At 31.3% G+C, this 106,666-nt stretch overlaps 1 protein-coding gene across 1 annotated transcript; it reads left to right on the plus strand.

The window, feature by feature from the left end:
• The first annotated feature begins 316 nt into the window (after positions 1–316).
• On the plus strand, positions 317–105,884 carry LOC143202586 (uncharacterized). The gene is made up of 7 exons (XM_076414199.1): positions 317–575; positions 81,987–82,409; positions 95,583–95,823; positions 96,684–96,805; positions 99,971–100,156; positions 100,209–100,398; positions 100,457–105,884. The coding sequence occupies exons 2-7, from the start codon at positions 81,989–81,991 to the stop codon at positions 105,321–105,323; spliced, it is 6,027 nt and encodes a 2,008-aa protein (XP_076270314.1). The 5' UTR covers positions 317–575; positions 81,987–81,988; the 3' UTR covers positions 105,324–105,884.
• Positions 105,885–106,666: the final 782 nt, after the last annotated feature.

Raw genomic sequence — 106,666 nt, forward strand, 5'->3', positions numbered from 1 at the left:
CTCTTCTAATATAACCTAACTAAACTCCAGACTGACACTTCTTCCTAAACAACACCGTATCGGTTCATGTTGCACGTGCCCTATCGTCGGCGGTATCGTCTCGCAATCCAAGCGAAATAATCAAAAACCATGACTAAAAAACATCAAGCCGTTGTTATCGACCAATCTCCATATAGTTTCCGACTAAAAGCCTCATCTCTACTCGAGAGGAACCACTCGTACAATGGTAATAAGCGCTCCGACGGAAACATTTCGACCAGAAATTCTAACCGCCGGTTCTTCGGACCGAAATGGTCCTCGGTACAGACAAACGTCTGTACGCGCCCCACCTTATGCTCGATGGTTAAACCAGAATTACCTGTGGCCAGTTCAGTACGTAAGCTAAGCCTTGTGGTGAATGCGGCGAGAAGTTTCAGCTTTTGTGCAGTGGCTCATTCTTTCTTTATCTTGTCGGTAATTGTATTTTTTTCATCCCTGAACTGACTCGACCGAACCGACCTATCTCGTGTGATTTTTAACCGTTTATGGATACGTATTGGATTATCACAGTCAGCTGGTGAATATATGCCCAACAGGTAAAGTTACTCAACCGTTTTTTTTGTTCTGTACTTCCGCCTCTATTGTCGGGATTAAATTAGTTCGAAAATTTGTTTTTAAACCAGTCTCTCGCGTCAACAGGTGAATGAATGGAAGAGTCTAAACATTGGATGACATTAAATATATTCGTCGTGCTCATATTCTCGTCAGTTAATTCGTTATCTCGGGAAGAAGGCTCCATGTTGTTTCTACGATTGTCTAATGGTGAAAACTCGTGATATATGCATTCGTACTGGTATAATATATTTAAACAGGCAAAAAGGTGAAATAATTTGTACTTGACAAATGAATAATTTGAAGACATTCAGTTACAATGACATCCTTATACTATTTAACTTTTAATTAGTTATACAGAAATGATCATTAAAATAATTAAAGAAACGAAAATAAAGCTGAAATAATATAAAAAAAAGTATATTACCATTCAACATCTGTAAAGTAAATAAAATATAGTATTTTTTATATTAAGAAGCAACAACAAGGCTTAAACTAAAAATACTTTTAATTTTAATTTTATTCTTAAAAATTAATTCATTTATCGTAGTAACATTTCAATCTTGTTAAATAAATGGCTTTCTAGCATTGAAATTTATATTTAAGATTATAACATGAAGGACGGTAGATATCCACAAGATATGTATTGTATACATTTACAAGATGAAATAATATGAAAAATTATATTATCATTTATTATTTGTAAGGTAAAAAATAATATAGAAGCTATTTTACATCAACAAGTAACAACAAGGTATAAACCATTTAAAATATTTTGATTTTTAGTTTTATTTTCAAGAATTAATTCATTTATTGTAGCAACATTTGAATCTTAATGTATTTTTTACTTTCTAGCTAATCTTTCTGTTCCTTTAACATTGCAATACAATGACAGATATACACAAGATGTGTATTGTATACATGTATAAGATGAAATAATATAAAAATATATATTAAAGGTATATTATATTATATAACATCTATAACGTAAAATATAATATAGAAGTTATTTTAGACGAATTTAAAAATATTTATATTCCTGATGATATTTTCATTTTACTTTTAAAAATTTTTTAATTTTTTTAAAACGATATTTGAATCCTGTTGTATTTATCACTTTTTAGCGTTGAAATTTAACATTTAACATTGTAATGTGATAGGTGATGTATGCATAATAATACTAAAATAATTTTATTGATGAATATAAAGTTATATAATATAATCTATTAAGAAAAAGCATATTATCATTATATATTTGTAAGGTAAAATATAATACATACGTTTGTTGTGTCCATCCTGTTACATTTATGACTTTATAGTCAAGAAATCTAAATTTAACATTGTACTGCGATGAGTAGAAGACATAGTAAAACTAAAATATGTTTGTTGATGAACATAAAGTTCATCAAAAACTATAAAAACAAAAACTACGTACCAGAAGATAATCGGGTGTTTTGCAAACTACCAATTAGTTACAAATTAAGATCAAAATATCCTTAAAATTATTCATAAAATAACAAAAGACATAAAATAGACAATAACTAATGAGATACAATGATATATATTGATATATTGCATAGAACTAAATGGAAATCACCAGGATACGATATAATAACAGGAGAATTAATGCAAAAACTACAAAGAAAGGGAATTATAAAACTCACCAACTTGATCAATACAGCATTTAGATTAAAACATGTCCCAGACATTTGGAAGATTGCGGAAATTATAATGATCCCAAAACCTGGAAAGTCACCAAACGAAATAAAATCCTATAGATCTATACCACAAGCTTGGAAAATAAGAATTAACGAAAGTAAATCTGTACATGTGCAGTTCACCTATAAACAGACCGTACAAGCACCAATAACATTAAATAGCACTATCATTCCATATAGAAATAACGCTAAATATCTCGGAATAAATCTCGATGCAAAACTTCGCTGGAAGGAACATATAAAGAAGAAAAGAAAAGAACTGGAATTGAAGTATAGGAAAATGTACTGGCTAATTGGAAGAAAATCACAATTATCAGTACACAATAAATTACTATTATATAAGCAAATATTGAAACTTATATGGACATACGGAGTTCAATTATGGGGATGTTCTGCAAAGAGTAACATTAATAAAATACAAATTTTTCAGAACAAAGTCCTGAGAGGTATTGTGGGTGCACCCAATTACTATAGGACTAATTACCTACATCGAGACCTTCAGATACCCACAGTCAGTCAAGACATCAAGCGAATTGCAAGGGGGCAAGAGGAATTCTGATACTAATATTGAAATATTGCAACTATTGGATACCACCAGAACAGAACACAGACTCAAAAGAATCAAACCATCTGATCTTGTGTGGTGTTGGGTAATGAGGTGTATATATTAAAAAAATCAGCAGTAACATATATAAACATTATTTCACCAGAGACTGAGTTAGGGCCGATGGGTCCTCCTAGTTATATACCTAGATGTTAAGTTAGTTAGCATAAAGACACATTGTAGGTTAGACGGAAGCGACTAGTAACAATGTATTAATTAAATAATAAAAAAAAGTATAGAACTAAATAAAGTTCGAACAAAACAATATTACGTGATCATAATATATCAAAAGGAAAACCTCTCATATATAACCTGTTTTATTGTAAGAACATTTAAAGTTCAAGGAAGATATCATACAATATCTAGAAAATTCTTTCCCATGCATTATTTGACATTCTTCAACGAATATCCGTTTGTTTCGGTTCTTCGGTCAGGTTCTTCACACCTGCTTCTAGGCCATTTTTATACGTTCTTGATGTAAATATTCATTCTTCCTCTATGCGATAAACAGGTGTCATAAAAAATCCTCTAACTTTTATTAAAACTAATTATTTCACTAATTCACTTATTCACACTGTCAACAATTTTATTTATATTATGTATATTACATATTTATAATAACATTTTGTTACAAAGTTAGTGACACTGACTGATATATTCATTATTAAATTAAACTATTAGGACAAGTGATTTAGTAATGATTGCCTTATTAATTGATTATTTTAAAAGCAAATATACTTTGTTCTTATCTCGAACAGCTATAAAGTTTATTAAGTTATTGGAAATTCAATGTTTAACTACATACTTCATTAAACTCATTCTGAAAGTGAATTTATACGTTCGGCAATGTCAACACTGTTTTAGAATCGAGTAATACATATCTCTTGCTGCACATATTTCTGCCATATCTGCAAGTATTAGACAGAATGTAGGTAAACAACTATGCAACTGTTGCGCCATAGATATCTTACTGAAACGCAGTCAGTACCATTGGCACACACACTCACACACTGCAATAAATATTAATTTTGACTATATTATTAGTCATTTTTCTGAATATTTAACAAGGTCTTACAAATAGAGACTGGATAATGCAAATCATATTTTCCGTAACAGAATTCTTGAGGTATTGTGAGCGTACAACTATTTAAATTTTATGTTGTTTAATAAGGTACAAAGTTTAGCATTTTGACTCATTATGACATTATTTGTTAAGTAACTTTTTCTCCTTGTATCAAATATTTTCAGTGCTCAATAGTTAACTAGGTCTATTTGTAATACATTAATTTTTTAATTGATTTTACTTCCTTTTTTATATTTTCGCTCTTGATTAATTTAAAACTATCTTCACAATAAATACATGTTGCCATATAGTTGTATTTAATTTTCTGTTAGATATAGTTGTGAAGTCAATGTAATGAAAATAATGGATGTATCAATTAAACTAAGGGACTAACCCAAACCAAACCGCAAAACAAGAGGAAAAATCTACAATAATAAAATAGGGAGATGCCAATAATTATACTGTATATAACATATATCAAGAAAGATAAACAAAAATACAGTAAACTCATAATGTGGGCAACTATTAGCATACGCAGATGACCTAGTTATAACAGCAAAAAAAGATAATTATTGGAAAATATGCTAGAGTAATAAGAATTGGAAAGCAGTAACTAGAAGTTCAACACAATTTTAGGTATCTGAGTTATGGTGCGAGGAAGATGGTAAGATGGAGACACGGGCAAGAAAACAAAATATGTAATATCTAAATAAAAACTATTGATTATAATGACAATATTAACGAATAGTAATTAAATATTTTAGAGGGTCAGTTTAGCCAGTGATAAGATGAAAATAAACTAAATTGTTAGGAAACCAAAAATTAATGCAGCATAAGAATGAATCATCAAATTTTATATATAGAATTATCAGTTAATAAAACTTCATCTGTGATAAGTTTTAATTTCATTCTTCCAAAGAAATGTATTATTGAACACCAAAATAAGGGTTTCTATGGTCTGTAGCTTTATTAATAAAATTATAAAATAAACACAAAAACGAAAGTTGGCCTACGGTTCAGTTACATATCATTATCAACAGAAGAATTTTATGAGATTTAAGAAGATTTAGAGGTAAAAAGCCTATTGGCCTATTTTCAGTAAATTATATATCCAATTGCTCCAAAAGGTTACAATAATAATCTAAGCTTGCATTCCATAAGTTTGGAGATAATTCATGTATAAAATTTATTTCGCATGCCAAGGAGTTAACACTAATATGACGACAATTTTATGAATACAGGTTTTTTCGAGGCTGAAAAGCTGTGTTCATACTTTTATTACAAATTATGGTAAGCTTAAAACTCGTCCACATTACTGTGGACTGAATGTAGACACTGAATTTATTAAATTGTTACTTAAAATGGGTTTTGAAGAACTCCAAATGTTGCGAACAGTAATATCTGAGTGAGCTATTTATTCTATTGTTATGGAACAACAATTCCAAGTAAAATACCTGGAGTTTCTATTAATTCTCTTTAAATCAATGACAATATCTCAAATTATTTCGTGTAATGTATTTCGTCTCAATTTCTCGTTTTGATATAATTTGTAGAAGTAATTTATGTGTATCACCTTCAAAACTTGTATCACCACTTTTAAATGAACCACCTTTACACATATATCATTATTTTTGAAGAAATAGATTTATCAATACATTTTAAACCTTTCTAACATTTAACAATTTATTTTGATTTAACACTTTGTTAAGTAATGCAATTCTTCATTAATGGGCCGTATTAAATTTGTTGTATTATTAAAAATCCATTAAATAAAATTAAATGAATTTATTATACCCTTATTCTAAAAATATTTTTATATCAGTTTTATAAATTAGTTTTCAAAGATATAAATAATAAAAAGAAACAGATGATGTTACTGTGTATTACATCTCAACGGATACATTTCCAGCTAACTTCATATTGAAGCCATTCGGGCCTTCATCATTGACAGGCTTCACGTGAATAAATATATTTTCAATGCCTTGAAAACATCTGAATTTGTACCCGGTAAATCACATTTGTGCGAACACTGCGCGAAAAATGGCTGGAATACAAGCAAAGCCACAACAAGGTTATTCTTCAGCGTGACAACGCTTAGTGCAATTTCAAAACCCGATGAAAATATACTTGGAAACATTAAAATAAAAAGTGCTAGACCACCCGTTGTATTCTCCAGACTTTGCTCCGACATATGACTCGTTACTAGTATCAGCAGCATTACACATCTTAGTAATATACCAAAAAGTGGGTGTATTCGTGGAAAGCTCTTTCGCTTTTTCGCTCTTTCGAGATGGAATCCATAAATTGGCTGAATGATGGGAAAATAATAGCTATCGATGGACAATAGTTTGAATAAAATACATTTTACGGATTATTTACAATTAAGCTTCAAATTAAAAAAAAATCATTCAAAAAGGAATTTATAGACCAACATGTTTATAATAATGTAAACTAATATATCTTCCTCTTTTATATAAAATTCTCTTTATCATTCTCTTAAAAATCGTAGTAAATATATTCGAGGTAGTAAAAAACATTACAAAGAAATATATGCGATGTACATTACTAGCCCAGCGTAAGCTTCTTTGTATGAAAATTAATTCCGCTTCTTTTTTATCCTCGTATTCAATTCACATTCCTCGTGCATTTGCATAATTACAACGCCCACAGAGGCTCCAAACAAAGGAGCTATACCATTTTCGGTTACCAATACAAATTAGTAAATAAGTAAAAGTGATCTTTGGATGTAACTGGTAGACTGGCTCGTTGATTAGGAACGATCTATCTATATTTGTGATGTCCAATTAGACGCAAATGTCAAAGACGATTGCACGGCACTGATTATCTAACGGTAGCTTTTGTCGGTGATTGTGACAGTTTCAGAATATCGAGAGCCTAGGCAAAAAACGTACGGCGGTATCCTTGCCATTATCAGCGGCCATCTGAAACGGGTTAGAAGGATATGGACCATTTTTGGAAAGCACTGCACACTAATGAACTACCTGTCTAATTATAAACCACGTAGGTTTTGCAGATACGGGGGTGTTCCTAATCAGGATTTATATAACTATTAGCTACTAACATTAATATTTATATATGTGTCTGATATTTTATGAGTTTTCTCTTTATTTAGAACAAAAACCGATTATTTCAACAAAATATGATGATGTTTTTGAAATCCACTCCTTATGTACAGAGTTATCGATAGTTATTTATTTAGTTACGAGTGCAAAAACAGAGTTATTTATATTATTTCTGAGGATGTCTATGATAAAACTTCGAGCCAGTATCTAAAGCTATTATCGTAATAACAAGGATGATCAGAAATGATCTTATGTGTCTTAATAAACCAGAATAAATAATCAAAGATTCAGAGTTGTTTCCTAGATTCAAAATATCTCAATATAAAATATAAAATGTTCTCTTTTGGCCCAATATGATAACAGTTAAAAATGCTATATTCGAGGTTTGATCAATCTCAGTTGGTGGGCCTTGAAGAAAGGCTATGTGATACGACAACCTGACATTCTTCTGAAGAAATGTCTGGTAGATTGTATTGTGGGCAAGTTGTAATGATTTGAACAATGTTTTAATGTTTTTTACGTAATCTTTACTATTGACTTGAACCAACTCTCCTTAAAGTTCATATACTAGCAGATTTCACTCGAACTTTCTTTCAACCAAATATAATTCTGGTTGTTTATTGGATATTAACTTGGGCATCGATGTAACAAATACTCTGGTACTTAACTTATCAATATCTGTATTCATATTTTTATTGCACCATGATTATGAAGCCTTAAATGAATTACTCTTCATAGTTTGTTCAAAGTTTTTTTGTACATACGTCATCAAGATGTTTAATGTATTGCCATTTTATTCTAATTAAAAAGATACACAATGCTGTCTGATTAGTTCGAACGCGTAAACGAATGAGCCTGTCAAAGTCGTCCGGTTGTCAGACGCATGCACAATTTTTGAAAGCAATAATAATAAGAGGTTATAACTCTAACCTATAAACTATTGCGGCTGTATAATTAACTATAGTTTTTAGATGTACTATAATGTTAAAATAAATTATATTTGATAACATTTTTAAATTATTTAATTTAGTTTATCTTGTTATATGTCAAAACCAAACTGAACTAAAAACTCAGAGTTGATGCGGCAACATTACGACGTTTTGGCCTCACAAATTTAGATAACGTATGTAAAAAATAACTTTGAATATACTGTATTTGTATGAATAGTGATTTTATATGAATAGTAAAATATTTTTCCTTATTATTTTAAATAAGCCTAACATTTTTTAACAATTAGAATTGTTAATTGTGACTTCTAACTAATTCCACCAGAAATCCAGTAGTCAAGGCGACGTAGTCATCGTTCTACTGATTCCTATCAAGGCATTTAGACGGTGATTTAGTCGATTTTTGTATAATATATATAATCGTTTATAGCAAAATTGTAAAAACCTCTCAGAAACAATCATCTGAGTAATGATGGAAACCAAAGTGGGTACCAAGTTGATCACGCGACAGAAGATTTGTTTAATGTCTTAGTACAAGCTAGGAACCGACAGCAAAATATTTATTATTTAAGTATAGTCAAGATAAACTCTCGTTGGTAAAAAGTGAGCATAATAAATATATAAAGAAGGGGAGACTGTTGGTAATAAAAAATAATTAAAAAGTTAAGAAGAAAGTTAAGCTGGTTTTATGAAGAAAATTAAGAAAGCAAAGGAAAGGAGAAAAAGAGAATTTATGAATGGACTAATTAACAGTAAAGAGAAGGATTATCTGATGCTCTGATGATTATCATGCTCCAACATGTGTTATTTAAAATAAGAAATACAAAATATTTTTGTCGTATGTTTGAAATATAATATACAAAATATAGTATACTAAATATTTTCAAAATACGGTCCAGTCTTAGGTAATTTACATTATTAAGATAGGATTTATACAGCCAGTCGACTTACTAAAAGAAGAATTTTCTTTCATGATAAATAGTTTTTAAAATGGTCAAACAGTCTTTTGTTTTGGAATGAATAAAACCTTCTAAAAACAATCTTTCTGCAGATCCTGATGAGCGCAAACTTGCGTTATATTGTATCATATATTTGGATACCGTTTAAGAATAGCAAACTTTTTTTTCTCATTTAAGAAACTGACTAACTCTAACTTCACTTTTGATGTTTCCACCTCCTTTACTGGTATTGCTAATCCCCAGATATTATTTCATGTTTCTTGTAATTGGTCTCTAAGACATCAATTGTAAGATTTTAAATTGTTTGATTTACTGATATATTGTAATATTTTCTAGCAATCAACAAATTTTGTAACTATGGTGGTAGAATAATTACATCTTAGGATAGATTTCAATTACGTATTTTAATTACAAGTCATTCAAATACTGGCCAACCCTGATATTAATTATATCTAGACAACCAACATTATAACAGCTAAAACATAGCGTATTAAATCAACCATTAAAAGACCTTATTTTATATAATTATTATCAGATCCGAGGCAGAAAAATTGTCTATTTTTATGAAGTAATGAAAGAAAAATAACGTGACCCGATATAAACGTGATATTTAACTCTTAAAAACCTTCAATCAAGTATGTCCAAAGATTCAATGAAATAAAAATCACTGAAAGTGATTTTTGGCATCAAACTCCAATACTGTCAGAAAAAATAGTATAGAGAGCAACATTTTGAAAAACAATGTAAACACAATATTTCAAAACATGGCCATAAATTTATAAAAGAGTGCATCTGAATTAATATATGTTCGTATAATATATCAATATAAAAAGATTAAACTGGATATTTCAATATTATTACCATTTTATTTTATTTTTATCCTTGTCATAACATAATTAAGAATCATTGATATTAATTGATTGCGAACATAAACTGACATTTTAACAACAGACATTTTCGCAAATATTTCGCCAAACCGGTTACATAAAAAACTAGAATAGCCGAAATATATCCCACACAAACCTTAGAACAGTAATGTGGAATGATGCAAGTGAAAAGCGAAAGGATCATGGTCACAACCAGTGTTGCCAATGCACGAAAATGTCGACTAAAATGACTCCGACCAGCAAGAGCCAATCGATATCCAAAAGAATACCATATAAAAGCACAGTAAATAAGCAACCAGTTCTTGGTGGCATCAGGTGAAAGCACCACCATGAAAGAAGCATAAAATCAACATATTTCACTGAATTTGAAACCGGCACATTCACTGAATATCAAACGAAATCTAGAATAAATACCGCAATATTAATTAATTTTCTGGTATTTAAATTAAAACAAACCGAAAGATATGATTGTGTATTAGTCAACGGTGTGGTCAGTAGTAACCTTCCGCTAATAGAATATAAAAAAATCAATATCTCAGTTAAAACCACTATAATTAAAAGACCAAAAACAAAGTCGAAGGTATGATTATTAATAAGATGTTAAGGACGCATTTTAATATCCATTAAGGTTATTTCAATTAATTAAGAACATTTAGTATAACGTATAATTTTGATAACACGCCTTATTTAATAGCTCAACAACTGTGCAAGGTTTTTACAGCACGGAATCATTGAGTACCTAATGATAATAATAACGATAGTGATAATTTACAGTAACTGTAAATAAGGTTAATATACAGTTTTTTAACATAGCATCTTTTATTAGATAAGCTTAGTACAATTTTAATTTATAAATTAATTTACTATCGTTTTTCCGTTGTACTTGAATAAATTCACAGGGTACATAGTACATATATATAGTACATATTTCCAATTACAATGAAATTAGACTATCAAATTTCGAGGTCATCCTTGTGCTGTTCTTCGTTGGTTACATAGCGATAAGCATTTGTAATTAATAGGAGAACATTATTTTAGCAGTGTTGGATTACTAGTCCGTTTCATATCTTGCGCCCCATAAGCCCATATAATTTAATATCAATAAAAGTGTTGTTTGCAAACATATGCATTTATTCCATATCGAGGATTTTAGTTGCAGCCCCAAAGCCGAGAAGGTGCAGGAAAACAACCATTTTTACATATAAACTCATTGTATAAAAATAATTCTTACCTCAAGCAATTAATTTCAATAGTTGTTAGATAAATTATAAATGGTTTATATGAACAGAAACTATATGTTATGTCATAATTTAAGAAATCCACAGAAAAATATGTACTGATTTATTTAGGTAATACCATTCCCAAACAGCAATATTACTTGCCTTTCCTGTTGTTACCTTTTTCAACTTTGACAACTAGTTACGTTTGTAAACAAACACCTCCTTCATGGTCCATCGGAAGATAAATTTGTTTAAGTAAACGAACATGGGGAATATCTTTCGAAGTTTTTTAATTTACCCCATCTGGCGCCAACGCTTGAAAATAATTGCTTGAGTAACACTTAAAAATGAGTATCTTCAAAAATGTTTGTATCATTAATTACGCGTTAAGATTCATTAATTTTTGGGTGTCTTAAAATTAATTTTCCTTGTTGCAATTTGAACAGAATGCATTGATGTTTATCATATTGTAGTTCGTAGTTCTAAATCGCTGTTCTATTTTTGTTTTAAATGTAATTCTAAGCTCGATGAAAATTCTAAAAAGAAATACAGTCAAACTATTAGTCTAACTATTGAGCACTTTACTACTTCATAATCTTAATTAGCGTTGGGAACTATCGACTGAAAACGAAAAAAAAAACGAAACAGTCAAAACAGTTGATAGTCAAAAACTAGCGACTCAAAAACAGTAATTACTAATAAATAGTTATTAAATAGTAAAAAAGATAAAGATAAAGATAATAAATAGTAATTACTTGAACAAAACTTAAGAACTAAGGATGTACAATAACCATAAATACTAAACAAAAATTAAAAATATACCTAATCATAGAAAAAACTAATTCATGACGTAATTAAAAATAATCGCACAATAACTACTAGAGTTTTTAAATAAAGTAAATGCATTATTTATTGTTTATTGAACGAAAATATTATTGCCATAAAAACATTCAAAAGTATTTTACTATATATCATTCACAATTTTAACCTTTTCACACTATACATTAACAATCTTGAAAAATATCGTTCCAAAATGCTGCTAAATTAATATACAATATGTTGTTATTAACAAACTACCAAAAAATCATAAAACTATTTATATTACATATAAATCTATGGAAGCATAAATTGGGTACATTTTTGTCAAGGTCGCGGCTATGACGACAGAGCCATAACGTTAAAAATGAGTCGAATGAAAGTCGTAGAACCAAAAATAGTAACTAAAAGTACACGACTGAAACAGTCGATACTAAATAATAACAAAATCAGTCGGACCGAAAATAACGACTGAAAACAGTCGACTGAAACAGTCACTTTTGAAAAGTACTAAAATCAGTCAATCCAAAAGTAACGACTGAAACAGTCGATAGTAAAATTAGTCAATTACTAAACACTCGATAGTCAATTTCAATCGATAGTTCCCAAAACTAATCTTAATATATCTCCTTAATCTAATTCATAGCTTTGTTTATACAATTTAATCACTATTATTCCAATGATTATGCCATTGAGTTAATATATGTAGAAGCGACAAAATAATAAAACATCTCAGGTATTTTTTTCAAACATTTTGTCACCGGTAAAAATTTACATTATATCGAATAACGATGGAACAAACTTTTCTTCACCCATCATATTGATTATTCCAATTTTATACAATATTTATATACTCATTAAACTTTACACAATTACCAGTAAATTATAAAAACATGACATCAATATCACATTAGACATATGTTAAGACACAAAACATATTTTCACGTAGGAAAACACGGAGATTTTTCGAATTGCTATTCAAATCGATATCTGTTAAGAAATATGTCGATTATGTCACTAGACTTACCAAAGTTAGAGACATGAGTCATAACCAGAATGCCTACATCGACGCTGGCCTTTAACAAAAATCATTACCGGAAACGTCGACTGTCCATTGTTCGGGGGCTCTCGATGAAATCCGTCTAAAATAAAAGATTAAAAATCTAATTTGTGGTGTTTATCAACGGGACATTGTTATATCTTTAAACTGATATTATTCGTTTAGATAATAATAGGTATTTAAATCACTCTAGTTGGAATGGAATAACAAATACCCCCGAAGAAAAGAATCACATTATTTTTTTTAATTTTTATTAGTAGATTTTTCGATCAAATTAAAAAAGCTTGTTGCGGGCTTGGTTGGCGAAGTGGTAAAGGCGACAGGACGGTCCACCTACTCTTGCGATAGTTGAGGGTTCGAATCCTGCTGGGGCATGGAGGTAAATGTTTGTATGTGATTGTCCTACGCAAGAGTGTAAAATCCAACAAGGAAAATAATTCCAGTCACACCAGTAACCAGTAACCAGATGTCTACAGTGATGATTTCTGAGTTGGTTACTCCAAGTCGGTAGGTTAATGGCGAGGACCGTCGTTCGGAACCCACGTTAAAGAGTAGGTCATGTCCATCTAAACCCTCGTTGGTAAAAAGGAAACTTATAGCCAATCATTAATTTAACCATCCTTCTGGCAGCATATGGTCACCAACCCTGGTCCATACTATATAAAAACAATATTTTTTTATATCTTTTGAAGTTACACATAAATCGAGTCAATTATGGATACTAGGTGCTTGCATGTACTTTCATCAGTGTAAAATATAAAAATACAAAAAACAGTTAAACAACCTAAACTAACTGTTAAATACAATAGTTTTCACCTTTGTCTACATAAAATTACGGTTTTTCATTTAGTGTTTTTGAGGTATCCTGCGTATACACATGGAATGCTCAAAATTGTATTTTATATCTTTTGTTGTTCGATTTGGATAAACCTGCCGCGAGTCAATCACTGCCACTTTTTAACCGACTTCGAAAAAGGAGGTTCTATGTTCGACTGTATATTTTTTTAAATGTATGTTCGCCGATTTCTCCGTCAATTGTGGGCCGATTTTCAAAATTCTTATTTTATTCGAAAGAGTACACTTCCACACTTCCGAGGTGGTCCCATTGGAACCAAATCAGGATTTGTTGGGACGAGGAGGTAAAATCGAGGGAAACGCTCAAATTTCAAAGGCACGTACAACATTTTCACATATTTTGTATCTAAGCTAATCAGATATTTGGCTATAATGTTATTTCTGAGCTGATGTGATGGAAAATTGGAAGCGATTCAGTTTGTTTTTAAGCATTAACTACAGCATGTAAGATCTAGTAGAAATATTGTAGACAACTGCTTCTATGGTGTAATGTAATGGTTAAAACGTTTAAATAAATCCAAATAGAGGTCGTGGGTTTGATTCCCGGCAGGGACAATAACTTTTTGTTGTTGTTTAGTTATAATACTTGTCAAATCACCTAGACTAGGTAGGGGACAGGGGGCCTGAAGCGCCTTTTATTTTCAATCATTGTTTCTTTAGTCTTATTTTCCCTCATACGGGTTGCGCCTTTAAAAGAATATTGTAAACAGATAAATAAGTTTTCGGTAGGTATTAAGTTAAATTGTGTTTATATAGTAGAATATAAAATACGTGCAGTATATAGGTTAAATAAGGTTTTTGTTTATTTTTATTTAGTTTCTAAAATCTAAGTTTGATTATTTTTTAATTTTTAGTGAGTTCCTTATTTATTTTTTAAAGTCAGTTAGGTTTCAATTTTTCTTTAAAATATTTTAAAGACACTTATAGTGATGCTGCTCCGTCGTATCCAAATTGACGGTTATAGTTTCAATGATTTTAAAAGTGATGATTTGATATTAAGGACAAAGAACAACATGGATAACCAAAAAAGTTCGAAGACAATTGATAATTTGGTTTGCAGATTTATTGAATAAAAATCCACGTCAAACTCTTAAAAAAACTTTCACACAGCTTAAAAATTGATGGATCAACTGTTTTCAAATTCTTATATGTGATGGGAAAGATCCAAAAGAAGGGAAAATGGCTTCCACACGAATTGACTGAAAATACCATTACGAACCGTTTCACCATCGCGATTTCATTACACGCTAGAAAAGAAGATAATAGTTTTCTATGACCTATTATGACTGCTGATGAATATAGCTAAGTGTGTGTGTGTATCGAGAGAGCTAACAACATCGATACCGAAGCATAATATTCATGGCACTAAAGTCTTCCTGAGCATATGGTGAAATCAACAAACTGTAGTATATTAAGAGTTGATAAAACCGAATTAAACTCATACTGTATATGTATACCGACGTCAATTTAATAAATTGAACATCGTTCTTGCGAAAATGTTTATCAATAACGAATAACAGACGCATAGTCATCATCTTACATGAAAACATTCTGCCTCATACTGAAATAATTAAGAATATACTGTTGCAGCTCAATAGTGTATCTGCAGTTATCAGCCTATCTGTCAAGTTCTACCACACGCAACATACTCACCAGACATAGCGCCTGATTACATATCTGATTACCACTTGTTAATATAGATTCAGTATGGCTTGGAATGCACATAGATTTTCGAAATGGATTAATGGGTTCCTGCCAAACCAACATCGCTCTTTCGGCACAATATCCCCATGTTTCCAAAAAGATGGGAAAGTGTTGTAGAAAATGATATAAAATATATTTATTAGTATATATTGTATCAGTTTTTATTAATAAATGCCTTTTTATAATGAAAATTTTAAAAAAACTTCAACAACAAACAAAATTTGAAAACTATAACTAGATTGGTTTCAAGAAATAAATGATCATACTTTCAGATCAGGTCTTCTGCGATTATTATATTCTAGACCTCTACAACAACAACAAATTGGTTACAAGGATTTTTTCTAAATAAAAAAAAACATAGCCTTAGAAACATTGGTCTATAAAAGATATGAAGAAATAACGAAGAAACTGTCGTCTTATAATATCACATATTATTCTTATATAATTTCAAGAATGTTTGTACTATGTAATTAAAGAAAAATATTATCGTACCTATTACACTTATTTATATATTTACTTATTACTAAGTTAAATGCAACCCTGGTTTAGATCTATTTAACACTACAGCGCCAGGTTCGAATACCATTATGATATATGGATATTTACATTTGTATATAAGTGGAAGAAAATGTTATGTTATGTTATGTTATGTTATATATACCTAGAGAGTCACTCGAGATCTGTATTATGTAAAACTATCCAGATCCTCACTAAAAAAGTCTTACCCGTATAGTTTCAAAGGAGTTATTATATATATATATATATATATATATATATATATATATATATATATATATATATATATATATATACAAATATTATATACAGATAAACGTCTAGGGGTTTCCAGCTATTCGTTATCGGGTTCTAGTTGGCGCTGCTGGCACCCCGCCCGTGTTCAACATCTAGGATTATATTTCTGGGTATTTTGTAGACCGTTATTCCACGATGTAAAATTCGACATGCCTCAAGGTCGCTACAAATGTAGATTCAAAGGACGGTGATTTTAGATGAAAACAAAAAAATTGATTTAGCCTATTGATACTTCATTACTTCATGATCTTGATATATCGTTCTTTGACCTAATTCATAGATAATATTTGTTTCTAGTAATTAACGAAAAGATCGTTTAATTACTATAAACAAATATTACAGAAGCCGCTATAAATTAAAATTGAAGCATTTGAGTCAAACAATGATTAAAATCTATCATTATAAAAGTAATCAAATCCGTTACATCGAACAAATCTAGCAAGATCCGTAAAAATCTACATGGAATTATTTAATTGGAAATCCCTATGCTATCCGTCATATACAACAGACATTGCTTCTGTCAACTACCACTTGTTCCGATCGATAACTTGTTCTCTAATTGAGATTATTGTGTTGTATCAAAACACAACGAATTTATCATCGAGTAATGTGTATACTTTCTGAAAGATTGGGAAATGTCATAACTAACGATGGAAAATACTTTAAATAATATGACTTATTAATTAATTTTTAAAGAATTTATAACAGATGTTGTTGCTGTATATTAAATAGTACATTTGCAGACACTATTTTTACTGCAATTTGAAGAAAAAGGCGGCTGAAGGTCATTGAATGCTCTATGAAGCTTATAACTGGCATAATCCTGGTTTCGACGTTTTAAAAGTGATAATTTTGAAACCGAAGATAAAAAACGTTCTGGACTGACAAAAAAATGAAGAGATGGATATGAAGGCATTACTGGATGAATCAATTAATGATGCTATTGATGCGTTTGAGCCGAACAGACTGAATACTAGCAAATAAATAACAATGTCATTCTTCAGGATGACTACGGTCGATCACATATTGCAAAACCGGTGAAAACATACTTGGAAACATTAAAATGGGAAGTCCTACACCACCCACCGTATTACCACCCTAAAGTACCTAAAAGATGAGAAAAACTAGTGGATATCGATGAACAGTACTTTGGATAAAATACTTTATACAGATTTTTCACAACAAAAATTCAAATTAAAAAAATGTAATTTAAAATTATGTTAATTTATGGGCCAATACATTGTACAGTTCGCTGAATAAAGGCTTCACTACCTCATAAAATAACCTCAATACCTATTTCTAACAAAAAGATTAACTAATTGCAAATAGGAAGAGTAGTAAACATGAACTATTTTTTAAAACTTTTCAGTTTCTCTGCAATTTCATTTCGAAATCTGAGAACGGTTCGCGTCCGCGAGCGGAATACTCAAAAGAATCCGCGAAACGACTAGAATACAATTTCGACAAACGCGAAAGAGCTGTTTGTCTCGTTTAATTTGGTACAAAGTCATATTTTAAAAAGTTCAAAGTCGAGAGCTCGCTCTTTGCAATGGATGAGTCACGGTGAAATATTTCAATGGCCAAGCCCGCGTTTTTCGAGAAACGGACAAGCCGAAAGAAAGAAATATAACGAACTGTTGAATGCTAAACCATCGTTATAAAAGGTGAATTATATTTAGTTTGAATGTAAAATGTAGATATGTAATAAGTGATATTAAAAATGGTACGTATCAGTATCTTTTAATAAAATTTTCTTCAAAATATAAGTATACTGTATTTTTTATGATGGTTAACACAGGTAGTTTCATCTTCACCGTCATCCTACGTGATGTCATTCCTTATTAGTCATTCAGATTCATATCTTGAATAGCTCCATACGGCGTTCTCAATCTTCAATACGTTGTTATTGGTTTGGTGTTTACAAATACAGCATTCACTTTAAGAGCAACTTACACATACTATGTTTTTAATTATGGTTAATACAGGTAGTTTCACCTTCACCATCATCTTTCTGCGTGATGTCATTCCTTATTAGTCACTCAGATTCATATCTGGGTATTATATCTGCTCCCGAATTTCTATATCCGCAGTGAACTATCTCTTAATAACCCCCCTTCAAGAGTATTTCATTTATTCTAACGTTGATCTAACTTTCCGATGCCTTTTTGTAAAACGATTTTTAGTCCCTTTGGACGGTTTCATCGGCATTCAATCACTTTTTCATGCAGATATATAATATTGGATCGATATTTCATCTATAGTGGCATAACGGTGTAAAGAATACTTTTATTTCCCTTGAATAGCTCCAAACGGCGTTCTCAATAGTCAACACGTTGTTGTTGATTAGGTGTGTACAAATACAGCATCTACTTTAAGAGCAACTCACGCGTACTGTGTTTTTAATAATGGTTAACACGGGTGTTTCATCTTCATCGTCATCTTTTCTTCGTAATGTCATTCCCTATTAGTCATTCAGATTCATATCCGAGTAATATTTCTTGTTCCGAATTTCCATATCCGTAATGAACTATCCCTCAATAACCTCCCTTCAAGAGTATTTCGTTTATTCTAACGTTGATCTAATTTTTCAATACTTTTTTGTAAAACGATTTGTTTTTCGTCGCTTTGGACGGTTTTATCGGCATTGAATCACTTTTTGATACATATATATAATATTGGATTAATATTTCATCTACTGTCGCATACCGATCTAAAAAATCCTTTTTATTTCCCTTGTATCTTGCTCCAAACGGATTTCTTAATCGTCAATACATTGTTATTGGCTTGGTGTGTGCAAATGCAGCATCCAGTTTAATAGCAACTTACACATATTCAAATTTACATCTATAATTATAAAAGCACTATCTTCTAATGGCAGAGCTATATTTGAACTTTTGGCTCTAACGAATTCGGTACATAGATGCAAAGAACACTAAATGTATATACATGATTTCTTGGTCGCTCATGTTGCAAGTGAACACAAACCATAATATCTTTAAGGTCAAATTCACGCAAGTTTTCGCTACCATTTCCAAAAATGCTTGGTAGGATTTATTTATTTTCGAAACAATAAAACAACTTGACTATCCATAGATGTGGCATCCATAGACTTATTGATCTCTTTTGTCAAAATTTTACCAGACAATGATGAAACTGCTCCATCAATACAAGAGTTATTGTGGGCTTGTTAGTATAGATCCATTGGCTTCAAATAGCCCCTAAAATCGACCAGAATCGCTTTCAAAGTCCTAAGGACCTATGACGCCAACGATTGAAATCCGAATCAAACAGTAATACGTTATGGGTGAATTTATTTTTGTGACAGTAGTAACAATGGCCTTCATCGATTAGGATTTTTGTTTAAGTAAAATCATTCATTTTTGGATGTCTTTTGCTGCGTCGATGGCAATTGAAGTTTGAAAGCATCGATATTTCAGTATTTGAAATAGAAAGCTTTTGAAAATTTGCAATATTATACATGACACCGAATTCCTGCTTCTCGGATTATTACTGTACGTCCAATGAATTTAACATAATCCAATGATTCACTCTTTCAAATTGTTCAATTAATCTCTTCGCAATTGATGAAATTAAATTCGTATTCTGATCATATTTTGTACGAAATGTGCAAACTGTAGCCTCCTTACAGTCATTATTTTTAGAATATTGTTTAACAATAAAAATGCATTTTATTCGGGTATGTGATTGTTGTATACCATTTTTACTAGATCCAAAATGTCTATCAGTTTATTTTGGGTTGCCAATAATACCACTCAAATAGAGGCAATTTAAATTATTGTGTAAATTTTGGAACATCGTTTATTATATAATTTCCTTAATATTTTTAAATAGCGCTTGTTAGATTAAAAATGTATTAAAATTATAGGTCTACTACAAGCATATTCTTATTTCACCAAGACGTATATGTAGAATAAAATAAAAACTTATAACGGCAGATTTAAAAATAATATACATACAGGGTATGGACAAAATTATAAGAATACCTGAAATATACATAGTATTTATTTATTAATAAGTTTCTGAGCTACCATTTGCTTTTAAGACAGCTGCAATTATTCGCGGTATATCGTAGACTGTCTGCATAATCTCCAACGGAATGTTGTCCCATTTTTACATTGAAACATTTGACAGTTACAGTACCCCTTATACTCTGCTCTAAAGCTTCCCATAGCACCATAGCAATCCAATTATGTAGAGGTCTGGCGATTGCTGGCCAAGAAAGATGTTTAATAATATTCTGATGCTCCTTAAACCAAAACTGAACCTTTTTGGCTGAAAGAACTTCATCATTGAGAATGTCGAGGTATTCATTCGCAGTAAAAGTACGTACACAGAAGCAGTGTTGCACCAGGATATACTATATTACATGTTGTTCATATTATTTTATCTGTCCCCTGTACTTGCATAACTTGGGTGGAATAATTTTCCACCAACACCTCAAATTATACATGCATAAACATGCATAGATTGAATACGTTATCTTCAATATATCTCAAATTTTGTCAACTCTAGTTGAATTTCTAGAACAATTTTGGACTCCTAAAGCAGTAAGATCCATATTGTTTAAAGTCTATGTCTTGGTTGGCAACACTTTGCCTTGTTCTAAATTTCATTCAAAAGAACCAACAAATCACAATCCATACTTGATTGTCCAACCAAGAAGTATATCAATTTCATTATTGAACTCTGTCACTGGCTATATTACATATAAATACAAAAATCGACGACTAAAATTCTCCAAGACATCAAGGTAATCGTACCTTGATTTTAACCTTGATTAACGAGGTGAACACAACTATCATGTCCTTTATATTAGAAAAATGGGGATATTTTTTCAGTAATGGAATGAAAACTCGTAACATGTTCATAGAAATAGCTTAGTGTTAACATCAACTATGCTGATAAATAAATAAATTTCTTATTTAACTATAACATAATTTCTTTAGTCTAAATTTACAAATATTTATGCATTATACTTTTCGGTCAAATCTCGTAGTTAAATTGGATATAGTTTACAAGAACATGTAATACAGTAAAGACAATAAGTATTCCACTTGAAAGAAAATTACGCTAATTGCGGTTTACTAAATTGCTTAATAGATTGTCGATACAATAATATATATTTAAGATGTTAATTTTTATGCTCAAATTCAAAATTTTCCCTTTTTTCAAGGTTTATGCTATATTGCATTCAAAGTATATTTCACATGCTTCTCTGAACACATTTAAAGGAAAAATTTCATAACTTAACACCGGAAGGAAATGAAATAAGAATCAAATGGGTGCTTATCACAATGAACGTAGATTTTCTGGTTGATACTGTTCTCATTTCATAAACTTAAGAAGTAGATGTGTTACAAAAATAATAAATGTTTATCTAGCTTATGTAAAAGCACTTTGTATATTGAGGATATTAACATTAAAGTATCTATCATTAATTAATGCATTATTACTTATCGTTGTCGACTAACCCCTAAAATAAAAATAATAAATAAATAAGTTAAAAACTAACTAGAGGAATCCATAGGTCTTTACTTAGTCTCTACGGTAATAATTTCCATTAGTACTGCTTTTTCTGTTAAATAGCATACTGCTCTACAAGATCAAATGGTTTTATTATTTTGAGTATGTGTCCTATTCGAGTATTTTCATGAGAGTGGAGTCTCTCTTCATATCTTTGCGATTCTCGTAGGTAGGTATCTGGCTTTTTCGATATAAGTATTTATATCTAAGGATTTTGTTCGGAAAAATGTATATTTTATTAGCTAATACAACAATTTATTATGTACGGATAACTAGGTCCTAGTTTCTATATTTTAAACCGAATAAACCAATTCTTATCTGTTTTTAAGAAGGTATTCTTCTAGATATTTGAAAACATGGTTTTTCCAAATTTTCTCTTTCAAACTACTTAAGAATATGCCCTTAAAGGACGATCCTTCAAAATGTTTTGCATCGAAATTCATCCCGAGGTACTTGGCTTGCGTTGTTACTATATGGGATGCTTTTAGCTTATTTATTTTTGAATAATTTCCATTTTTTTAATTTACATTTTCTAGTGTTATAGATATCAGACATTTGGTCTGATTATTAAATATTTATACTGTATACTGTCGGCTACTTACTGTTTTGCTAAATAAACAGACTTATTAAAACAAAAATATTGTTATACAATTACAACGCATTACTTAATATTTATTGCAACAGATACCAACTAGATAATAGTAAAAATTTTTATTTCTTCTCTAGAAACAATTTTTATTCCATCTACAATAATTTAGAATAATAAGATAACTGTACTCATTTTAAATTAAGCTGAATGAATTTCGTTTTTTTCCTTATTTAACTTTCATTAAATAGCCAAATCATTATAAACATTCCACATTTAAATGATTTCAAAATCCTATACAGTGTTCTGATTAGACAATCACATTGTTTAAATTTACACTTCATATTTTGTTCGAATTTAACACCTTTTCTAAATTTCTATTATAAAGTGCGTTGTATTCATTTTTATATTCTTAAAGTGAGTAAATTATGATAAAATCAAACTAGTTTCAAAGACTACGATGTTGATTTCGTTTTAAATTAAAAATTAGTGTTCCTGTGCTCGTTCTAGTTTAACGATTTTTATCGAAAATATCGAGTTTAATTTTTATTGCCATATATGCAAGGTCTCTATGTTAGAGTTGATAAAGATTTATTAGTTGTTTTTTAGGTTAAAAGTATTATAAAGCTATAACTATTTATATACAGATTTTGTTTAGTTCACTAACTATATATTAGTAAATAAACATAATTAAAATAGTCTTTGGAAAAAGTATTTTCGCTTAAACTAATTTTTTTCAAAGAATGAATTTATTCATATAAATTTTAAAAGATAATTAATTATATATGTGGCGGTAGTATAGAATTTTTGAAAATCTTGGGCAAAAAAACTGAACCTAATATTTTTAACAAACCTCTTTTGGCTATTAAGAACTTTAAGAAAGTTTTGCAGACACAGCTGTTAATATATATATATATATATATATATATATATATATATATATATATATATATATATATATATATATATATATTAACAAAATCTATTCTCTAATCATTAACATATATTGACACAATATCAATATTATTAGACCTAACAACCGAAAACCATAAAAAATATATTTTTGAATTTTTTTTTTTTGTCATCTTTAAACGTTCGGACCAATCTGCGTCAACACCGGTACGTTCAAAACGGGATTTTTTCACATAACTTACAAATTAATTCAGCAGAGATGCTGATTCTCAACACAAACAAACGGTTTAGCAAAGATGTTAAAATTTATACATTCTGTCCGGTTTTGTATTTAGGTATGTGTGTTTTACCAGTAACACGTCACATCGGCAATATTTTTAATATGTTGTCGTTAATTATTAGAATAAGCCATATATCTTCTATTAGCCTATAAAATTATGATGGATATAGTAGACATTTTTTGATATTGTGATAGTTTCTCGCTTTCTAGTCGATATATTTAAGAGTCACTCAACTTTAATATATTAATAAGTAATTTTGTGTTAAAGTTTATTTTAATATGTCAATCCTTATGCTATTGGTATAATATTTTATTGGATGTTATAGGCTTTAATACAAATTTTGTTAATTTTTTAAAAACAATATTATAATATATTGAAACGTTCTCAAATGCAGTTTTCCGAAGAACTTATAGTTTTATATTTCTAACGAGAAGCAGAATGAGAAAAACCAAGGCCGGCAGATGGCAGTTTTTCTGAAACGGCGGCCTAAAATTGGGACGTCGATAAGATACCAAATAGATCATATGCCTGTTCTCTATTCAATTCAAGTAAATGGAATCAAATTACTTATTCAGAAAAGAAGACAGGTTCACTTTGGGTTAACAGTCATTCCGCAGTTACTCGAAGCATTTTTTGGTGTAATTAAGTGGAATTCAGCATCACAGCCAATGCAGTAAGTTTGTAAAACTATCTAATCATAAATTATTGTAATTAGTAAACGTCCATGCTTTGAAAAAACTTCTAGTTTATGGATTTTTCGCATAACCATCACAATACAGAGTGCAAAATCGACAAAAGTAAAGTGAAGTTGCTGTAAACTGACATGATTTATTGGAATTTGGACAGAAGCATGCAGATCAGGGTATACAGTTACCAAAGGTGGATTGCAGTAATTCAGTTTCCCAGTCGTGGACTGGAATTGGAATTTGGAGTCACCAAAACTTGGGAACTATTCCGTACAGGCTATACAATGAAAAATTGAGTTAAAATAATGCTATTCAGAAGATAAATAAAACGCAAACTATGTGTGTTTATGTTACATTGAGAAGTGTAATTAGTAAGGTGTCTATACATAGGGGTTTATTTTATATTAGAATAAAATTAACATGGCAATAGCGTTTTGTATCGCCGGTCAACCAATCTTCACTCCTTTCCGAAAATAAAACAGTTTTTTAAGTAAAATAAAAATGTTTGTTGTTTCAAACAACTTAAATGCATCGTATTAAAATGACTACTTAACAAATTTTAGGTAGAAGGTTAATCAATAAATTCTAAATTCACATACGACAACAATAAGACAAAAAAGTTCCAGACCAAATTTCAGTGAAGCTTCGAAAACAGGTGCTAAGCCAAACTCATTATCAAAAATCATACAGCTATAGAATTATGGTTACTAAACGGATATCTAATATATTTCCTTGTAAAAACTATTAAAAATCGAAATTAATCTTTACCACGACCCAATATATAGGAAGATAGAGGATATAATTTAAATTAAAACTACATTTCGATTTCTCCACAAGTATCATTTTCATTTGGAATTCTATGAACAATGTTTATATATCAATCGGCTTTATTTAAATATCTTTCATTAACTAAAACCTTTCTCTCTTTCGCGAATTCGTTGAACTTAACCTGGCTTATATTTTAAATTCATTTTCTGACCACATGGTCTTCTTCAGATTCATGCAGCTGTTGCGTTGAAACGAAAGTAGAACAATGAGACAACATCATGGTATGCGTATTTTTCGAATAACTTATTTATAACTAATAATATATATATACATATATATATATATATATATATATATATATACAAAGTGTTAAAAACGTTTGTAGGTTACTAATAACAACTATTGATGATGACGTCATAGCGATGGCAAATAATCATGTTTTAAAAACTAGATCTAGAAGAGATATTTACTGTTTCAATAATATTTACGTCTGTGAAGCACAATAATCACTTTTTACATATCCCCTGTTTACTTTTCATCTAAATATAGATAAATATAACATAATATAAATAAAATAAGATAATTTTTCGTAATACATATCTTAAACCCGAGCAAAACCCAGGCCATTCTGTTCCACCGCAAGAAGACGTTCCGAGCCTATCGCCTCCAAATTGATAAAGTTCCTATGCCATGGCTCCAGAAAGTTTCATACCTCAGTCTCCAGTTCGACCGCAGATTCCAATGGTCAGCCCAAATTCAGCCCGCCATTTGCTAAGGAAATGGCGTGTATAGCCTAATATTTCCTCTACCCTGCAAAAAAGCAAACTTCCAATCTCACAGAAAGCGACGCTGTATAAAATGCTAGTCCGTCCAATCTGTCTCAATGGAGCACAGATATGGTACAGGTATGTCTCGGAGAGACCACTTGAACTACTACAAGTGTTCTAATCCAAAAAAGTACGTGCGTTACTCAGAGCCCCATGGTTTATGAGGAACGTAAATACACACCTCGAATCAGGCATTCCCTTTGTGAAAAATTTCATATACATGCTCAGTGTGAGGTTCTCCATAGGAACCTTAGAACACAACAACATCGTGATAAAATCCCTACCCGTCCACAAACACTGGTAGTAAACAAACTACGACAGTCCCAGTCGTAACCCAGGGTCTCTGTCGCCCGCAAAACAACCATACCTCCAACCTGAAGCGACATCAGCCGAAAACCATTTGGTACTAGCTGGCCAACCTAGTAGAAGAAAAAAAAAGTTCAAAGCAAAGAGTCAATATTCAATAAGTTCGATACACCATGGCTTCCACAAAAATCATATAATTACGATTGGACTTCATCCCATTTCATTTCTTTAAAAATAACCATGCTTTTCTCTTGTAGTTTATGATGGACATATAATGAATGTGGCTTAATAAAACATTTTTATTTTCATTTTAATTAAAGGTTCTAATAATACCCTATTCCCAATTAATATTACTAAGCGTGACAACCTATAACAAAATATATATTAAGGAAATAATAGAGAGAATCAATAAAATCTGAAGATCGAAAGTGCACGAATAAATTCCGCTATCACAAAGGAAAGGCAAAAGCCCCATAAAACATATGTGCGCGAGTACAACAATTAAACGTCGATTAAAAAAATCCAGCAATTTTCATTATTGCCGCTGCACTTTCAAAACTTAATACTGTTTAAATGCTCTTCTGTTTCGCTATCGGAACGATTCCGATCAAAGTAACAGTACCATTATTTCACTTTTTAATTTTTGTTTATTCTAGTTTCTCGCCCGTTCTTAATAAGGAAAAATATTACTCGATCTAGATGACGGGAATAAATCAAAATTGTATAATCGCCATACTTTCTAATCGGTACGTTCCAATTGGTTATTAATAAAAACATGTATAATCGTTTCGAGGAAGAATAATTAATAACTTTAATTAGGATGCATTATTGCAATTTTCATACTTTTACAACGGCGTAATTGTCTTCATGCTATTGATGAATTGTCATTAACGGATGCATTACTGGAGCTCTTGAAATTATAGAGGTGGGATTATGCACCAAAACGTATGCGTACAACTTCACGATAAATGGAGCCATGATTATAGTTTGAGATTAAAAGCTAATTTATGTCCATTTTGAAATACTTCAAAATATAAAAGTGAAATTACGGTTCCAACTTAATACTTGTTATATAAAAACGGTATTCATTTATATCAATTAGTTACTTTACCAAGCCATTGGTGTGCTATTTGGGTTTTTGATAAAATAGCAGACGTTCGATAACGTAAAAACGCAATAATGACAACATTGCGTTAATGTAAACAGTAATTCTAACTAAAAATAATTATTTTTGTTGAAACATTCGTTTTGTTTGTTATAGATATATATACAGGGGATGTAAAAATAATATGAAAAACTAGAATATACATAATAATTATCTATTAATAACGTGTTGAGTCACAATTTGTTTTTAAAACAGCTGCAAGTCTTCGTAGAATAGTATCCTAATAGTTTCTAATGAATTGTTGTCCCATTCTAATATCAAAACATCCTCCAAATGTTTCAATGATGTTAGACATGGAAATCTACTCTTCACTCGCTGTTCTAAAACTTGCCATAACGGTTCAATTATATTGAGGTCAGCCGATTTTTTTAGCCAGGAAAGATGTTTGATGATATTCTGATGCACCTGCTTAATCGAAGACTGAACCTTTTGACTACGTATATGGGCGCATTATCATCTTTGAATATGGCAGTGCTTGGTAAGCAATATGCGAGTCATGGTAAGAATGTCTTCAGTGAGAATGTCCGGTTGGTGATGTGAATGGGAGGACCAACTTAATACGATAATATTACCGACCAAACAATAAGGTCCCCTATGAACTAAAACAAATCTAAGCCACTGTTGTTAAAAAATTGCATGTATTATAATACATTATATTATTACATCATATTTAATACATACATACTACTACTTTTCATATGATATGGGATGCATATAAATAGCAATGAGAAGAAACAATATTCAGCAAATATTCATTTCGAATTTCCATATACATTTTCGCAGATTCGGCAACGGTCATAGTCAAACTTTTGTCATGCTTATTTCTTTCAATGCTCAACACAATTTTGTCAATCTGTAGCGATCCCTGAATACAGTCTAGTACACTTTCAGCATTCTGCTATCTTACTTGTCTTCAACATTAAATTCGCTGTTCTTAAACTACTTATGGAAACCTTTTCCTGAATATAAATATATATTGATGGCTTTAGTCGGAATCTTAACTTAAAAAATGTATATGGTAAAGAAGAACATCTTGAATTCAATCTATCGTCAACAATTATCTCTGATATCTACCTCGGGTTATTACTGATAGTGCAAAACCTCCATTCTACAGCAAGAAGACTATGTGCTTGATTCGATTGTTAATTGACGAGAATTACCACTGCAATCATACTTATTACATTTTTCGATAGTCATTTTGAACCAAGACTTTGTCCTGATAACAGGATTACATCGAATTTTATCTCTGATACCCCTCTCTCGAATTATTTAGGTTTTTTCCTGATTTTCTTTGGCTGATGTTGTTTTGGGTTAAGAGTGATGTTTGTGAAATTCCTTATAAAAACCTGTTTCCAGAAGAAAAGATCTATCCAATAATGATTTTCATGTCTTTGTTAAGGAACATGCTGTAAATGACTAACGATCTCCAGGGTTTTCGAGGTCAACAATGTTGTCGACGTTTTATATGGTACTTGTCACAAGCCATTAAAATCACAATGCATTTGGTCCGTTATTGAGTTCAGCACTTCTATTATCTTGACAGCCGGCTTGATCATTTCGTCCTAGATATATTTCATCTTAATCCAGATAAGTTTTCTTTAACACATAATATTCATACCTAATAAGTCGTCGTCTAGATTGTACTAAAATACGTTTCATGTTTCCGACGCGATACTATTAATTGTCTCCACAGCGAATGGGAATTAATGGCTACCAGTATGATTTAGTGAACAATTCTAATTAAAAAAATTTCAAATGTATTATAATCCCCAAAGTATTTCAGATATTTTGTTTACTTTATATAAATATATACCTTATAAAATTAATTAAAACGACCTATTAGGAAAGTATTACCGTTATGTAATTTATTTCACTACAATTTCCGAATAAATTAACTCACCATCATTGTTGTTTTATACCGTCACACAATATTAATCTTATCGATGGACAATACACCCAAAGTATTTTTAAAATGATATATTAAGCAAGCACATAAAAAACCAATTTCCTCTCGAATTATTCTCGGAATTAACATCTTTTACCGTGTTCTTTATTGTTCTCGATTCTCTACATAGGTGTTAGTCACTTTTATTTTTGCATTTAGCACACATATATTTATGTTTCCTATAAATCTAATTTGGAATCCTTTCTTTTTTTCGACACTATGTGTACGATTTCTTATTTTTTAACGCTGTTTTGTTATATTCAATGTTGATTAGACGAAAATTACAATATTTTTCAAATTATTCGTTGGAAGCACCATAAATATGCATCAACTTGAACAACCAAATATTGTTATTAGTAGTGCATATTGTACGAATAAGTTATAATCATTATAATAGTTTTAAAAAATAAGAGAACTGGGTTTTCGATACTGTGTATCTTTGATTCACTTTTTTAATTCTTTATCACTGACATCGAAATGATCCCTTTTAAATCATTGAACTATCACCATCAGTTTCTAATAGTATTTGATTGGTTTAATACTAATCAATACGAATAACGAATATCCATAAATAGAGACAATAGAAAAAAGTGAATTAAAAAATTATAACCTGTAAAAAAACTGATAATTAAAAAACTGATAATTTCGAGTATGTAGTTACATAAATCGTTAAGAAACAATTTAAACAACATTAAACAAGTAATAACTTATAAAAAATAATCGCGAATGAAAATATCGATTGACCTTAGTATATTATTAGTAAACTGTGATTAGTAATGACCTTAAATGTACACTGCCTGACAAAAAATGATTATGAAATTATTTATAACTTTAATTACGTACATGTTCAGTATAATGCAAAATATATATAAAGGTAGATAACAACAATGATTAAACATGCTATACCATTATATCAAGTTATTTAGTAACAAATTATACATGATACGAAAGAAATTATCGAATATTCATATCAATTATTGACACTCTTGACTCGGCTGTATGTTTGCAACAATTGTTGTTGTGAAACAGAACAAATATTCGGGTATTTGTTTAAGCCGAACGCTACCATGCGTTTCCAAATGGGTTTAGATCCGGGCTATCGGCAGGTCAAGGCGACAGAGAAACGATAGTTGTTATGTCGTAAACGGGCAGTTTCAGGTTCGGTTTCAACTAGGGCACAATATAAAATGAATGCATATTATAATCTACGACAAAAGTCAGTCAGAAAATTAGATACATTTGCTGAAAATATTGCAGTGTTGAATATCGCAGAAAATTCTTAGAATAGATGATATCCTCGAAAGATATCGAGACGAAGTACTTACATTTTCAATTTATTTAAATGAAAAGGCGAATATGATGGTATTTGATCTGCTTAGGCACAATAAATAATAGAAATAGCACAAAACATATACTTATCACACCTTCGTCAATATGTAAAGTGGACTAAAATAAACAAAAAACAACTAAACCACAACAGCTATCAAATCTATACCAAGAACAACAGTTCACAATTTTATTTATTAAAATCCATATTGGAAATATTGCTAATAATTTATTTTTTTAAATGTCAATAGCAATAGCTATTAACTTAAACTCGAAATTAAAAGATGTACACAAATAGGAACAAGACAAACCAGCAGAAATAATTAGATTTTTCACGCATTTCTCAGCTATCCCCAATATCCTAATTATTTAAGTAACTACTATTATAAGGTGTTGAACCACTTATAAAAATAAATGATTTCTTAATTGGGTTCAGAAATCACCACTCAATAATCGATCAAGTGCACAGACTAATAGCGGTTATTGAAAACGCATTCGATAAAAATAAATAATGCCCTTAATATTTCTGGAAGACTCCCAAGCACTTAACGGGTATGGCATTTGGGACTAATCTACAAGATGCTATTGCTATTTTCAACACGGCACTATTGTCAATTGAGTCGTATCTTTTCGAAAGAAAATTTAGAGTTTCACATGAAGAAAAATTTCAACATTTATACCTATTTCGGATGGAGTTCTGCAGGGGTAGTGTCTTGGGACCACCTTTTACTGCTAATACCCTAATACAGCAATAGAAACAGTGCTTGGAGCATTTCCCGATGACATTAGATACACCGATGTCATTATGGGAAAAGATGCTTAGGTCTATAAAATCAAAACAAGCGGCAGTCAACAAAGTCCACAAGTGGACTACGGATTGTAAAATACGGCTTAATATCTTGAAATATATCCAGGTGAATGTTACGTTGCACAGAAATCATACAAACCTAATTATATAATTTGAGTGATGCCCAATTCCTTAAGAAAAATCAGCGAAATATCTGGGTATCCATCTCGATGATAGGTTAAATTAAACATAACTTTACATAAAAAGCAGAGCAGATAAGACTCAAAATTAAAAGACGATACTGGTCAGTTTGAAAATTCTCTCAACTTGATATAAGATTAAAGAGATTAGTTTATCGATCAATTATCTGTGTGGAGTTAAACAAAAACTAAAACATCAAACCGACTAGTAACCGATGCTGCCAAAAAAAAATTCCTCGATTACTTGCCAATGCTTATTGCTACTTTACTAATGAAGAAATTCAGGATTACCCCGAAATCAAATGGAAAGAGAGATCAAATATCAGAGAAAAGAAGCAAATCAAACGATACTTAACTCACTCATTTAACTCAGGTTAAACAGTTTAATTTAATTTTAATTTAGGAAATATATACTGAGATAATTATTTCCCGCTAGCCTTTCTTTCATATTGATGCAAGTACAACATAGTAATAGTAAGAAATTAATTTGTAAATTAATATTTTACTAAGCATATCTAATGTAACGTGCAATAAAAAAAAAGCAACAAAGTTATCTTTTGGCATAACAATGCGCCTATCACTATTAATGTTTTTTATTGCAAAATAGAATGTAATTCATTGCTACGCGCTTCAGTCATATTTATCTGAAATGATAATCAACGATTATATTATTTGTTATTATAAAGAAAATTAACTCAAAGCCAGTTAAGTTATATCTAAAACTTAACAATAGATATACCTTTATTCTGAAGAGAAAGAGCTTCATTCGGAAGAGATTCAGACGAAAGCTATAAAAACCTAAACACACAATCCAAAGGCAAGCAGTCTAAGATAAACAAATTTGTTATTAAACGTTCCTTTTACTTTCGATATCATTTCACTTGAATTTACATTAAGAGAAAGATTTACGTCATTTTAAAAGAATAGCAATTGTTAAGTTTACTTGACTTTTAAGTATGCAATGTTCATATTATTTATTTTTAGTGCTTTATGGTGTTATAATTGATTTATCTTAATTTTAATGAAAGTCTATTTTTTATTTTTTCTAGGCTTAAAATAAAGTAGTAAAGCACACAATTTGCAATGTCTAAATATTATTGTGTCCCTGAAGTTAATGTTAGTAAGTCTTTGTCACCTTCATCAATCTAGATCGTAGAAAAGTGTCTATTTCTCGGCCAATATGTTTTAGTGCCATAGGACTTAGTATCACTGATTTAAAACTTTGCAATAGTTATACAATAATAGGGAAAACGCTATATTGAGATACACCTAAGCCACAATACAAAAGTAACAAGTGAATTGAAAAGTTCCCGGCCTGACACATAGATGGCGCCACTAGAATCCATATGCTTTTTAGTTAGCCCGATCCCTCAAAAAATGCGTGTATAAATTTGACAGGTGTCGGATAATTAGTTAGTATGTATTCATTATCATTAGGGATCATTCAGGATCATTAGTATTATATTCTTGAATATAATAAAATAACAACGAAAATATTGTCTGACTGTAAAACTAATTTATAACTTTAGACAGACACAGTATTGACACTTGTGTCACTGCTATTTTGAATTGACTATATATTTAAATCTATTACATTTACAAATTAATATCATTCCCGATCATATTACACATTTAATAATATATTTTCTTCTTTATTTCTAGGTACGTGTAAAATGTAGGAGAATATTTCGAAAATTCCTTAATTGGTAAGATTTTGTTATATAATAAAAACTAGAAAGCATCCAGTAATTTAAATTACCTTTAGTAATTTAATACATAGTTCATAAGAGAGAAATGTCTTATTTAATCATTTTAATAAATAATTTTATCGGATGAAATACAAAATATTATAAATTACTTTAATAATAAACTAGAAAATAGTATATAATTTATAAGATTACAATTAATTGTGATTGTGCATAAAATAGTGAAAGGATTAAAGCAGGTGGACATTGAGAATAAATAGAAATCATAATGCTGGCCTTTTACTAGTTTTTACTAATTCTGTAATTATTTTATCTAATGTTTCACAGTTTATTAAGCAATAGAAAACGATTAATATAACAATAAATACCGACATTTTTGTTTTTTATTGAGCTACTAAAAACATACTTTATTAGTTTCGCAAACAATTCGTTACAACAGAGATTTTGCTGAAGTATACATATACCGCGTAAGACATCATATTAAATCAAAATTACAAAACATTAAAAATCGGATTCTAATTTAAATTCAGTTATGCAAATAGTTATATATCGACATTGTATCCGTGAAAAGCTAACGAATTTTTACTCCAACTATAGGTTTTTTAAAACATGACATTTAATTAAGCCTCAATCGATATTATTTTAACAGATGGTCATATACTTCACTTGCCCTCCTACTATGAGGCTATTAGCAGTTCAATTTCAAAATTAGTTTTTTTATTCAACAGAATTCCCTTCAAGGGTGATACATTGATTATAGCGACCCTCCAACTTTTCGATACCATTTTTGTAGCACGATTTGTCCTTTGCTTCAAAATAGACCTCAGTTTCGGCGATCGCCTCTTCATTCGACGAAAATTTCTTTCCACCGAGCATTCTTTTGATATCTGAGAACAGGAAATAGTCGCTGGGGACCAGATCTAGAGAATACGGTGGATAAGGAAGCAATTCGAAGCCCAATTCATGGATTTTAGCCATGTTTTCACTGGCTTGTGACACGGCGCATTGTCAGCAGCACTTTCTTTTTCTTTAAATGCGGCCGCTTTTCGGCGATTTCGTCCTTCAAACGGTCCAATAACGTTTTTTAATAGTCGCTGTTGATGGTCTTTAATGGTAGTCAATGAAAACTATTCCATGTGCGTCCCAAAATAGAGACGCCATAACCTTGACAGCCGACTGTTACGTTTTCCCACGCTTTGGAGCGGGTTCATCGTGTGCAGTCCAATCGGATGACTGTCAATTGAGCTTCGGAGTAAAATTATGGGGCCATGTTTCATCCCTTGTCACATATCTATGTTAAAAGTCAAAAATATGTGCCAAAAAACCCATACCTCCCTGTATATTGAAAAGTGGGATGTTCAACGCTAAATCAATGACAATAGTCAAATATAGCAAATTTCTCTCTTTTCATGGAAAATTTCGACAAAAAACTGACACAGCAGTATGGTTGTTGCCCATACTGCTGTGTACTACTTATTTCGGTAAAGTAAAATAGTTCCTTAAAGTAAACCAATAAATTATCCATACAAAAACAGTTGACCATGACTAATCGTCAAAACTGAAGCCAAGTAACTGAATCAGAATTAATTAATGACACTGCTATTCCAATAGCAGTAATCAATCCTGATTGAGGAGAATATAAAAAATATTTGCAGTTTTAAAAGAAACTATTATTCTTAAATTAATTTAGACGAAATAAACAAAATCTGTGGAAACCGCTAAAAAACTCTTAGCAGAATAGTTAAAATGAAGGTAGAATTATTGAAAGTTATGGTGCTAATTGTTTTTTTATTTGAGAGTTACTAAATAAAACAAAACCACTCATTTGAAATACGTAAATAATATCTAATTAAATGAATTTTTGACCGAAATATTGTGATATTTCAATAACAACAAATGGTACAGAAAGTACCGTACTGTAATTTCGATGTTTAACCGACCAGTAAAACAAATATTTCCATAACTAATTATTAACGTAATTTGAAGTGAAAATATTTGGTGTACACTCGTCGGTCTTTTTTTTCAATGACGATGACGAAGTTTAAGGAAAAAGTACCAGTTGTTAAATTTACGTGACAATGAAAAATACAATATTGATATTGTTTAAGTGTTTTGTGGCATATATTATTGATTATTCTTATTTAAATTTATTTTAATTTTATCTATTCTAATACTGCATAAAGAAATATTTCTCTCTAACATAAAACACTGTAATAAAGCCATACAATTTGTAGAATACAATTATTAATATTAGAAATGGATAAGTCCCTAATTTTAATACCAACAAATCTCTACCAACAAAAATCTATAGCCGGGGGTAGTAGTAGTACTAACCACTCCGTATTCTGAAAATCAAGATCTTAAGAATGCAGCAGTAGTCTTCAGAATATTCTCTGTGATCTCAATATGCGTCTTTTTAAGGACTGATCGTTATGTCTTATAACTAGAATGTCGACGTTAATCGAATAACTCTTCAATCAATATTAGTATAAAACAGTTTAATGTCAGAATGTAAAAGTGTTCAATACTTGAAACAACCCAACAGAAGAATTATGAATAGATTGTAATCATTACTGTAAGATTCCCTTTCTTCCATACACCATCTTAGAGAAAGGAAAGCTGATGTAGCTTAGCCCACTCAGCTAACCACTTTCTTCTCCTGCATTACTAATCGAAAATAATATATAGACTTCAAAATAATATAGAGATTAATTCCATATGTTTTTAGTTAGCTCTAACCCTCAAAAGATTTGTGTATAACTTTGACATCAATTGGATCATTAATTTGTGAATTATAGCATTTTGAGTAAAGCAACTTTTGTTATTGTGAAAAAAGTGGATAAAAAGGAATTTCGCGTGTTGATAAAATATTGCAGTTGAAGTTTCCGGACACTGCCCCAGGAAAATCAACCATCAAGGATTGGTATGCCAAGTTTAGACGTGGTGAAATGAGCACCGAAGATGTTGAAGGCAGTGGATGCGAAGAATGAAAAGATTTTGTTACCGACGAAAACATTTTAAAAAACCACAAAATGATTTTGAATGACCGTAATTTTGATAATTGAATGAAATAGCAGACACGGACACTATAATATCAACTGAACGTGTACATTACTTTTGACCAAAAACAACGACAAGTAGATTATTCGGAGCAGTGTTTGAAGATGATTAAGCGTAATAAACATGACTCCATCATTTCACTCCGAAGTCCAATCGACAGTCATCCGAGTGAACTAACTGTACACGATGAACCCGCTCCAAAACGTGGAAAAACGCAACAGTCGGCTGGCAAGGTTATGGCGTCTGTATTTTGGGATGCGCATGAAATAATTTTCATTGACTACCTTAAAAAAGGAAGGACCATTAACAACGATTATTACATAGCGTTATTGGACCGTTTGAACGACGAAATCGCCGAAAAACGGCCGCATTTGAAGAAAAAGAAAGTGCTGCTTCACCAAGACCATGCACCCTGTCACTAGTCAGTGAAAACGATGACAAAAATCCTCATCCACCGTATTCTACAGATCTGCCCCCCAGCGACCATTTCCTATTCTCAAATCTCAAAGGAATGCTCGTTGAGAAGAAAGAATGAAGAAGTGATCGCTGAAACTGAGGCCAATTTTGAAGTAAAAGACAAATCGTACTACAAATATAATATCGAAATGTTGGAGGGCTGCTATAACCAGTGAATCCTTGAAGGGAATTATGTTGAATAAAATTACTAATTTTGCCAAAAAATGTGATTTACTATGGTAGGGTGGGACTTTTCAATTGACCTGTTATGATGATCTATCTGTACCTCATCAACAAATGATATAGAGTACGAATTTAAATTTTATTATCTCACAGTATTTAACTTAGATATCATGTTCTATTATATTACTAAAACAAACGATGAGTTTATTTACCAATATAATATATAAATTTTACTTTAGACCAAAGCATAGCCAATAATGGCATTGCTGAATCCTAAAACAAAACTCTTAAAATTAAAGAGGTTTCCTTTTAAGACGTTTTTATTTTCAAATTGTTTAGCTTAAAATAATATCAGTTGTTGGGGAAATCTTGAATACATTCTGATCATTATTTCACCTCAAAAAATATTTATTAGGAAAAATTTATGTATGTAAAAATAAAGTATGTATTCTACAACTTTTCCCATCTGTATTCAGTATCAATAATCAGATATCAATATATGCATGACTCTCCTGGACCAGACAAAGATGTTTTGGGTTGAAATTTTCTAATTAGATCTATATTTCATCACCAATCACTTACGCGATAAAAAATTCCTCTTTTTTTCCTAACAAATAATCAAACCGACAATGAAACGGTTCAATAAATTCCTTTTGCAGCCATTTTCCCGTGGGTGGATAAAGAGTGGCTGCTTTAAATGCTTTACAAGCTACTTGAAAATTAGAACTTTTTTGGTTGTCTAGGTTTTTTCTGTCATTAAAATCACATCGAGCGCGTTTAAATCGTTGAAACCAATCAATAAAACAATAAAGCCTATCATTGAGATACGACGGAACAGCATCACCATAAGTTTATAAATATGTTTGTTGAGATTCGGTCGCAGAATTCTTCAAATAGCATGTTATACAGAGAGATGTCAAAACCATTCGATTTTAACAGCTGGTTATGTTGTTCAACAGTTGTTAACATTGATACATGGCATTTTCATCAATAAAATGCTGATTAAAAGATATGCAAACGCCTAATAAGAGTAGGCTCAACAGTTTATGTATATCACATATTCTGTCTCAATTTAATTATAGTGGACAAGTTAATGATGATTAGGTTGTAGATAATTATATGTAACAATAATTTCTTTCTTATTTTACTGAAGGAAATCATTAATTGATTAACCACTGACCAGTTAACTGAGATATTAAAGTTCATCTTAAAAATAAAACTATAAATTTATAAAAATAAAGACAAAGTGGACTTTCTGAACATTAACAACAACTTTATTAACAATCTGAACTGAAACTAAGAGTGATTAACATTGATTTGTGAGTGCATAGACCGGGTAAATAAGACTGAGCAAAATTACTATATACTTAAGTAAGTATTCTGTTGCTTTTACAATTTAATTACTAGGTTTGATTTGACATTTATGCAAGTACTCGTACATATGAGAAGTGATTGTAGGCACGTGGTGACTATTAAGAGAAACTAACGGGATTATTTATGATTTATTCGAGTGATTGACAACTTACATTTGACACCACAGCTACTCTAGGAAACCCGGGAAATCCATAATTCTGTGAAAGGCTCTTGTCTCCAGAGGAATGCCATAACTATTTACAAAAACGAATTCAGACTGTTGTTATCCTTATTTGTGCTGATACAGAGTGGATATTCACGTGCATTTTTTATTAAGCATTATTTTTTTGATACGAAGAAAATAGCATCCATGACGGACTGAATTTTTACTGAAAGATTACTTCGTAAAAACTTAAACATAGAAATATTGACATATTAGAAATAGAAACAGTGCTTAAAACGTATCATTAGATTAAATAATATTTAAAGGATTGAAATACAACTTCAGCTAAACAGAAAAGTTTATAACAAAACGAACAATTAATATTCCAAATAAGTAAATAAAATCCTCTTTTATTCAGCAAAAAAAATGCGCGGTAAAAAGACCGAACTGCAACACGATCTAACACCTCTACCTAGTAGGCCTTGCAGAAAACAAAAGAACAATTACGACTGTTAGTCAGACGGCGCAAGGCATTCGTCGTCGTAAGAGCCCTTATAGAACCAGTCCCGTATTGGATAACAACGTCTCGGTTATGAATTCGAAAGGTTTATACGCCGAGCGAACCGTTACCGTCTGAGGCACGTTCGAAAAATGTTTTCATTACAGACCACAGCACCGGCGAATGAAAAAAATCGAACCTGACCAAACGACCTACGGGTGTAAAGCGAAAAAGTATACGTATTATTAAATATGTAACTATTTATCAGAAGGTTAGAGAGTGCCGAACGTCAAAATACTTTGATAGAATGGGAATCTATTTGCGATGACCTTGGTGGTAACAGAGTATCTCAGTATACGTGTAATTGAACTTGAAATGGAAAGCATTCCTGCAAACAGTATACTCATCAGATTAGGTTAGATGGTCTAACCATCATTACCTCCGATCAATGCAATTTGCTATTGGTCAGGTGCATTTCGCCGATGAATTTATTGCCTTTAAACCCCGATATTTTCGTGCCATAATTTCTTAAATTTATTATCAGTCAAAATAATTCAATTTAAACAATAGTACAATAGTAGTGAACTAGAGCAATGATCAAGATATTCATGACTTCGTGTCCCGCTTAGTGTTCGATTATTTTTCATTTATGTATAAAATTGTTTCAATGATCGAACAAGACATCAAAGATGGTCTAACAGTTTTACTTTGGCCGGTAGACTTAATAATCAAGATCATGGTTCACACTCCAAATTTCATGGTCTGTCGCAAATAAAATCTACTTGATAATAAGAAAACTAAAAATTATAATAATATTAAAAATAAAATAATATTGTTAGCGACCCATGGCGGGTCTTCTCAGTTTGACCGAACTACCTACCCTTTCCACACTTGACGTGGATTACAAAAGAACGCGGAATGTCGAGGACACTCATACTTGGAGAATAAACTCTTTCAAGTAAAGATCTGCGATGCAGTCTCCTCTCGAAAACAAATCTCTGCGGGTGTCCCGCACGGCGCTCCACTAGCACCAGCCCTGTTCCACTTGTACATGGCTGATTTCCCACTTCCCAAGCAATCAAACAAAGCATTTTATGCAGGCGATAAAGCTTTATTCAGCACCGGTCACATTCCCGACAGATTGCCTCCCGTGACAGATTTCAAGCCCATCTTAACCAAACAACTGCGCGGTACAAATTCTGGTGGCTGCAGATTAACCCGAGCAAAACCCAGGCTATTCTGTTCCATCGCCAGAAAGAATTCCGCGCATACCACCTTCGATTGAAAAAATCCCTATCCCATGGCTCCAGAAGGTATCATATCCCGTTCGACCGCGGCTTCCAATGGTCATCCCAAATTCAGCACGCTATTTTCAAAGGCAATAGCGTATACAACCTACTATTCCCACTCCTCTGCAGAAACAGAAAAATTCCAATCCCCCAGAAACCGACTCTGTATAAAATGCTAGTCCGTCCAATCTACCTCTACAGAGTACAGGTGTAGATCTCCGACAGACAACTTGCACTACTCCATGTGTTCCAATCCAAAAAAGTTCGCGCGTTACTCAATGCCCCATGGTTTATGAAGAACGCAAAGACCATCTAGAATCAGGCATTGTGAAGTTCTTACAACATGAAAATAAGCTGATCAAATCCCTATCCGTCCATAAATATCGGTAGTTAAAAAAAAACGAAATAAATAAAAAGCGACATCAGCAAAAGACCGTTTGATTCTAGCTGGTCACTATGAAAAAAGAAAGAAAATGTCGAGGCCACATTTCTTGGTGCCACCTCATACAATTTATATCGCTCTTCTAATAAACATATCTCTTTTAACATTTACGTTTTTATTGTATCGCCCTTATGGTTTAATATGTTGTTCTCATTTGCTTTGTTGTAATTATTTAAAAAAGAGTTTTAATTTATATGTTAGGTATATAATGTTATATGTATTTTCTTTAAATTTTAATTTCTAACAATATAAATATATTTAGCCAGTGACTAAAATCTTCAAATCAAAGGTTTTTTTAAACATCAACAATCTGCTATCTTCTCAAAAATACGTTGTCTTTCCTACACAGCTCCTAATATATGCCCTCACTTGCCCCAGATCCTTTCGTTAGTCAATTTCTAATAATCTGTCTATTATGAACCTATACCATTATTTAAAACCCTATATCTATATCTCTTAAAGAAGTCGCTGTCTGGTGATTCTTAAGGCGCGTTTAAAGCTGACACTGAATAAGACTAAAACCCTCAAATCTGCAATTTGTACTACTTTGCCACCGTAATGTGTAGTCAATACTACCAACAGTACCAGTACACTGCTGTCCGGCAACAATTTTTTGTGTTTCTCCTACATAACGTCTAACTCCCTAACACCTCTTATCCTTACTCATCCCTACTTTAGACGACGATGTTTTTAACTGATGCAATGCTAGACATTATAGCATGGAAAATGTCGAAGATAGCATGCTGAGGAGAAATGAGACAAACACTGTCGCTAAAACTACTACTGCCAGTAACATGCGAATACGCAGAGAAGTCAAATAAGACTAAGATTTCCATATATCGATTGTGCTGTGCAAAAAATATATCCAGCACTCATCACGGCAGGACGAAAGCAATGAAATAGTCCATGAATGAAATTATAATATTTGTTAGAAAGTAGAGGATTTGTGATAAGAAGCGTCCTGGTAACTAAAAAACAAACAGAACTAATCACACGTATTCCAAACTGTTTAAATAAAATACTGCCCAACAATATAATGCAATATAACATTTCATTACAAACATATATTGGTCTAATACTTCATCACACAGTTTATATATAAAAAATTATTATATTAATTATAGTTCTATTTCTATTTTCCAAAGCATAATTATCATTGTTCCGACAGCTACATGACATATTCATACACAATACTTTGATATTATTTCATTCAACCTCATATCCGTAATTCTCTTAAAGTCCAAATTTCTATAAAAATATGAATCAATGCTATAGAACTGTCATCATTCTTATTGCAATCGTTAGACATTATTGGCGCAAACACAATCTAATATAACATTAGGTATTAAAGATGGATAATTCTTTACCGTAACAACATGAGTGCCAGTAAATTGGTTTACACAAGTGATTTTTCAAACATAAATTGTAAGTTTTGTTCTAACGTCTAAATATCAGCATTTCTTCAAGTATAAATTGCTACGCAGTCACCTAAAGACGCTATTGTTGCATTCAAAATGCATTTTTTTTTGGAGAACGTCAAACAGAATGAAAAAATGTTTTTAAAAATTATACAAACTGATGGTTTAAAAAATTATTCTTAATCTTCAGCGAACATATTTCAAAAAGCAATAAAAACGCTTCGAAATAATTGTTCATAATCTTATATCCCAAAACATAAGGAGAAACTTTCACATCAAGTTTAAGTGAAAACTGAAAATTAGAAAGAAATAATGTTTGTTTCTTATTAATTTTAATCAAAACATAAAAATACATAAAAAAACTATATAATAGTAAATTTGAACTTTATGGAGGCCCTCGTAGCGGGAGGTTTTCTCCACCGCTCACGAAGCCAGCGAACCTAGTCCAAACAATCGCCTATAACTCAACGGCCGGCACGATATTATTATGAGCTGCGCGGCTTTACTGTTTAGTAGTTTGAGTTTTACAAGAACGACAACAACAAGACGAAAAAGACGAGAATTGTTCTTGAAGGTTTCGTATTACAAGGTTCAGTGACGACAATGATGCCCTAACATAGGGAGAACACGATTTATGAAATTCGGCTCGAGATAGTAGTTCGGTGGTTTGTAAAACAATTAGAGGGTATTAGAATATAGTTGTATTAAAACGCCCTAACTTATCATTCACCAGCAATATATCATAACTAATTTATACCATCAGCTATTTGTATCGAATTCCTCCTATTTCAAATGGTACTAGTTGGTAATGGTACAAATGGTCAACAAATTATAAATAAATTATATTATAAAAATCTTTCTCCATTTGTAGATCGTAAAAAAGATAGTTTGATTCAGTTTGCTCTGCTATCTCGTTAGAAAATTGAGATTTACAAATAAAATTCACCAAGCTGCTAATTGGTGAGTGCCAATTTACCCAACGGATTAAAATCCTCTCTAATTAGTCGAATTGAGACATCACTGTGTCCCAATGTCAGTATTTCATATCTTAACGAAATGTAGAAGCTTATTAACAATCAGGAGGTCATCGTTTAATCAAATCAATAATATCAATCAATCATCAAAAATATTCCTAATTAATAACGAAAGAAGATTATACATTTTTTTAAATTAATTTATCACTTTGATAACATTATATATAAAGTATTGAAATTAAATAAATAAGGAAACCAAAGATAACTCGTAAGAAATAATTTATCGATTATAAAAATTAAAATGACACCTGGTGACACCCATAAGGGTTTCCCAGTCTAGTCACATTTGTAATTGTTCAGAAACAAAATATCAGGCAAAATAATCACCTCATCACAAGTAAGTAGTATGGATACAACCGATGGTGTTCTGAGATGACTTCCAGGTTGATCACTAATCAATTACTAATCCTGAATCAGTAAATATTAACACCCCATAGAAAAATATATGATTCTAAGTCTCTATTAGAGGCAATTTTGATCAAAGTATCATCCAAATAAGTTGTATTACTGAAGGATATTGATTTGAAGTGACAACTGGAAAAAATATTTCGACAGGTTACAGTTTAAGGTTACTAAAAATGAAGAGCTATACGAAAGAACAATGCGTAAATAAAATAATTGCCGGCTTGGTGGCGCTTACCACTCCGCCACCAAGCGATGGGACGGTCCTCCTACTGTTGCGATAGCCGCGGCGCATGGTCGTAAATTTATGTTTGTGATTGTTTAAAATTTGTGAATGTTCTAGGCAAGAATGTAAAATCCGACAAGGAAAATGATCCCAGTCACGCCAGTAACCAGGCTGGGTAAGACCGGATGTCTTCTGGGTTGATTTCTAAAGTTGGTCACTCGCCAGTCGGTAGGCTTAATGCTGAGGACCGTGGTTCGGAGCCCACGTTAAACTTGAGGCCCAGTCCAGATAAACCCATAGTTGGTAAAAGGAGAATTTAGTATATAAAAAAAATTTAAAAAATAATTGAAAAAAGTTAAATTCATTAAAAATCCAAGAACAAGGTCAAAAAATGGATGCTGATTTATTGAGTAAAGAAATTCTAGAGGATGAAGCTTATTTGTTAGCTTCATTATTCGACAAATTTACCGCCTTTGGGATTCAGGGAACCCACCTGTGATTAGACAAATACGTGTCATAGTTTAATTAGTTCTTCGAAAATGAAACTGGCGTAGCACTGACAGTTGCTGATACTAAAAATCCTTACACAATAAGCGACTTTCCTCTTAATTGATGATGTTGACATGTAGTTTCAACAAGAAAGCCCGTAATCAGCCTCATACTTATTAATATTAAATTTTCTGCATGCTATCCGAGTTGGCTTAAACCATGTGATTTAACGTCGCTTAAACCCTTTTTGTGGGATTATTTAAAGTAAAAGCCAATGCCAACACATCCATGTGACGTACCATAAGACATACCACTACTTTGACATACTCTGAGACTACCCACTAGGAGTGAGCGACATATGACAGTGACCATGAAGACCATTTGCCCGATATGCTATCCCAAAAAAATTACAATAACTTTGGATTCTATTTAACTTGAGTACTTTAGATAGGTTACTAAAACCTTGAGACCATCCTTGTGGATTTTTAATTATTCTTATTGAATTATGTAAAAGCAGGGCAATCTGTGATTGGGATTATCTATAGGCTATAGTTACGGTTACAGTCAGTAAACACTATTCGAACTCAATAGTAGTTCAGTTATGATGACTGCATATACTTCAAGTCTCAAATAAATTCTAAACAATATTATTACCTATATATAAAAATACGTTAGGACCACAAATAATTATTTCCGATATTAGTTACGTACAATTTTAGGATCATACAATTTTCATATAATGTTCTAATCATCAAAGCTTGGTAACATCGTTAATAAGTAAAATTTCAGTGTTGGCTTTCAGGGAAGAGAGATTATAACCACAAATATACTTCAAAAACACCATTCTACGCCTTTTACAACAGGTAATTGTACCCGAAGAATGTTCTCGTTATCTCTCTATCCTTAGAAAGCCTAGTAACGCAACAGTTATACCAGATTATATTACTAAAACGGTGACCTATTGATTGAATGTTTATGTCTACACAATTAACTTTTCTCTTCTACTGTAACTTTAGATATGCTTCTTTAGATTAAATACTCTAATATATATTTTTCCTGACCGATTAGAAGACGTCACATATGCAATTAAAATATCTAGTGTCAGTGTTTTCTATACGAATTGTCTATTATCAATTAATCAATCAGTTAACAACATCTGCATTAAATTTTAATATTATCTGTATTAGTGCTCATATCTTATATATATTATACATTTTATGTATGTACACGTTATCAAAAATCCTATATAGATGTTGGATAAACCCTAAAAAGACTATAAAGCTAACGAGATATATTGCAATAGGTTTCGTAATTTAATTAACGTTTTAATGATAAATGTTTTAAAATAATTCAATCAAAGTCTTCATTTTATATAAAACATTTTACTAACACTCAATAAACTCTGGATATATCTAACAAAACAGCAACTTTTAGACATAAATATATTTTATGTAACAAGATACTCATCAACGCTCCTATAACTTTTTATAATTTTTTCGTAGAAATCTATTTTGTTATTTTGTTCAAAATAGAATCGAACTTCGGCAATTAGTTCTTTATTCAAGATAGAACTCTTTCTTTAAAGAATTCTCTTGAGGTCTGCAATCATCCAGTAGTCACACTTAAGATCTGAGGGAAAATAGTAACAATTGTGTCACTAATAGCAATATATGTGTAACATGTGTTATTTTATTTAATCATCTAGATGAGGTTTAGGAAACGTGTGCTCTTATGTGCCTAACCCGATACTCACTAATGTGTAAATAATATTTTTCTATATAATAAAATACTATGATTAACATTTATATAATACAAACATTCACACTCACACAAAGTTCACTATGTGGCAATGCACCCACAAAAATTTACTGTTTGATTCTTGTATGGTTTTATTGAAAACCTTTATAAATATTTTTAGTACGACTAATTCCACTAATAACGAAGGATGACTAAATTTGGTTTCATCAGTCATGTAACAACCTCGCTGCATCAAGTCACGCACTATGATGCTTCGTACGAAGCCGAATTATTTACGTACTTTTGATGACATTTTAGAAATAATTACTCAAAAATGTTTGCGGTTTAATCCCAGTTCAAATAAAACATTTTAAATCACGAAATATAAAAGTCAACCCTGGTATATTTTTATTTTAAAATTTTTTTAATTAAATTCGTCATAAAATTTTATCGCAAATTAGACCCAGCTAAATAAATAACGTATAGCTTTCTATTAAAAACTCAGTTTAAAAGTGATTGTGTCGAATTTGAATTACCTAAAAATACTCAATGCTATATTAGAACGCTAAAAACCATTATTTCTGAAAACTGACCGATGTTTATTGGACCGTAACAATTTAAAATTAGATCGGGATTATTAATAGAACCAAGGTGGTTTATGGAAAAAGTGGAAGAAATCCTACCCTTTAGGTCACGTACATATAAAACTAGGATTAAATGAAATACGTATATCGGATTTTTAGATATAACTATTTCATCTGGTTTCGCTATCAGTATACGTTTTACAAGATACAGTACAATTGTATTTATTAAGTAAAGTATAATTAATATTTTTCAATTAAAACTCTATAATATATGATATATCATTCAATAAATTTCCGATCTGACACAGGCAGTACTTTTGATTGACTCATATGATCTCTGGGAAGTGGTAACTTTTTTTTATAAGGAAAGTATTATAAGGAATATACAAAATAATATGAACACCATTCAATATAGTACACCTTGTCGTATACTACCAACACTGTTTCTGTCCAAATAATTCGACGTATACGCATTTCATTGTATGTATTGTTAAAACAACCGATCGGTGAAATATTTGGTCTCTCAGATGTTGTTTAACGTTCCGCGAGTATCCACGGTAAAGACAGCATACACAAAGCATGTTAAAATATAACCAGCTATAGTGGGCGAAAGTCAAAGTTAAATGACACAGCTCGATGAACATTAAAAATGATTGTGCCCAAACAACATAAAGCTACTGAAGTAAAAGTGGTTGTGCAATAGTGATAGAACCTGGACACTTAATGACTGGTAGAATGTGCAACGTTTGCAAGAAAACCAGAAAGAAAGCAGAAATAAAAAGAAAAGCTTTGCAAAAAAAGAAAAGTTCATCGAAAACCCCCAAAAGGAGCCTACAATATAGACTACCTGATTTCTACAGCCAGCATGAGGGAAGGTCTATTATGAATAGGACAGTAGTAACGCAGCATTCACATAGTCATGTCACTCACACCACTGGCGGAATTATTGTAAATCAAAATCTCGAGATCCTCAATGATGAACTTTTTATTATGACTAGGAAATTACTAGCAAACCCTTTTTTATTCCAAGATAAAAATGCGCCCATAAAAAAGATAGAGAACTTCTAATATATGATTAGAAAAAAATCCTAGTTAAACTCAACTTGCAACAGCATACTAGTTCAAAAAGAGAAACTATAATTAAAATTCTAGGACTTATGGGAATTAATCAGAAAGAAAAATCAATCAGAAAGAGAAAAAGGATTATTGAAAAACGTTTAAGAATTTTTTTTATTATTATTTAATTAATATATTGTTACTAGTCGTTTCCGTCTAACCTACAATTTGTCTTTATGATAACTTAAATCTAGATATATAACTAGGAGGGCCCATCGGCCCTATCTTAGTCTCTGGTAAAATAATGTTTATAAATGTCACTGCTGAATTTTTTAATATATCCTCCTCACTACACAACACTACACAAGATCAGATGGTTTGATACTTTTGAGTCTGTGTGCTGTTCTGGTGGTATCCAATAGTTGTAATATTTCAATATTCGTGTGAGAATGATTTCTTGATTTCTTGACCGACTGTGGGTATCTGAAGGTCTCGATGTAGACAATCAGTCCTATAGTATTTGGGTGCGCCCACAATACCTCTCAGGACTTTGATCTGAAAAATTTGTATTTCATTTATGTTACTCTTTGCAAAACATCGCCATAATTGAACTCCGTATGTCCATATAGGTTTCAATATTTGCTTATATAATAGCAATTTATTATGTACTGATAATTGTGATTTTCTTCCAATTAGCCAGTACATATTCCTATATTTCAATTCCAATTCTTTTCTTTTCTTCTTTATATGTTCCTTCCAACGAAGTTTTGCATCGAGATTCATTCCGAGATATTTAGCGTTGTTGCTATATGGAATGATAGTATTATTTAATGTTATGGACGTTTGTACGGTCTGTTTATAGGTGAACTGCACATGCACAGATTTACTTTCATTAATTCTTATTTTCCAAGCCTGTGTCCAGTTATTTATATTGTCACTTGCCTGTTGTAGTTTTCATGAGGCTTCTTCACTATTATCTCCGACAGCTATAATCGCAGTATCGTAATATTTTCCGTTTGTGGTATATCACAAGTAGTAGATAAGGCATTGGTCCCAGTACACTTCCTTGTGGTATACCTGCTTTAGAATATTTTATTGTAGAGTAAGCTTCTTCTTGTTTGACTCTAAACATTCTGGTTGTAATGTATGATTTTAATAGTTCGGTGTGTTGTTTTGGTAGCATTTTCTGTAGATTATTAATAAGGCCTTCATTCCAGACCTTATCGAAAGCTTCTGCTACATCTAAAGATATAGCGGAGTATACTTTTTTACTTTCGTAGGCTTTTTTAATAACATCTGTTATTCTGTGGACCTGGTCAATTGTTGAGAGCTTGTTAATAAACCCAAACTGATGTGTTGGTATTAGGTTTTTTCTCTCTATGATCGATTTTATTCTTTTCAACAGAAATTTTTCAAAAACCTTAGATATTACTGGTAGCAGTGATATAGGTCTATAGGCTTTTATTTCATTTGCTGATTTTTTTGCGGTTTGCTGCCATATTCCAAATGTCTGGGACATGTTTTAATCTAAATGCTGTATTGCTCTAGTTGGTGAGTTTTATAATTCCCTTTCTTGGTAATTTTTGCAGTAATTCTACTGTTATTAAATCGTAGCCTAGTGATTTCCTGTGCTTAATGTCAGTTTTAATAACTTTGGTTAACTCTTTCGGCGTGACTAATTCAATCATGGAATTTTCAGCTTCTATGTCCGGCAAATTATGTTCAATATTAGTTTCGTTTGGTTTGAAAGTTTTTTCTATATATTCAGCAAATGCTTCTGCTATTTGGTGATTGTCACGTGCCCAATTCCCACATCTGGTCTCTTAGAGGTGGACTGTGCAAACATGAGCGCTTTAGATATTTTGTGGCTTTCCAGAGTGAGTAATCAGTTTCTATATCAACTGTTAAATTTCTCAGATAGTCATTTATGGTTTTGATTTTAATTTCCAATATTTTTCTTTTCAGTCTTTGGGTTATATTGCTTAAACTATTTTTATTTTTAGGTATTCTGTTTTGTTGCCATTTTTTTCGGAATTTACGTTTTTCACCTACCATTTTCTTCACTTCTTTTGGATAATTGATTCCTTTAGTTGTACTCTTAATTTCTGGAGTATTATTCCAAGCAGCTTGTTGAATATCTACTACGAATTTTTCAGCTTCAAAATTTAATTGTTCAGTTGTCTTGAGGGATACATTTAGTTGAATTCGTTTGTTCAATTCTTCAGAAAATCCTTCCCAGTCTGTTCTCTTATTTGTTAACGTTGGGTTTCTTTCTTTTCTTATTATATTTTTGCTCAACGTCAGAATCTCTGGCGTATGATCTGAACTTAGCGTTTAAGAATTAAAATTAAACGTTAAGAAAAGAATTTATAGAAAAATATTTTATCGACCAAGAGCTATGGCAATTATTCAGAAAGAAAAATTAATCAGAAGAAGAGAAAAATATATGAGTAATATGACAGGAGGGGTCATTGAAAAGAGTTTAATTACTGATAAAATCTTGATTCAAACGAAAAAAGGTAATTTTTATAAAAAATCAGAATTTTTGGCAATTTTACGATTCTGGGAATAATTGATTGAAGTAAAGATAATTAATTTACTAATTGTATACAATAACTTGTTCTTTAAAAATACGTTCAAATGTGTTATACTACATACAGTAGATCAGAGACTATCAATTTATTATATAACAAATTGTTATTTTATTGTATTGCATATGTTTAGCAATACATTTTTTTAATCAAATTTATAAACGAATCATATATTAAAAAGGTGGTTACGTTTAAAAAAATGTTTTGAAACATATAAAACTTTCTACGTAATTAAAAAATATACGCAGTGCAAAATGATCTGTACATTGTGTTATATAACATTTTTAATTTTTACTTTTTTAATTTTACAGTTCGTATTTGAACGGTATCGATATTATGAAAGGCGGCAGCATTATTACATACTTTCCTATTACAGAAACAAATAAAAAAAATATCGAGAATTGTTCATTTATTATAAAATATGCACTTTTTTCTTATACAGAACAGTGCAATATTTTTAACAAAAATAAGCAATTAGAAAATAACACTAAGCTTCATAAGATATTTATCGCTTATTCAGTATTGTTTTGTTTATGCCTTTTAAATATTTTTATGTTAATATTAACGTATCAACCAATTACTTATTTAAAGATTAAGAAATTAATAGACTGCCTACGATTAAACAAAATTGCAAAATATTTTGCCATTTTTTTGATTTGTTCAATTTTTTTATTATAAAACTAACAAAAATCCAAATTTTATAAAAATTTTACAAATTTTTTTTGACAAAAGAATGTATAGAGAAAGCTCACGCCAATTTTCAAATAAATCAGTCCAGATTATGCTGATACGTCATCAAGATGTTTATTGTACTGCCTGCCGCAATTTGTAAATTCGTTTTAGAATAAGACACTGTTTTCCTTCTCATTTTATTCTAGCTAAAAAGAGACACAATGCTGTCTGATTAGTTCGAACACGTAAACGAATGAGCCTGTCAAAGTTATCCGGTTGTCAGAATTATGCAAGATTCTTTAAAGCAATAGTGATAAGAGATTATAACTCTAACCTATAAACTATTGTGGCTGTATAATTAACTGTAGTTTTTGGATGTACTATAATGTTAAAATAAATTATATTTGATAACATTTTTGTTGAATTATTTTATTTAGATTAGAATTTTGTTGTATGTCAAAGCTAAACTGAACTAAAACTCAGAGTTGATGTGGCAACATTGCGACATTTTGATGTCACAAATTTAAATGACGTATGTTTAAAATAACTTTGAACAGATTATATGTCAACTGCTCCGAAAAAAATAGTTTCGAGAAAAACGTCCTTTTTTGTTTTTAGATACCGCAGTTTAGACGCAGCCTCACTAAAAAATTATATCACCGAAAATAATTTAAAATTTGGAAAATCCTTTTAAAGGCTACTTGAAAGGTTAACTTTTGAGAATATAAAAAAACTATTTTTTTCAAATTTCTAGACTAAAATAACCCTGAAGTTAAACAACATGTTGGTCGGCTTGGTTTGCGCTGTTGCGCTTGCTTTGCTCAGGGCGACAGGACGATCTTCTTACTGTTGCGATAATCGCGACTTTAAATCCTGTAGTGATATGGAAATCTATGTTTGTGATTCTTTACAGGTAATTCTCAAGAAGGCAAGAGTGCAAAATCCAACAAGGAAAATGATCCCAGTCACTGGATGTTTTTCTCATATGATCTTTAAGTTGGTCATTGGTAGGGTTAATGCCGAGGACCGTGGTTCGAAGCCCACGTTGGTATAAAGGAGACTCTAAAATATAATTAAAAAAAACAATTTATCAGAATTAGCATGGAAAGATTAATAACAGTGAATTTGACATCAAGGACAAAAAACGTACGGGAAGGGAAAGACGTGGAATCGAAAATACAAGTAACTATACTTTGAATAAAATATATTCATTGCCACTTTAGAGAAAGTGGAGCTTCAAAATGACATATAAATAAACTCAAAACCTATTTTTACACCTTATATAATACTATTAGATGTGTCATCAATAAATTAAATATGAAACTTTTCAGTCGCTACGCTAAAATAAAATAATTTTGAATTGGAAATATCAAGTTTATATTTAGTTATTTTGTTCTGTATTGTACAATACTAAAAACCTAAATAATTTGAAGCTATCTCAAGGAAATCCAACCAATTAACAGAAGTAATAGTTACCTAAAACAATCGTCTGAAATGACGGAATTCGTGTATAGTCTCATCAAAACTATCCCACAGTCCCATTGAGATAAAAAGTGCTTCCGCCAATGTCGAAAAACAACACTTTTACTACTATAACGGCAGGTTTTTGTGTTAAAATTAAACTAAATTTAATTACAGAAAGACATTATCGTTATAATAAATAATATTCATCATATTTGTGCTAATTTTCTCTAAAATGATCATTATTTCAAAAACTTTATATTTAAATATAACCTTAATTTATTATACTTTAGTCCAACCAACCTAGAAATCTTCCGAAAGATATTATGTCAGTGAATTTTCAAGTTGAATATCAGTGATTTATCTGACCTATCAGTAACTAAGCTCCAGCTTATTTTAATGATAAGGTAAAACCAATTTTATATAAAGATCACTGATAAACTAGACAAAAAACAAACAGAGGAGATTATTATTTTAAAAAAATTAAACGATTATATTGTTGTATAGGAAATTGTTGAGTACCCTTGAAAATTGGCGTCGGTAAAGGTCGATAAAGAAGATCTATATCAGTTATGAAAGGTCTAGGAATCAAAAACTTTTATTTTGTTGAAAAATTATTTTCTTTGTACACGCATAAGTCACGACTTGTAATATAAACACATCACTCATCACATCGCGTCACCATTCCGATTTAAGCCTGTTTCGTACTAATCGCGCTATATAACACATCACTCCTGAAGAAACGACCAGAGGGATATACATAGTCCTTTTCCCATGTAAATAGCTTACTGTCGCAGTTGAATTATTTGTGAGTATCGCCTGCATCTTCGCTCATCTGTTTTGGTGATACTTTGATTTGCGCTGTTTTTGCTGAAATTTCCATGGTATACCCTATATAAAATGTTTTCCCAAGTTTTGGTGACTCCAAATTCCAAAAGTTAACAGCTTACTGTTTAGTTACTGTACTACTGTAAACTGCTAATCGCCATACATATTCTATCCAAATGCCAATATACTATGTTAGTTCACCACAAATTCAGATCGCCTTACATCCTGAACTTAGATACTTGTACCAGGAATCCAGGAATATGAGTGCTTTTCAAATCATGGACGTTTCCTAATTCTAATGATGTGTGGCTAAGACCCTTGAGCACCTCACACTTGGTGACCTATAACTTGAACTGCGGTACCTTTCCGTAACTTCCGCGTAGTTTTACCTCACCAGACCAATTTCCTAGAGTATGCAGTACCGAATTAGTCGCGCTATATAACATACCTAGTTTTACTATTGAACCTTCAGACAAAGCGCTTTCGTTTATGCTTACAATACCACAGTGGACAACCAATAACATTCGAAGATTATACATTTCTCAGACCAAACGTATCATATCATCTTATTTATTCAATATATCCCTATATGTATAATACAACATATAACTTGCCCTGGGATCCTCTACCCAGCTTAGGTTACTTGACACATGTTCTCACTAAACATCAACAAAAAGTTATTGTTCCCGACGAGAATTAAACCCGCGATCTCTGATTGGGAGCTAAACGCTTCAACCATTACACCATAGAAGCAGTTGTCTACAATATTTCTACGAGGCTCATATGCTATAGATAGTGCTTAAAAAGCAAACTGAATGACTTTTACACTGAACAACTTCCAATTTTCCGTCAGCAATCACATTATACCCAAATATCTGATTATTTTAGATATAAAATATGTGAAAACTTTGTACGGTCCTTTGACATGTGAGCGTTTCCCTCGATTTACCCCCTTCCTCCAACAGATTCTGATTTTGTTCGAATGGAACCACCTCGGAAATGCACTGTTTCGAATAAAGTTCATAATCCTCATACTTGTTAAGATACGATAAATTAATAACTAAATGCTGTCATATTTTACCGGATATATTTCAATAAAAATGTACAAATTTTAACGAACTACTTCAAAATCAGCCTTTGTTACCCAATCACTTATTCAATTTTAATTGGTAATAACAAGAGCGGTTATGTATTCCTACTTAAAATTCTCGTTCTCTGTTTGCGTTTTATTGCAAAAAAGTACATATAATATATACTAATGGATCGCGTAAATCAGCGTTCATGTTCGTATTAAAACTTTACATAATAATATTGAATTTAAAAAATCAAAACGTATTGTTTTGTTGCTATTAATTAAATGCCCACATGTATAACGATGAAAATCAAATCAAATAAATCGACAAAGCGACAATAACCCAGATGTTTATCGTCACATAGATTGCATGATATCGTCTATTTTATTTTCCTTCAACCGAAGTTGGAAATACTACTCATTTTGACTGATATGGCATGGACTGAAAGTGTTGAATGTTTGACAGCAGGTAGGTAGGCTCAAGAAGTCTCGCTAATAGACTTCATATACTGCTAGGGAACAATTTTTAAAATCATAATATACCCAACATAATTTTCAATAAAACTTGAATTCAACAAAACTAATTTGCAAACCTAGTGCATTCAATTAAAAAGTTTTCAGAAAAATTTTTCAGATAAAACAGTGATATTTATCATACTTAATTAATTTAATCACAAGGATCTATAGTTCGTACTTTATCAAATATGTCAAACTTTCCACTGAATCAAATGATTTTCAGTGAGCTTTACTTCAACAAAAGACGTTCAGTATTCTGAACTGAAAGAAGTTCCCGTATTCTACGTAAGTTATGCACTAATGAGTAAATATTAGGTACTTGCATATATACCCAATCATTATGCTCATCTTTTCATTCTGAATGATTTAAAAGGCAATTATTAATAAAATGTGGCGTAAAACATATTAATCATACAATACATATTATACATAAAATACATATTTTCCATCATTATCTATAACCATTTTTCTAACAATATTGCGATAACGTGTCGACAGATTAAAATCGGTCAAATTAGCCGCATCGGTCTGAACAAGAGATAAAATAAAAAGCCGCAATAAAAAGACACAATGTGTGGTGAGTAAGCTGGTTGTGGCCGAATTTCCCTTAAAAACTCATGCAAAGTGTGGCCCAGCGTTGTCTATTACACTCACTATTCGATTAACATTGTTAGACATCTGTGGTAATAGTAGGATTCGGTTTTAACAGCTCATAATACACTACATCTTGGTGACCTCGCTCTGTGTCGATGTGACGTCGATGTGAAGATTTCACCTGAACTAACTCATGATTTTGCACTTGGGATTGTCGTGTTAGATTCACTTTTTATTCCCAGTCACGATACAAAACTTTTCTGAACCCAATTGTTCGAAATGGCACTTTGTCTCCTATTGGTGGCCATTTTCCCCTATTGGATCTTTCCCATATCATAAAGGCCTGGAAATAGTTGACAACTTGGAGATATTAATTTAATGAAATTATAATAAATAATAAAAAATAAATAATTATGAGTATATAGAATGAACGGGTAAAAAAGATATAATGTCATAAATATTACATGCTGGGTTAAGGCTTGGCCTGAATCCTTCGGCAAAACCTTCGATCAAAATATGTTATAATTAAATTTCGGTGACTTTTTGTTCTTCCATATATGAAGATTGACTTTAATTGAACTTCCAATTTAGACTCGATTATTTTGAGAAGACATTGTATTTTATTTTTAAAATATTTAACTGTATTCATAAAACTTGCGATGTTGCTGACTTCCTGAATTCCAAAAATTAAAATATAATTCAGCCTTTAGTTGAACTTTCGGTTAAAAATTATTAAAGGTAATTAAAACTAAATGTATAAAGCGTCTATAAAGTCATTGAATTCGATAAATTAAAATATTAGACATTTATTGACACAATAAAATATTTTTTCAAAAAAAAATTAACCGACTTCAAAACATAAATAAATAACTCACTAAAAAGTATAAAAAACAATTAAACATTGATTTTTAACACAAAAAAACGTTTTAAATAAAATATGTACGTAATAATCCTTGTAAGAACTAAATAAAAATCATTGAAGTTGGTGCCGTGCCCAAACAGTTATATTAAATTAGATTTGTTTTGTTCCTAACTTAATGTTGTGTTTATGACATACAATTATATTATTATCTTTATATTGTTTGAATGCTCGGCACTTAGTGAGTTCCTTATTTATTTTTTGATATTGGTTAATTTTTTTTTGTAAAAATATTTTATTTTTCTCTTTTCAGTGTTAGTTATTTACTCCTTAAATTACGCTATTATTTGGTATTTAATTTATTATGTATTACAATGAGAGCCCAAGTCAAAGTACAGCCCATATGCGAAAAAATATGAATAAAGAAATTATGATTGAAAATAAGGAATGTTTCAAGCCCTGGCCTCCACTGCCTCGTCTAGGTGATTTCATAAATGTTGGCACCAAACTGGAAAAAATAAAGTTGGTGCCCTGTTGGAAATCGATCCCGTGACCTCCGCGTGTTAGCTTAACGTTCTAACCACTACACTATAGAAACAATTGCCTGCAACGTTCCTACGACTTCTCATATGATATGAATAGTGTTTAAAAAGCAAACTGAATAGTAAACTGAACTACTGCCGGTTTCTCATCACGTCAGTTCATCAATAACATTATACACAAATATCTGATTCTTTTAGATAAAAATATGTGACAACATTATACGAGCCTTTGACATTTGAGCTTTTCCCTCAATTTCCACCACTTCCCCCATCGTATCCTAACTTGGTTCCAATGGGACCACCTCGTAAGTGTCCTCTTTCGAATAAAATAGAATTTTGAAAATCGATCCGTAATGGATAGAAAAATACATTAAAAATAGATATATACAGCCGAACATAGAACTTCCTCCTTTTTTAACTCGGTTAAAAATAAAAGAAAAACGTTGATGAACAAGATAATCAACAAATTTACTAACCTCTGCAATCGACCATTTAATTGATTGAATTCTATGGAGAATCAATTTTCGATTGATTTTAAACCGTCGAATAAGAGAAACAAAAACGCAACAGCGGTTTGTTTATTGGTTTTTGCCTATTCTGGTTAGCCTACCGTATCAGGGTACGGTACTGCCCATGACCAATTAGTATTTTTTTACTTTTCGCCATTTCGTTTTTTGTAATTATATTAGTTATTAGTTAAGATTTAATTGTGACGACCTTGACGATAACTCAGATGTTATAATTGCAATTGTTAATTTATTTGATACGAGAGACAGCAAAAGTATTATTCTAAAAAGAAATATATTTAAAAATTTGAGGATGTTAAATAAGAAAAAAATTAAATGGAATCCTGCAAATTTAATATTTTGGTTTTGTATTCATAAATTATTAAAATGAATTATTATTTCTCTTAAGAATTTATGATTATCAATAAATTATTTCTAACACATTTTTAAGACATGTTTATGTTTACTTCATTTTAAAAAATAACATTCTTCATTTCGGTGCAAAGGTAGATACCTAATTATGTCACTCGGTACGTAGATTCAATTCATTTTTCGAATGTTAAGTAGGCGGATGGTAGATTAAATTGGAAACGTGACATTAGGCAAAAATCTGAGCATATCGGACTCGTACTAACTGTACTGGTTAGTTTGACGATACTTCCAACTTGTCCTAAAATCAATGAAGTTGATTTATAAGTGAAGTTGAATATGAACTCAAGGACTGTCAATATGAGGTTGCACTAGACTTGACGGCTATCAAACCGACTGGTAATCCAACGTTATTAAAACAAAGTTCTTCGATTAGTTACCAATAATTATCCCTAACGTAACCAGCGAAGAGCTACATGATGACCTCGAAATTAAATGGATCCACAAAGTTATCAAGGGCCACACTGTAAAACATGAAAGATAATTACTAAATCATAGCAACATACAAACAGTATAACTACTAGACAAAGGGCATGCATGAACTTGTATAAATTTCAGTAAACTGATTCAATTTTAAATGTTCTAAATGTTTTAAATGTGTTTTAAAGTTTCCTAATAAAAAATATTACAGTCTTGGTAGCGTAGTGGTGAAGACATTGAAACGGTCATCCTATGATCAGATCAATGACCAGGCTGTGCAAAACCTGATAAATGTCAGCATCTACGCTGATCACTCATCAATAGGCAGACTTGTGGTGAAGCATATAATCGTGAAACTGTAAAACACTGTCAGTTACTCTGCACATATTCATTGTATAAATAAATTAATAAACTCCTGAATGACCTGTCGTAGAGTGTGAATTTCCTATAAGTGTGCATATTCCTATAAAATCAATAATAATTATCTGTTAATCAGACGTTAATTAGACTAATTAGTAGACGTGTTATTAGAAGTATTAATTAGATTTTTCTGATAATTCTTGATTTGGTTTTCGCCAAGTTGATAATATTTTTCACACATCGTTAATCCTTGATATCTTCTTCACATAAAATTAAACTCACATCATCTAACAACTGCAATATTCCTATTTATTTATCCTACTTAGCCTCGTCGTATTTCTGGCTAGTCTCTAAACTCAAGAAGCCATTTTAGAAGAACCGAAAAAGGCTTTAAAAGCCAGGCCAGAAAGGGAATTCGATAACTGCTTCAATAACAGGACAAACCATTGAGATAAATAGATCCAAAGGAGTCTGTTTTAAAGAGCTTTATCTTTACACACTTTATCTAGTGTGCGAAAACTTCAATTGATTTGGATCTCTTATCTATATATGATTATTATTTTATATCGGAAATGTCATGTATAGAAACGGAATGGATAAGGCAGAGAAATGATATTCAATAAATTTGAAAAAAAAAACAATTAACCCGTTTGAGTTTTATTTTAAATGTCTAACTATATTTTGATTCTATATATTAATATTTTAATTGTGTAATTCTACAACATTATGAATAGTTACTAATTTTAATAAGAAAATAACATTACTGATTAATTATTATAACAAGTATCTTTTAAATTTTCTATACCCATTTTTTAAATATAAATATTGTAGAATATATTCATATGCGCACTAAATGTTCTAAAATTATGCCACACAAAAAACAATTCCAATTTCGAGATTTTTGTTTCGAAAAGTATATCCGCGAAATGATTAGTTACACCAAGAACGGGCAAAAACCAATTAAAATGCACTCTGTATTGTCAGATATTGTTCTTGTGCTCATTGAATCATTGAAAAACTGAACATTTTCGAAAGTTTTCAAGGTTTGAAATGAATCCATCATTGCGAAATTGTTTATTAAAAATAGAATACATTCGGTACTCTTTACTCCATCGTTGGTTAATAGTTTTAAATATAAATTAATATAATGTGTAGTAAGTACCCACACTCAGAGATAGTCAATTTTATAATATCTTAAATACAGCTATAATATATAATTGTATTGATACAACCTTTTTTCAAAACAATAGAAAACAGGTGTGTTCGTTAAATTAGTTTGTGATATAATACCATTCACGCCAAGGAATGGCCTAGGATTCTATTCTAAACCACCAACCATTATTGTTTTTATATATAAATGTCAATTTCACATATTAAGGATTCTTTAAAATCCTTTTAAATACATGATAATTCAAGTTGTATATAATGCGCCGCAAGTATTACTGTTATCAGACTGTTAAATAATCTAACCTAACTGTTGGATAGTTTTTCCTATATAAAATAACAATTTTCCATTTAGTATTATTAAGTTATTCAATACATGGAATGTAACGTCCAAAATTGTATTTTCCACATTCATTACTATTGTTGTTTGGTTTGAAAAAATCTGCTGCCGAAAAACTTATGACGTTACTGCTCCATTATACCTCAATTTTGGTTACAATTGATTAAAAGTGGTGATTTTGATATCAAAGACAGAGAATAATAAGTCAACAAATAGATGAAACCAATGATAGATCTAAACAAATTTGACTAAAATGTAAATCTTACAGTATATTATGCTGCCAACGTACACTTCACAAAGTAAAAGTTTCTCTGTTCTCTAAGAAGATGGAGGTTCGTTTATTCTAATAATGGTCACGTTCTTATTATGTATGTACAGAATACAGACGCATAACCGCATGAAATGTGCAGTTAAAATGTGCGAATGTTGTTATATTCTAATCACGTTCTATCATATTAAAAATCGAAAGGAATTCTCCTTTTTATACTGAGTAGAATGACACATCACTTAACAATCATAAACAACTCTCGACATGATCTCTGCCTTAGAATGAACATCTGTTAAGAGAATCGTTATAGTTCGGTCCGCAAGGTCGGAATCTGTAAAAATCGTTTTCACGGTATTTCGTATATCATGGATCAAATTATCATGAACAGTTTTTCAAGTCGAACAAGGCAGACAAATGTACCAAAATATTCACAACCCATACATGGTTCAAATATTTATACATTTATTCAAATATAAAGTACGCAGAAAATATTGAACAAGGTTCAAGGTAAACCGTCAGTAAGTCCTTCCTCGTCAAAGAACTTGACCTTTCTTGCTGACTCTCATTATCATATTATTTCAAGATATTATAGTTTTTGAAGCAATGTTAAGTCACAGTATTATATGAATAAGCCACAATTTGGATACCTTAATAGACGATATAATCCATTTCATCATCTTTCATCACCATTTCATCGATCCACCAAAAATGGAAGCCAAACAATACCATATTTATTTAAATATAAAGTACGCCGAAAATATTGAATAAGGTTCAAGGTAAACCGTCAGTAAGTCCTTCCTCGTCAAAGAACTTGACCTTTCTTGCTGACTCTCATTATCATATTATTTAAAGATATTATAGTTTTTGAAGCAATGTTAAGTCACAGTATTATATGAATAAGCCACAATTTGGATACCTTAATAGACGATATAATCCATTTCATCATCTTTCATCACCATTTCATCGATCCACCAAAAATGGAAGCCAAACAATACCATATTTATTTAAATATAAAGTACGCCGAAAATATTGAATAAGGTTCAAGGTAAACCGTCAGTAAGTCCTTCCTCGTCAAAGAACTTGACCTTTCTTGCTGACTCTCATTATCATATTATTTAAAGATATTATAGTTTTTAAAGCAATGTTAAGTCACAGTGTTATGTGAATAAGCCACAATTTGGATACCTTAATAGACGTAATAGATATAACCCATTTCATCATCTTTCATCACCATTTCATTGATCCACCGAAAACGGAAACCAAACAATACCACAGAAGTTCCTCTATACTGATATTTGGATTTCTCTACTCAAACATTTTTCCAAATACTTCATGACTAATCTGAATCAGTCTTGTAAAATGGCACGATGACCACCTCAGACCATGGATGGATTTCTTCAATCAGCTCCACAGTTATGATCCTACTCAGGAAATCAACTAAATCAACATGGCTACGTTACCAATACTGCATTTCCTGAAGATCCAGAGCGAGCGAAAAACCAATTAAAAATCGCAATAAAAACATTAAAATATGGTAAGACTTGATGAAGAATATTTTAAGTCCTATGGCACAAATAGCAGCACATTTTTGAAAAGTATAGCTATAGTTAATTACTAGATAATTTTAATATCGAGAGAACGCAGATAATAAATATTGTAAAACATATCAGCGAATAAATCTGATATTTGTGTTGTAATTATCAGAAACTTATTAGGTTCATTTGAGATTCGATCTGGTCTTTGTCTCCATAATGCTTTTCAACATAGCAGTAGATACAATAACACGAAATGTACTATGATAATAATACAAAGTTTTTAACAAATATGTTGTTTTATGTTACTCGATTTTTATTAAGTTTATTAAATGACAAGATTTTTTAATTTATTAATATATTATAGGTAACGTCTAACTTACAGTTTATCTCTAGAGTTACTTAAAACTAAGTAATTATCTAGGAAGAGCATTATTTAATATCAAATAAAGTAATATATAGGTTAATAGCACTTTTCAATGTTTTTACCATTCACAACTACCCAAAATCATACAGTTTTATTGTCTTGATTCTGCGTTATAGTTCAGTGTTATCCAAGAATTGCAACACTTCGGTGTTACGGCCATATAGGTTTTAATGTTTGCTTGTACAGCAGGGACTTATCCTCCAAGGATAATTTAGTTGTTCTTCCAAATAACCAATATATTTTTGCATATTAATTCGAATTCTTTTCTTTTCTTTTTGATATGCTCTTTCCGACGAAGTTTTGCATCAAGAAAATGAAAAGTGAAAAGTCTATGAAAACCGTTTCATAGATTTCTGAGACGATAAATATGATGAATAATAAACATATTGAATAACGCACAAGACTCATACAAGAATCAAATATACCAGACACCCAACCTAAAAATATTTATTTATTCAAAATTCGGATCAAAATTTGAATTAAAATTCCAAAGAATGGTCTGAAATATAGAAGTTTAACAGTAATCCAAAGCCGGACAAACTATGGTTGTCAGCAATAATGAGACTTCGTGTCCATCTTCACCTTCGTCGGTATTATAATACAATATCCAGTCTTGTAGAGATATTCTGAAATCCGCTAACACTTATACTACAAGAAATTATATTTATAGCCCACAGAACTTTCTTAATTCATTTTATTACAATTGCATACAATAAATTACCTCATAGAAATTAATGACTTATTAAAACCGTTTAAATAAATCATTACTATCGTTTGATGGTCTAATAAGTCTCAAGCAATTCTCGGCAATTGCAACAAATCTGTGAAAGCTATAAGAGTGTCTGTGCTGCATTCCATTATGGATGAATTATTACACAATCTCGCTTTAACTACTTTCAATAAAATTTTCATAGATTGTTACAGTTCTACTTTTAGATCGTTTTATATTTTGTTGTAGTTAATAAATGTATTAATACGTTTTAACATATTAACAATAACCATTCTGTGCAAGTTTAAAAACATTAATGTATTATCACTAATATGTATTATTTTTAAACATTGACTATATTCAAAGACATATATCATCTACATATATATAGTTCTTCTATATCATATACAATGTTTAATAATTGATATACATTGTTAAAAAAATTGTAGTTGATATACAAATTTTATCATTTATTATAAAAATTGGAAATTGAAGATCTTCAGACTTCATTCTCTATTATCATTTCCTATCTGTTCTTCTCCATATTATTGGAAGTCAATTAATGTGTGCTTTCAATTCTAGCTCTCAACGTCAGGAAAATTATTATTATTATTTAATTATATCTTGTATTGGATATGCTTAGTACAATCTTAATTTGGATATTAATATATTACTATTGTTGTGTTTTACTTGCATTAACACAGTATGTAGATATCCTTATAATATATACTTATAGTTGGGATATAATATTTGCTTCTTCAGATTTTCGACCACGAAATGCTAAACATTCAAAATATTTATGGAATAAGAAATATATCTATGTTAAGTCGGTATATATTGTACATGAGTTCGAGCAATGTAATAGTTACACAAATTGTTTTAAAACAAAATAAACTGTTTCAAACCACTTTAGTATTCATTAAGTAGCCCAACCCATGACAACAACTGATAAAATATGCAATTGAGTTTTTGTTAGTCCCTGGCTAGTATATATAGATTTTGTAATTTGTATAATCGTTATTATGTGTAATAATACACTGACCTAAGAATTACTGTACCAGCTAATCAAAAAGTATTTAAAAATAAATATTCTTCTTTGTTTTCCAACATATATTTTTAATGGAACAGTTCATTTTTATCTTCATTATGATATCCTGTTACTACTATTGAGTCTTCATTCTTCGTTTTATCTTAGCAACTTTTTTTAATTAAAATTATAATATGCGATACTGATTGACTTCAAAATGAACATGAACCTAGCTTTTTCATAGGAATAGCTTAAATAATAAGGAACATTATTATTGCTTAGTATATAAGGACATATTACTAGTACTATTACATTATTACTATATCAACGGCCAGTGAATCAATTGAACGGTTTGAAAATTGAAGACAAAATCCTTTGAATTAATATAGTTAGTTATAGTAATAATTAAGGAAAAAATGCTAGATAATGAATAACTAATTTTATTAAGTGTGCCATGCGTTTTTAATATTTAAAAATCCATATATAAGCCATGACTTAATATAATAAAGTATTTTTTATTCTGCGTAATGCTGAAGCTCCTTTTTGTTGAGATTGTTTCTGTTACTATGTTTATTGTAGTAGTATAGAATTAAGCACTCGTAGAAGTATAGAGATAAAATTAATGTAAACTTTATAGAGAATATAATAATGTTAACATATAATATATGTGTAAGCCACTCATGAAAAGCAAATTCAAATGCCTCTAGAAGGTTAATAATTTAGCCTGGTGAAATGAACACATAATATTTTTTTTACAGTAACATAATTCATTGCATTTCACCTTTGTGAAAGAAATACTTAGAATAATCATAAGGAAAAGAATGAAGGAATTGGGAAATGAAGTTGTAAAGATGATTTGATTCATTCTCAATCAATTTTTGAGCAACTAGATTCGCTATTTAGAAAAGCCACATCAAGTTTGCATTAATATAAGGAAATCCTTTCATTCCTATAGCAAAGAGGCATAAAGAGATGACCCTGATCTAGATTCATACATTAGCTACTACATAAGATTATTACTTGGCTCATCAAGTAATTTAATTATTAAACTAATCATTTGTTTGACTTTATTGTTTCGACAAAAAAAATTGATAAATAGATTAAGCCCCAGTTATAGAGAATGTATTAGTCCAATAAATTTATAATATTTATATTATAATATATATATTACAAATCCGTTACAGATATGCAATAACATAGGATGTTATAGATATGTTGCATATCTTGATAGAAACGTTCTCCTTGTTATTCTGAGTACGTTCCTCTATTATTTTCAACTTTATCCAAATTTTAATTATTCAATTAATACATTGTTACTAGTCGTTTCCGTCTAACCTACAATTTGTCTTTATGATAACTTAAAACTAGGTATATAACTAGGGTGAAATAATGTTTATACATATCACTGCTGTATTTTTTAATATATGCACCTCACTACACAACACTACACAAGATCAGATGGTTTCATTCTTTTGAGCCTGTGTCCTGTTCTGATGGTAACCAAAAACTGCAATATTTCAATATTCTCATGAGAATGGAGTCTTTCCTCATGCCCCCTTGCAATTCTCTTTCTTTCTTGACTGACTATGGGTATCTGAAGGTTTCAATATAGGTAATCAGTCCAGTAATATTTGGGTGCACCCACAATACCTCTCAGGACTTTGTTCTGAAAAAATTTGTATTTTATTTATGTTACTCTTTGCAGAACATCCCCATAATTGAACTCCGTATGTCCATATAGGTTTCAATATTTGCTTATATAATAGCAATTTATTATGTACTGAATATTGTGATTTTCTTACAATTAGCCAGTATATTTTCCTATGTTTCAATTCCAGTTCTTTTCTTTTCTTCTTTATATGTTTCTTCCAGCGAAGTTTTGCATCGAGATTCATTCCGAGATATTTAGCGTTGTTGTTATATGGAATGATAGTATTACTTAATGTTATTGGTGCTTGTACGATCTGTTTATAGGTGAACTGCACATTTACAGATTTACTTTCATTAATAACTTTATCCAAATAAAAATGCAACATATTTAAAGACATTTTTTTCAATCCATAGTTTAAAAATTTTTTAACATATTATCAACTAGCTTTCGCTAATGCTCAACATTGTTATTCTCTAAAAATCCAGATAGTACTCTTTTAATACTTTTGAAAGCACTAGTAAGTAATTTTTGAAATGTTCTACTGGTAAAAATTGTTAAAAATTGTGGCTTTGACTTTGCTTTATCAATAAAAAACTTTAATTGAAGTAAACTACATCTACGATAGCATTACTCTAGCTATAGACGATGTATTATGTCCAATAAAGTGATGTTGGACAGTATATTATCGACTCTTTTCACTTATAAGACCAAACCAACATAATGTTAAGATCCTCGCTCGTTTTATGAAAGTGCAACATGCCCCAAAAGAAATCTCAACCGACGACAAGCCCGAACGAGATAAATTTCACCGCCATCACAGCTGCGAAATAAAGATCGGCTTTTCAGTTCCAATTTTGGAAAAGAACGTGAGATTTTTTCTCCTCTTATTATTATTATGAACGGGCCGCGTTGTCGGGTCTCCCGCGGCGGACCGCTGTTCCTTCATACTTTCACTGTTACGGCGAACAACGAGCAGCCTTGAAAGATCGAATGCAATCACATTCAATAAATTCGAATGTCGCCTTTTGTCGACTCGCGTTGAATAACTTAAGAACGGCTAGGCTGAAAAACAAGTGGGTTTCACTTATACCGACCGGGATTATTTATCCTACTTGTGATTTGTCTCGGAATTGGAGCGTTTATTTGCTGATGTCTGAAAAAAAGTTATATATTATTTAGTTAATATAAAATATTTATCAATTATTAATTCATTCATTTTAATGAATATTGTCCTTCGCTGGTGCATTACTTTTCTCCATCTGATTTAATGACGGTTAAGCCAGAACTGATATTTCTCAAGAGCACATTTTTTGTACGCATTCACCATATAATTATTATTCAGTAAGACCATGTATAATACAAATTATTAAAAAGCTATCAATTTCTTAAACATACTATCATCATCATCGCATAGCCGACGCTGGATTAAAGTGTCTACTTGTCGCTAACAATACGCTCCTCTTGGTGCCACGCGACTTCGAATATTATTCACTAAATGTCACCAGATTTGGCAATCGGCGGGTAGATCTTCTGCACTCGTACAATATTATTATCTATTCTCCAGATTCTTTTCGATGGTCTTTTTTCTTCTTTTCGATGCCAAGCCTTTCTGAGAGCTGAAAGCTGCGTCTTCTACCCAAAAAGTCGATTGCGCCACAGTATTTATTTCGCCATTTAATTTTTATGGAAAAATCATGCTAATAGTGCAACAAGTCATAACAACAATATTTGTTAAGATTTTCTAGATGTCAACACCCAAACAGAGTTGAATAACCAGGCCACACGTACGGGAATTCTAATATTAATGGCAAATTCTACACCACCAGCCCTGAAACAGTTAATAATAGCAAGTGACCCCAACAGTCTGCAAAAAATATTCCATTTGGTCGAAAGATACGAGATATTAACTAACCAAATGAAACTAATAAATATTCCCAAGCCAAAACCATCCAGTAAACCACAACCCAATGCAAACAGCCATAGATTGAATTACTTACCGTTTCCGTTACAAAAATCTAATATAAATCAAAGGTCTCAGGCATTTCAAACTAAAACTCAAGTGAATCCCAATATTAACACAAATATAAGAAGAAACATCAAAAACAAAATCATTTGCCGATACCGGTACCGATATCTACTAGCTCCACCGGACCAATTATCCGCAGTCAATTTTATCCTGCATGTGCCAACGCCGAAGATCTGCAAATACACACGGCAAATAGTGTAATTATGGAAAAGTTAACAGAGGAAGCTGAAGACTTTATTTTATCCAGACAAAACCTTGACACATAGCCAACGATAAGACAGGGAACAGACCCTTCTTCAAAAATTGTAATACGTGAAGAAGGGACCATATTAAATAATGATAATCATGAAGTACAAAGTTCCGAAAACATAGAGCTGAAGAAGAACCTGACTAACGTGGAAGAAACTTTAAAACCCATTCAAGAAATTCTAGCTAATAAGAAAGTTGCAAATGATTAATGAAGAAATGAAGACCACATATTACAGTCTGAAGCAAGAACTGGAAGCTAACTGCAATTGATTTAAACAGTAGATAGATGGACTGTTGGAAAAAAATAAGGATCAAATAGACAGAAGGAAAGAAGTGGCTGCAAATTAGAAATAGAAATCTAAAATTAATCAAAAATCAGAACAAAAATACAACAGTAATAAAGAAGAATAGAGAGCAAAATTAGAACAAGCTATTCAGATGTCCGACGATAAGATCAACAGCTTAACGAAGGATATAAACGAGCTTGAAAATCACCTTCGAATCAATGTGAAAGAAAATCTCGAGAATTTTTTTTATAACTTCTTTATTAGATACTCTTAGTACAATCTTAATTTACAATTAATTTATTACTACTTTTCCAGTAAACTTGGATTAATGCACAAGCAAGACGAATGCGAAAATCCATCACTATGTATTCCTCAATAATAAAATGATAACAACTTATAACGAGAAAAATATAAAGATAAAAGACAAAGATAAAAGATAAAAGTAATAAGAGAATATATAATAGAATAAATAAAAGATAAAGATAAAAGAGATTAGAGATTAAGCTGACGAAATCACATGATAAAATAACCAAACAATTTAACAATTATAAATATCAACAGGATCCAGTGAAACCAAGTGTAAGTATTCAATTATTTGGGATCAGTAATACAGGAGAAGAAAATAGCATTTGCTGCTGAAGTAAAGCCGAATTGGCCAAGCTGCCTGAGCTTTTGCTTCTCTAAGATAGTGCGTGTGAAAGAGAGGAAATATTAGGAGATAATCAAGAGATAATCAAGAGAGAGGATCATCAAGACTGAAATTATAAAATCAAGACTGCTTCTATAAAATTAAAATAATAAACGAATTACTTGTTTTAATATAAAACATCGCTTATTGCAAAAAAAAATTAGTTTTTATATATCATTAATTCATCTTTGGTTTACGAGTAATACAATTTCTCCCCATTAGTTAATAATAACTTAAAGACTCAAAACTTCTACTTTTGATGGGTTCTTAACATTTCTACTTGGCCTCAGCACCTTGACCTTACACTGTACTTAATACTTCTGTAATAAAACAGCTTGTTTAATTTTTCTTAATGTTTTTGATCCTCCAAACAGTTATTGAATTTGATTTCCCCATCGATAGAACATGATGTCGTATAACAGAGCTAAATCAGGCGATTAGGGACTGCGAAATTATTTTATAACAAAAGATATCGCGAAATCCAATATACTATATGAGTAGACGCTTTGTACTTTTTGAAAGCTATTATAATGAACCATGATTTCTACGTCTTAATATATTTTAACCAAAATAATATTTCGATATATTTCGATAAAAGTCACCTACATATAAATTTGATTATTATATTTAGAAGATCCGGTTTATGTCAATATGTTTATTAATATTCACCACAATTTATTGTTATTATTAAAATTCTTCTATTAATACCTGATGGTAAAATCAATATTTTTAGTATGTAGCAAGTATTTACAAGAAATCCCTAACATTGTGGTATCACTGCATTCATTCACCTCTGACTATATATCATCATATTTATCATTAAATACTTTATATGCAATGTACCGTTAGGGGGAATCATGAAATACTGAATTAGTAATTTTTGCTTAATTTTATATCCCTGTATGATCAAACTTTACGCCTGTGGTTATAACGAGAAAAATGACAGAACATATTCTCATGCCCTGTAGGAACAATCAACAATTCATGTTGATAATTCACAAAAAAGTTTCTACGCAAAAGAGAGTCCGATGTGATGCAAAATAGACGTTACATTAGACACCATCGCATTGTTATAAAATTGCCATTAATCTAATAACAACACAATGCAGGAACCATAAATATTAATAGAACGTTTTGATGTAAATTTTATGATTAATGTCTGAATACTAATGATACACAATTCATCTTCAATTCCTTCGATGTTTTCATACTGACGAAACACAATTTAAAATATTACAATATAAGAAATAATTTCTATTGGCGCTCCAATGTTTAAAAAATATATGGAATGGTACAGAAATATTTTTAATATATTTCATTTTTTATATTTAGAGTTACCTCAGCAATCTTTATATATATATATATATATATATATATATATATATATATATATATATATATATATAAAAGACCATATAATATAAATATCTGCTTTATCATTTTATAATATCTCACTGTATTTGCCCGTACCAAATCAAACATCACTTGAAGATGAAGATAGGATTAACCGCAACCAAGTACGCATTTTTGCGATGAGGGGTATTCTTCATGGACATGGCCATGGAAATCACATGGCACACATATTATAACTACAACTATCCAGTATTTTTTTGTTCATAGTTTTAAATAATCGAACCGCTTTCACATGTTGTTTAAATCCGTTAGCTCAATAAGTTTTTAACTCTTCAACCTTGGGTAGGTCCACTGTTGTCAAGAAGTTGGGGTTTTCGACCTTTCTATACTCACTCAGTCGCACTTGGTGTTTTTGCCAAACCATTTAATTTTTTCGCTGACTGTTGGTACCTTAAATCTTTGTAAATGTCCTCAGTTATAATATATCATGAGGCGTTAACAATACCACGAAGAACTTTTTTTGGTAAGTTTGAATCCCATTAACTGCCCGTTGGCTTCAAGATTTATTTGTATAAAAACAATATCTTGCGAAGTGTTAATTCGAGTTGAAGTGATGATGCTGATTCGGCTCCTCATGCAGAGTTTTGCTCAGTTCTTTTTAACATGCTATTTCCGCTTGAGCTTGGTATCCAGTATCATACCCCATGTATTTAGATGTGTTCTCACACAGAATTGCTTTAAATATAATTATCATCCGCTGAAGTTCATATATGTAAACTTCATATCATTCAATCTTTTTCACCATTTCTTAGTCCACTTAATAATGTCATTGACAGCGGTTTGTACTCTATTGTTGTACTCTACAGTTGTCCGAATATTATTATTAAAAGCGGATCGAGCAGTGACATCTGAAAATATGACTACTATTATTTCTTCATATTCAGGGATATCACTAATATAGAATCAATTCAATATTTGTCCAAGGACAGTATCTTGTGGTACACCCGCATAGATGGCTTTTAAAATCTGAATATTCGTCGCCGTATCTTATTCTGAAATGACGATGAAAAATATAAAGTTTGAAAATATTACTTATCTGGCAATTTGTTTACCAACTTGTATTCGATCCATTCATGCCACACTTTATCAAATCCAACTTCTAGAAATGTAGATTCTTGCGTATAACTAACTAAAAACGAATCGAAATCGAACCACATAAGATCCATCGAGCACTAAATAAACACAAACCATCCGAATTACTTAGAAAAAACATATGTCATTATAATAAAGTCCGTCTTCTTTGCTAATGAATATGGTAGCAAACGTCTCATTCTGACTTCGTTGATCTGTTATTTCGACGTCAATAAGCAAATTCTATTGCTTCAATAGAGAACTCAAAAGCTTACTATTCAGCCAACTCAAACCTCTTATTAAATTATTAAAGCCTTCTGAGGTAAAAAGGTTGTTCCTGTAGCCGTACAAATTCCACATCTTCAATAAAAATTATCTTTTAGCTCTCGTCAAATTCTTGTTAGTTATAATATGTTTATATTATAAACATTTATTTAAATAATAAACATTGTTTGCCTTCTAAACATCTTGTGCAATTACTTGTCAAGTCCAAGATTTACCTATAATCTGAACTGGATAGATGAAATAAGCTTCGTGAGCTTCAGAAAGTGGTTCACTTGCGTCTCAATATGTTTCACTTAATTTTAAGAATAAATATAAAAAATAAAAAGTTGTGTGCAAAATAAACATTTTAGCATCCTTGCAATGCAAACAAAAAAACTGTAATACCATTGATGACGCTGAATATTTTTCACCTCAACAGATGCACATGAATCACGCTGGGAATTTTAACAAAATGTTAATATTCTTAAATGAATGAACCATAAGGTTTCCGAGAACAACAAGTTCTTGGTATAAAGCACGGTAGTGCAAGGTCGTCGGTTATAATGAGGTATTTTTTAAAAATACAGAGTGATTAATTCTGTGAAAATCCTACGAAGTTTCCGTTAACGTCGAGCTCAATTCCAAGGTAGTAAAAATATCTTATCCTATAAGGAAGGAAGTTAGTAAGCGACATATCAATATAGTCGTCATTGTTACCTGTGTTATTTATCGCAAATACTATCATTCATTAAGCTTTATTACCGTCAGTCATATTTTTGCTATTAAAAATTGATAGAAACATTACTTGAAGCAATCTAATCAGTGGTGTTCTGAGTTCTGTATACGTTTAAAAGTGCCGTGTCTAAAAGTATAATTTATGTGCATTTGTCCATAACAAGAGACACAGCACCAAAAGGAGTATTATTTAGTGAATACAGTGAGTACACCCAAGTGAAGTGCCCTTCTCCATTTTCAGGGCATTTTTTCGTAGTAAAGTGAATTATTGTTTATAGTAACCAGCTCAATTATTATTATATAAATTCACCAAACCATACAACGTGTATTTTTAATATCAACATACACACAGTATAATATACTATTATTACTGATTACAACTTATTGTGAATATATGTTAACCATTATCATTTTTTTTTCATCACTCAGACGAATCTCAGACAGTTGGATTTTAGGTAAGACACTGCAAATTTATTTTGAGACTTGGATTTTGATGCAATAAATCTGCTACCGAGCAGTCTGCATCTAACAGGTAAAAATAAACATATTTAAATCCCCTAAACTAGTATTGAAATCAGATGAGTTTATGCATTATTCAAATTCAATAATAACTTTCAATACTTTTGATTTAATGAAAGTTCACTATTAACACTTATTTGCTTTTACTTATTTTAAAAATTTCTCTTGTAATGTGTATAAGTACATTAATTGTAATAATATTTTGTCTATTGTGTATTTTATCATTAAATAACATTATTTAGATTACTTAAACTACTTATTCTTTAGTTAAAACACTAGTTTCTTATCAGTGACTCTGGTGTATATGTCGTAGTTTATATGGCACCGTTAATTCAAATAGTGTAGTGCATCTACAACATTACATACATTAACTGCATTTGTGTAAGTGACAGAAACATTTCAAAAAATCCTTATTCTTAATGAATGATCCTAGCATATTTGTAATTGAAAGCCTTTATGTCTTATTTCTGTTTCTCCGTTACGTCAACAAAAGATTCATTAGAGATACCAATTTATGGAAGCATAATCGACCCTTTTAATGATTTTGACTATCTATGTAGTTAAAAAATAATTGAAAATTAATTAGCGCGCGCCCAATACAGATGGTAGACAAATCAATACAAATACTTGACATATAGACAATATTTGTATTATCTAATAATTAATATTCTATTATCTATCCTTCTCATCTAGAATAGATTATACTATTTGAATAATATCCAATAGATATCAGCCAATTGCGTTCAAAAATAAAAATTTACATTCTGCTCTATAACAATTCAATTATGTTGATGTCTGGCAATTATGCTGTAGAGAATAGACTATTTTAATGATATTTTCAGTCTTTTCATACTAAGTTCTATTTGAGTATATGTATAATCATGTTATCATCATGACATGTCATAGTATGGACATGGTCATTATAGTAATTCTTAGTAATCCGGTCAGCGATGTCGATAAAACTTGAATATTACGATATAGCCTGCCCAATTCAAACAAAACCTGGCCCATACTTGACTAATGGAAACAAACGTAGCCTTGTTTTAATATGCTCCCCCTCATTTAGAAGAATTTATATTATCATACTTCCAATCATCATTTAGCCAGATTTTATAAATTGAATGAATATTTACTCACTTTTGAGTATTTCGGTAGTTGTCTATCACAGTTCTTGTCTGTATTTATCATATAACGTTGGTGATGCTTCATCAAATTTTGTTTATGCTAGCATTACCATGGATACTAACCCTCGTGATAAGTTAATCAATTCAACTATTTTTATCACAGAGACTTTGTATAACCGGTACTTGGTTATAAATATTCAAACTACATGTGCTAATATTTAGCACATGTAGTATCGGTGTTTTAGTCTAAATGTTATAGTAATTTTTGTAAAAAAACTTGATGAAAAACATTATGCACTGTGTACTATATCACAAGTCAATCACCCACCTTATAGTACAGATCTTGCTCCCAGCAACCATTAAAAAGAGGTTTAGGTCAAATGAAAAATTGTTTATCCATACTGAAGCCTATTTTGACTAAAACAAACCGTTCTACGAAAAAGGTATAAAAAAAGAATTCTAAATGTATTACTGTTGAAAGAGAGCACTAAAGTTTTGATAAATAAAGCTGAATTTTGCCAAAAAAATTCTTACGGCTCTAAGATAACATTCGATCCAATGCTATTTTGAACATTTCAACAAAATTGTTGTTCTGATGAAGAGACGTTTGCGGTTCTTGGACAATAATTCGCTTCACTATTGAATTGTAAGCACACCTTATGTCAATTTCTGCAACTTGATTGCCTATAAGATAAATTTATAAGACTGTCTCTCGCTAGTCATCAGTGACATCATTGACGTTATTAAGAATAAAAGTAAAGAAAGCTCTCGCGAAATACATGTATGATTAAATAGTAATCAATAACCTTTGCAAATATGAAATACATTTACAATGTATAATTTACCATAGTATATAATAATCACTATATATTTCAACTCTATTCTTAGTAAATATTTAGTCGATACTTGATACTTGATACTAGTTATTTCATACACATATGTCATTATTTTTCACAAAAATAGCTACATTTGTATGCAATGTTTAATAACAAGTGTTAAATTGTTAATGCCGAGAAATTATTTTCAATGTTTAATACATAATATATTCTAATTGTGGTCTGATAATAGTGGCCGATAATTCAATCTGTATTCAACATTTTTAATCAAAAAATTAATTTCCAAACGCACCCACAACATATTTGACAACGAACAAAAATATTGATCCTTTGTGACAGTGGAACTATTGATGACTTTAACAGTGACACTTTGTGTTGGAAAATAAAATTGTCGTTTTTATTATTTGCATAGCAAGTATTCCACATTTTCTCACCATATAAGTCTTAGACTTCCACAAATATTTCAAAATCAAAATTAGCCAAATCGGTCCAGCCATTCTCGAGCTTTAGGGGGACTAATGAACAGCAATTCATTTTTATATAATATATATATATATATATATATATATATATATATATATATATAGACTACTAGGACTAAGATCGAGTGATAAGTTATTAATAGTTCAGAATATCACAAACTAGTTAATACTATTTAATAAAACACCGCATAAGCATAAGAAAAGAAAGCTTGTCCACCCTATAATACACGTTCACTTTGGTACACATTTTCCAAGACAACAAATGACCAGAGATAATAGGCAGTTAATATTACCATAACCATTTAAAAGTATTAAATAACATGCAAAGCTCCCGTAACAACGTTAAACGGAAAAACAGTACAAACGCTAGGAAAAAAAATAGTTCCAACAATCGTTCTCAGTTGTCTCGTGTAAATTATATAATTACGGTTATTTGTAAGAATTTCTCGGCAATGTCCCCCACACAAGCACCATATATACATGCACGTTGAATACTTGAAAAATAGAAAGTAGATTCGAACGTCCTTCGATGGCTTAAAGGTTATTACAGCCTCCATTCATAAGCATATTTTCTGTATTAGTGGACTCTTATTAGAACGTCATCTTATCATTTACATGATGTTAAAATGAAATCGAAAACAGTGTGGGCTCGAAAATGCATTTATTTTAAGTTGTTTCGTGTTTAAGATATTTTTCAAATAAAACGATTGTGGATGGAGAAACAAAAACAAACATAATATATATTTTGTTATTTAATATTTGTATAGCACAGGGAAAAACCATGCAATGTCAAATTTTTGAAAAGTCAAGTTGTAAAAAACAGATTTGTTATAAATATGTAATAAAAAATCCTTCTTATACTTAACATATTGCGTTAGTAAAAAATCTGACCAAAGAGAGAAAATAGATACCAAAAACATACCATGCCAACTGTAAACAACATTAGAAGAGTCATTATAGTGGTTATTACAGGATTTCAACCTTTTGACAAGCAAATGATATCTAAGAGATATGTTCATCGTTATTCTAATGTTATTGGGACAGTAACAACTTCTGCTACTGTTGGTATGGCAGAACTGCAAATATTCTTCACTAAATTTCGCCATAGTCACCGATGAGCTGCAACCATTCTGGCCTTGGACACTGTTAGTAATTGGAACCATACAGATGTATGGGCAAAAAATTGTTCAGAAGATCCAAATGTTATCCTTGATTGTAATATTTCCTCTATTCCAAAACACCCCTCATTCGATTTGCTTATTACTTCGACAGCATATATCACGTTCATGTAGTATTACTGTTCCAAAATACTTGAACTGCTGCGCTTGAAACTTAAACCTGTTGAGGCTTAGAGTACCAGGCGATCCGTCAGTTGTCAATACTTTGATATATTCTTCATTAATCATCAAGCGATATGCTCTACAATATCAACATTTGTATCGGTGAATCATCTCAGCAGTAAATATCAGGTCAGTCAAGAAGTTTGTAAAATCATATTAAACGCCAAGTCTCTTTTCAAAAACTTCTTCTTTCTTCCTATTTTCTCACCATGTTTTCTGTAAGATTACTGAATCGTGTGTTAACCGATGATTGCTGATGCTGCTTCGAATACTTCAGACATGATATGTTATAGTTATAGACATAAAATATAAAAAATTGATTGACCAGAAGTTTTACTAGGCTGTTTTTCTTGAAATATGCTTTAAAAACGTGAGAAAAGAAAACAAAAGTATGAGAATTGTATTTAACTATATTATTACTATTAACTATTTCTTCCTTAAAAATATAAAATATTTACTTTTTAACTGTGAAGAGCTATGGCCAAATGTTACAATTAGAGTATTAGAATCTTTTTATATCTCTGGGAAGGTTCATTGCATTGAAAAATTGTATGCATCTGTATACTGGACCCTTCCTCCCAAATTTTGGTATCCATTCAGTCCAAGAGTGACAATAATGTAAGTTTATTATTTTAATAGTTTGTAGGTCATTCCGTTTTACCATTGATCGATCTTAACTCATTTAGAAACCAATACAACAGATTTACATCACGTCTTAGGGTTAGGCATAGATTCAGAATCTTGGATATAGGCATTCCATAATTAGGTATCATTTTAATAATCGTATTTTAATGTATCTTATCTCACACACCCCTGATAGCGTTCCAATCAACATATTTACTGCTTTATAAAATGCACGAATCTGAAAATCAATCTAATAATACGACAAACAAACAAATATAATAAAGCGCCAACTATAAAGCCACCGCTAAATCGAATGTTATAACAATTAACGGTTTTACGATACGGTCAACCTTCGATGTTTCGAAAGTAAATTTTACGTATGTAAACCAAACAGTGCACATGGCGTTTTGGAGTTTGATGAAAAAGGAAAATGGGCACGAATTACACAGACCAACAAAAAAATATCTGTACAAAATGTTGAACCAATTTATTTAAATCTTTTGTATTTTTGGATGCTGTAACCATATTTGATAACAGTTTTTCTTTCACTTACAATTCTCCCACAAATAACAATGATTATATAATATTTATGAAAAATAGGACAAATTTAATATCTGAAAATTAAAAAATCATAGTTTTTATTGGTACCTTTGGTAAGTACTTTTAGGTACTTCTGATTGGTAATTTTTGTTTATAATAATATTAAATTACTAAAATTCGAAAATTAATATATTCATTATTTTTTGTATTTCTTTTCCCGATTGTCTTTAAAATTTCTTGCACAACTTTTTCTCCAACGTGATGTTTTTTGTCGTTTCCTACAAAGTCATCAGCAGTAATCATCAAATTATCTTGTTTTTATATCTTGATGAAACCATCTCCCTTGCACTAACTCACATCACTTAAATTTTTAAGGGAAAAATCCATAGAGCTTTGTAAGATGTAAATATTTAGGGGACTTTCACATTACTCAAAAACTTAATCCCAATTTCTTTAAATGATATCCAAAGCTCATATTCCATTAAATTCATTGCTTCGTGTCGTTGAAACCAAAGATCAATTCAAGAATTTTCTCTCCTCTTTCAGTTTAGCTTCTCGTAAATGCGTTAATTTTCTATACAAATCAATCACCATCTAAAAGCATAGCCTTTATATATTTCTTCGTCAAGCCCAAGTAGTGTAGTGGCAGTAGAAGAATAGTTTGGGATCTACGAAATTTTTATGTAAAATATTCTTCTTACCAAGTGCTAAAGTTTTTCCTTCAAGTCGTTTTTTGGCGTAATGTTTTTTTTGGTCCATTTCTTTAATTTCCTACTCATATATAGAACATGGAAACTTTATAGATCCATTTTTTTACCAAAAAGCATGAAGACAACTTTTAAATCTCCACACAATCAATACACAATCATAAGTAGAGTTAATTTTCTATAAAATTATATAGAATTGGGAAATATATTGTTGAATTATATTGAAAAGAAACTTGTTTTGATATTGACATATTAAAATGTGAGAACCTGGTGAGTAACGCGACTTTTTTATTATCATTTTTCGAATCGTCATACGAAATATCACAAAAATGAATTAATTATTATAATTTTATGATTGGCCTATGTTATCATGTCCATAACTTAATCATCTCAATACTCATCATTTTTCAGACCAAAGCTAATAAAGAAATAACTAAATTATATTAAATTAACTATATAATATACAAAAAAATTAAAATTAAATTGATATAACATAATCCAGATTTACAATACTAAATACAAAATATTAATTATACGAAAACTATACCACAGACAAAAGAATAAAAACAAAAGAAGATGAGAGATGTGGACATGGATGTATCGAAGAAAAGTAAAAGGAGGATAGGAACGAGATAATCAAGAAACCCACAATGGCGAGAAATAGAGAGTGGGAAAGAATGATGATGAAGATGACGAAAACAAGAACATGAATTATATTAAACTCCATTAATTTATCTTTAAAAAATAGCTTTATTTAATTGAAGATATATATAAATTCAAGAAGGTAAAAGGCTAAACGGAAAGAAACATAAACTGGAAAGATTAGAAAAGTGTAGCAGATGGGAATGTGAAACACACAAGGATCAAGGATTGACGAACAAGGAAGCGGAACTGGAGAAAGAATTCGAAAAATTTAAGATATAATAACGATAATCGAAAGAAAAGGAAACGATCTGGCAATTACAAAATGAGTAATGGGCATATATTTACTTGTAGCGCAGTATTGGAGCTGGTAAAATGAAGCTGCATATTAAATAAGAAGCAGAAATAAAAAATTTCAGAAAGAATACTAATAATAAAAATTAGAAAGAAAAATTAAACAAAAAATACTACACCATATAGTGGTACAAAATATATGTTTGATTATATTTAAAAAGACATATTATCGACATCTATTAGAAAACAGTTATTTCATATTTTTATTGCTTTTACACAACACCACTTAATTTATAATTCATACATTATAAGATGACGCCTTGACATTTTCCGAATATCTCTTTTAAATGTGCATGAACTGACGATCCGCCAGCACGCTTGGATTTCGCCCGTTTCCAATCTCGACTTTTATGAAACAGAAAAACATTCAGCAACGGCAAAACAAAGAAATTGGACTAGCCTGTTTTCAAGGTAACGTCCGCCTTTTATCGCCACAAACCCATTATGACATATTAACATAGTGACCGGTTCGTAACTGGATTAAAAGCCCCGTTTGCGTTTTCTTATTTTTCTATTTCGTCTTTTCAACAGGAAGTCGTTGCGAATTTCGTATCGAAAGTGGAAACCGTTCAATGCAACTGTAAATTACTCGAATAACGTGCTTCTTTTTTACCGGAATCGACGCTATTGGTTGAGAAATATTACTACATAAACGGTTTAACTTGAAAGGTATGCAATAAATTACACAAGTGAATTCAAACATAACCACAGAAAAGACGCACATATAAATAAATTTGCAACTATCTGCAGTTATTATATTATTTAAATTATTAATTAAATATAAAACATAAACCATATGTTTATTTAAAGACTACTAACTAAAGTTAATTTGGACTAGCGTTGACTCCGAACCACGGCCCTCGGTATTAAGCTTAGCACATGATGAGTGACCCATTTAGAGATTATCCCAGAAGACATCCGACATAAGATCATTTTTCTTGTCGGATTTTGCTGAATAATATAGAATCTACAATAGATACAAATCTTGTTTATCAGCCCGATGTAACTGTAAATCTGATTTCTCCAATGGAAGTTGCCACAGATATTAAAAACAACCTCATTCCTAGAAAGGCTTCTAGAATTGATGATATTTCACTTGGATTATTGAAAGACTGCCACGAAAAATATCAAATCATATTGACATACATATTCAAAGCATGTTTAAGACTGAAGCATGTTCCGGAATGTTTTAAGGTTGCTCGAATAATTATACATAAAAAACCTGACAAACCAGCAGAACAAGTTGGATCTATTTCGCTAATATCTGCGATATCAAAATTATTTGAGAATCTCTTGTTAAAGCCTATTAAACTATTTATAGAAATACCTGATTTCCAGTTTAGATTTCGAAATCAACAGTCGGCAATCGACCAAGTAAACAGAGTAACAGCGGTTGTTATAAAGACAATTAAAGAAAAGAAATGCTCCAAATCCAAATCTGTCCATGTTAATTTTGCATTACGACGAAATGACAAAAACATAATTACATTACTTGGCGGAATCATCAGTTAAATACATCGGGATATATCTCGATTGTAAGTTAAATTAGAAACATCGTGTTAAATAAGAAGCAGAACAGATTAAACTCAAAGCCAAGCAACTGTATTGGTTAGTCTGAAGATACTCTCAACCTTTTTTAAAAAATATCCAAAAGGTTAAAAATAATCGAGTGTTACGATTTTACAGACAATCGATGAATAAAATTCATTGATGAAACATGTTGCATCCTAAGGAGCTTATTCTAACATTTGTTATGATAAAATAGTAGCAAATAATATAACTGAACAAAAATTTTTTATTGCCCTTGATATCTCTGCAGATTTCCACATTTTTGAATACAGTTTTTTTTCTGACTTTATAATAAATCTATGTAAGAATAAATTCAGTACATTAGATTAGTCGAATGAAACTAGTAGCTCAAAAAATAATAACTGAAAGTACACGACTGAAACAGTCGATAATAAAAAGTAGTAAAATCAGTTAGACCGAAAATAGCGACTGAAACAATCGATAGTAAAAAATAGTCACTTACTAAACAGTCGATAGTCGTTTTCAGTCGATAGTTCCCAACGCTATCTAGAACATAAAAATAAAGAAAGATCAGGTACACTTTATATTTAAACTTTTCTTCTCAAAATTTTAGTTATGTTCTTCTGAAATATTAAAATGAACTTAGTGAACAAACTAGTAAGTAAATATTGAAAACTGCATAATCCTAAACTTGGGGGAAGTGACAGAAAATATATTTAATATTTAACAATATTCATAAGATAACCACGCTCGATGTTGCTAAAGAATAAAAAATGTGATTGATATACGAAAAATGAAAGAATCGCCTTCTTACCGAACTATTTCTCTTATTTTCAGTAATGGACCCGGAGAACTATGCCGGTGCCGACGCTGCTCATGATTCCCATCCGAGTCACGACCATACGACCGCCGTGGCATCGCAAGGAGGAGATGATATAATACAATCGGCCATCAATGGCGCTGCGGCACCGAATGGTCAAGCAAACGACCAGTATTACCACAAAAACGAAGTAACTTTGCCTATCCACCAAACAGAGACAGATTATCTCAACGGACACGGGCCCCAGACGAAGGAATCTCACTACATGTCGACGGCAAACTTAGATATTAAGGAGCGATTGGTCGACGATGGACATCCCGAGAAGATGGACCAAGGCTACAGCAATCCAGGTTTCGAAGACACGGAAGTGCCGATCAGAAATGGGAAAATCGACGATATCAACGAAAAGAAACTACCAAACGGTACCGAATATATTGCTGGTAAGTATCAAAAAAATTTCATTTAAATATATTAACAACAACGATACTTAAATATAGGATAGAGTACAGAAATAAGTTTTGGGTGGATCAACTACTTCCACTTTTGCTTTTGGAGCAGTAATTCGCTCGTAAAAATGGTGTATTTTGGTTTGAGTTTAACATGAATTCTAATGACCTAGTTTTGTACCAAACCTATGGTCTTGAGACGGTTTCAAATATTTCATTGAACCACTCCTAGAAGTTCAGTGAGCTCCTGTTGAGCTTTCCATGAATATTGATACAGAACGTCGCCATTTTAGCGTCCTCAATCTTTACTGGCCTCCCATAACTCTCTTTGCCTCGGGTATTAAAATCGTCACTTAAAAAAAAACCGGAAACTATAGATGCATATGTTTGTTGACAATACATATTCCCCTTATATTTATATACACATCAATCGTTATATATCAGCTACACAACACATCACAGAAAAGCAGCATTGCCCGAAAATTGTGTTTAGTTGATATGAAGGTTCATAACAGGTCAATTAAAAAATCCCCGGCCTACCATAGTAAAACACATTTTTTTGGAAAAATTAGTTTTTTTTATTCAACATAATTCCCTTCAAGTGTGATATACTGATTATAGCAACCCTCCAACTTGTCGATACCATTTTGTAGTACGATTTGTCCTTTGCTTCAAAATAGACCTCAGTTTAATCGATCACCTCTTCATTCGACGAAAATTTCTTCCCAACGAGCATTCTTTTGAGATCCGAGAATATTTTTAATTTTTACGTCGACAATAACCTCTTTTGGGTATCCACTGCGTTCACCGTCTTCGGTACTCATTTCACCACCTCTAAACATAGCATACCAATCCTTGATGGTTAATTTTGTTGAAGCAGTGTCCGGCAACTCGGCATCAAGCCAAGTTTTTGCTCTAACTGTATTTTTTTCCCTTCAAAAAGCAATATTTTATCAACACGCGAAAGTCCTTTTTATCCATTTTTTTCACAATAACAAAAGTTGCTTACTCAAAATGCTATAATTCGCAAACTAATGATCCAACTCCTGTCAAATTTATACACGCATCTTTTGACGGTTAGAGCTAACTAAAAAACATATGGTTTTAATTCTAGTAGCGCCATCTATATGCTAGGCCGGGAACTTTTTAATTGACCCACTATGGTTACAGTACAAAAGGGATATCGACCGCGGAGAAAAGTATCGATATTTCTTTTTAAATATATCTATTTTTCCGATATTTAAGACAAAAATTGACACATTAGTGCAAAAAAATATCTTTTAGCTCTTGAATATTAAAAAAAAGAGACTAATACTTAAAATTAAATATAAAAATCACAAAAAAATATCGATATATATATCGTACAAAGCGTGTATATGATTCTAACAAAATGACACAATAATGTTTAAAGGAAAATAATGATGCTTTAACAAGAATACAGTTAGAGATAGTCCATTCCATTTAATAGTATTTAAGCCAATTTTTGTAAATGCGTCAAAACTTATTTGTATATCTTATATTACATTAACTAACTATATTGATTAGCATTACCGTGATGGTAACTATGTTATATTATTCACTCTAAGAAATATTAAAAAACAGTATAAAACCGCTTTTTATATAAATATAATAATAATATGACTGCGAATTAACTTTAAAGTATATGAAAAACATAGTGTAATATATCAGACACCTTTGATCACAGCTATAATCTGAATGTATTCGGTTTTCGGTATTTTCTAATTCTAATGAAACATTGCCATGCAAGAGGATGACTTTATGCCTGTTATTTGCTATTGCTGATCTTTTTTGCAACAATACAGCACTGATTTTGTTCTATTATCATCGATAAACATCTTCAGTAATAGTTTCATTCAGTTTTAACAGCTCATAATAAACTGCACCTTGCTGAACTCATATATGTACAAGAATTTATGACCATAAATATTCCCCTTTGGTGTTGATGTGGATGGTTCTCCTGGTCTAACTCATGTCTTTTTTGTTGAGAATTGTCGTAGTAGATCTTTTTTTTATCACCAATCGCAAACAATGAAACCACGATTTCAAAACGGTTTGAAATGGTATTTTCAGTCAATTCGTGTGGTAGCTATTTTCCTTCTTTTTAGATTGTGCAAACTTTTGCTTCATCAACTGCTAAGCTATCAAAAAGTTCTTTGAGCACTTGAACTGGGTTTTCATAAACGATTGCTACAATTAATTGCATTTGAACTGTTTTAGTCAGCCAGACTTGATTTTGGATTTTTCTATTGATATCGAAATCACTAGATTTCAAGCGTTATAACAAAAACCGACAATTGGGATATGCATCACAATAATTTTCTAAAAAGTATTTGATGGCAGTTTATCTCTACTAATCATACAACAAAAGTAGTGAATGTCAAATGTTTTCAACTCTAAAAACATTGAAACAATTTATTGATATTACTATTCTTCAAACTGATATTCTTCACCTTTCCTATTTTAGCCTAGTGCAAAAAAGTACCGTTAGATTACTATTGGAAACTCTCTAGTGATCACTACTGTTAACTACAAATCTCTGGTCAACTGATAATATACGAAGATAAAGAATTCAAAGACAAAAACCAAACATAACCATCGATATTCAATAACAATATTTTAATATCAGTGAAAACAGATATTAATATTCTTAAATTAAAAATCATATCCTACTCCTTTATATACAAGAGAGCCAATTTTTATGATTTAATTGAAATCACCTGACCTATTACATGATCTCTATGAATATAACGGAACATTAGTCTTTCCGATTTCTGCCCAAAAAAATATTCAAAAATGCAGTGGTTGATGATGAGAATACTTTAAAAAATAATAAAAACACACCATATAAAAATATATCATACTTCATAATGAAATTAATAATATAACTTATAAAATATTAATTCTCTTAGTTTTCTAATGCTTAACTTAAAAAAAAATAAAATTAATGGCTTAGAAACTATTTTTATTAGTTAAATTGGGTTAAAGAGCAAACTTTGAACGTTAAGCATTAAAAAATATCCGCCTGCCTTATGGTTTTTTACTCAATTGTGTTTTTATTAATTATCATCCATTTACATAAAAACTGGTAAGACAAATTATCCTTTCGCAAACAACTTCTATTTCGTCAACGATATAAAAAAATTCAGTTTTATTATTTTTTTATAGGTTTACATTATATAATTTTATTGTTTCCAAAAATTCTTCAGCTAACGTAAATGCATTACTTTTGATTTCACTCATCATAATCATCAATCCATAGCAGGCTTTCAGGGAAAGTTCTTATATCTTAAATGGTACGCACTTGTTGGTGTTACTAAACTTCATCAAATTCAATGTTACTGATAATAGGCAATAGCTGTTAGAAAATAACCTCATAAGTTGTTAACTTTCATTTATCAGATTGTCTCTGTTATGACCATCTATGCTTTTCTTGTAGTGTATTTTCTATCGATAAAATATCGACTTCATCACCTAAATATGTAAAAAAAATCCCATTCAGTACCCATATTTATGCTTTTATATCATTATGTTTTTAATACTTTAAGATCTAGTCATCATCCATGCAAACTCTTTTCCTATAAATCGATCCTCTATTAATTTGAATGAGTAAGAGAATAAGTAAGCTGCTCATCTAAGGCGAATAACAAACGCTGTCTGTTTTCTTAATATTTCTAGTGGTATCTACGACTGCTTCCTAATCCAAATATTTATCGAAATTGATTAGTTTTAATCATTTTAATTACTATATCAGTTTAAAGAATAAAGCTGTATCTTGGCACAATTACCCCTGATTTTGCTGCTTGTTCGATGATGCAATCATTCTACAATAAGAGTTCAGAACTTAATTCATGGGGTAATTTAATTTCAATAAATTAGCCTGATCAACACCAGTATGCTTCACTTTTGAAAAATAAATTAGAGAATTATAAAAAATATAATAATCATATAAAACATAAACATAAATATAAATTAATTTTGTAAATATATTCAAAATAGAAAGTTTGTTAGAAAATACCTAAAATATTATAATAAAATTAAACTACTTAAGCTAAAAATAAGAGTAACAGTTATACATTATAGAACTTATTTCTTGATTTGATTCAATCTTCTGATTTCCTGCTGGTTATACAGTTGCTGTGATTAAGTTGTGTGACATTTTTTCATGTTTTATGGAGACACCTGGATAACTTCGTTCATCCATTTGATTTCGAAGTCTCCAGGTTAGTTATTTCTTGGTTACGTACTGATAAATATTAGTAATTGTTGTAAACTGTGTCAAAAACCGCTTCTAAAATATCTTACTACATTTTCTATTAAGGCTGTATATCATGTTAAATTTTAAATTAAACAAGAAAAGTTTTCAGGTGGATGGTGTTTAAGTATGTGGTACCAAGTACAGTGTGCTTGTAACTTGAGATCGCGTTCAAAGCATCATCGAGACGAGGATCCCTTAGATAGTCCTATTAATAGTCCTATTATATACGGATATAACAAGTATCGTTGAAATCTCTCTATTATGTGAAACAGGTTTGATTATTCAGCAAAAAAGTAACAAAATAGCAATGAGCAGCATTCATGTGGGTATGTAGACATAGTTGCATCCAAGCAATTTATATGATCATAAATACTTTTGTGGTTGTTTAACGATGAAAATGCCATAAGAGAAAATACGTTTTTTTTCTATTATTCTTATTTACGACTCTTTACTTGACGATTACTTGACAATAACCATGTTTATCATTAATGGTTCCTAAGATGATAAATACATTAGATACTTACAATGAACACTGTTTATCTTTTTTTATTTTTTGCATACGCTTGCACAAGCCTGTTTTGAAGACTTATTAAAAGCTTGCTTAAGGCGTTTAGAATAATATTGGTATGAATTCTGATCATTTTTTCATTTTAAAAAGGCATTTATTGCAAAACATTAATCAAAATAGTTTCGATTATATTGTACAATTTGCAGCAGTATTGAATGCAACAGAACTTTTAATTCGAACTGCAACAGCGTATCGTAACCGAGTCTTGCAACGTGTGACCGAGCATGCAGGAGTATGACTTCACGCCTGTTACTTGCTATTGCTCATTTTTTTGCAGCAATGTGTCGCCCAATTTGTTCAGATGACATCGGTAAATATCTACAGTCATAGTTTCTTTTAGTTTTAACAGCTCGTAATACACTGCACCTTGTTAATTTAACCATATGCTCGGCAAAACTTTATATCCATGAATAATCTGCTTAGGTCGATGGCTCTCCTGGACGAGCCCATGAGTTTTTACGTTTGGCACGCTACGCTTCCCGTATTTTTTATACTTTTCATTGCCACTCACAATACGTCACAAAAAATCTCTTCTTTCTAGTCATCCAGGTGGTTATTTAATAATGGCACTAAAATCGTCCCTTTTAAGCAAATAATTGAAAGCAAAACCAACCATTAAGATATGGCAGATCAGCATCACCATTTATGTAAACCAAAATCATCTAATTTACAGTTCTTAGGTTGCTTAACGATTGTTTACTATACATATTTAATATAAACTTTTACTTCACCTTTTCACCAATAAATATCGCTTATCAAATACATGCCAGCACATAATATTTTATTGATCTTAAATCAACTTGTTCATTTATATTAAGCCTTTTAAAATAAAATACGTTTCGTGTAAAATATTATTTCACATTTTCAACTTATATAATATTAGTAAATGATAATGTCACGCCAAAAATACCTAGCACTTGTTTATTTCTCTCAAACAAAACCAATACTTTCCTTTGATATATTCTTTTGAATCTAACTCTTTAATATTAAATATATTTTTTTATTAATTACATCCAGATATGCTTAATACAATCTTAATTGACAAATTAATTTATTGCTACTGTTCTGTTGTACTTGCATTAATACACAAGCAAGGCGAGTACGAGATTAATACATCAGTAGCTATGAAGCTAAAGTTCAATCTTCCGATTTCTTGCGTGTTGCCCAGTATCGGTATTGCTTTCACGTTGCTATGATTTGGCAGCCTTATTTCATGTTTTAAGGTGAAATATTGGATCACTTTGTGTATCCATTTGATTCCGAGGTCATCGTGCAGCTCGTTGTTGGTTGCGTAGAAATCAGCATTGGTAATTAATTGTAGAACTTTGTGTTGGATGACAATTGCACAAACTGAACGAATAACTTGATAAAAAATGACATTTGCTGCATTATATCTAATTGCTAATATTGTTCTAATGCTAATTTGCTGGAACATCTGTAAAAATTAAGTGTTACAACTAATAAATACACACGATAATTTCGGAATTCTTGCTGATAATTATGTATGAACATCTGATGGATGATAGAATTAGAATTTTTGAAAACTTGAACGAAATTAGTATAAAATATTGAAGTAAATGCGTTTGAGTCCGACGCTGAACAAAGAATAATTATTATACAAGCAAGGTTGGGCAGTATTTCAACTACCTGATGATAAAGTAATATTTCAAATACTTATGGCTTCAAAATACATTTAAACTTAAATAAATTTAACAGTCAGCCCAAATCGTCTGAATATTCTTGTCCCATAGTATGGAACTTTACGGTTCTATAATGCATTTTATAAGATAGAAATAAAAATTAAATGACTTATTTGAGTAAAGTCTAACACTTTGTCAGCTATAAAACTAGAATACTTGAAGGAAAAACAGTATTAGCAATACTAGTAAATAAAATGATGGCAAAATGTTTACCAGTCTTGAACGCTGTCCAAATATAAAAAATGTTTAAAAGAAAAATCGTTTTGTTTAACAGTTTATATTAAATCCCGAAACACTTAACCTGCTGTATTTTGTATTTTATACTTCCAATACACCACCTAAAAATATTTTGTATTTCGAATTTTAAATACATGTGAGATTGTGTACTAACTTGTACTTCAATTAAAATAAAGAATGCATTTTGCCCAACTCTGTACTCAAGGAGAATGAAGCAAAATGATTTTACTACATGTCATCGTAACACCAAAATAATTTTGAATATTCACTAACATAGTTATTCTAAAACGGAATTTAAATAATGCCAGAAAAACTGCAAAAAAATATTTGCATTAATAAAATTTTTATTTTTAATTTTTATAATAAAAATAATTTCAACAACTGTTTAATAGACACATAAGTAGTATGTCCTGGAGTATACTTTCTACAGTAGTTTAATATTTCTGTAAATGTTACCTTGCTCAACTATTCAGTAGATGATATGCTACATGAATTATATGTGTTATATTAGCATTATCATCATAAGATTCTAAAACTGTTTGATAAGCTTCCACAACAAACATTTTCAAATCAAAGAATAAAAACAATAAATGGCCATAGGTCATGGTATCAATTGGAAAACTGATATTTTTGTAAAGAAATGCCAAAACCATCCGATTTAGTAGTTATGTTAAATTGTTTAAGAGTTATTTACATTGATACTTCGCTTTTTAATCAAAACATGTCGTTGATCAAACTAAAAAAACATTTAAATGGTCCTATATGTATAAAAATTAACCTTTTGTCTTGTCTTCTAATCCCAAAATACTGCAACCATATTACTCCAATTTGTTTAGCAACATTTTGTAAAGTGCTATCGTATATCCATTAAACCAACAAAAACATGTTCATGTTCAAAACACATGATGTGAATATTAAGCAATAAAATATGCAAATAAAAACCGGTACAGACGCTATGACCAGAATATTCAAATGAATTTCAATAATATTATTGGATATAACAACAAACACAACACAGTTTTTCGAAAAGTATACAGACGCAAACAAGGCAGGTAGAGCAGAATGCGATTTTTATATAAAATAATGGGAAACGCATTTGAAAGTATTTCCTCCCAGGTCAATGATTTTTGCGTCATCGATATTTCTTATAATGGTGGATGTTGATGAACGACCTTCGCGATATTAGTCATTTAAGATTTGAGTGCTAACGACCACTTTTCTGTCAAACAAATAGTAAATGTACCCACCGTATGCTGATTCATAAACAAGACGAAAACAATTGGTAGTTCTTTGAAAAGTTCGATGGCGTCTTTCAATTGTTTTGTAAAAAAAACTTTTTCCTAAAAACGTAGAACATTTTCGGTGGAATTTATAATTTGAATGTTATTTTTTACTATAATATTAACAACCTTCATCAAACTTCCATCACATTAGGTTTGAAATAATATCAAATTTACATTAAAACTATTTTTTTAGTTCTCCGAAACTACAAAGTTGATGGTGTATAGTTAAACAGCCATGGGCCAATTTAAAGAATGCATTTCATTCATCATTTTAATCAACCATTTGAATATCGATCATATTTGAAAAAACTCGTATATAACTAGGGTGATTACTTTAAACCACTAATATCACTACTTTCTTATTCAAGCTTTCCTTAAAATACTTTATTTTTTATGATTGACTAAAATGAATTCATTTTTTTATTATTTAATTATTACATTGTTACTAGTTGTTTCCGTCTAACCGACAATTTGTCTTTATGATAACTTCAATCTAGGTACATATCTAGGAGGACCCATGAACCCTATCTCACTCTACGGTGAAATAATGTTTATACATGTCACTGCTGTATTTTTTATCATATGCACCTCACTACACCACACTACGCAAGATCAGATGGTTTGATTCTTTTGAATTTGTGTCCTGTTCTGATGGTATCCTAAAGCTGCAATACTTCAATATTCTCATGAGAATGGAGTCTTTCCTCATACCCCCTTGCAATTCTCTTGATTTCTTGACTGACTGTAGATATCTGAAGGTCTCGATGTAGGTAATCAGTCCTATAGTATTTGAGTGCGCCCACAATACCTCTCAGAACTTTGTTCTGAAACATTTGTATATTATTTACGTTACAATTTGCAGAACATCGCCATAATTGAACTCCATATGTCCATATAGGTTTCAGTATTTGCTTATATAATAGCAATTTATTATGTACTGATAATTTTGATTTACTTCCAATCAGCCAGAGTATTTTCCTATATTTCAATTCCAGTTCTTTTCTTTTCTTCTTTATATGTTCCTTCCAGCGAAGTTTTGCATAAAGATTTATTCCGAGATATTTAGCGTTGTTGCTATATGTAATGATAGTATTACTTGATGTTATTGGTGCTTGTACAGTCTGTTAAAAACCTTTAACCCCACATATGGTCTATAAAATATTTTTAGTAATCAAAAACGAAGATGAATAAATTTTATTGGTAAACAGTATTGCTTTGTTTTCCATTTTAGGTAATACCGATATCAGTTCAGTTAGTCCCATCAAACATCTTGCAGCAAACGATTCTATAAAAAAATAAAAGACCTTACACAAGTAAATTTTATCACTAAATAACACGGTCTACAAAAAAATCTATGAGCTGTTTAGGTTTTGTGACTTTTTTGTTCTGTGCTGAATTAGAAAATGACTCTTTTTGTCATAGAACGACACGTCACTTGACAATTTGGTTAACTATGTTAGACAAGTTATTACAATAAAATAAAAGAGAATAGATTTCAAAAATATTATATTATTTACAAACCATTTAATATACATTCACTTGTACACACTAAAACATTTTCTTTTTCCCAGTAAAACTATTCTTTGTATATTTTCACTTGTGGGAAGAATATCTTTCTGAAGATCTCTCTGTATCGTCTAATAATAGTCTGATATCACTGAGAAACTCCACTTAGTATCTTTTTTCTATATCATTTATATATTGGTAAAATCGTTCACCTTGCTTTTCACCAGATTTTCCAACAAGTAGTCGAAATGGGAATGAAAAAAATGTACTTTTGAGTATCCCAAATCTTGAAATGCTTTTAGCCTTTTTGACGATTGGTTTATATTTGGGATCTTTATGATTAACTAAAAATGTATCTATGGCCTCTTTAAAAACAATCCACCCTTCTTCTTTCCATTATGGTTGCGATGAATCATGGGTCGATCATAAGCCGTCTAATGTCTGATCGGACGAAAACATCTTCCTTCGTCTTTGCTTCTGGAGGCATAGAAACTTCGAAACTATGTGTTTAAAGTAATTTGGGTGGTCATTTTACAAATTGCTCCATCAATCCCAACTTGATGCGCAACTGTGGTTATAGATCTATATGTGGAGGTAACATTTTTTCTTGGAGGATGTTCTTCTCACCAACTTTATAGTCCTGTATTTTGCTCACTCTTTAGTATCCCATAGACATAACAGGCAAGCGAATTTAGTAAACCCAGCTTGCTCAAACAACATGAATAAATTTTAAAATCGCCACAGACCTTTTACTCAAGGTCTTCATATTTTAATTTGCGTAGAACCAATTCCAAGCTCTTAATTATGAATGAAAGTATATTTATATTAATTCTGACTGAAAGTTAGTTTAAAATAAGATCTCTTATTTTTATAATAATAAATCCTTTATATCTATAAAAATTTTGCATGACATGGAAAAAATCCTGAAGTTCTGAAATTTTTCCATACTATTTTCGTTTCCAGCATACCAACACACATTAGTTGAAAATACTAAAACCGCTTTTGTGGCAGGCATGTGTAATTGACGTCTGACGTAATATTACTTTGTCTATATACTGCTTTGTCTGGTTTACAACGAAAATATAATCTTGCTTTTGTCGTTTCAGCAAATACGGGGGTATGCCTTTGGCTTTTTTGTTATATTTTCCATTTTCCTTTCTACCAACTAAGAGTTTATCTGAACTATATCCAAACTACGGTCCTAGGCATTAAATCTACTGACTAACGTGCGACCAAATTAGAGACCATCCCAAGAGACATCAGCTCTTACCCAGCCTGGTTACTGGCGTGACTAGAATGGTTTTCCTTAGGCAACTTTCTTCAATTTCTTTAAGTTGTTCTTTGTTTCTATAATTTGGCATTATATCGCTGGTTGACAAAAATGCTCTTTTTCTTTGTTCTTTAGAAAGTATAGGACCAACCTTCGGATATTCTCTATATTCTATTCAGCTTGCTAAAATATCCTTCACTGATATATGTTTCTTAAATTCCAGTGTTTCTTCTAAAATATGTTGTGGCGCACACGTCAAATATTCAGATGCTGAATTCAGATTCAGATGAAATGCTCAAAATTGTATTTTGGGCACTTATTACCTGTGTGATTTGGAAAAATCTGCTACCGAAGCCCATCAAATACTTGAAATAGATAAAAACCCAGCTCGAACTTCGAATTTAATGCACTTTGTTGCACTTGATCCTAAACATATATTTGATACCTACTAAGTTATTGAGTAAATTCATGGAAATGAAACAAATAAAAACACAGATTTATAGTTGTAAAAATATTTTAATACGCTTATTCCAATGAGTCCATTGTATCCAGAGCAATTTTGGGTATACTGTTAATAAATATATAATGCTCTTGAAAGTTATTTAAAAACCCAGAACTATATGTGAACGATAACCATGAAGAAATAACGGACGATTATATATAATTTTTAAGTTCGCTCTGGTATCAAACCGGCTCCTGTTCATGTACTACATCTGTTTCAGGCATGTGCTCGGGGCTTGAAAAGTATCTTCGTCACATCGATTATTAAAAAGAAAGTGATTTATACACGTGTTACATAAATTAAAATGTTCTTGGTCTACCAGCATTCGACAGACAAGCTGACCTGAAAACAGAACAAATAAATAAAAATTATGATTTATTATAACGAATATGTATTTTTCAACTAAACAATCACATATGTTTTTATAGAAACATTTTGCGTTTATATAAATAGTTACAATTTTACAACTAGAAAGTAAGAAACTATTTTTATATTTTGACTAGATAGACCTATATCTATCTAGCAAATTTCCTTTGGCAATAACAATACGTTGATTGTTGGGGAATTAAACCTCCTCTCGTACTCACAAGCAGGTGTTTTGTCAGGTCTGACGACGACATTATGGCATCAGATGGCATTCATGTAATTTTGAATATGTTGACTAAATCGTTGTTCTGGTTTGAAGAACTCTTTGTAGTTCTTGGACAACATGTCGTTTCACTGTTCCAGATTGCCCTTAAAATAAATTTGTAAGAACTGATTATCTGCATCTGGTAGTGGTCTTAGTAACAGTAATCTTAGTAAGTGATAAATTTATCCTTGTAACTGAAATTATTTAAGATATTGTTGAATTATTTCTGATATGAATTTAATTTTTACCATAACACTTTTATGGTATAAGAATATGAAAGTGGACATGAAATTGTCCTGTTCAATATTACCCCAAACGACTTTATTTTTTAATGTTGGCCAAGAATTGGCTGGAATCATTTCCCACCCCAGAAACTAATGAGCGTAATGGATCTGGTAAATAATGACTGTTACCACTGCGCTATTAGCAAGTAATAAATGTATCCTTGTAACTACAATTATTTAAGATTTTGTTAAATTATTTCTAATACAAATTTAAATTTTACTAAGAAACTTTTATGGTATAACACAATGAAAGTGGGCATGAAATTGTCCTGCATGAAACCATTCCATTGTACAAATTGTCCATTTAATATAGGTTACGCTAAAAGACTATTTTATTTTTGAATTTTGGCCAACAGGTAAAATTTGAATGGTCACTTCATATTTCAACTGCATTTTTTTAAAGGTTTACTCGACCACAATTACAATGCGAATGAAAATTCTAACAATATTTCAATAGTTATATCATATTGAGTATATTTCATTATTTTTTACTTAATTTTCACGTTATCAATCGACGTACCTATCAAAAACTATGAAATATAACCCTTGACAATAGTTTTATAATAGCGACCGGTTCTTTTAAAGAATAATCAACATTTTAGTAACAAAATAAATTATAAATATTTGACAAACAACAATATTGATCCTTTGTGAGAGTAAAACTATTGATGACAGTGAGAGTAACACATTTATTTGAGGAAACAAAATTGTTATTTTTGCTATTTTTATTGTAATTATTCCATATTTTCTTACAATATAAACCATCACTGGGCTTCCGTAATAATTTTAAAATGAGGATTAGCCAAATCACACTAGCCATCATCAAACTTTAGCGAGACTAACGAACAGCTATTAATTTTCATATATAGAGCAGATGCGTAACGTATCTAATGATTTTATGTGTTTCCAGTTCGAAGTTCCTTCAATAACTCCAAACCAATCAATGGAGATTATGCAGCCAACGACAGTCACATGAACGAAATGGTCAATCTGGAACTGATCAATCTGAAACCGATGAGTAACGGGTTGGACGCTCCTTACGAGGTCAACTCCATCAGTGAAATACCCGTGAAGAAGGGCAATGATGACGAACGACGAATCTCCTACGACGAATATTTTGTACCAGTCAATGAGCATCGCAAATATATGAGGTAAGAAGAGTTACATTGGAAAATATAAAATATTGGAGTTCTTACTTAAATGATTACATGGCAGACGGTTCGAATTTCAAGTTTAAACACTGGTCAATCCATCAAACTGGGAAGTAATGTAAATTTTCCCTGACAATAATGAACTTCATCGGACGTATTTCCAAAGATTTTGTAAAATCATTTTGTGGATTTTTTTAATGTTTTTGTCGGTAACAACCTCTTTTGGGCGTCCACTGCGTTCACCGTCTTCGGTGCTCATTTCACCACATCTAAACTTAGCATACTAATCCTTGATGGATGATTTTTCTGAAGCAGTGTCCGCAAACTCGGCATTAAGCTAAGTTTTTCTTTCAACTGTATTTTTTCCCTTCAAAAAATAATATTTAATAAACAAAGGTTGCTTCACTCAAGATGCCATAATTCACAAACTAATGATCTGACAGCTGTCAAATTTATACACGCATCTTTCGAGGGTTAGGGCTAACTAAAAAAACATATGAATTTAATTCTAGTATCGCCATCTACGTGTCAAGCCAGGGACTTTTCAATTGACCTGTTATGTATTAATGAAGAAAAGAATAAAATCAATCAATTTTTCACCATATAATAATGTAAAAATTATAATAATTAACAAAAGCATTACAAATGCCTTGAAGTGCTTTAATGCAAAACGATTAAAAAATTATCGTGTGTCAATATTTTCATAATTCAATTTCAAGAATCATGGAAAAAACCATGTCAAAAAGAAATATTTGTTAATCATACTACGCATGCATATATTATTAAACAATACTAACGAATATTGACTAACGAATTCCATTCAATAAACTCTGATTTTCCAATTTTCTCTTCTTTTACAGAGGCGAGAAATTATACGTGACCGCCGACAAGAGAAGCAAGAAGAGCAGAAGCAAGTACCTCTGCTGGATCCTGTGCATATGTATCGTAGCAGCCGCATTAATTATCGGAATCTTAGCGGCTGGTGAGTGAGACATACTTTCTCTTTCGAGTCGCTTTTAAATAAATAATAGCGCGATTATTGCAAGAGGCGAAAAAAGTTATTCCGCATTTTCTACGCCAGAACAGTATATCACAGAAATGTTTCTCTTTCATGATATTAGTTACGTCAGTTCAGTCACCTCAATAGCGACAAAAACGAAAATAAATAATAGAAATTAATTTTCGTAAAGTCTTCTCTAGGTCACCTAAAAATTGTTCACATCTGCAAGGATGAAGCTACTATCATTAAGAAATCATCTGCCCGCGTAAGTTTCAGTTAGGAAAATTCAGCATAAAATGAAGGCATGAATGTGTACGAATGCAAAGAAATAACGAGGAACACAGTATTAACCTGTAAAATATTGTTAGTATAAAAAATATTGCATCGTATTCCATGTTGGTAACACTAATTTCATCTAAATAATATGACGCGTATGTATCGCTCAGTTTACATGCCAAGTTTTGTAGGTTGTATTTGAGTGTATTATGCGCTTTGTTCTGTGACGGTTAAAACGAGATCATAAGATATAATATAATATAAAATAGATAATAAGATAAAATAGAGATTACTAACATACACAAAACATAGGGTGAAAAAAATTAGATAGCGAAATAGTGGACGAAACCCAAAGTTAACTGACAAAGACAACAAAACTATCGCAGCAAAAGTAACAGTAGAACCTAACACTCGTTTGAGTAACGCTGTTCAACATTCATGGAAGGGCATGGCGACTGCTAAACATTTTATAAGGGAAGTCAACGCTAAGGTGCAAAAGAAGTAGTGCAAAAATAATAAAACTTGAACACTTGATGCTTAGAATAATTTAGTATGGTCCAATGTACGAAGGATACTAAATGTATGGAGAACTTCAGAAGAAGCCTACAATCCTGCCATCTTGATACAGATCAACTTATTCTCTCACTCATATCAGTGACTGGATTATTGCAAATAAATACCTCGGCATCCTCAAGGAAGAAGTTCTTACTAAGCCAAACAGAGCAGATCAATATCATTAAACATCTTTCCTTGTCAGCACAATCGTCAAACCTCAACATAATTGAACCATTATGGGGAGTTTTACAACAGAGACTAAGGAGTGGAGTTCCATCTCCAACATCGCTGAAGCAATTGGCGAATATTTTGGTAAAAGAATGGGACAAAATTGCATTAGATATACTCCACAAGTCTATTTCGCGAAATTTGCAGCTGTTTGAAAAATAATGGTAGCATTATTATATTTGAAAAACCAACATTTGAATGACAATGAAATTGACTAATAATTGTATCGTACGGGAAGAAGAGAAGAATGTTCTGATCCTAAACCAGATCCTTTTCCGCATGCTTCAATTTCTAATAATACGATTAATATCACATCAAACATTAAGAAAGAAAGGAAATTGAGTAGCTGGAAATTTACCGTCAAATTTTGCATATCTTGAATGCAGGAAATTATTTATTAGTAAAATTGTAACTCTATGAAACTTAATATCATTTTTAAAAGCTTAACACGGTATTTTTAAGAAGTACGGATCTGCGGCTGTAATTAAATTAAAAAAGCAAAAACAGTTATCGCTAAATGGTATAATGAATATGCTATTGTTTTAGTGCTATACTCTTTACTATACTAGTGAAATTCTAAGAAAGGGAATCCTGTTATCCCGCACAGCAGTGATATCTCTTCAGTATTTAACTGATAACAAAAGCAGAGTCTCTCACATCACTTGGCAGTCTGTGACACCTGGCTATACTTCGAGGACAAAAAACATTTGCGGAAATAAAGGATTCCAGTTAGATACTGCTGACTGAATGCTTTTAACCTAAATGTGAAAAGGGTTACTTAAATATATTCAAAACAAAAATTTTAAAAACTATTATCACTCATATTCTAAATATTTCTAGCTTAATTATTGTATTAATTCAGAAAATTATATGAATTATTCACAAGAATATATAAAAAAGAGTTTTTAGCTATTCAATTTCCCCCATCTAGCAATTCAGTAATTCCGTCATCGATAATATTGTTCCTTGAATTACTCAAAACTTCTGTTTAGCATCAGAATTTTTCCTTGGAACGTATCGAAATTATGATAAATAATAAATCGTATCCAAACACAGGAATTACTATAAATACGAAAATATATAAACAGCATATACACACAGTTCTATATAACTATGCTTGTTGTCATTTCTTCTTCCTCCTCTTTTCACTTCTAAACTTGGCAACCCAATTAGAGAGCTTATGAACACGAACTAGCATTGTTATGATGATGTGAAGATGCTTGTTTGTTCAAAGCCCAAGTAAAACGCGTTACTTACAACATCGAGTACCATATAGCTATCTTGCATGATGGTTTCGTTCGATGTATGTACCTATATCGTTATATTATTAAATCCCCCACATAGATCAGCCTTATCATGTACTTCTAAGAATAAGTAGATAGTAATACAGTAGTAGTACAAGTAGTAGAAGAAAACTGATTAACAAATCAAATTGAGTCATAAATAACCTAAGATAAGGTTATATTTGAAATAACACACCAAACTTTGCTAGTACATAAGTACTGTTTTATCAAAATTCTCAATAACCATTTTCCATAAATGTCTTCATTGAATTATTATTTACCTTTATTAAACCTAAACGGTCAGCTGTTAAACTTTTTTAATAATCACCGTACAAACCTTAGATCAATAAAAGCAAATCAAAGCAAGCGTCAAATTCAAATCTTGCGTACATTTGTGTCAGTAAACAGAAAACTGTTATTTTGTGTAAAGAAATGTCATAACTATCGAATTTAACAGTGAGGTTATGTTATTTAACACTTGTTTTCAATGACACTTCGCAATATTACTAATAAATGCTTTTTTTATTAATGTCTTAGAACAATCTGCCCGTGGGCAATAAGTATTATATGATTATATGATTTATTGATTATATGTATTATATGATTTCCGTTATATAATATAACTATCCTGACATGTAGAACTAACAAATATCAGTAATAAAAATACATGCATATATCATAGAGCAAGTTTTCCAATCCAACAGATATTGTAGGAACTTTAAGGTATAATTAACGGAATTTAATTATAAATATTTAGTAAAAAAGGTCCTTATTAGTCACTAATCAAGTTAATTTCATTAACTAGTTGGCGTAATTGGAAACAAAGCCCCAATCGTACTAAAGGAAATGACCGCCAGACACTTCGATGGAAATGAACCGACTATAAAAGGAGCTAGTATTTTCAACAACATTGACATGAAACAAGATGAACCTCCTCCACAGGAGACGCTGCCACAGTCATCGATTCCCCCAGCCACCAATTCACAAACGAGTAATATACCAACCATCCGAGTAAGACCCATTTAAAGATCTTGATGTTTCAGTACCACGAGTTTTGGAATCCGAAATTATCATTGATAATAAACTGTTCGTTCCGGAACTGTACAAAAAGGACAGTCCCGAATATCAGCATCTAGCGAAGACTATCGAAGAACAATTAAAGAACTATTTCCTGGCCAATGATATCCTACAGAGCGAGCTCGAGAATATTGAAGTGAAAGTCATGGAATTTTTGTAAGTATAGACGACACATATTTTTAGCAACTTTTCATATTGTTCTTATTTCTATTAGGCCTGGAAGTATAGTAGCCAAGTTCAGAGTAGCGTGGAACTACAAGGAACATACGTACAATAGCAAGAACGACATTGACAACGAAATTGCCGGAGAAATCAATGATATCAGTAAGAACAACCGAGAATACATCGACGAGTACCATTTGGCGCCAAAATTGATACAATCGGACAAAATAAACGATATATGTCAAAATAACAATAACGGATGTCAATATAAGTGCGTCTTCGATTATGCGCAACGGCTCGATTTCATGTGTATATGTCAAGAGGGAAAAGTCTTGGATGAAGATGGAAAATCCTGCATCTCGGAAAACAGCGCCGTTTTAGATGAAAGCGAGACCCATATGAACCAACACGAACACTTCTTCCCAAGCACACATCAAGCAATTGCAGAACCGGCAACTGAGCCCTCTGCAGAGCCAGCGTCTCATTACGATAATGAACATTCTGGCGAACATCCAGCTTATTACCCTCCTGAAACTGCAGCTGAACCCACTGCTGAACCATCGGTAGAGCCAGCTGCTGAGCCTGCTGCTGAACCAACTGCCGAGCCAGCGGCAGAACCATCTCCGGAACCATCAGCAGAACCAGAACCAGCTGCTGAACCCGCTGCTGAGCCAGCTGCAGAACCAACTGCTGAACCCTCTGCAGAACCAGAAGCAGCTGTTGAACCAACTGCTGAACCTGCTGCTGAACCCGCTGCTGAGCCAGCAGCAGAACCAACTGCTGAACCCTCTGCAGAACCAACTGCAGAACAAGCTGCCGAACCCGCTGCAGAACCAGCTGCTGAGCCAGCTCCTGAACCTACTGATGAACCCGCTGCAGAACCAACTGCCGAACCAGCGGCTGAACCTACTGCTGAACCCGCTGCAGAACCTGCTCCTGAACCAAGTTCAGAGCCTGCTGCTGAACCCACTGCAGAACCAGCTGCTGAACCTACTGCTGAACCAGCTTCAGAACCAGCTGCTGAACCCACTGCAGAACCAACTGCTGAACCTGTTCCAGAACCCACCGCTGAGCCGGCTGCGGAACCAACTGCTGAATCAACCGCTGAACCGGCGCCAGAGCCAATTGCAGAAGAACCTGCTGAGAAGTCTCTAGAACCAGAGACTAAGCCTGCTACTGAATCTATTTTAGTGTCGATCACTGAAATAAATCCGGAGTCTATTAATGAACATTCTGTAGAACCCGCTGCTGAACCTACCGCTGAACCCGTTGCAGAGCCAATTGCCGAAGTAGTGACTACACTAGCTTCATTCGCCACTGGTGAAGTACCGGCCCAACCAACTACGGAACCAACTGATCAAGCTACTGTCGAACAATCAGAAGAACATTCTGTAGTAAATTCTGATCCAGTCACCAAATTTAGTATTGAATCAATGGAAGAACCATCGACCGAACCTGCTGCCCCATCATCTGCAGAATCAATGGACCATATAATTAAAAATGTTATATATACTACTGTGGAGTCAGATACTGAAGTTGGTACGCGACTCTCCATGAATCCATCCACAGATGCAGATATCGATAAAGCATCTGGAATTGATGTCGATTCAACGAGCGTAGCAACAGAAACGTCCATCGAGTCTTCTACCAAAGATTCTTTTGAAATTATTGCACAAACCGCTCAAGCAAACAAACAAAACTCTCAATTGTCTATCCAAAAAAACACTGATGATCCAGCTGCCGAATCACCTTTAGAAAATAACATAAAAACCAACACTGAAGAACAAAGTACCGAGTTTGTTCCAACTACCTCAAACGGCATTCCATCAGATTTACAAATGGATTCTAAAAGTACCGAAAACGTTAATATCGAACACAGTTCTAACATAATTCTTGAACAAAACACTAGATCATCAATGGAACCAAACAATGAAATGGAACAATCAGGCGAGCAAGAGTTGAAATCAATGGCAGAAGAACATATGAAATCATCAACAGAAACAAACATAGAAATAAAGCCAGTCATTACTCATGATGACAATGCCGCTTTGGAAGAAAGTTCAAGCGTTGAGGATCAAACCACGTCATATTTGAATATGCGAAATGAAATAGAAAAAATAAGCAAAGAAGTTGTTCACGAACACCAACCAGCTCCAGAAGAAACAACAAACCACGATCAGCTAAACAAAGAAGAAATCCTAACTATAGCACCTGAACATAATGAAGAGAGCTTCAATACCAAAGAAATATCCTCATCAAATTTATTAGAACCTGAGCTAGAGCATGAACACGCAATAACTACTGAAGAAGACCCAACGATGCAACATTTTGAAAACGAAGAGGCAACCTATTTAGAGCCAAGTTCTCCAACTCCAACGAATCCAAAAGTGGAAACAACCACAAATACGGAAAAACACCCCGAAGACATTAACGAAATCAAAAGCAATGATGATTTAACCATCACAGGGATCGACTCCAGTCTAGGCACGGGCAGAGCTATTTCAGAAGGTCGTTCATCGAAATCGGAAGATGCATTCATTGATGTTGATGTCGTACACGAACAATCGACAGGTGACAAGCCAGATGATGATAGTACAACTACCAGCAAGCCTAAAGAAGAAACTCAAACATCTAGTTCAATGTCCAACGATGGCATACCTGGCATAATAAAAATTGTAACACCTGAAGCTGAAATTGTTACCACTAACGGTTCACCTCAGGAAGTAAAAATTGAAGCAACAACACAAAGTCATGAAGAAATTATTTCAAAAGAATCAACAACAATCATAAACCTAGCGGGAAGTAACCCAGCGACTAGTGAATCGGACATAAGTCCGATTGCACCAGAAGCTATAGACGGCATACCTACACAGCACCAAGCAGATCACTCCGCTACAGAAAATATGTCGCCTTTCTTACCAGAAATTGAGAATGATACATTCGTAAATATTTTACATTCCGGAGATCACTGGTACCCATTCCACAACGACACGGAGAGGACGGAATATGACGAACATGATCCAAAGAGCGCCGAAAGTCCAGAGTTCAATGATATTGTTGAAAACGAAATAACTCAGAGCAATGGAAGACATTTAGACGATAAGTTAACAACAGCTGTGACAACAACTTCTGCTCCACAAGATATCAACAAGAGTGTACATGTCGTTATTCCTGATTCTCCAATAACTGAATCTACATCAACCGAAAATAATGTATTAACAGAAACTATAACTACAGTTGCACCAATTCCAGACAATAACGGACAGGCCGTTGATTCTGAAATTACAGCAGTAACTGAAAACAACATGCCACCAGTAGTTATAATACCAACCTCCACTACTCAAGACAACATTATTAATGAACCGGAAGTTGCTACTGAGGCTCCATTAACAAGTATTGGATCAAGCGAAAATATCGCACTATCTGAGGATGCGACAACTACAGTTTTAACTCCTCAAAATAACATATTTTTCGATGAAAATTCTCACGAAATTCATTTAACAAATATTATATCAACTGAAATTAATACTCCATCTAATGTTATGACAACAACCGTTTCTCACGAAAACGATATTAGTCATAGAGAGCAAAGTATACCTGAAGCTAAGCCAACAATGACTGCATCAAATGAATACGAATTTCCACCCACGGAGCATAATCCTGAAACTGACACTACCATTGGAAAAATGTCTGATTTGGCATCGATTCCCGAAGTCACAACTGTAAGGAACATAGATATAACAGAAGAAAAGGTACATACAACGGACATTCCAATGCACAGCGAGCTGACAACTAGAATACAACAAATGTTCCCGCATGACATCGTAACGATGCTGTATAATTCGATTGCTAATACGAACGCAACAGATACAGCAACGACTCAGTCATCTCAAGAAAATATTATCGTAAACGAAAAAGAAACAACTACACTTCCACAAGGCAATAATATATCAACGGATGAAAATAAAGGCGATGAAACAAATGACACACTCAATACTATTATCACGAGGAACGATGAGACTACTTCAGCGAAAGAAGCGGAGAACAAAACTTCAGATATACCGACCATTCACGTAGCCGTATTTCAAGACAGCAACTTATCAACTAATGAAGTGACAACGGCGGCTAATCCAGAAAATTTAACGAAGCCTCAACATGTTCCAGAGGAAATAATTCATAATGACACCAATAATAATAATAAAGAACAAGAACAAAATATTATTCATGATAACACTGAAACTGTTACTTCATATAGTGAATCAAGCGCAGAAGATCTATTAGCAATTGACACAACCACTCTGGAATTTGATAAAATAACTGTTCCAAATAATATGACACATGGGAGCGTAAATCCAGCTATTGATCACATGGTTAAAGAAAATACGGAAACAGCAATCGTTACTGAACAAACTACAATGGATGCGGACCCCATCACGGCTTTAATATTGTCTCGATCAAATATGACCAACGATGTTGAAGCATCAGTAGCATCCTCCCCAAAAACCAGTCAAGAAATGAACTACTCAAGTGAAATAAATATAACTTCTACTATGAGCAGTATCGGAATTACTTCTACCGAAGATCAATCAGTAGACGAATCAGGCAAAGCCAATGTGGATATATTAAATACGTTAACACCCAGTGTCACAGAACAGCCAAATCTAATAAAAGAACAATCCGAATATAAACCAGATAGTTCGACTCCCGTGACAGAAGAAAATACAAAAGAAGTAAGCGCCGTTAACACAGTCAATGTTATTAGTAATTCAGACAATCAAGCTCAAGAACAAAACAGTTCATCGGCGGAAAAAATAGAAGATCTGTCAGTAGATCCCCTCGATTCCTCGAACAATATTTCTTCCAGTAATGTGAATAATCCCGATCTGGCAACGACAACAATAAACACGCACGAAAGGTGAAAATATATTCTGATATCTTAAAATGTAACGGGTTCAGTTGTGTATTATATAATAAATATAAAATTTTACCAGATTAATATTCTAAAATATTAGGTTATTATTTGAAAAATATATTTTTAAATGTGATATAAATCATCATGTTAAATATTATGTTGTACTGATATTAATATGTACGAACCACGAACTGATATCATCCTAAGTGAATGCAAGTGACGTTTGGCATTTCTTACAAAAAAAAACTAATGCCAGTATAAATCACTGACCACATGCCTACATCGAATTATTTGTGGATAAGAATAATCATGTAAGCTCGAATTTATCACTATATATATAAATATTGTTTCTTGTTGTCAATAGTTTACGGATTAAATCTTTAAATATTATAACTTAAGACATCAATTTTTTTTCTCTAGCACTGTTATTCAAATTGTTGTACCTAAAAATTGTACTGTATACTTTACTTAACACACCCATTCTGAGGCTCATATCACTATGTATCTTGAATCATGTAAATATTGTATATTTAAATTGTATTTTTAATAAATAAATGTATCATAATAATAGTTGAGTTAAATATTATAATGAAACATATTTGGAAGAAAAACGATGACTAGTCAAATATTTTTGTGTCAATAGTATCAAGATGACAAAACGTTTCTAAAAAAATTTTGTATTCTTGATTATGTCAATATAACTACTATATTATCCCCTAAAAGTGTGTTTTCATCATTGTATTTATGTATAATAATAAAGAAAAGTAATAGAGAACTGGAGACAAAAATAAAAGTATGGAAAAATAAAATTAGCGTTGTCAATAGTCAAAAAAGTAATCGACTAAAAATAGTAATTATTAATAATAATTTAATACTAACATTTAAAAGGCTTGAATCATCTAGAGACACAGAGACTCAGAAACATCTAGAGACTTAGAAAATTGAAAAAGTCAACCCTAAGGCTGTTATATTAATATACATTGTTTTTGCAATGATATTACAACACTTACATTACATATTACAAACAAAACGTAAAACCATAAATTAAAAACATGATTAGTCCAAAAAAATAGTTGCGACTAAAACCAGTATCAATTGGTTTTCGTTCGATAGTTTCAGAAAACTAATAAATATCAAGATATAGAGAAATCTCCATCACTCAATAAACCAAAAAACCAATTGCTTTATAATTCAATACATAAATAAAAATATTGCATTTCCTATAAAATATATTTAAAACAAAAAACAATTTTTTTCTTTGGGGTCCCATCTGTGTCAAGAAGGCTATACTAACATATAACATAATATCATCCCACTGTTACTGACATCTATTATTCACTGCCGAACTTT

Source organism: Rhynchophorus ferrugineus, unplaced genomic scaffold, assembly GCF_030347505.1.
Source record: "Rhynchophorus ferrugineus isolate W39M unplaced genomic scaffold, kcgeb_rfMv2 rfM9, whole genome shotgun sequence".
In the NCBI taxonomy this organism is placed as follows: Eukaryota; Metazoa; Arthropoda; class Insecta; order Coleoptera; family Curculionidae; genus Rhynchophorus; species Rhynchophorus ferrugineus.

What these genes read in the sequence shown, in the direction of transcription:
- LOC143202586 (XM_076414199.1), top strand. Translation starts at nt 81,989, where the DNA reads ATGGACCCGGAGAACTATGCCGGTGCCGACGCTGCTCATGATTCCCAT. An exon ending in AGCCACCAATTCACAAACGA is followed by an intron (nt 100,157 to 100,208) that starts GTAATATACCAA and finishes TTGATGTTTCAG; the next exon opens with TACCACGAGTTTTGGAATCC. An exon ending in GTGAAAGTCATGGAATTTTT is followed by an intron (nt 100,399 to 100,456) that starts GTAAGTATAGAC and finishes TATTTCTATTAG; the next exon opens with GCCTGGAAGTATAGTAGCCA.